Consider the following 144179-nt stretch of genomic DNA (forward strand, 5'->3'; position numbering starts at 1 on the left):
AGCTGTCAAAGGCAGTTAGTGGTTGCAGTGTGTAAAAATGAATGTGAAGATGATATATGTAACTGTAAAAAAGAATTGTACTGTATAATTCGACGTTTAACATCTACTCGAATAATGTTTCAATTAAATACAGGTATATATAAAGTTAAGGGGCATCAAATTAGAGAGGTTGAAATCACTAATGAATTGATAGCATGTAATTTATCTGATACAGCAAATAAGTATATTTACATGAAAATACAAAGAAAGACGTTTGTTTCACTTCTTCCAAATGCCATTGAGCTTGACTGAAAATTAATGTATAGCGTATATCAGCATTTATTTTGGAAGTATATTTATTAAATTATGTCTTAAACTGTAATTTACATTTGGTTCAATTGAGTTGTTGATCAGAAGTGTTATTATGTGAGATAAAGTAAATGAAATAAAGAACATTTTTATTGGAGATAAGTACTAAAGTTGTTCTTTGGATGCAAGGCCTTTTGTCTCAGACTGGAATTTCTGTAGGGTCTTTAAAATCCACCAAATTGTGTTTTTATGGAAATAACCATTATGAAATTTATAAAATTCTGTTGGCCCTAATAAAGTAGAGCTTCTATAGAACTCTGTATCAATTCTATAGAAATCATTTTCTATAGACTACTATTTATATAGAATTCTGTTGAGATTCTATAGAAGCTGTTTTCTATAGAGTACAACTTCTATAGAATTTATACTATTTCTATACAACTTCTATAGAAACTATTTTCTATAGAGTATTAGTTCTATAGCATTCTATAGAGATTGTATAGAAAGAGGGGTTTCTATAGGATTTTCTATAGAGTTTCCCTAGAATTCTAAAAAACATTTTGACAAGGGGAGGCCAAAAAAACCCCCCCCGAATTTCCACCTGGACAAGTCGCCAGGTCATCACAGGGCTGACACATAGAGACAAACAACCATTCACACCTACGGTCAATTTAGAGCCACCAATTAGCCTAACCTGCATGTCTTTGGACTGTGGGGAAACCGGAGCAAACCCACACAGAACATGCAAACTCCACACAGAAAGGCCCTTGCCGGCCGCTGGGCTCGAACTCAGGACCTTCTTGCTGTGAGGCGACAGTGCTGACCACTACACCACCGTGCCACCCCTGTTTGTTTTCTATATGTACAAAAATTATTGTAGGGAGGTGTGAATTGTTTAACCAGCAGGGCGTTACACCCTACCCTTTCCCATCACCCTTCTCACCAGCAGCTAAACACAAGCCCCTTTTACACAGCCTGCTCAAGGCGGGAATGTTGCATCTTTTTTTCTCCTCATCGTTCTGTGTAAATTGTCTGAATACTTCGTGTGCAAGTGATGTCACACTTATTTTCCAAACTGGAAGTCTGCCATGTTGGATGATAACAACAACAACCAGGAACCAGTGCTTCACACATGAGCTCCTGCAACGCTTTTGATTTCATTGCTTTTGAAGAAAGACAATGCCTCCTTTGTGTGTGGGATATAATTGCAGTAATAATGCTACTTGTAACAAAGAGAAACGGTTCTTCAGAATTCCCAAAATAATTTAAAATGGCAACAAAACAGATGAAGGGCTGTCCAGAGAACGCTGTGCATACGCTGTGGTTCAAAAACATACATCGTAAGGACTTAACTGAGAAAACAGCTAATTGCACTCATGTGTGTGGTGACCACTTTATATCTGGTAAGAGTTCATTGCTAATTAAAGCTGTGTTTTCTGCTGATTAAATTGAGCTTTTGTGTGAACACTCTGCTTCTCACCTTGCAGGAGCACCAGCAAACCTACACGATAAAACAAATCCAGATTGGGCACCAACACTCAAATTAGGACACGATAAGATCAAGACAAAAACTCATCTCGCAGTATCAAGAAACAACAGGATAAATGAAAGCTCTGTCAAGAAAGCCAGATTAGAAACAGTGCAAACCTTAGTGAGTTTGGATAAACAAGGAGAACAATGTGGGTCAAATTTACCAGCTGAGATATTAGCGATGCCTTTCCAGTAACCCAGTAACTTCGTTTTACTTATGCACTTTGTTTATAGACGTACCAGAGTTAAATGAAATTGTACCTGAACCCCTCCCAGCATAGACGCACACTGAAAGTGGTTGCCAGATGGAACTCACTGGGTTACAAATATCTCAAATGGAGCAGTGCAATAGAGATATGACTTGTGAATTGGTGGAACTTAAGAAAAAAAATATTGGAAGCTGATTTAATTTGATAAGATTGCCAAAGTATGCTGTGCCTTGTGTAATTTATCTCCATCGATTGTTCCCTTTGATTAGTGATTTTACTTTGTCTATGAATAGAAAATAGAATTAGCATAGAATAGTACCATTTGCTTAGTGATGTTTTTATTGCATGCTTTTAGACTGCATTTGTACTCTGTCAAAAGATCTTTATTGTTTGAAATCTCATCTCATTATCTCCAGCCGCTTTATCCTTCTACAGGGTTGCAGGCAAGCTGGAGCCCATCCCAGCTGACTATGGGCGAAAGGCGGGGCACACCCTGGACAAGTCGCCAGGTCATCACAGGGCTGACACACAGACAACCATTCACACCTACGGTCAATTTAGAGTCACCAGTTAACCTAACCTGCATGTCTTCGGACTGTGGGGGAAACCGGAGCACCCGGAGGAAACCCACGCGGACACGGGGAGAACATGCAAACTCCACACAGAAAGGCCCTCGCTGGACCCGGGGTTCGAACCCAGGACCTTCTTGCTGTGAGGCGACAGCGCTAACCACTACACCACCGTGCCGCCCCTATTGTTTGAAATGTTATATAAAAACAAAAATAACAAGAAGGCAGAGTCATCTATATCCCCTGCTCCATATACCAACTTTCAAGATATTATTTGTCACATTTTTCAAGTTCTGCTGCAGGAAACCAACCCTACCTCTTTACACTGACCTCAGCAGCCCATGGCATAAACCCACCGAACCTTTGATCCAGGTGAGCTAAAAATTAAAATTTCTCGCATTTCTTAGTATCAAAAGGCACATATACATTACTTAATCAACACATATACCAACTTTCAAGACCATACCACTCAGTTTTCAAGTTCTGCTCCGGAAACAAAACCTAACCCGAAGACTAACCTGAGAGACTAAGTCTGAAATTGTTTCCATGGAAACATGAAAAATTAAAATTTCTCAAATTTCTTAGTATGAAAAGGCACATCTACATCACCTTGTTAACATGTATACCAGGTTTCCAATTTGTATCATGAAAAGTTTTGGATATATGCTCCAGAAATGAAAATTGCTCTTAGAAACTAAGTCAAAATCTAATTTTATGTAAAAATTTGAAAAACACTTTTTAAAAAATATCCAAAATAGCAAAAGGCACTAGTTCACATGTTGCTTGATATTGTCATGGTCGCCTGGCTGAAGGCAGCCACAACATAAAGGGGAGACCACACAGTTGCTCCAATTAACGAAAGATATTTATTAAAATAACAAGCAATGTACAAAAATCAGGGAATGAGAGATAAAGCAAGACTGTAGTGTATATCAGCATAGTGAAGTGCAGTGCAATGCAGTGCAAAAACAAAAAGAAAACATAAAACGCAGCCCGCTCCGGCTGCCAGCGACGACGCCAGGTGAGTGTGGGAAAGAGAGAAAGCTCTCCAGCAGACTGCCAGGACCCGGCTTATATCCACCTCCCAATCACCTGAGCAATTAGCCTACGTCACACTAATGGCAAGCTCCCCCTGCAGGCCAAAGAGAGAAACAACAAAACCAACAAACAGACAGGATGGGACACGTGACAGACCCAGCACAAACCAGCTGGGGCGTCACACCTCCCCCCAAAAGAACAGAGGCCCACAGTTATGGGACTCTGATTAACCACAGCGCCCAACACCAAAGAATAATAAACTCATTAAACACAAAATTCAAAATAATAACAAATTACTCATTCACTCTGGAAGATCACATATACACACTCATCCGTGATCAGTCACTCATGGTGGCACAATCATTACCCTCCAGACTGGACTCTCACCCCCAGCCTCCTCCGTGTTCTACTCTCCAGCAGATCCTGGCACCTGGACAGCAAATTAAGGACAGACAGAAACAGAGAAGACAACAGGTAGAGACATGTTAACAATCACACTGACCCATCTGGAGCCCATGACATCGCATCTGCCATCACGTTCTCAACACCCCGGATGTGACGGATAGACAGTCTGTAGGGTTGCAAAAAGAGTGCCCATCGCATGAGGCGTTGGTTAGAATTCTGCAATGACTGAAGAAACGTTAGGGGGTTGTGGTCAGAAAAGACCACCACAGGGTGCACACCACCCCCCACGTAAACATCAAAATGCTGGAGAGCCCAGATCAACACCAGGGCCTCCTTCTCAATTGATGAGTAGTTCAACTGATGTTTATTGAACTTGCGTGAGAAATACCCAACAGACCGATCCACACCACTCTCATCACTCTGAAGGAGAACTGCACCAGCCCCCACATGGCTTGCATCCACCTGCAACTTAAAAGGCTGATCCAACCGGGGTGCAGCTAGAACTGGTGCAGATGTCAACAACAGTTTTGCATTTTCAAATGCCTGTTGGCACTGAGCAGACCACACAAACTTTACAGAACCCTTAAGTAAACTGGTCAAAGGAGCAACTACTGTAGAGAAGTTACAACAAAAATTCCTATAAAAACCAATCATTCCCAAAAACCTCATCAGCTCCTTCTTAGTAGACGGAGGAGGAAATGCGTCTATGGCCAAAACCTTGGCTCTTACTGGCTTAACCGGACCCTGACCGACCACCTTGCCAAGATGGACTACAGTGGCCTTGGCAAATTCGCACTTCGCCAAATTCATCATTAAATTCGCCGCCAACAAATTTTCAAACAGTGCGTGAATGCGTGCAAGATGTTGTTCCCAGGTGTCCATGAAAGAAATCATGTCATCGATATACACTGAGTACCCCTCCAACCCTGCAACGACTCTGTTCATAAGCCGTTGGAAGGTGGAGGGGACGTTCCGCAACCCAAAACTCATTCTGCTGTACGAGTAGAGACCTGAGGGAGTTATAAATGCAGAGATCTCCTGAGCTCTTGGCGTTAGCGGCACTTGGTAGTAGCCCTTTAACAGATCAAAAGTACTCACAAAGCTGGCAGAACCAACTTGATCCACACAATCTTCAATTCTAGGTAATGGGAAACAATCCGGCTTTGTAACCATGTTCACTTTCCTATAGTCTGTACAAAACCTATAGGTATCATCTGGTTTCTTAACAAGCAAGCATGGTGAAGCCCAACTTGAGTAAGATGGTGTAGCTAACCCATTATCAACAAGATACTGAACACTCGCCTCCAAACTCTTGCGTTTGTCTGGAGCGACATGATAAAACCGCTGTCGAATAGGCCGAGCGTCCCCCACATCTATGTCATGTTCGATCAGTGTGGTGCAGGTTGGTTTGTCTGAAAACAAGGATGAAAACTCCAAAATTAAAGACTTTAACTGTTTCCATTGCTCCCCTCCCAAATGACTCAAAAGACTGTCCAAGTCAGCTAATTTCTCTGTATTATTCAATCGCCCTTGCAGGACTGCATCATCTGGACCACGCACCCCATCTTCAGCTGCCACCTGAGATGTGGCTACAGTGCCTTCAATGACAGACAGCCCCACTGGTTTAACCTCACCCTTACCACCCTCCCCCTGAAAGACTGAAGAGTAGTAAGACTTGAGCAGATTGACATGGCAAAGTTGCACAGACCTCCTATGCTCAGGCGTGGACACCAAATAGTTAGTGTCAGAGACCTGTTGCACAACAGAATAAGGACCCGAGTACTTAGCCCCAAATGGGGAACCAGGGATGGGCAGCAAAGCTGCCACTTGATCCCCCGGCCTAAAAACTCTCACTTCCATCTTACAACCAAAGAGTCGTTTCATCTTCTTCTGAGCTGCTGTTAAATTCTCACTGGCCATCTTCCAGGCCAGGAATAACTTCCGACGAAACCCATGCACATACTCAGACAGATTCCCAGGTGGCTCAGAACCATCCAAGTCACCCTTCAAAATTGACAGAGGAGTGCGCACTTCATGCGCAAACACCAGTTCATTAGGGGAAAAACCCATACTTTCCTGGACAACCGCCTGAGCTGGCCAACAACTCCTCTGATGGAGCTTGCAAAAACTCCTCCACTGCACTCATAACAACACTTTAAGTGTACCAACTACCCACTCAACAAATTAACAACCAACACTCATACAAAATAAACAAATTGATCTTCCAGACTATCCAACCCAAATAACTACCATGCGAAGTACAGACAGCTCACGAAACCGGACAAACAAACCATGGAGCTTCCCCATATCTAAAACATTTACCCACCATACGCTAACCTAGCTTCACACTGTGCCCAAGAGCCAAGTTCTTTACTCACCAATACCGCTGGAGTCGAGCTGCCCCGACCAAAGCCAATTCAGCCTGGATCTCCATGGCGATGTCCTCGGCCCAGGCACAGTGACACTCCAGCCTAAAGCCCCAACGCAATGGCATTCTAAGCTGAGGATGAATGATAGCTCCAAAATATTTTCATCCGGTTACATAAACTGCCAAAATACACCGTGAAAAAAATAAGGCTGGACATAAAACTAAACCCAATTTATCTCCCACAAATCCAAACAAAAATGCAACCTGTAGCTCCCCCCAAACAGTAGGCCAAACTTACGCCTGTACGTTTCATTCAACGCCCCAACGTTACCCCAACATCAATTACGTAACTAATGGGAATCGCAGTGTAGCCTACCTACCAAAGTCCAAAGCGCACCGAAAAATTCGAGGTCAATTTAACCGGATCGAGCCCCCACATGTCATGGTCGCCTGGCTCAAGGCAGCCACAACATAAAGGGGAGACCACACAGTTGCTCCAATTAATGAAAGATATTTATTAAAATAACAAGATATGTACAAAAATCAGTGAATGAGAGATAAAGCAAGACTGTAGTGTATATCAGCATAGTGAAGTGCAGTGCAGTGCAAAAACAAAAAGAAAACATAAAATGCAGCCCACTCCGGCTGCCAGCAACAATGCCAGGCGAGTGTGGGAAAGAGAGAAAGCTCTCCAGCAGAATGCCAGGACCCGGTTTATATCCACCTCCCAATCACCTGAGCAATTAGCCTACGTCACACTAATGGCAAGCTCCCCCTGCAGGCCAAAGACAGAAACAACAAAACCAACAGACAGACAGGACGGGACACGTGACAGACCCAGCACAAACCAGCTGGGGCATCACAATATGTATACATAGTTTCATGAAGATATCTTCAGTAGTTTTAAAGATATGGCCCGGAAATGAAAACGTGACCGGACGGACAGCCGGAACCCGTTTCTATATCCCCTGCCAAACTTTGTTTGGGCGGGGGATAATTAGAATATCAAAATATGTTAATAAAATATACTACTTATGTACATGTCCTTGTATTCTGGATTTGTACATCATCCAACATAGCAGCAGGTGCATACATCACACTGTTTTTGTCACATGGTTGCACACGAAGACTACCAAATGGGGGGGTCATTTTGTTCCACCTTTGAGCTGGAATGATTAGTAGTAATAGAGCCAGAATTGGCATCTGTGTAAAACGGACAACCTCCATGTCAGGACAGGGGTGTGACGTTTTTTAACATTGACATTCTCCTTTCCGAGACCAGCGTGAATTCAAAGGTCTCCATCTACGGCGTCTAAGATCCACATGCCTTTCTTTCTCAAATCGCTTCCAACTTCTCTTCAATTTTTCCGACAACATATTTCTGACAGCAGAAATATGGTGCTCAGCAACTTTGTTTGCCTTTGAAGAGTGGTATAAACGTGAACGGCTAGCAAAAGCACCTCAACACTTGGTTCATCTGTCCTTATCTATCCTGACAATACCACCAATCTGGAGAATCTTCATTCATTCATCTTCAGGAACCACTTTATGTTGGTCAGGGTTGCTGTGGGCTATTCCAGGAACACTGGACATGAAGCATACACCCTTGATGGCACAGCAGGGCACACACACACACAACAGAGGAAACCCATATGGACATGGGGAGAATATACAAAGCTCCACGTTGACAGTAACCCAAGATCAGAATCAAATTGGGGACCCTGGAGCTGTAAGTCAGAAACCGTCTCTGTTACCTCTTAGATAATCTTGGAATCATGAAAAGGAAATCTAGCCATTTGATTTTCAGTGGTTCTCAATTTTAGTCCTGGCTATCCAACACAGTGTACATTTGTCTTTCTGTAATGACCCTACAGTGCTGTATTGGATCCTGGCAGCTACAATGAAGAACCATTGATCAACATGACCAAGCAGATGCTGAAGCTACCAGGTACATTCACAGACTAGAAGGAACTTCTCAAATCACACTGGGAATCCAGATTCCCTTCAAGACAAGACAAGAAAAGACAAGACATCCCTGCTGTCATGACTCAACCCCAGGCTTATGGGAAGATTTGCAAACACAAGCAAAGTTCTGTGAATTCGAGAGGGTCCCCAGCATCCTAGAAAACCTGGTTAATCTAAGGCACGTTCCCATTTTATCATTACACACTCATGGGTTGAACTCATCAAATCAGGTGCCTTAATCGAAGTAGGTTCAAAGACGATGCTTGTTAAAAAACTGCGACAGGCTCTATGGGAATAAGTGTCTCACCAGGGTGTTAGGGAGCTCTCTGCACTAATGAACGCAGAGGATGAGGCTCATTATCCTGCCCTGCCTGCCTGATTTCCAGCCTCTGTGCCTCTTCTTGCTCAGTGATAGAGGATAAAGGAAAAATTTCCCCCCAATCTATTTACCAATCCTCAACAGTATGACGACAATAAAAGCATGTCATAACTGAAAAGCAAAGAGAGGCACTCCATCCATCGCTGATCATGGCTGTTGATGTCATGTCCTTGCATTATTCTGTGGTTAATAAGAAGCAGTAATAGATATTGAGGAAGATCGGAGAATGGAGTAGTAAAGAAGGCATTCCCCTTGGGAATTGTGTTGTTGATTTCAAATGTTCATTACAGGGTGTGAGCGAGAAAAACATGTTCACCCGGGCCAATGCTGCATGTTGGTGTTTGCTTTTTTTCTTCTTCCCTTCCGCTTCCTGCTTGCGTTGAATCCCTCAGCCACAGCTGAGGTGCGAGTGAGGTGTGCTTTTGCTGTTGGTGAGTTCAAACATGAGGGATGTTTTCCTTTTCAAAGTCCACAAACCCAACTTTTTCAAACCTGTGCTGCTGCTTTGCCCAGGCTCTTGGGAGAGGCAACAGTAGAGAGTAGAGGGGCCTATGGAAAAGAGAGAGAGAGAGAGAGAGAGAGAGAGAGAGAGATGCTGGGAAAATAGAGCTCTATCCCTCATCTTCTCTCTCCTTTCTCCCACATGTACACACACACAAAGACTGACAGGCTAGCTCTTCAAAGTCTTAGAACCTCTCTTTCTTTCCTCCAGTGTGGAATTTCAATGCCCTATTTCATTTTTCATAAGCTGGGGTGTGGTTAGGAAAGCTTGAGACAGGTAGGGTGCTTTTTCTCATTGCAGTTCCTTGGCTATCCTGCAGTATCCCCTTCTCACAAAGGACATCTTCAACTCAACTAAAAATGATCGATTGATTGACCCCCAGAAACATGAGTTAGAAACTGTTAACTCTACTTGGAGGGTTGAATTTGATTATATAGACATATAGATTTGGGTCATACTTCTTAACACAGAGCTAAAGTATGCCTGAGGTCCTCCTCCAAGTCTGTACTTTGGTAACATCGTCAAGGTGCAGATCAATGGGCCTATGGTATGAGAGTCTGCAAGGGTGTGAGTATGTGAGGATCTAAACCAATCATTTGGGACCATCCTCAACCCTTCACTGCATTCTAGGATGCTGTCTACTGTTGGGTTCCTTGTGGTGCCTTCTCAGTAGCTCAACTTTCAACAATATTGGTAGAGAGCCACAAGCTAACACTGTCATTATTCATTTGTTTTCTTTTGCACATACAGTATGTTATGATGATCTGTGAAACTTTTTCTTCTTGACATTTGGAGACAAATTAAATTTGAGGCATTTTTGTTAGATACTTCACCAAAACAGACCACTGAGCAAGATCACACTGGCAAATAGGATAAATAATATATCATATTGAAATGAGCTCCTTTATCAAATGATCCACATTTTAGATGAAAGTGGATTATCAATTGTACTTGATATAATCAGCAATTTTACATGAATTTCAAATAAGCTGTAACATTAATGCTTCTCAATATCAAGCTACATTAATGACAAATGATACTTTAAGACTCCTTTGCTTTAATGCATTTATATTCATCTTGCTTTCTGCTCAAAAGAAACCCATGTCCTATGATTTGTCTTACATAATAAATGCATGAGGTTTTGGGTCAGACACAGCTGGTACGTAATCATTGAGTTCACCAAAGAGCATACAGACGGCAGTGGTGTTGTCTAGTCACTAAACCTTGAGTCCGAGTTCAGCCTCGAGTCCCCAGTGTTCAGGTCCGAGTCAAGTCCAAGTCATTCAAGAAAATTTCAAGTCGAGTCCGAGTCAAGTCCACTATTGATCCGAGTCAAGTCCGAGTCGAGTCCAACACTCCAACTGCACCATTTGATGGTGGCTGTTTTAGCGCCATTAAAATTTTGTTCCTGAACATGACGTATGAACAGATGAATGTGCATTCTCTTTATCAGGGAGTGTGAAGTATTCTGTAAGAGATGGTTGGGAGATGGATGTAAGTGCAGAAGCTTTGTTTATTAATACAAGTGAAGACAGGTAAACAATCCAGAATGGCAGGCAAAATCGTAAAACAGTGAAACAGGCAATAGGTCAAGCGAGGCACAAACAGGCTATCGTAGACTCTGCATATTCAAAGATGAGAAACAGGAGATCAAGGATCAGGAAACCAAACAAGGAAATAAGGCTTGGTAATATGTCAGCAACGCAACTCAATACTTTGCAAAGTACAGTAAGTGTGTTTTCACAGTTTTTATATAGGTGCGCTGATTGCGCCTTAACCCTGTGCAGGCGTGAGTCATTTACGGTGCGTGCACGAGAGTCCACTTGGCACGCACATTGTACAGAGCACAGCCGAGAGTATCTGATGCACGTGCCAAGGCACACAGGTGTGACATTCTTGTGTAAAATTAGTACAAAAATTAATGTAGATATAAATATCTGATGCCAAATTATTATGGCATGTTACAAAAAAATAAAGAACAAATCTGATTCCTCGTCTCCAAATTTACGAGTCCAAATGCAGTTAATGCACGAGTCCAAGTCCGAGTCATCAGTGCTCAAGTCCAAGTTGAGTCACGAGTCCTTAAAATTAGGGCATGAGTCTGGCTCGAGTCCAAGTCCTGGACTCAAGTACTACAAGCTTGATAGACAGCATACTTGTGCACACTGTACAACAGATTTTGTTAGGTTGTGCAAACAAGGATCACAGGACCACCGTTTGTGATGGAAGATTTAATAATTGGCTTAAGAGGTTTTAAACTATCACATTCAGTACACACATTATTAGATGATGGCTTGGTATCCTAAAATATTTAATTGCAGAACCCAACTGCTACGCTAGCCAAGCAACTATCTTAATGTTAGTGAAGATTTAGCAGATTTGGCTGTTTTACTGTTAAATAACTTTCTTTTTTTATGGCTGGGTACCTGCTCAAACTGATAATCGCATCATCAATTTTTCTTTGACTAATCAGACACAAAGTATGCCACCACACTTGCTGGAGCAGTTGGGGGTTAGGCACCTTGCTCAAGGGCACTTCGGCCAGTCCTGCTGGTCCAGGGAATCGAACCAGCAACCTTTTGGCACAAAGCTGTTTCTCTAACCATTAGGCTTCCCCCTAAAATAACTAATTTATATAAATTAATCCCCCTTAAATAACTAATTCAACATAATATACAGTGGTGCTTGGAAGTTTGTGAACCCTTTAGAATTTTCTATATTTCTGCATAAATATGACCTAAAACATCATCAGATTTTCACACAAGTAGATAAAGAGAACCCAGTTAAACAAATGAGACAAAAATATTATACTTGGTCATTTATTTATTGAGGAAAATGATCCAATATTACATATCTGTGAGTGGCAAAAGTATGTGAACCTTTGCTTTCAGTATCTGGTGTGACCCCCTTGTGCAACAATAACTGCAACTAAACGTTTCCGGTAACTGTTGATCAGTCCTGCACACCGGCTTGGAGGAATTTTAGCCCATTCCTCCATACAGAACAACTTCAACTCTGGGATGTTGGTGGGTTTCCTCACATGAACTGCTCGCTTCAGGTCCTTCCACAACATTTCGATTGGATTAAGGTCAGGACTTTGACTTGGCCATTCCAAAACATTAACTTTATTCCTCTTCAACCATTCTTTGGTAGAATGACTTGTATGCTTAAGGTCATTGTCTTACTGCATGACCCACCTTCTCTTGAAATTCAGTTCATGGACAGATGTCCTGACATTTTCCTTTAGAATTCGCTGGTATAATTCAGAATTCATTGTTCCATCAATGATGGCAAGCCATCCTGGCCCAGATGCAGAAAAACAGGCCCAAACCATGATACTACCACCACCATGTTTCACAGATGGGATAAGGTTCTTATGCTGGAATGCAGTGTTTTCCTTTCACCAAACATAATGCTTCTCATTTAAACCAAAAAGTTCTATTTTGGTCTCATCCATCCACAAAACATTTTTCCAATAGCCTTCTGGCTTGTCCACGTGATCTTTAGCAAACTGCAGATGAGCAGCAATGTTCTTTTTGGAGAGCAGTGGCTTTCTCCTTGCAACCCTACCATGCACACCATTGTTGTTCAATGTTCTCCTGATGCTGGACTCATGAACATTAACATTAGCCAATGTGAGAGAGGCCTTCAGTTGCTTAGAAGTTACCCTGGAGTCCTTTGTGACCTCGTCGACTATTACACGCCTTGCTCTTGGAGTGATCTTTGTTGGTTGACCACTCCTGGGGAGGGGAACAATGGTCTTGAATTTCCTCCATTTGTACACAATCTGCCTGACTGTGCATTGGTGGAGTCCAAACTCTTTAGAGATGGTTTTGTAACCTTTTCCAGCCTGATGAGCATCAACAACACTTTTTCTGAGGTCCTCAGAAATCTCCTTTGTTCATGCCATGATACACTTCCACAAACATGTGTTGTGAAGATCAGACTTTGACAGATCCCTGTTCTTTAAATAAAACAGGGTGCCCACTCACACCTGATTATCATCCCACTGATTGAAAACACCTGACTCTAATTTCACCTTCAAATTAACTGCTAATCCTAGAGGTTCACATACTTTTGCCACTCACAGATATGTAATATTGGATAATTTTCCTCAATAAATAAATGGCCAAGTATAATGTTTTTGTCTCATTTGTTTAACTGGGTTCTCTTTATCTACTTTTAGGACTTGTGTGAAAATCTGATGTTTTAGGTCATATTTATGCAGAAATATAGAAAATTCTAAAGGGTTTACAAACTTTCAAGGGCCACTGCAACTAACTGAATATAACATAAGAATAAACATGAGTAGACAACTAGGTGTACCACACTTATACACCCTATATTCACATGAGCAAACGATAACGCGACAAACAACCATTCAATTTCTATATACATGCATGACAGTGATTTCAGCAATAGCATCAGTAACATTTGAATTGAGATTGTATGTAGTTCTATGCAATTAGTAATGATGTGGTGAAGCAAGACATTGAAATGATTGGCTTAAATCATTCCTTGGACGAAACTGATGCTGCTTGCTGTCCTACTTTTCTTCGGTTCTCCATTTAAGTTGTTGCTACACTTCCAAAGGAAACAAATTACAAGCAACATATGCAGTTTGTGGCTTGCTAATGTGAATATAGGATAATAGTGCAGTGCATTACTGGTAATAGCATTGTGTAAGAACACTATTAGAAAACTGATTACAACTCACAACCTTAAGAGTTTTGTAGAACCATACAACAAATTCCAGAAAAGACTTGCAAGTAGAACACCTTTTTAATGGTAGATCCAAAGATCGTGTGTTGGAAGGAAGCGGTGGGGTTAGTATGGCAGGAAAATTGTATATACTTTGCATATTGATCCCTATTCATAGATCCTAGCATTTTAATAAGGTTAAAGGTGTAGAGATGTTCCTGCCCTTTTTCTAGATTCTTCAGCATTTATAAAAACATGCTGAACAACTATTATCCAAAGTATATTATTTTTAATGGTTTAAAAGTACACACTTAAGGGTACATTAATGTAGGGTCTCATTCATCCAGGTTACTGCCACCAGATTCAGATCATTTTTCCATTAATTTTGCGACATTTACAAAAATTCCCTTAAACATCTTCCCAGGCGGCACGGTGGTGTAGTGGTTAGCGCTGTCGCCTCACAGCAAGAAGGTCCGGGTTCGAGCCCCGTGGCCGGCGAGGGCCTTTCTGTGCGGAGTTTGCATGTTCTCCCCGTGTCCACGTGGGTTTCCTCCGGGTGCTCCGGTTTCCCCCACAGTCCAAAGACATGCAGGTTAGGTTAACTGGTGACTCTAAATTGACCGTAGGTGTGAATGTGAGTGTGAATGGTTGTCTGTGTCTATGTGTCAGCCCTGTGATGACCTGGCGACTTGTCCAGGGTGTACCCCGCCTTTCGCCCATAGTCAGCTGGGATAGGCTCCAGCTTGCCTGCGACCCTGTCGAAGGATAAAGCGGCTAGAGATAATGAGATGAGATGAGACATCTTCCCAAGACAAGAAAGTCAGCAGATCATCAGAGTTCATCTTTCTCCATCAGACATGGGGCAAACCTCAGAAGCTCCAGAGTTTTTGTTATTTTGCCCATGAGACCCAGAGGTCTGTAGATCTATGAAGCTCAGGAGGTCAGTGATTGCTCCTGTGGCACATCAGTGATGTGAGCTGAGGAGGAAAGGTCAGTGCTCCTGATGTGACATCTGTGGGGACATGTCAAACAGTTCTCCACCCACTAAGCCCACAATAAGTAAAGATGAAATGTCCAGTATAGGAGAGAATGGACCAAGGTTCACCAAACAGGCCAGACGAAGGGTGATCAAGCCTACCCACTTTCAGTCTTTCTTTCCTGAACCGATTGGATTAACCATGCTGCAGATTGCAAATATAATAGTTTTCTTCACATCCTAGTCTTTCGATGCACATGTGTGTACTACACACTTTCACTCCCTATTCCCCCCCACATCTCACTCTGTTATTTGTGATTAGCCGTAAACGAGCAAATATTTTCCCAGTGTTCGCTAGGTTAGATCCCCATTTAATTAAACTGGCTCATTATGTCGCTCTCTGATTAGTGGAGGGGAATCAATTATTCAATTCACAAACATGGGCCACAGGAGCTGGAGGTGCACAACGAGCTGCTCATTTAATTCCAAGGACACTAATTAGCTACAAAGCAAAGCAGGAACTTTCTCTCTCCCACCCCACAAAGCACCCCCCATCTGGTTTTCTGAGCATGCAGGACACTGGGTGCATGAAGAAGGAAGGAGGTCTGAGTCAGAGGAGTAGAAGAAGAGAGGAGAAGATGAGGGGAACAAGAGGAGGAGTGAGGATCGATGTGTTAGGTCAATCTATGCCTTACTTAGCAAGATTCTTGTCTCTTTAGTGGGCTTATGATGGTACTGAGAGGTGGGAAACAGGCTTATTTGCACACATGTAGATCAGGGATAAATAAGAAAAATAAATTAGGCAGGAAACAACCTCAGGGATGTCCTGCAGCTTGGAGCTGTGGGGCTGCTACTTTTTGTTCTTTGCAATCAAACAGCGGGCAATTATCCGAATTATTGACAGCAGATTTCTCATTTCAACTGCAAATTAAGGCTATCAATAGAGCTTTCTGATGCAAAAGTGACTAATTAACGAAAGAAGTGGAGCTCTAAAGCTGCTGTACAGAAAAAAAACTCCAGTCGGCAGCACGTTGTGGAAACACAGGGGAACTAATTAGTTTAATTATCAAAACAGCTAATTAAAATTACACAGTTGCCTAATTAGTTTGGTGCTTCTTGCTGTCTCTCTCTCCCCATCTCTTTTTTTCCCTCCTCACCTTCCTTGCCCTTTCACTCTTTAATTGACAGGTTGAAGTTAAATATAAAAAAGGAAGATAGAAAGAGCGAGAGAGAGGAAGGAAGGAAGGAGGGGAAATGTGTAAGGGAGGAGGAGGGGCACTAAATTTCTCTGTTGATGTTATCAGACCATATGGCACCGAGAACTCTGGAACTGGAACAGGAAAACAAATGACTTCCATCTAAGCAATATCGAAATTTCCTCCATTAACGTGTCCTTGGTGTGGCTGAACGAGGAGGTTTGTCCTCTCTTGTTCTTTTGGAGAGAAAAAAAAGTGATCATGACGAAAGACCAAATCACAGGGGTTGAAGAAACAGTAGGCAGGGTCATGTCATGCTTTGAAATTACCTTGTCATGCTTTGTTCAAAAATCTGCTTTTGAGCAATCCACAACAAATGAGGTAGAAGGAAACATAGTTGAAATGTCGCCTAAATAAAAGAGGAGACAAAATGAAAGAAAAGAACCAGAATGTTATTAACCTGTCCTTTGAAAACATCCCTGTGGATACACCTAAGGACAATATGATGACCTGAATAAGTGTAACTGCACAGTACGGATTCACTAAGCTGACATACAGGTTGCGATATAGAACCTCTGTCGAGTATAAAACAGGGATACTAATTTAATTCCTGGAAAGCCAGAGCCAAGCACGGTTCCCAGACACCTATTAACCTGGTTTAATCGGTGGTGGCATGGTGACACAGTGGGTAGCAATCCTCTGGTTACTGTTTATGTGAGGTTTCATATGTTCTCTCCGGTTTTGCCTGGCATTCCTTTGGGTTCTCTCAAAAATATGCCAATAGGTGAATAGGCTATGCAAAATTTCCCTAGGTGTGAATGATTGTGCATGATGCCCTGAAATGGACTGGCATTCTACACTGCAAAAAACTGAAAACTGAATTTGAGGACAAAATTCCTTAATAATAGTGAAATTATCTTGCTGCATGGACAGATCATTTTACTTGACATCTTGGAATAAGTTGGTTACAATCTAGAACTAGTTTTAATAATCTCAGAGTTGGTGTCTTGTATTCTTCTACACTGCAAAAATGATATCTTATGGTAGCTAGTTAGAATATACATACTTGAATATAGTTGAAACGATCTAGCATTTCCTATTAGAAGAATGCAAGACACCAACTCTGAGATTATTAAAACTAGTTCTAGATTGTAACCAACTTATTCCAAGATGTCTTGTCAAGTAAAATTATCTGTCCATGCAGCAAGATAATTTCACTAGTGTTAAGGGATTTTCTCCTCAAATTCAGTTTTTTGCAGTGTAAACCTTCTATGGCAGTGATACCCAAGTACCATCAGAACGGGCTGAAGCCTAGCACAGTTTGTCAGTTTCACTGCTTGATGACAGGCAATTAAACAACATTCATTCATCTTCAGTAACCACTTTATTCTGGTCAGGGTCATGATGGATCTGGAGCCTGTCCCGAGAGCACTGTTGGGAATGCACCCTGGATACACTGCAAAACCTGAAGACTGAATTTGAGGAGAAAATTTCACTAGTAGTAAGGAATTATCTTGCTGCATGGACAGATAATTTTACTTGACAAGACATCTTGGAATAAGTTGGTTACAATCTAGAACTAGTTTTAATAATCTCAGAGTTGGTGTCTTGCATTCTTCTAATAGGAAATGCTAGATCGTTTCAACTATATTCAAGTATGTATATTCTAACTAGCTAAGATATCATTTTTGCAGTGTAGAAGAATGCAAGACACCAACTCTGAGATTATTAAAACTAGTTCTAGATTGTAACCAACTGAGACCCCGTCCACACGTAGCCGTGTATCTGCTAAATCGAAGATATTTTTCTACGTTTTGGCCTGTCATCCACATGAAAACACATCAAAAACGAATATTTAAAAAAACTCCGGGCAAAGTGAAGATTTTTGAAAACTCCGTGTATGCCTTTTCGTGTAGACAGAGATAACCGGAGTTTTGCGTTTTAGAACGTCACAATCTGCGCCAAAAAAATGACAACAAATCTGCCCTGACGTCAAACATGCGACCTTTGTTTACTGCAGAAGCCAGATTAAGCATGGACAAAGAGTAATGGATCGGAGTAGTGCCTTGAAAGCGTTAATTATTGTGCAGGTGCTATTTACATGTTTAATTTTAGAAGCCCAACTACTGTTCCAAGAGCACAGGCGATGGACAACATTGCAGTCGGTGATTTACCCCAACAGAGGGCTATTCTGATGTGATTAGGGGGTAGGATTTGGGGAAATAATGCCATCTACAGGTTTGGAATGCTTATGAATGTGATTGAAAACGCAGATGTTCGGTTATGTGTGGAAGGGATTTTTTCGAAGACAAGGTGGTGTGGATAAAACATTTTTATAAACGGGGGGGGGGGGAATGTTCGGTTTTAAAAATACCCGGCTACGTGTGTACATGGCCTTATTCCAAGATGTCTTGTCAAGTAAAATTATCTGTCCATGCAGCAAGATAATTCCTTACTACTAGTGAAATTTTCTCCTCAAATTCAGTTTTCAGGTTTTGCAGTGTATCCAGGGTGCATTCTCAACAGTGCTCTTGGGACAGGCTCCAGATCCATCATGACCCTGACCAGAATAAAGTGGTTACTGAAGATGAATGAATGTTGTTTAATTGCCTGTCATCAAGCAGTGAAACTGACAAACTGTGCTAGGCTTCAGCCCGTTCTGATGGTACTTGGGTATCACTGCCATAGAAGGTTTACACTGCAAAAAACTGAATTTGAGGAGAAAATACCTTAACACTAGTGAAATTATCTTGCTGCATGGACAGATAATTTTACTTGACAAGACATCTTGGAATAAATTGGTTACAATCTAGAACTAGTTTTAATAATCTCAGAGTTGGTGTCTTGCATTCTTCTAATAGGAAATGCTAGATCGTTTCAACTATATTCAAGTATGTATATTCTAACTAGCTAAGATATCATTTTTGCAGTGTAGAAGAATGCAAGACACCAACTCTGAGATTATTAAAACTAGTTCTAGATTGTAACCAACTTATTCCAAGATGTCTTGTCAAGTAAAATTATCTGTCCATGCAGCAAGATAATTCCTTACTACTAGTGAAATTTTCTCCTCAAATTCAGTCTTCAGGTTTTGCAGTGTATCCAGGGTGCATTCCCAACAGTGCTCTCGGGACAGGCTCCAGATCCATCATGACCCTGACCAGAATAAAGTGGTTACTGAAGATGAATGAATGTTGTTTAATTGCCTGTCATCAAGCAGTGAAACTGACAAACTGTGCTAGGCTTCAGCCCGTTCTGATGGTACTTGGGTATCACTGCCATAGAAGGTTTACACTGCAAAAAACTGAATTTGAGGAGAAAATCCCTTAACACTAGTGAAATTATCTTGCTGCATGGACAGATAATTTTACTTGAAAAGACATCTTGGAATAAGTTGGTTACAATCTAGAACTAGTTTTAATAATCTCAGAGTTGGTGTTTGTATTCTTCTAATAGGAAATGCTAGATCGTTTCAACTATATTCAAGTATGTATATTCTAACTAGCTACCATAAGATATCATTTTTGCAGTGTAGAAGAATACAAGACACCAACTCTGAGATTATTGAAACTAGTTCTAGATTGTAACCAACTTATTCCAAGATGTCTTATCAAGTAAAATTATCTGTCCATAAAGCAATATAATTTCACTAGTGTTAAGGAATGTTCTCCTCAAATTCATTTTTCAGATTTTTTGCAGTGTAGAAATAGCATCTGAAAGATTTACATGGCATTACTTACTCATTTGTCAAATTCAAAGAAGTACAATCTAAGCATAGAGCTATTAAAATGGCTAACTTTGATGCGAAGTGCTTTATAATGTGCTTTTCTATGGTTCAGGAATAGCACAGAATTGTTACAGAAGGTAAGGATTGGTGTGATTGTAATGCCTACAGGATGAAGTAAGTACAGATAATACTGTATTATCAAAGCATGCATTAAAGGAGTGCAGCCAAATGATGCATAAAAGACAATTCCAGTAAACATTCAGTAAGCAAAAGATTCTGCAAGATGACAAAAGGTAAGGAGTTCATTCCACCACTGAGATCCCAAAGATGTTGAGAAGATTCTAAAATTACAATTCACTTCAGTAATGGAGAGAGTCGGCACGCTTACGCCCATCTTCACCTTTTTCTACAGGAGTGTCATAGAGAACACCCTCACTTGTGGCGTAATCATCTGGTATGGAAAGTGCTCCATTTCAGACAGGAAAGCCTGGGTGGCAAGGACAAGCAGGTCTCATGCCTTAGTATGTTTATTAGCTCATCCGGCCGACAGGCGATGAGATTATGCTATCATGTGTTGTCTGTCGTCCATCCAGCGTTGTCCACATTTCACAAAAATCGCTTCTTCTCTCTCAATTCTTCACCAGTTTTTATTCTTTTTGGGAGGAAGGTGGGGCTGCCTGGGGTGCATATAGCTTCTACCCAAATTTGCATAATTGCAATTAATAATAAAGATATGTAGTAATTAAGCCCTAACGAGCAGTTTCCACACAAATCGCTTCTTCTCCCTCAATTCTTCACAGATTTTGATCCTTTCTGGCATGAAGGTAGGGGTACATAGGGTGCATATAACTTTTACCCAGATTTGATTTCTCACGGGGCCGGAGTGAGCTATGCTGTCATCGACGGTCTCGTTCATAGTTGCCTGGTAGAGTATTTGGTTCAACAAGAATAAGGGAAAAAAATACTCCTTTATTGACAAAAACAAAGTATTTCATTAGGTATGTTACATGTATGCTGCTGTATGTTTAAATGTAACCGTAACCATAGTACAAGCTACTCATTTTGCAATCTACAGCCTGCTGCACTACACACATCAGACAGTGGTGAGATCTCTTTGATGATGGAAGGGTTTGTTTGTTTGTTTGTTTGTTTGTTTGTTTGTTTGTTTGTTTGTTTGTTTGTTTGTTTGTTTCGAAATGTCAGGGTTGGAAGGGTTACTTTAAAAATTTATTCTGATACACTAATTACCTGTTAAAAATGTAGTTAGTAACCTAATCCAAGAATCACAATATTAAAGTAATGTAACTTGATTACTTTCTGCTACTTTTGGATTAAATTAGATGTCGAGTCATTGGATGATGACAGCATTTACATAGCTGGAAGGCATAACTTACACTGTACTGTGATGGTCCCTCTTTCGGCTTTAAAGACAAAATAAAGGTGAAATTTCCATCCAGTAAAAGCTTTTTTTTTTCTCATTAGAGGTCATTATCATGAATTGGCAACTGTAAGATTAGCTATGGTTTCACTCAAGACAAAAATGGTGTTGTGAGACTTGTGAATGGTTGTAATGTGTGCACATGTGCATGGTATTATATCATTCTTTATTCTATCCAGGTTCACTGGATATGAGCAATTGCGCGCTCTGATTGGCTACTCTACTACTAGGCTATCAACTCATATACCACGAGTAGAGAACAACAAAATGGCAGAGCATGCTGCTGAACCAACTGAGAATGAAATAAAAACTCTACTCAAAAACAAACCCCCCCTAAAATAAAAAAGCAACAAAATAAGGAATAAAAATATTTGATGGTAAGAGCGTATCTTTAAAAAAAATTCAAGACTTATTATTAAGGTGGCACGGTGGTGTAGTGGTTAGCACTGTCGTCTCATAGTAAGAAGGTCCTGGGTTCGAGCCCAGTGGTTGACGGTGGCCTTTCTGTGTGGAGTTTGCATGTTCTTCCCATGTCTGCGTGGGTTTCCTCCGGGTGCTCCGGTTTCCCCCACAGTCCAAAGACATGCAGGTTAGGTTAACTGGTGGCTCTAAGGCCAAGTTTACATTAGACCGTATCTGCCTCGTTTTCTTCGCGGATGCACTATCCGTTTACATTAAAACGCCTGGAAACGCCGGGAAACGGGAATCCGCCAGGGTCCACGTATTCAATCCAGATCGTGTCTGATCCGGTGCTGTGTAAACATTGAGAATACGCGGATACGCTGTGCTGAGCTCTAGCTGGCGTCGTCATTGGACAATGTCACTGTGACATCCACCTTCCTGATTCGCTGGCGTTGGTCATGTGACGCGACTGCTGAAAAACGGCACGGACTTCCGCCTTGTATCACCTTTCATTAAAGAGTATAAAAGTATGAAAATACTGCAAATACTGATGCAAATACTGCCCATTGTGTAGTTATGATTGTCTTTAGGCTTGCCATCCTTCCACTTGCAAGTGGTAAGTGACGCGCATACCCGATATGCACTGAGAGCACACACACAGCGGCTCAGTCCCGAATCACTGTTCGTGCACTTCACTCGCGCGCTCTGTGAGCTGCGCAGGGCCGGAGTGCGCACCCTCCAGAGGGCACTCGCTGTTCAGGGCGGAGTGATTTGGAGCGCAGGATGCCTGCGGAGCCGAGCGTATCCGTGTATTGGCGTTGCTGTGTGCGCGCTAATCGTGTATTGGCGTTGCTGTGCGCACGCTAATTGTTTTAAAAACGTTAATCTGATGATCCGCTGATACGGTTTAATGTAAACCCCACCTAAATTGACTGTAGGTGTGAATGTGAGTATGAATGGTTGTTTGTCTCTATGTATCAGCCCTGTGATGACCCGGCGACTTGTCCAGGGTGTACCCCGCCTTTCGCCCGTAGTCAGCTGGGATAGGCTCCAGCTTGCCTGCGACCCTGCACAGGATAAGCGGCTAGAGATAATGGATGGATGAAGAATTAGTGTTACAGCATTTTTCACAAACTGTTACTGTCATTTCTCCAGTTTGTTTACATTCTAAGCAGAAATCATTTTGTCAGGCGTTTTGTATAAAGTTTTTATTTATCGGATTTGCAAAAAATAAAAATGCTCTGTTTCTCAAAATCCAGTGAATGTGGATAGAATAAAATAATTATTCCACTCAGTCTCATCATACATGGCTTATAGCCAAGTCGGTGTTACACACTTTGTCGGCTATCAGCTCATGTATGACTTGATTTCGTGGAATAACTGTTAATTATTTTAAAATGTATTTTAAAATTGTAGTCCTACTAATAATCCCAATTTTTACTAAATGTATTGGTAATCTATTCACCTCTTTTTTTCCCCTGTAACTTTAATAGAATACAGTTACCTTTTTTGTATCCTCATTACGTAAAACTATTCCATACATTCCATTACTCCCCAAGCCTGGACAATCTTTTCAGAATCACGAACATGCAGACATGTGGAAACACTCATGAAAAACTTGTCTACAACTCTTACCCTTACTATACTGTTACTGCCTTTCCACCAACATGAACTAGGTGCAAGTTCTAGGCTGGTGGTAGTGCCGGTTCAGAGTTGGTTCAACTTGTGAACCTTCTAAGAACCTGTTTGCTTTTCCACAGGCTAGAAATCCATCATAGAGCCATGTCATTATGTCACTGTATACGATGTATACATAGAGGATATTACATTTGTCTGAAAAATGAGGTTTTCAACACGAGAAGGTAAACTTCATATCTTCAAGCCAACATGTGATTTTCTGTTTATTATATAGACACAGTCACAAACAAAAAGTACCCAAATTTATCAAAACAAATCATCAATATCCTCATGAGTGAAAATATTGAAAAATATGTCACGGTTGTCATTCTCAATGTCCCGGATGTAGTTCGTATGAACAATATGAGTGGCATATTTCCCAGTAAAACACTCATGTCTATGTAATTTTTCTGTATCCATCTCTGCTTTCTGGTTTTAGTTGGTCATTATAATCCCGCTCCTGTCATAAGCAGCTCTTTGTTCTAGACCAGCAAAGTGTTGGTGCCACTCTTGAACCAGTTTTCCTGGCAGAGAGCCAGTTCTTTGGCTGTGGAAACATGAAGAACTGGTTAACAGTTCAAAGAAAAGGGGTAACAGTCACCTTGTGCTTAGACATACTGAAAGAAAATAAAGATGGTAGCCAGACTCAGGCGGCACGGTGGTGTAGTGGTTAGCGCTGTCGCCTCACAGCAAGAAGGTCCGGGTTCGAGCCCCGTGGTCGGCGAGGGCCTTTCTGTGCGGAGTTTGCATATTCTCCTCGTGTCCGCGTGGGTTTCCTCCGGGTGCTCCGGTTTCCCCCACAGTCCAAAGACATGCAGGTTAGGTTAACTGGTGACTCTAAATTGACCGTAGGTGTGAGTGTGAATGGTTGTCTGTGTCTATGTGTCAGCCCTGTGATGACCTGGCGACTTGTCCAGGGTGTACCCCGCCTTTCGCCCGTAGTCAGCTGAGATAGGCTCCAGCTTGCCTGTGACCCTGTAGAACAGGATAAAGCGGCTAGAGATAATGAGATGAGCCAGACTCAAATAATATATTTTACGTACAAGGCAATGACAGAACACCACATCTCAGCTGTAAAGATGACCAATTACTTTCTGATATATTGTCGGGTACAAACATGATCTGCTTCATCAAGTCAAGTCAACTTTATTTCTATAGCGCTTTTAACAATAGACATTGTTGCAAAGCAGCTTTACAGAATTTGAATGACTTTAAATATGAGCTAATTTTATCCCTAATCTATCCCCAGTGAGCAAGCCTGTGGCGACGGTGTCAAGGAAAAACTCCCTCAGACGACATGAGGAAGAAACCTCAAGAGGAACCAGACTCAAAAGGGAACCCATCCTCATTTGGGCTTCATTATCATTCATTTTGCTGTGTCTTTATTAGTAACTAACTAGATGACTAGAAGTTATTATATTATTTTAGCAACCACTTTTTAGCCTAGTCAGTTAGGTTTAGAGGCAGCCAAAACATTGGCCTGGGCAGCAGGCTGGAGTTTTTACTTGCCTAATGGGCTAGCTAATGAATTTGTGATTTGTCAAACCATGATAAGCAAGGCCTGCAGAATCAGAAAGGATCTCTATCACCCATCCTACAATCTGTTCACACTCCTCCAATTTGGAGACGGCTACGGAGCCAAGTCTACCAAATTCATGAACAGTTACTTCCCACAGGCCATTAGACTCTTAAACAGATCTGCTTGATTGCTATTTCCTTTCATTTATTTCACACACTACTACCTACCTACCACCTCTACCAACTGCACTCAGACATTTTTTACTAGAAAAAATAATTTGTGCTACACACAAGTGACTTTATACAGTACCGGTCAAAAGTTTGGACACACCTACTCTACTCATTCATAGAGTTTTCTGTATTTTGACTATTTTCTACATTTTAGAACAATACTGAAGACATCAAAACTATGAAATAGCACATGGAACATGTATGGAATTATGTGGTAAACAAAAGTGCTAAAATGTGAAACATATTTTGTTTTTTAGGATCTTCAAAGTCGCCAGCATTTACCTTGATGACGCTTTGCACACTATTGGCATTATCTTAACCAGCTTCATGAGGTAGTCACCTGGAATGCATTTCAATTAACAGCTCTGCCTCGTCAAAAGTTAATTAGCGCAATTTCTTACCTTCGTAATGTGTTTGACATCAAACAGTAAATGATAAATAATAAAAACAGCCCTATTCCACAACTATAGTAATCCATATTATGTCAATAATCGCTCAACTAAGTAAAGAGAAACGACATCCATCATTATTTTAAGACATGAAGTGTCTTAGTTAATAAAAATAAAGGGAAAAAAAACTATGATTGAATTAGGTGTGTCCAAATTTTGACTCGTACTGTATGTTCATACTGCTGCTTAGGAGTAGTCACATAATAGTTTTCTGTATATTATCTGGTATAATACTGTGTTAATTATCCTCTTGTCTGTCACTTGTTCATTTTAATTGGAGTGTCTGTGATTCAGGAGAAACTGTATTTTGCTTTTAACATTGAATCTATCTGTGAGAAAAGGACTGACCATAAAGCTTACTTGACTAAGATATTCTCACTATAATTATACTGAATTTATCTTAGTTTGAAAAATCAGTAACATTCAGGGTTCTTCAAACATCCTTTAAAACAGTGCTTCTCGACCACTGGGCCGCAGCCTATTCGTGATCCGTGAAGCGCCATCTAGGGGGCCATGAATATTTTTTCCCCAAGTTGAAGCTAATTTTTACTCGTAATAGGGTACAGTTGCTGGGTTCCATCTGACATCACATCTGCCTCATTAAGCTAAGGTCACACTACAGCTTGCGATGCTTTGCGATGGGTTATTGATGAAAATGAGGCATTTTGGTGGTGATAGACGTGAGCTAAAAGTTGTGGTCACACAGCAGGTGAACACTTAACTGTCACGCCTTTGCGCACTTGAGTCTGGCGCAGCTCAAGCGGCCATTGTGCACGCTCTTGGGACCCAGTCATTATGGGAAACACCTGATACTGATTTGAGCGCAATCAGCACACGCAGATACGGACACTGTTTTCACAGAGGCTTTGCTAAGTATTATCATTATCACTGTCGCGTTTGTTTCTAGCCATGTTTATAATGCTGTTTAAATACTCTGCTTTATGATTCTGCTTCCTGTTTTGCTTTCATTTTTGTAAATATGATGCCTGATAATAAACACTCTTCCTGCACTTGGATCTGTCTACCACCGTCTATCTTGTAGTGTCTTGATCTCCAGATCTTTAACCCAGCCACATATAAAAAGTTGTACACCTCCATGCTCTTCCAGGTTTTCATCTGTGTGTCTGTTACCCCTTTTCCACCAAATCAGTTCCAGGGCTGGTTCGGGGCCAGTGCTGGTGCTGGTTCACAACTCGTTCAACTTGCGAGCCAGCTGAGAACCAGTTTGCTTTTCCATAGCTCGCGGTGCTAAGGGAAGCCACGTCATTACGTCGCTGTATACGTCAGTTACGTCGCTGTATATGTCAGTTATGTCGCTGCGTTTGAATAAACCTTGGCGCGAATATCGAAGCAAAAACAACACAGAAGAAGCAGCAGTAGCAACAACAACAATAATAATAATGGATGACTTCGCGTTTGTACAGCTGCTGCTTCTCGCCGCTTAAAAATGGCGACCTTTCGCAGTCTTGTTATTGTTGTTGGTCTTAACAACTCCGCCCCCCTGCTGACATAAGCAGTTCTTTCCTCTGGCCCAGCAAAGAGTTGGTGCTAGCCTGGAACTGTTTTTTCTGGCCCCAGAGCCAGTTCTTTGTCAGTGGAAACAGAAAACCCAGTTCCAAACTAAGCACTGGCCCCGAACCAGCCCTGGAACTGCTTTGGTGGTAAAGGGGCATGTGTAGAACGATGTCTGCAGCACCAGCTAGTTTGAGATGTCATTGAACTCAATGGATGGATAATTTTCCAACTCATAGGAAAAATCCTTCTTTGTTAATGTGTAAGGATCTAATCCCATTGAGTGGTTTCTATGGAGCACTTGCATGTGACATCACAGCCGATCCAGATTGTGACAGACGCCATCTTGTCGGTCAAACGCCATATTTCCGCCTTCTACTTCTGGTTCTACTTCTACCTTTTCTTCTGGAAAAACCTACTATATACAATTCTACTACAATGGCTGCGGCTACAAGCTCTCCCTACCTGTGCACGTTTTTTATGTTTTTTGTGTGTATTTTTGCGTGTTGCTCATCTGTACCGGACTTCAATATCCACTACAACCGTATGGACTTACTGGACATTGGTTTCCAGCAGAAAATGACGGTTTGTAGTGATTTCCATCGCATGCACAACATTCCGGACGAGAAAAAAAAAAACATTTCGGACGAGATAGCGAGACCAGCGGGGTCTCCGTGGATTGTTATCGGAAGCAAAGCGAAGGAGGCGGCTTCGGGAGCGGAAGCAAAAGCGAGGCTGCAGAGCCAGCCTGTTGACTAAGCTCAGAAAACAGCTACTCAAACCTCCACTGCTAAGCCTCTACCTCTCCAACGCCAGGTAAACAAGACGGACGATTTGGAATTACAGCTGGAATTACCTTATTCTATTCTATAATCGGCTGGTCAGTGCTATACTCAATACTTAAGTGACTTACCCATCCAGTGAGGATCATTTTCTTGTTTACAAGATGCCACATCTGAGTCGCTGACAAATCCTGAATTTCTGTAAAGATAACTGTCCAGAGATTTATAAGCATGCAGTGCTTCACCACTGAACAGCGAGGGAAAGTTGATGAGGTAATTATACACGTCCGGGTATTCCACCTCTGGCAGTTCCATATCCACTGACACGGCCATGAAAACTCCGTCCGGAAAGCCATAAGGGTCACTAATCTGTAGATCGTTTATTTTAGACATATATCTAGTTATCTGTTCATTAGAAAAATGAGCCGTGTAGTCCGTCGGTTGAAATTGATTCATTCTGTACACGAGTGCAGCAGTATTCAGCTGTGCTGTTGACCGACAAGATGGCGGCTGTGTACTTTCCGGTCACGTGACTGCAAGATCTCTATTGCCACTTTTTTTGAGTGTACTTCTTGGTTTTAATAAGTTGCTTGTTTTCTGTACACAAACATAGCAATAAGTTCTTGTGTTAATGGACCAGACTCCACTTTTGGATCATTAATCCCTTTTGACTGAGAATGTCCTGCATGCATGGGTTTATGTTGGCTTCTGGCACATCCATACAGTTTTAAATACAATACCTACAATTAAAAACAGTTTGTTTTTATTGTATTTATTTAATTCCTGGGCTCCCATCTGTAACAGGAAGTGACATTGCATTCCATAAATAGACTTTACAATAGATTATTAGATTCTAATAGAATAGATGAGCCAAAATAATTGAGGATCTTTTTTAATGGGCCCTGACTCGATATGAGTATGAATAGGTTGGCCTCAAAGCAGAAAAGGTTGCGAACCGCTGCTTTAAAAGATAGCTGGCATTTAACATTCTGTGCAGGGTGATCTCTATCCCATATAACTAACCTAGGCTTATCTACAGTATATTCTTTGAATCTACAAATGTCTAAATGTAACAACTCCAAAAAAAAAAAATCCAATCACAAAGCATTTAAAGTAAGATCTACTGTTTTGTTCCAACATAACAAGATCAGTTTGTATCTCTAGTGTAGTCCTTCACTCAGTGTGCAAAACTGTAATGTTTTGCAATGCTGATCTGTGGTCTGAACTGAAATAAGCAGTCCAGAGTCACATACCTAAGAATATAAAGGAGCTTGAAATATTCTGCATGGATGGGAGTCAAAGATCTCATCTACAGTACAAGTGTCTCCAATTCTGTTAGACATTACAGGAAGAGGCTCAGTGCTGTTATTCTCTCCAGTGCAGGATTTACCAAATACTAATTGGAAGGGTGCCTGTAATAGAGAAAAACACACTATTCGATAAAACTGATTGAACAATATTACGGTAAAATTCAATTATAAAGTCCTTATTTCTGTATATCACTTATTGCATGTACAATTTATTTCAGATATTTGTTAAGGGCAGTATTCAGAGTTGAGTTAAGCACACGTAATGAGGTTTTAATTCTGTGTATGTAATTGTTCCTGGATTGAAATACAGTGGTGCTTGAAAGTTTGTAAACCCGTTAGAATTTTCTATATTTCTGCATAAATAAGACCTAAAACATCATCAGATTTTCATACAAGTCCTAAAAGTAGATAAAGAGAACCCAGTTAAACAAATGAGACAAAAATATTATACTTGGTCATTTATTTATTGAGGAAAATGATCCAGTATTACATATCTGTGAGTGGCAAAAGTATATGAGCCTTTGCTTTCAGTATCTGGTGTGACCCCCTTGTGCAGCAATAACTTCAACTAAATGTTTCCGGTAACTGTTGATCAGTCCTGCACACCGGCTTGGAGGAATTTTAGCCCATTCCTCCGTACAGAACAGCTTCAACTTTGGGATGTTGGTGGGTTTCCTTACATGAACTGCTCGCTTCAGGTCCTTCCACAACATTTCGATTGGATTAAGGTCAGGACTTTGACTTGGCCATTCCAAAACATTAACTTTTATTCTTCTTTAACCATTCTATGGTAGAACGACTTGTGTGCTTAGGGTCGTTGTCTTGCTGCATGACCCACCTTCTCTTGAGATTCAGTTCATGGACAGATGTCCTGACATTTTCCTTTAGAATTCACTGGGATAATTCAGAATTCATTGTTCCATCAATGATGGCAAGCCGTCCTGGCCCAGATGCAGCAAAACAGGCCCAAACCATGATACTACCACCACCATGTTTCACAGATGGGATAAGGTTCTTATGCTGGAATGCAGTGGTTTCCTTTCTCCAAACATAACGCTCCTCATTTAAACCAAAATTTCCATTTTGGTCTCATCTGTCCACAAAACATTTTTCCAATAGCCTTCTGGCTTGTTCACATGATCTTTAGCAAACTGCAGACAAGCAGCAATGTTTTTTGGAGAGCAGTGGCTTTCTCCTTGCAATGCTGCCATGCACACCATTGTTGTTCAGTGTTCTCCTGATGGTGGACTCATGAACGTTAACATTCACTAATGTGAGAGAGGCCTTCAGTTGCTTAGAAGTTACCCTGGGGTCCTTTGTGACCTCGCCGACTATTACACGCCTTGCTCTTGGCGTGATCTTTGTTGGTTGACCACTCCTGGGGAGGGTAACAATGGTCTTGAATTTCCTCCATTTGTACACAATCTGTCTGACTGTGGATTGGTGGAGTCCAAACTCTTTAGAGATGGTTTGGTAACCTTTTCCAGCCTGATGAGCATCAACAGCGCTTTTTCTGAGGTCCTCAGAAATCTCCTTTGTTTGTGCCATGATACACTTCCACAAACGTGTTGTGAAGATCAGACTTTGATAGATCCCTGTTCTTTAAATAAAACAGGGTGCCCACTCACACCTGATTGTCATCCCATTGATTGCAAACACCTGACTCTAATTTCACCTTCAAATTAACTGCTAATCCTAGAAGTTCACATACTTTTGCCACTCACAGATATGTAATATTGGATCATTTTCCACAATAAATAAATGACCAAGTATAATATTTTTGTCTCATTTGTTTAACTGGGTTCTCTTTATCTACTTTTAGGACTTGTGTGAAAATCTGATGATGTTTTAGGTCATATTTATGCAGAAATATAGAAAATTCTAAAGGGTTCACAAACTTTCAAGCACTACTGTATTTTTTTTCTTGTGCAATGTTGACACGAGTGAGGAACGGTAATAAGTCCAGCACCACTGTCTGACAGTTTGATGTAAATACACTCTGAAATGATGGAATGTGTTTTGCAGCCAAGATTAAAAACATACACTCACTGGCCACTTTATTAGGTACACCCATCCACCTGCTGTTTTATGCAGTTTTCTAATCAGCTGATCCCTTGACAGCAGCACGATGCATAAAATCATACAGATACAAATCAAAAGCTTCAGTTAATGTTCACTTCAAACATCAGAATGGGAAAATTGTGATGTTAAAGTGTGACTTTCACTGTGGCGTGGTGCTAGATGGACTGGTTTGAGTATTTCAGAAACTGCTGATTTCCCGGGGTTTTCGCACACAGCAGTCTCTTGAGCTCACACAGAATGGTGCGGAAAACAAAAAACATTGTGTGAGGGACAGTTCTGTGGGTGGAAACAAACGCCTTGTTGATAAGAGAAGTCAGAGGAAAATGGCCAGATGAAATGGTTTGAGCTGCCAGGTAGGATATAGCAACTCTTTACAACCATGGTGAGCAGAAAAGTATCTCAGCATACAACAGCAGAAGACCACATTGGGTTCCAGTCCTGCCAGCCAAGGACAGGCGTCTTAGAATAAAGAACGAGCTCCTGTTAAAGTGGCTGTGAGCGTATCGTAAATGTGACACTATATGATTTTTTTTAATAGTATCATCCCTTTAAGGTCCAAGAAGAAGGAGGAAGAGGCAACATCTTATGCTAAAACACTGATTATGTCAAGGATCAAATTTTTATGGATAAAATTATGGTTTAGTGAGCTGCATGGGTTGCAGATGAGTGCTTGGTCAGCTTACGCTTTAAACCATTGGCATGTTTCACAAGGGCACATCAAAATATCCAAAACAGTGGCAGTATTTTATTAATTAGACAACTCAGAGTAGTGAATTAAAAGCTGAATTAATAGCCCACATTAGAACTGTATTACCTTGATTTAGTATCTAGTGATTTCATTAAGTTGTACACACTACTGAAGGGGGTAAATTAGACATTTTTCAGAAGTGGCAGTAAGGACAACATCTTCAGCATAAATGGAATAAGATGAGGAGATCTTAAGACTGGTTGAAGATCGATGAAGTGTCTTTGGGGTTACAGTTATGACATGACATGACAAGGGCTTGGACTATAAGATGAGCTGTATATGCCAATCTGTGTATTATCCTTTATTCAAACTACGAAGAAGTATGTCCATCTGGTGATGAAGCCACTGAGTTGTTAAGGAGACAGCATGTTCCTCTGTGTTCCCTATATCAAGATAAACCCCCTCAACATGTGCCTGCTTCAGACAGCAGTTCCACCACCTGGCTCATTTGGGCCAGACTGGTTTTCTTAGCAGCACTAATCAGGGACCTTATTATTTCTCAGGTTTGTAGGAACTTTGAACTCCAGACTCCTTTTGCCTTAAAGATTCATGAAGGCCAGGGCATTGTGAGAGCTGCTTAAGATTGCAGTGGGGTCAAGGGTCGCCGTTATCCCTTCGGCAAGAGCAAAAAAACAAATTGCATGTCTTAAGGGTATGCCTCTTGCATCTATGTGTGGTACCTACTGTATCTCTTAATTTTGTTTTCCCTTATCTCTACCAGAAAATCTCGTTTTTTAGACTATGGACCAGGGTATAAGGACTTCCAAAAGTACTTCAAACTTTTCAAACAAATGGATTTGAAGATTTAAAAAAAAATGGCAAAAAGAATATCCTAAAATAACAGAATGTCATTTTCTTATTTGAAGATGGATAACTGATCTGTCCATAATAAGTAAATAGTGACATACAGTGGTGCTTGAAAGTTTGTGAACCCTTTAGAATTTTCTATATTTCTGCATAAATATGACCTAAAACATCATCAGATTTTCACACAAGTCCTAAAAGTAGATAAAGAGAACCCAGTTAAACAAATGAGACAAAAATATTATACTTGGTCATTTATTTATTGAGGAAAATGATCCAATATTACATATCTGTGAGTGGCAAAAGTATGTGAACCTCGAGGATTAGCAGTTAATTTGAAGGTGAAATTAGAGTCAGGTGTTTTCAATCAATGGGATGACAATCAGGTGTGAGTGGGCACCCTGTTTTATTTAAAGAACAGGGATCTATCAAAGTCTGATCTTCACAACACATGTTTGTGGAAGTGTATCATGGCATGAACAAAGGAGATTTCTGAGGACCTCAGAAAAATTATTGTTGATGCTCATCAGGCTGGAAAAGGTTACCAAACTATCTCTAAAGAGTTTGGACTTCACCAATCCACAGTCAGACAGATTGTGTACAAATGGAGGAAATTCAAGACCATTGTTACCCTCCCCAGGAGTGGTCGACCAACACAGATCACTCCAAGAGCAAGGCGTGTAATAGTCAGTGAGGTCACAAAGGACCCCAGGGTAACTTCTAAGCAACTGAAGGCCTTTCTCACATTGGCTAATGTTAATGTTCATGAGTCCACCATCAGGAGAACACTGAACAACAATGGTGTGCATGGCAGGGTTGCAAGGAGAAAGCCACTGCTCTCCAAAAAGAACATTGCTGCTCGTCTGCAGTTTGCTAAAGGTCATGTGGACAAGTCAGAAAAGGCTATTGAAAAATGTTTTGTGGACAGATGAGACCCAAATGGAAATTTTGGTTTAAATGAGAAGCGTTATGTTTGGAGAAAGAAAAACACTGCATTCCAGCATAAGAACCTTATCCCATCTGTGAAACATGGTGGTGGTAGTGTCATGGTTTGGGCCTGTTTTGCTGCATCTGGGCCAGGACGGCTTGCCATCATTGATGGAACAATGAATTCTGAATTATACCAGCAAATTCTAAAGGAAAATGTCAGGACATCTGTCCATGAACTGAATCTCAAGAGAAGGTGGGTCATGCAGCAAGACAATGACCCTAAGCACACAAGTCGTTCTACCAAAGAATGGTTAAAGAAGAATAAAGTTAATGTTTTTGAATGTCCAAGTCAAAGTCCTGACCTTAATCCAATCGAAATGTTGTGGAAGGACCTGAAGCGAGCAGTTCATGTGAGGAAACCCACCAACATCCCAGAGTTGAAGCTGTTCTGTACGGAGGAATGGGCTAAAATTCCTCCAAGCCGGTGTGCAGGACTGATCAACAGTTACTGGAAACGTTTAGTTGCAGTTATTGCTGCACAGGGGGATCACATCAGATACTGAAAGCAAAGGTTCACATACTTTTGCCACTCACAGATATGTAATATTGGATCATTTTCCTCAATAAATAAATGACCAAGTATAATATTTTTGTCTCATTTGTTTAACTGGGTTCTCTTTATCTACTTTTAGGACTTGTGTGAAAATCTGATGATGTTTTAGGTCATATTTATGCAGAAATATAGAAAATTCTAAAGGGTTCACAAACTTTCAAGCACCACTGTAGGTAGATAGTTCAAAGACTGAAGTTTTATATATTTACTTATATGCCAGGATGAATATCTCTACTTAAATACCTGATGTACAGGAAGTCCAAAGCAATTTAAATCAAAACATTATGTTGTACCAACAGTGGTAGTGCTTAAGCTTAAACCCCCAGCAGTGGAAAGCTTAAATATAATCTATAATAAACAAATGCCCATGAACACATATAACCAATAAATCCCGTACTATTATAGAATACTGGCCAGGATTTCAGCTGATATTATTTTCAGTATATCTGTTTATACAAAAGGTCAAGGACTGGAATTTGGTCACTGTAGTATATGTAACACAACCACACTAAGTAATACAGAACTGATTTTAATATATATGTATACAATATACTAGTGCATCTCAAACAATTAGAATATCATGAAAAAATTCTATATTTTCCATCAGTTATTTAAGAAAGTGAAAATTTAATATATTCTAGATTCATTATCCATAAATTAAAATGTTTTTCAAGCATTTTTCTATTTTAATTTTGATAATTATGGCCTACAGTGCAAAGAAATTAAACAATCTCAAAATATTAGAATATTTCATTTTGAGTTTGAGTCCAATTCAGTACACGCAACCACAATCATGGCGAAGACTGCTGACTTGACAGTTGTCCAGAAGACAATCATCGACACCCTGCACAAGGACAGTAAGCTGCAGAAGGTCATTGCTGAAAAGGCTGACTGGAAAAGGTGCACGAGCAACAGGGATGACCATAGTCTTAAGAGGATTGTCAAGAAAAGTCCATTCAAGAACTTGTGAGAGCTTCACGAGGAGTGGACTGAGGCTGGTGTCAGTGCATCAAGAGCCACCACACACAGACGTTTTCAGGAAAGGGGCAACAACTGTCGCATTCCTAACATCAAGCCTCTCCTGTACCAGAGACAACATCAGAAATGCCTTACCTGGACTAAGGAGAGAAAGAACTGGACTGTTGCTCAGTGGTCCAAAGTCCTCTTTTCAGATAAAAGTAAATTTTGCATTTCATTTGGAAATCAAGGTCCTAAAGTCTGGAGGAAGAGTGGAGAGGTACAGAATCCAAGGGGTTTGAAGTCCAGTATGAAGTTTCTGCAGTCTGTGATGATTTGGGGTGCCATGTCATCTGCTGGTGTTGGTCCACTGTGTTTTATCAAGTCCAAGGCAACACAGCCATCTACCAGGAGATTTTAGAGCACTTCATGCTTCCATCTGCTGACAAGCTTTATGGAGATGCCGATTTCCTTTTCCAGCAGGACTTGGCGCCTGCCCACAGTGACAAAGCTACTACCAAATGGTTTGCTGATCATATTACTGTGCTTGATTGGCCAGCCAACACGTCCGACCTGAAGCCCATAGAAAATCTCTGGGGTATTGTCAAGAGGAAGATGAGAAACACCCGACCCAAAAATACAGACAAGCTGAAGGCCCAGCCAAGTACTGCGTGTATAAATGAATATACTTTTCAGAAGTTGGACATTTCTGTATTGTAAATCCTTTTTTGGTTGATCTTAGGAAATATTCTAATAATTTAAGATAATGGAGTTCTGATTTTCATCAGCTATAAGCCATAATCATCAAAATTTAAAAAAAAAAGGTTTGAAATATTTCACTTTACATGTAATGCATATAGAACATATGGGAGTTTACCTTTTGAATTAAATTATGAAAAAAATTTACTTTTTCCATGATATTCTAATTATTTGAAATGCACTAGTATATCAACATCACTGGTGTTACTAAGGGAGAGTGAAATAAAGACAGACAACTTCAAATAAAAAGTGCATTTTTTTAGAATACAAGAGCTAATTTAAATGAAAAACAGGCAACTTCAAATAAATCGGGACTTTTAAAATATTAAATTCAAACATTATTTGAAGATTGTAAACATTTCAATTAGGCTTCATCATGGCACAGAGGGAATATGAATGATGCTCAATAAAGAAGTCACGAATAAAGAAGACGAGCAGTTTTATTAGCAGTATCAACATGGTGGTACACACACACACACACACACACACACACACACACACACACACACACACACACACACCTCTAAATCTAGCCCTAATTTTAACCACAGTAACCAAATGGAAACCTTTTGGCTTTTAGATTTTAAAATAAAAACTGCACTTAAAAAAAATTAAAAAATAAAAAAAGCCATTGGAGACCAGTCAAATGTCACCTCAAGTTCAAAATTTTATTCCAAGGAAGATATAAAAGCACCCACAGACACACACGCATAGTACTCGCAACATGTACTTACCTGTGCTTACATTCTCTTCAATTATGTGGAGGCTCTAACAATCTCTCTCTCTCTCATTATCTCTAGCCACTTTATCCTTCTACAGGGTTGCAGGCAAGCTGGAGCCTATCCCAGCTGACTACGGGCGAAAGGCGGGGTACACCCTGGACAAGTCGCCAGGTCATCACAGGGCTGACACATAGACACAGACAACCATTCACACTCACATTCACACCTACGGTCAATTTAGAGTCACCAGTTAACCTAACCTGCATGTCTTTGGACTGTGGGGGAAACCGGAGCACCCGGAGGAAACCCATGCAGACACGGGGAGAACATGCACAGAAAGGCCCTCGCCGGCCACGGGGCTCGAACCCGGACCTTCTTGCTGTGAGGCGACAGTGCTAACCACTACACCACCGTGCCGCCTGGTTCTAACAATATTTAGGTAAAACGAAGCAAAACATCTGTGAGTAACTGATACTGTGAACCTCTCCATGTCGACAGGCTTATTATTTTGAGGTAAATTTTACTAAAAGTGAATGAGCTATCTATAATGATGGGCAAGAAAATGATACTAATCTGACAGAAATCCTGTTAAAATTCAATAAATGTTGTACAGTAACCCACAACAAAGAAAACAAATCAAAGATACAGACATCATTTCCAAATTATGACAGTTTTCTCAACTAGATAGAAACAATTAACACTGATTATTTCAGACAAGTGGAAAGAGGTTGACAGAGTAACCTAAGTAGGCACCTGTCTGTAGTGTTGTGCATGAACACGTTCAAAAGAACGCGTTCACTGAACACGCTCGTTTTTCCATGAACTTTGAACTGAATGCAACAACTTTGTAATGAAAGAACTTGAACGTGAATTTTTTTCAAATTATGCGACATGAACGACAAACATGAAGATGAACGAAACATGAAACCTGATGAATCGAGTGGCACGTCTACTTGCAAGATATTTTACGTTCTACTACTTCACTGTCAGTCTGATGTTGTTGTCACTCACTGCCCTGAGGTGCCGCGTGTGTGCAATGCATCATGGATAACGTAGTGTGAAGCCGGAGATAGTGGATGGCTCTATGATTTGGCTCCATACTACGTTACCCATGATGCAGCAGAGCAGAGTAGGCGTAACCCAGCGTTCCCTAGCTACAGACAGCAGACAGCGCGCACACCACAGCCGGCACACACTCACAGCAACATGGCCAGTGAAAGTTCAAGTAGCGGCACGGAGAACACAGATGAGACGGATTCTCCTCATGGTTATTTACAGCAATTTTACACAATTTCACACAAAGACTCAGACGGTAAAAACCTTACCTTTCTGTGTAAGCTCTGTCCACCTTTCCTGAAAAAAACAAGTAAGAACATCGACAACATCGTTCTCCAATTTGAAACGACACATTGAGTTGAAGCATCTGTCCAGTTTCAAAGCATATATGCAAGTCCTCGAGGATCAGAAGGGAAAGGGCAAGAAGATCCCCTGCCAAAATCCCAAAATCCAAGTCACACTGCCTGCAGCCTTCAAGAGTACCATTGTCTCCCAGCAGCAGGTAGATAAACTGATTATTGACTACATTGTGGAAGATTTACAACCACTAAGCAAAGTTGAGAAATCCTCGGTCATCAGACTAGTTTATTAGAAGTTCCTGTTAGTTGAAACTGAAAGCATTTGTTTGAAGTCACGTGTAACGTTTTGGTGCAGTGGTTGAGTCAGTGAAGAAATCAAAATATTTTGTCCTTTTTCCATATATAGTATATACAATAACTTCCATTTTGTGTGATAGAATATAATATCTATAATATGTGAGTAGTTTTGAGCTAGAATGTAGCATATGATTTTAGTCTTTATTTTCATATTCCGCCTAAAAGTAAAATGAACTGAACTTTGAACTAGTTCAGAATTAAAACTGTGAACTATGAACGTGAACAGTTCACTTTTAACATGTTTGAACTGAACTTGAACTAGTTCAAAAAAAGTGTGAACTTGCACAACACTGCCTGTCTGATTATCACCAGCTCTGCCAATACTAAAATACATTGTTCTTAACAAAGCAGTGTTTTTTAAGTAGAGATTTGGATTAATCATACTAATAATCAACTCAGTACATGTCCTGTCAGGTAATCAACTGTGCAGTGGCTTGATAGCATTATATATATATATATATATATATATATATATATATATATATATATATATATATATATATATATACACACACACACACACACACACACAGTGGTGCTTGACGGTTTGTGCACCCTTTAGAATTTTCTATATTTCTGCATAAATATGACCTAAAACATCATCAGATTTTCACACAAGTCCTAAAAGTAGATAAAGAGAACCCAGTTAAACAAATGAGACAAAAATATTATAATTGGTTATTTATTTATTGAGGAAAATGATCCAACATTACATATCTGTGAGTGGCAAAAGTATGTGAACCTTTGCTTTCAGTATCTGGTTAAGAATTCATTGTTCCATCAATGATGGCAAGCCGTCCTGGTCCAGATGCAGCAAAACCGGCCCAAACTATGATACTACCACCACCATGTTTCACAGATGGGATAAGGTTCTTATGCTGGAATGCAGTGTTTTTCCTTTCTCCAAACATAATGCTTCTCATTTAAACCAAAAAGTTATATTTTGGTCTCATCCGTCCACAAAACATTTTTCCAACAGCCTTCTGACTTGTCCACGTCAAGTCAACTTTATTGTCAAATATGCTATACATGCTCGACATACAGCACCGATGAAATTTCAGTCCTCTCTGACCCACAGTGCAAACAAGCAATGCAATAAATAAAAATAGAATAACTGAAATAAACAATATAAACAGTATAAACACTCTATTTTCTTATCTAGACATAGACTAAACACTCAAAGGTGTATATATATTATATATATATACACACACGTGATCGTTAGCAAACTGCAGACGAGCAGCAATGTTCTTTTTGGAGAGCAGTGGCTTTCTCCTTGCAACCCTGCCATGCACACCATTGTTGTTCAGTGTTCTCCTGATGGTGGACTCATGAACATTAACATTAGCCAATGTGAGAGAGCCCTTCAGTTGCTTAAAAGTTACCCTGGGGTCCTTTGTAACCTCACCGACTATTACACGCCTTGCTCTTGGAGTGATCTTTGTTGGTCGACCACTCCTGGGGAGGGGAACAATGGTCTTGAATTTCCTCCATTTGTACACAATCTGTCTGACTGTGGATTGGTGGTGTCCAAACTCTTTAGAGATGGTTTTGTAGCCTTTGCCAGCCTGATGAGCATCAAGAACACTTTTTCTGAGGTCCTCAGAAATCTCCTTTGTTCGTGCCATGATACACTTCCACAAACATGTGTTGTGAAGATCAGACTTTGATAGATCCCTGTTCTTTAAATAAAACAGGGTGCCCACTCACACCTGATTGTCATCCCATTGATTGAAAACACCTGACTCTAATTTCACCTTCAAATTAACTGCTAATCCTAGAGGTTCACATACTTTTGCCACTCACAGATATGTAATATTGGATAATTTCCACAATAAATAAATGACCAAGTATTATATTTTTGTCTCATTTGTTTAACTGGGTTCTCTTTATCTACTTTTAGGACTTGTGGGAAAATCTGATGATATTTTAGGTCATATTTATGCAGAAATATAGAAAATTCTAATGGGTTCACAAACTTTCAAGCACCACTGTGTGTATGTGTGTGTGTATATATATATATATATATATATATATATATATATATATATATATATATATATATATATATATATATATATATATATATATATAATTTTTTTTGTGGAATTACATTAAGTTTTAGAATACAAATGGAAATAAGTCCAATAAGGGAATGTTGGGGTTCCTGGTGTCGATGACCGAGGAAGGTATTATAATGTAGCTTGTGTCCAACTCATGAATTTTAATAATAAAATTTAACAACAATAAAATAGAAGTAGTAATAAAATATCATGTTATGGCCAAAATGTGGTTTTCCTAACATACTTTGACAGCTCATTTTTAATACACCTTTAGTATACAGTATTTCACCAGAATGAAATAGGAAAGTTTTATATTTATTATTTAACCTTCTCGTTGCTATCTGCCTATAAAGATCACACTGAGTAAGGAACCAGTTTAACCAAACTGGTGGTAAAAACAGTCAGTGGGCCTACAGATGCATAAAACCTTGCTACCTGACTGTGGTTCCTCACACAGTAAATGTCATGCTTGTTATTGGATAGCGAAATAGACATAAACTTAATCAATTAGAAGAAGAAGAAGAAGAAGAAACCTTTATTCTGTCACATGTACACTCAAGCACAGTTAAATTTCTCCTCTGCATTTAACCCATCTGAAGCACACACATGCGCACACATAAGTGAGCAATGAGCAGCTTATGCTACAGCACCCGGGGAGCAGTTGAGAGTTAGGTGCCTTGCTCAAGGGCATTTCAGACATGATACAGAGGGAGGAGAAAGTGAGAAAGGAAACGCAATTCAGTTTGTAATCAGATGGTGACTAATCTAGGGGTGACTGAAATGCTAAAAATTTAATTGTGATTGGCGGAAACATATTAGCCATGGCCTAATGGTTAAAGAAGCAGCTTTGGGCCAAAAAGGTTGCTGGTTTGATTCCCTGGACTAGCAGGAATGGCTGAGGTGCCCTTGAGTAAGGCACCTATCCTCCACCTGCTCCCCAGGCTGCTCTGAGTATGTTGTACGTCGCTCTGGATAAGAGCGTCTGCTAAATGCCATTAATGTGATGTAATATTTCAGTTCAGGAAAATCTGTGTCAAGATTTTATCATGTGAATGGTTTTCCCAAACTGCCACACATATTCCTGGCACACCATAAACTACATTGGGCTGACGACAGCAACTAATCCCACAATCCAGTCTTGGCAAGCCTTTCTCCAGATATTTCCAGTTTTATTTTTATTAATATCTAGGTTATTAACTGGGAAATACAGCCAATCCAAAACTTTCCTGGTTTTACTTTCATTTACAGTATTGCATTGTAACATTTTGAAGCACAGTATCTGGTTATTTAGCACAAAAGTCTTTTAGCACAAATCCAAAGTCTCTTAGTACAACTCTATGTTCTTTAGCACAACTCTGGTTTATGGTCACTATTGCTGGGTTTCAGTCACATGACTTTTCTTAGCGATTTTATCGGAAGTGAAATGGCTGGTGGTCTAAATGGCTGCTGTAGTGTAAACAACTAGCGATAACTTATCAGAGTACGCTCATAATCTAGAAGCCATTGCTCGCTTTAGATATATTCAGAAGATTGCTATGTGCAATGGAATTGACCCCTACAGTCTGGGAAAGAAGGATTTGTCATACGATCTGGAAAACTAACCTTCAGTCGAGTTCCCCAACATCTCAAACTATCTGGTGTTGCAGACGTCCTTCTACACCACAAAACAGATGAAAGCATGGAAGAGTATGGAGGTTTACAACTTTTTTTGTATGTGGCTGGGTAAAGGACCTCGCTATCAAGTCGCTGCCGAATGAATCCTGTATTGTTTTTGCCTGTGTAAGTATGGGGTTTTTTTTAAAGCTTTTTTTCGCATCTTTACAACGAAGCGCTGCAAGTTGAAGTGTAAACAAACAATAGTTTGCTTGATTCTCACTTGTGTTGGCTCTTATCTCTCAGGTAAATCATTCACAAAGATCATCAGAAACCCCTTTAAAGACCTGGATCTTAGGCCAAGTTTACATTAGACTGTATCTGTCTTGTTTTCTTCGTGGATGCACTGTCCATTTACATTAAAACGCCTGGAAACGCCGGGAAACGGGAATCCGCCAGGGTCCACGTATTCAATCCAGATCGTGTCTGGTCCGGTGCTGTGTAAACATTGAGAATACGCGGATACGCTGTGCTGAGCTCTAGCTGGCGTCGTCATTGGACAACGTCACTGTGACATCCACCTTCCTGATTCGCTGGCGTTGGTCATGTGACGTGACTGCTGAAAAACGGCGCGGACTTCCACCTTGTATCACCTTTCATTAAAGAGTATAAAAGTATGAAAATACTGCAAATACTGATGCAAATACTGCCCATTGTGTAGTTATGATTGTCTTTAGGCTTGCCATCCTTCCACTTGCAAGTGGTAAGTGACGCGCATGCCCGACATGCACTGAGATCACACACACAGCGGCTCAGTCCCAAATCACTGCTCGTGCACTTCACTCGCGCACTCTGTGAGCTGCGCAGGGCCGGAGTGCGCACCCTCCAGAGGGCACTCGCTGTTCAGGGCGGAGTGATTTGGAGTGCAGGATGCCTGCGGAGCCGAGCGTATCCGTGTATTGGCGTTGCTGTGTGCACGCGAATCGTGTGTTGGTGTTGCTGTGTGCACACTAATCGTTTTAAAAACGTTAATCTGATAATCCGCTGATACGGTCTAATGTAAACCCCACCTTAGTTAAACAAGACGGAGAAGTGATCACGGCGCATTGTAACTGTACGGCTGGGGAAGAAGTTTGTCGCGACCTTCATGCATATGGACTTTGTGGGGAGCAAACAAAGAAACAGCTGGGGACGTTAGCGCTTTGTGACTAAAAAAGTACTGTAAAATAACGACACATAGCAAGAAAAGTACTTAGAAAACACTAAGGCCATAGCTGAGAGGGAAATACAAACCTTTCACCAAGTGATCACTGCAAACTCGAGCATGCTTCGACTTGGCTCCCTTCGATTTCAGTGAGAGGTTTAGAAGCCACCTTTCTCAATATCTTTTTGTGAAATCCTGCGTTCATTCAGCCTTTTTTATTAGTTCATGGGGAACTAATCGATCAAACCCAGTTTCATGGTTTGATTGATTCAAACAACCTAAAACAACGCAAGCGTAAGGCATTTTTCATGCGAACAATGCACCTTCTTCGAACAAACGCTTTGTCAACTGAGCTTTGGTAGCGCACCAGCTAACGTTTTGAATAACTAATGAGGTGGATGTGACATCATGTGAAACCCAGCAATAATTGAAAAAATACTCATCTTGATATAGAAAGGGGTTTATTATGAAACCTTGAATTGTCGGCACCTTCATAGATAACTTCAGTCACTTCTGATCATATCACAAATTCAATTGACTGTCAGTAATTACACGTTTGCCGAATTAATTAACCGAGGGATTACGTCTCTTGCCCTGCTTGACATCATGTGTTTTGCTGACTAAGAAGTAACCAACAGTTGCAATATGTAAACAAATGAAAGAAACTTCCACTAAAGTATCCTAGAATGAATGGCAATTAAATAAAAGTGCAATATAAACGTTCAGGAATGACAAAACAACCAAAATTACTATATCAATTGTTTATAATATGGCAATCGTGAAGCAAGAAGAAAATGAAGAAGAGATTACGCTAAGATGTAAGGGTTGTTTGATCATCAAGACAAGTCTCAAAGCTTTGGCTAGTTTACAGGGAAATTCACTTTGTTGCAGCATGTTTATATCCATCTCATCTCATTATCTCTAGCTGCTTTATCCTGTTCTACAGGGTCGGAAGCAAGCTGGAGCCTATCCCAGCTGACTACGGGTGAAAGGCGGGGTACACCCTGGACAAGTCGCCAGGTCATCACAGGGCATGTTTATATTTGATTTCAGTATTTTTTTCAGTGCTATCAACCACTAAAAATGTTATTTAACACTAAATTATCAAATCAATAAACCACAAACACTCATTTGTAGATTGTGCGAAAAAAAAACGCAGTGCACAGATTACAGACAATTTGCACAAGTTGATCAGATCAAGAACAGCCTGCACTTTATTTGAATAATAATAAAGTCTATTGTGTTTTTGCGTCGTTCTTTAAAGCCATCGTTGAAATAACAATGGGATAGATGGCAAAACTTTTCACTTCTCTAATCCTATTGTGGGCGGCACGGTGGTGTAGTGGTTAGCGCTGTCGTCTCACAGCAAGAAGGTTCCGGGTTCGAGCCCCACGGCCGGCGAGGGCCTTTCTGTGCGGAGTTTGCATGTTCTCCCTGTGTCCGTGTGGGTTTCGTCCGGGTGCTCCGGTTTCCCCCACAGTCCAAAGACATGCAGGTTAGGTTAACTGGTGACTCTAAATTGACCGTAGGTGTGAATGTGAGTGTGAATGGTTGTCTGGGTCTATGTGTCAGCCCTGTGATGACCTGGCGACTTGTCCAGGGTGTACCCCGCCTTTCGCCCGTAGTCAGCTGGGATAGGCTCCAGCTTGCCTGCGACCCTGTAGAAGGATAAAGCGGCTAGAGATAATGAGATGAGATGAGATATAATGTAAGCTTAGCACTTTAATAAAGACAAAACTAACTTGGGAGTTGGCTGTAGCGGTGGACTGTGTCAGGGTACATGCTGTATTAAATAATTTGGAGGGATGATTGGTGACTAACATACGGGCTACATCAAACATGGCGGTTTCAAGATGGCGGAGTGGGGAAATACAATTGTTCGTTTTTGATTGGAATCTTGGCAACTTTCATAAAAAATCTATCAGACGTCCTTAAACATGATCAGTAAGTATTCATAATAAAGATTAAAGGAGAACTGAAGTCATTTTTAAACTTGCTTTATTTCTTAATTTACATGTTATTCAATTACGTTTTCAGTTTTAGTAACCTTGTATCGTGACTCATATTGGCAACTAATTGCAATTAAATATTATACTTATCGGCCTATTCGGTTTTTAGCCATGTTGAATTTAGTTCGTTTGGTCCATGGCAGGCGTCACTTATCCGCACGATCTTCACAAGACTTGTGCGAGACTTCGAAATGTGAAGTGTCAGCCAGGTGTCAGTGCTGCCATTTTGAAAATTGTTTACATACATTTATTCCACCAAATGAACTGTTTTCCAAATGAAATATTGCACAAAAACAAGTTTAAATGATGATTACTGCCTACTTTTTTCAAACTTTCCTGATTATCAAAACAAACAAAACTTCCGGCTTGATTACGTCAGCATTCAAAACAGGGCGCGCGCGTCTTTTGACAACGTTGGCAAATGTTGGTCGCTTTGATTTCCGCTGTACGTTTTACTTCCGTCCTATGATGTCTCGCACAGGTCTCAACGAATCTCGTTTACGGCCATTGCTTTGACATATGGGCTGATATATTACATAGCATATTTCAAACACTCATAACGTGCTATAGCAGTGACAAAATCTCATCTCATCTCATTATCTCTAGCTGCTTTATCCTGTCCTACAGGGTCGCAGGCAAGTTGGAGCCTATCCCAGCTGACTACGGGTGAAAGGCGGGGTACACCCTGGACAAGTTGCCAGGTCATCACAGGGCCGGCACATAGACACAGACAACCATTCACACCTACAGTCAATTTAGAGTCACCAGTTAACCTAACCTGCATGTCTTTGGACTGTGGGGGAAACCGGAGCACCCGGAGGAAACCCACGCGGACACGGGGAGAACATGCAAACTCCGCACAGAAAGGCCCTCGCCAGCCATGGGGCTCGAACCCGGAACCTTCTTGCTGTGAGGCGACAGCGCTAACCACTACACCACCGTGCCGCCCCCAGTGACAAAATAACTATCAAAAACGCATTCCTATATTTAATAAAATGAGATAAATAGGATTTTAATAATAAAAAATTTGCCTTCAGTTCCCCTTTAAGTGTTCTTGGATCTTGTGCTAAAGAACTTGTGTTAAGAGAGTTTAGAACTTGTGCTAAAAGACTTTAGATTTGTGCTAAAAGACTTTTGTGCTAAATAACCGTAAACCTTGAAGCACAGCGTAGTGATCCTGAAGGCATGCTCTCACAGAAACTTCTCATAAGACATCCTCTGAACATCTTTAGTTTGACTAATAAGACTGAGTCATGTCTGATTTTTTCTTTTTACCCCACTTCAGTGGTGGCGATTTTTTTATTGTCTATCCTTCTCTTTTCCTGCTATTTCTTTGTTCAGAAAAGTTTTGTCACATTTAGCCTAATAGATCATTTTCTGTCCTAAAACTGTGTAGCTTTTGTAAAGTCTCCAGCTGTTCCTGAAACCTTGAAGCTGCTGATTCTTAACTATACAAATGTCTTATATCAAAATACCTAAAATTGTTGGTTTTGTTATGTCAACCTGGTGCTGATTTGACATCCTCCCTTTCAGCTTCAAAATCACATGCTTTTCTTTCCTAGATAGCTCTCAAATCTATAGCACTCTGGCAATCAGACTGAAGTCAAATTAAACTTTAGAAAAGTGCAATAACACAAGAGCTGTCTGAATGATTTGGCGTACTGTATAGGGTTTGAGATATCAGGATGGTTAGGAGCTTGACATGCAGTATCTCTGTAAAAATGATGTGTTCTAAGGGCTGTGGATTATGAGCTGTAATAGAAAACAGAGAATAAGAAGGAAAGACAGGACGCGGTATGCTTTTATTGCTCGGCCTTATGTGTTCGAATTTAACAAAGAGAACGATGGAAGAAATCTCAGCAGAAGTAACTTTTCCAGCAAAGAAGTTTGAAAATGAATTGAATTATATACAGTAGTCAGCACTGAGTCATACTGATGGCTGAACACACCTGCATCAAAACAATTCATATAGAAAATAATAACACATTCTGGAAATGTACATACTCAAAACTGTCATGCATAGTCTTAGTGAAAATCCAGCAAACAGTTCGGTTGTGTATGTGTTTTTTCTTCTTTTATAAGGAACTACAATGAAGTTTTTGTCAGGTTTATAGACCTTCAGTCAACAATACTTCAAATCAATTATGTTTTAGAAACACAAAATAGCAATCCAAAAGATGATTTTGAGGACACTGTGGAATAATTAATGTCTTAAAAAATACAGCTATGAATGTCTCATCTCATCTCATTATCTCTAGCCGCTTTATCCTTCTACAGGGTCGCAGGCAAGCTGGAGCCTATCCCAGCTGACTACGGGCGAAAGGCGGGGTACACCCTGGACAAGTCGCCAGGTCATCACAGGGCTGACACATAGACACAGACAACCATTCACACTCACTTTAGAGTCACCAGTTAACCTAACCTGCATGTCTTTGGACTGTGGGGGAAACCGGAGCAAACCCATGCAGACACGGGAAGAACATGCAAACTCCGCACAGAAAGGCCCTCGCCGGCCCTGGGGCTCGAACCCAGGACCTTCTTGCTGTGAGGCAACAGCGCTAACCACTACACCACCGTGCCGCCCCAGCTATGAATGTGATAAATACAAATAACTTAAGAACCAGGGTGGTACGGTGGTGTAGCGGTTAGCACTGTCGCCTCACAGCAAGGTCCTGGGTTCGAGCCCAGCGGCCGGCAAGAACCTTTCTGTGTGGAGTTTGCATGTTCTCCCCGTGTCTGCATGGGTTTCCTCTGGGTGCTCCGGTTTCCCCCACAGTCCAAAGACATGCAGGTTAGACTAATTGGTGGTTCTAAATTGACCATTGTGAATGGTTGTTTGTCTCTCTGTGTCAGCCCTGCGATGACCTGGTGACTTGTCCAGGGTGTACCCCGCCTCTCACCCATAGTCAGCTGGGATAGGCTCCAGCTTGCCTGCGACCCTGTAGAACAGGATAAGCGGCTACAGATAATGGATGGATGGATTAAGAACCAGCTACACTACCGTTCAAAAGTTTGGGGTCACCCAGACAATTTTGTGTTTTCCATGAAAAGTCACACTTTTATTTACCACCATAAGTTGTAAAATGAATAGAAAATATAGTCAAGACATTTTTCTGACCATTTTGAGCATTTAATCGACCCCACAAATGTGATGCTCCAGAAACTCAATCTGCTCAAAGGAAGGTCAGTTTTATAGCTTCTCTAAAGAGGTAAACTGTTTTCAGCTGTGCTAACATGATTGTACAAGGGTTTTCTAATCATCCATTAGCCTTCTGAGGCAATGAGCAAACACATTGTACCATTAGAACACTGGAGTGATAGTTGCTGGAAATGGGCCTCTATAGATAGTTTTCACATGACGTCACAGAGTCGGGGATTCCCTAGTGGCGGCCATCTTGGGGGTCCATACGGGTCACTGAGCACACATTGTAACGCGCGAGTACAAAGTCTTCAAAAGAACCTAAGCAGGCTATTTAAAGTTAGCAATGGTGCGCACCTGTTGTATTCACGGCTGTCGTAATAGGTCAGATGATGACGTCAAGCAGAGCTTTTATGGAATTCCCACTGTACGGGAGCACGAAGGTGAGCAAACAAAGAAACTCAGCATACAAAGGAGAAATCTATGGCTTGCGAGAATCAACCACAAGGATTATCAGCCTTCCAAACACAGCAAAGTCTGCTCCGATCATTTTATAAGTGGTAAGTTGTTTAAATAAACAATCAATTGTGTTTAAGTTTGTTTTTGGAAACCAAAACATCGTGTAAACAATCTCTGGAGAATGCCTAACTGGAACCGCTGAGTGTACGTTTACATTGTAATGTACACTTAATATCGCTCGTTTGTCACGTTTCTATTTGACACTTGTCACTTCACTCACGCAAGGGTCATTTTTGAAAAACATTTTAGGTCTATTCTGTATGATTTGATTTGTGTTTGGGATGCAAACAGCGCGCCTTTTGGCGGATGCCGCCTGAATCGCGCAGATCCGGGGGTTTTTTTTAGGGGGGGCGTTGGAGTGTCTGATTATAATTTCAAAGTAAATTCTGTATTAAAATTACTAAATAAGCAAATCCGTTACAGTCCATAAAACAGGAAGTATAAGGATGAGAAAAAAAAACAGTTTAAATCAGAAAGCTGAGCACATTTGCGCAGCCCGAGCGGTGTGCAGGACTGCGCAAATGTGCACAGCTTTCCGATTTAAACTGTTTTTTTTCTCATCCTTATACTTCCTGTTTCATGGACTGTAACAGATTTGCTTATTTAGTAATTTTAATACAGAATTTACTTTGAAATTATAATCAGACACTCCAATGCCCCCCTTAAAAAAAAAAATCGGATCTGCCCGATTCAGGCGGCATCCGCCAAAAGGGCGTGCTGTGAATATATAAAGTTGTATATATCAGACAGCCTTTAAAGTTTGATGAAGTCAGTTTCAGGCTTTGGAGCAGGCTTTGGCAGTTTCAGGCTTTGGCAGCCCTGCATAGTCACTTGAAAATGCATCTTTGTCCACTTCGTAGGGGTCAGTTCCCCCAATCAAGGCCAGTTTGGCTGCATACCGTTGTCGTGAGATGTTGTCTAATGTATCTATATACTTCCGTTTGCTTGATTTTGCCGACATTGATCTTTATTTTAGAAAACTGACTATATAACTTCATAAATTTGTCCGAGATAACGTAGCCGGTAGTGGCGATGGTCCGTTTTGTTTGCCCCCCAAGATGGCAGCTGGGGGGCGTTCCCTGGAATGCTGTGACGTCAGTGAAAACTATCTATACACTTATGTAGATATTGCACCAAAAACCAGACATTTGCAGCTAGAATAGTCATTTACCACATTAGCAATGTATAGAGTGTATTTCTGATTAGTTTAAAGTGATCTTCATTGAAAAGAACAGTGCTTTTCTCTCAAAAATAAGGAAATTTCAAAGTGACCCCAAACTTTTGAACGGTAGTGTATGTCTTTTAATATTTGCATTATTTGTAAAACAGAATAAAAACTTCATTATTTTGGTTGAAGAGAAAATCTGAGTTTGCATCTTAAAGGCAATGACTACTAAAATTAATGATAACTGTTAAAAAATTGAAGTAAACAATCATGTTACAAATTTCAGATTGGAGTTTCTCCTGCCTGGTGTTTCCAGGATAGGTATTAGATCAATGGTGAAGCATTACTATTAGAGCAGGGACTTCAGCTCAGCCGAAACTTAGTCAGACACACCAAAAAAGCAACAGGGCAAAGGATTTTACAAGGGATTAGCAACAGGCTGCCAGGTCGCTCCGCACGGGCGCAGATAGAGGGGGGGACGGGGGGGATTCGTCCCACCCAGATTTAAATTCACTTCGCTCGGTCCCCCCCACTTATAGGGAGGAAAAAACGTCTATGCTGTCTTTCTTTGCATAAGGCAAACCTCACGGAAAAATCAAAAGACTAATTACCATTCGGTTTATTGAGGTGCACAGCAGTGTATACATAGTTGCAACAACTCAGATAAAACAAAACAAAGACTGATATTCAGTTGGTTGAGCTGCGCAGACTGCACAGGTTGCGAGCTCGAGCTTGGTTGCTATGGTAACCCACAACAAGTTTGACAGGCATATCGGGGTTGGGGTTGGTTTGCTGGCAGCTTTGTCCCCCCCAGTTTTTTGTCCCCCCCAGTTCAAAAAACGTATCTGCGCTCCTGTCGCTCCGTTATGTGTAGCTGTCAATGTTGATTTTAAAAGTAACAAAGTAAATTACACAGGGAAATGAATACTTCAGTCTGAGTGAAAAATACTGTAGTGAGCATGCGTGGAAGAAGAGTCTGGAGACAGAAATCTTAGTTTCTCGGTCATTACTCTGTGCTATTTGCTCTCGATTAGCATTCGCTAACACTAGTGATGAATGCTACACTGGCTGGAAGGTTACTAAACTGCTGCACTGATGGCCCCGACTCACGGTTAAGCTAGAGTTGGCCTTTGAGAAGGCTGAGGGTGATTAAATTTTTGGTCCATCTCACTATAAATCAAAATCTGATTCGTTAATACATCTGTCATTTCCTACATAAACATACACTGCCATGGCCTTCTGTCTTGGCAATGAAGTCCTAACCAATGAGTGAGCCAGCTCTAAACTCTTCTCAGCCTAGAGACAACAAACAAAAAAATCTCATTGGATAACTTTATTTTAATGTTTTCAGGACAGTAACCCTTTCATTTCTGAAGCAAATTTGATAGAAAATGAGGCCAAATTAGAAGAGAATAATTATAATGAAATTATGAAAGAATGAAAGCAATTAAAGAATGAAAGAAATTAAATACAACATTTGAAATGCCGATATGTTTGGGCTTTCTCTGAAGGCCTAGAAGGCCCTGATGGTTCCCCTCTGCACTAGATCCACCAAGACCCTGAACAAGAGAACATGGTTACTAAAGATGAATGAATGGATGAATCAATGAAGGAGCCCTTTACAGTATTTCTAGAGAAACAAGGCAAATAATCTTGTCATCTGGTGTAATGATCCTCTGAACCAATCCCATTACCCAGAAGAGGATTGGTTTCCTTCTCAAGTCTGGCTCCTTTTAAGGTTTCTCCTCAGGGAACTTTCCTTGCCACTATCACCTATAGACCTCTAGAACCAGATTGCTGTAAAGTTGCTTTGTTGTTAAAAATGCTTTAAAAATACAATTAAACCAAATCTTACAACATAGTGTTTCCATATCAAAAAGGATTACAAGTAAAACCATTTTTGCAAGTAAAGAACCCCTAATTGTCCAATAAACTCTAGTTCTTGAAAGTATTTCTAAAGATACCATTCCTTTCCGCTCTGGAAATCCAGCAGTAGCCCCTCCCATATGTCACCATTTTGCTTTGCAGCTATCAGTTTGATTTGTAAGGTGCTTTTTCCTGTCTTGCTGACATGTTGTGGTTGTTGCTACACTTGTAAACCATGAGATTGTGCAGGATTGCGATGGCCTTCCAAAATGTTGCATTGTTTACCAAATGCAATCTCACCTGTCCTGCTGGTGAGGGGACGCACAAGGGGCAAATTGCCTGCAAAGCTGCCGTCCGATTTGAATTGTCAATGCAGCCCTTTTCTATCAGACTCATACAGAGAGCACTTTGGCTCTGATAGTGTGAAGACAGATTTCATCAGGTCCTTATCTGTTACAACCTGCATTGCAGGCAGTTGGATTCAATACTGCCCAATAATGGTGTTATTTTTTAAACATTAGGTTCTCTGGGTTTTCTGCACGGGTCAGCAGTGGGGTATATGAGGATGAAAAAAAGCATATAAAAAGAGACCATCTTCTGTCTTCGTTTGCCCCTCCTGCTGTCCAGTGCCATGAATAGTGTATTATTCTGATCATTTCCCTGACTTCCACAGGAAAAAGTAATTTTATCTTGTAAAAGATTTTTTCTCCGCACTGCCCTGTACTTAGAGGGGTGTCCTTCCTGCCGGGAGGAAACTACATTTCTACAATGTACTGATACATCACGAAAGCCATCTGCAAGTGTTGTCTAAAGCAGGGGTATTCACCTAACTTTGCTAAACTTTCACCTAAAAACATGACTGAATGTTGATATCAGGGATTAATTTATGGCTACAAATCAGATATTTTGAAGTGGTTATGTTTTGGTTTGTAGAGTCATGTTACTAGTTTTGACTAGTAAAAGGGATCCGGCCTTTTCTTACCACCTACTCTACTCAGTTCCTGGTCCAAACGCTGATCCTCTCCTACTTGGACTACTACAACTCTCTCCTTGCTGGCCTTCCAGCTTCTGCCATCAGACCTCTACAGCTCATCCAGAACACTGCAGCTCACCTGGTCTACAACCTCCTTTGTTCTTCCCATGTTACCCATCTGCTTGCTGACCTGCACTGGCTGCCTGTCACAGCCCACATCAAATTTAAGACATTGGTGCTAGCTTACCAGGCTCTCAAGGGGTTGGGGTCAGCATACCTCCAGAGTCTGATCCGCCCCTACATGCCAGCCAGATCCCTACGCTCCACTACGACTGGTCACCTGGCCTCTCCTCCTCTCCGTTCCTGCCCAGCCCACTCAAGACTTCTGTCTGTCCTGGCTCCCCGTTGGTGGAATGACTTTCCCATTGAGGTCAGAACTCGTATATGTAAGGACAGGTTGATGGTCAATTTCGCTGGTACTTGTGACTAGTGATAATAAAGGGTTCATTCATTCATTCAACTGCCAACTCCTTGACCACCTTCAAGCACAAACTGAAGACTCACCTCTTCAGGCTGCACCGCTCCCCTGCTTCCCTGCCCACTTTGTAACTGTGTTTCAGTCTAGACTAACCCAGACTGTGTACTGTCTAGCCTGGGGTTAGCTGTTTGAGTTCTCTATTTAGTTGTACTTTATATTGTTGGTTTGTTTCCTTGGCTGTTTGAGTATTGGTATTTCAACAGAATATTACACTAGGTATTGTTGTCATTTGTTCAGTTGGCATTAGAACTTTCAGTCTAGAAGTTCAGCACTTGGTGTACCAAACTTTTGCACTTGTTGTATGTCACTCTGGATAAGAGCATCTGCTAAATGCCATGTAACGTCATGTAATGTAGTGTCATAGACTCTAAACAGATGAGACACATCTCATTGAAATTTGACATGGGGAGAACAATCACATGCTTCTTTGTCCATTCAATTTCAACATTGTTTTAATTGTGTATATTTTTTAAACAAGCCATGTTGTCCATTTGATATTCTGCAAAGACATGTAAAACATGCAAGACCAGATATAATGTACCAGATATTCACAAGGGGGCGGCACGGTGGTGTAGTGGTTAGCACTGTCGCCTCACAGCAAGAAGGTTCTGGGTTTGAGCCCAGTGGCTGACGGGGGCCTTTCTGTGTGGGGTTTGCATGTTCTCCTCGTGTCTGCGTGGGTTTCCTCCAGGTGCTCCGGTTTCCCCCACAGTCCAAAGACACGTGGTTAGGTTAATTGGTAGCTCTAAATTGACCGTAGGTGTGAATGGTTGTTTGTCTCTATTTGTCAGCCCTGTGATGATCTACTGACTTGTCCAGGGTGTGGATATGTTCCAGCTTGCCTGCAACCCTGCACAGGATAAGCAGTTATGGATAATGGATGGATATTCACGAGGCTGCAAGTCCATATTGTTGTCAAAAGCCCAAGCTGAGCCATTCGCTTGTTAGTTAGCAACATGACACTGATCTTACTGCATCAGTTTCCGAACCTTTGTTTTGTTCAAAAACATATTTCTTTACATTGTAGTTCTGTTGCAATATCACCACATCATCATTTGCATCACTACTAGCATGACCAGTCATAACACGTTAACCCACAGGTTCTGATTCCTACTGAAGCCATGGCAAAAGATTATTGTTCATGTTACTAGGTCACCAGGTGATAGATTAACATTTTGGCTTTACTGTTTTGCTCCCATTCCCTCATGAATAACGATAAATAAGCGGTTTTCAGTGTGTTTGCATGAGGTATTAATCAAAAGAGTGTCCTCTGAAGAAGAAGACTAGCAACATTAATATCAGAGCTGACTATTACAGTTGGCTATAATATTCCTAAAGCCAATTATTATATCTTTTACATGCCAGCTTTCACTAAAATACTCGTAACAGTGCAGTATCAGTGTTAGTCCAACAGTTCTGTCATTTCCCCACTGCATGGTAATTAGATTAGGCCTCATCTTGAGGGTAGTGGGAAAGCATTAACTTTAATTAAGATACCCTCATTTGCAATCTTATTAACAAGGATGAAATGAAGTGGTAGGATTTTTTTTCCTTCAAAATAAAAAGTAAAAGCAAGGCAAATGTTGTTTGTGATTAACCACTGAAACAAACTTATCTGAAGAACTATTAATTAAGATTAGGTGCATAATTTGCACAAATTACAGACTCCACTGTGTTCCAGGAACCACCACAATTCTACATCCTACTCCAGTCTGGACATTACAACACTCACACTCACCTGATTACTGAGCGTATCTGTTTCCTGTTTCACTGACATTGTTTCAGTGTTTTTACACGATTAATTTTTTTTTTCAGTTTACTTCCTTGCAAGAAGAAGAGGAAGAACAACAACAACTTTATTCATCATGTGTATACTTGTGAAATTGCTCTCTGCATTTAAAGGTCCCATGGCATGAAATTTTCACTTTCTGAGGTTTTTTAACGTTAAAACGAGTTCCTCTGACCTTCTTAAGTCACCCCAGTGGCTAGAAATTTCATAATGTGTAAACCAAACTATGCCCAACATTTGAGAATGGCGCGTCAAAACGGCGCGTTGATAAACTCTTCGCTTGCCTACGTCAGCAAGGGAGATGATCCCCACGCCCCCCCTCTGGATTCCCACCCACTGTATGGATTGCCCGCCCAGCTCAAAAGTTGCCACCAAACATGGAAGTTGCGCTGTACATGGATGTGACAACACAGAAAGGAGTCTGTTTTTACTGCCGACGGGAGAGCCCCTGAAGACGCAGTGGCTTAATTTTATTTACTCCAATAATACGTTGTCGAGTCTACCTAAGACGGTGTATGTTTGTCGGAAGCATTTTCCTGAGGAATGTTTCCACAACTTGGGACAGTACAGGGCAGGTTTTGCACATCAACTGTCACTGAAGCCTGGGTCCGTACCAAGCATCCCTGCCGCATCAGCCACAAACACCGAACAAGTAAGTGTATAACTGTTAAGTCGTTTTGCCGTGTTTTAAAATCGGTGCCACGTTAGCCTTGCAATGGCTACATTAGCTGTGCAGCTAACCGCTTCCTGCAGTTAGCCAGGTACTCTGCGCTACAAAACCAAAAAGCATGCAGCATGCTCTGTTATAATAGCCAATCAAAACAGTTTTTACAAAGACACCCACATTCTTTTTTTTAAGTCACTCGTTCATTTTATTTGTTTGTTTGTTCAGTAAAAACCCAAACATTTGTTGAATTTATTTTATTTCCTCGCGTCGCACCTTAATGACGTCAGCGCGCGGTTTTCTTCGCGGTTTGTTCCTTCTCTCTCGCCATAGTAAGACACCCACATCCGCTTGTTCTAACCCACTGGAGGTAGCGTCACAGTGCTGTTAGCCAATCAGAGGTAACACGTTTACATGTCATGAATATTAATAAGACCCGCCCCCACCCTCTACCCTTCCCCGCCTCCTGCTTCTCATTAGCAAAACGACGCACTGGGAAAAGTGCTGAAATGGGGCTTTCTCCCAGGAGGCTATATCTACGTGCCGAGGGTTCATTTCGAGAAAGGCTGCAGATATAACATCCGGAAACCTCCACGAGCCCGTTTAAAGCATCAACAAACCACCATGCCATGGAACCTTTAACCCATCTGAAGCAGTGAACACACACACGTGAGCAATGAGCGCACACACATAACCAGAGCAGCCATGCTAACAGCACCCAGGGAGCAGTTGAAGGTTAGGTGCCTCACTCAAGGGCACCTCAGCCTAAAGGCCACCCCATGTTAACCTAACTGCATGTCTTTTAATTGTGGAGGAAACCAGAGCACGGGGAGAACATGCAAACTCTACAAAGAAAAGCCCCCGTTGGCTGCTGGGCTTGAACCCAGAACCTTCTTGCTATGAGGCAACGATGCTAACCACAATGCCACTGTGGTTTTCCTGCATTTCTTTGCAACTCTGAACATTTCTTACCATTCACGTGTAGACTCATCTGTATTGGTAAACAACATTATAGAGACTAAACTTTTGTTCCAACACATAAGGACTCGGACTTACCCGGATTTTCGACTGGCTTACTCCAGTCCTTGTCAAGGAATGACCCTCTGCTTCCGGCACATGACTTTATGCGATTGGAACAGAGGATCAAAGGTCGCCGATAACCAGGAAAAAAAAAAAGCACAACTTTATTCATCACACACTTGTGAAATTCCTCGCTGCATTTAACCCATCTGAAGCAGTGAACACACACACACACACACACCCTGAGCAGCCATGCTAACAGCACCCGAGGAGCAGTTGGGAGTTAGGTGCCTCGCTCAAGGGCACCTCAGCCCAAGGCCGTCCCATATTAACCTAACCGCACATCTTTGGACTGTGGGGGAAACCGGAGCACCCGGAGGAAACCCACGCAGACATGGGAAGAACATGCAAACTCCGTACAGAAAGGCCCCCCCCCGGCCACTGGTCTCAAACCCAGAACCTTCTTGCTGTGAGGCGACCATGCTAACCACTTACACCACCGAACCTCCCCCTGTCTTTGTTTAGAGTCGGTTGATGGGCCCTGATGTAGGGCCAAGTGGTTCCAAAGGCCAGTGTAGAGAAAGTTACATAGGAGAAACAGAACACTCATTGAAAACCCGGTTCTCAGAACACAAACGACCCAACTCTACAATGTCAGAGGTATCACAGCACATCCATTTAGAATCACCGGGACATACACTCACGCTCGGCACAGTGGAAATACTAGACAGTGAACCAGATTTCTTCGCTAGAGGAGTAAAAGAAGCCATCTACATCAGGGCCCTTCAACCAACTCCAACCATAGACGGGGGGAGGTTCCGGTTATCGACGACCTTTGATCCTCTGCTCCAATCGCATAAAGTCATGTGCCAGAAGCAGAGGGTCATTCCTTGACAAGGACTGGAGTCAAAGTGTCCCATATACATTTTTGTTCGTACATTGGGGAGTGCCTGTTAGAGAGCACACTCCATCTAGGCCATCGGCATGGTGGCCAGTTCCTTTCCTCGCCACCTTTAACTTCCCCAGTGTTTCCACCAGGTCCCCATTCACTGCTGGGTGGACAGGAGGAGAGCCCCAGATCACCGTCCAAGGCGAGGCTCGAACCAGGGACCATTCGCTTGGCGGTCGAGCACTCTAACCACTTGGCCACCTCACCTCTAGGACTGGAGTAAGCCAGTCGAAAATTCGGGTAAGTCCGAGTCCTTATGTGTTGGAACAAAAGTTTAGTCTCTATAATTTCTTACTATTAGTTCTGTTTTTTCCCTTTTCTTTTGTTTCTAAACAGTTGACCAAAATCCTGTTTACTGTTTGTGATTATGGCCTGCTGATTTGATTTTTTTTTTTAATTAAAGGACTCCAACTTCATGACATTCCCAGATTTATAAAGCTACCAAAAATAGCGTTCCCATTCCATGCATCAACTTGGTGTTTGAAAACTCTCCCGCATGCAGTTCTTTGTTGGTGGTGAGAGATACAAGCCGGTTCTGATTTGCCATCATATTAAGCATAGCATTTAAGTCAGTTTTCATCTTTTGCCTCAACCATATGTGTGCGTATGTGTATTTTTTTTTCAAAGTCTGGTTCATGCTGGTATCAATTTGAACAATACGTGCATCCGCTTTGAGCTCGGGTTTGAATAAAATGGGTAAAACTCTAACTTTAAGAAAAGGCTTTTGACTATACTTCACATGTTCATGACTTGGAATGGATCAGAGCCGTTGCAAAACTCTATCTTATTTACATTTTCCTTTTTCTCCCCCTCCACACACACACACACACACGCATATGCTGTGCTGTTCCAGGAAAGTGAAGGGGAATAAAAACAGAGTGAAAATGAAAGAGTGTGTTTCAATGCCAAGGTGCCGGGGCCCTCTTTAAAGCAGTAAATGTTCTGACAGGGGAGAAGAGAAGGCGATAATGAGAGCTGAGCTTCTTTCCAAGATGGCTGTATTGTTTTAATTGTTAGAGCTGTGAAATGGAGGGGAGGGAAGGGAAGAGAGAGAGAGAGAGAGAGAATATGAAAAAGGGTGAGAGAAAGTCTCAGAGCCAGTATTTAAAAAAAGAACAAACTTGGCTTTTTCCAGGCAATGTGTTGGAGCAATTATGTACAAACCCTGTAATTATGCATATCTTTTGGAAACATGTAAAGCTGTATGGAAATGAGACTGGGCCACTTTAACTCCACACTGAGCACCCCCCACTGGCTGCACATTGTCTGAGATTTTAGGCACTTTTAGAAAAGTAATGGGGAGTTTAAGTTGGCATACAAGTGTGTGAGTATGTGTTTTAGGTGTGTGCGTGTGTGTGTTTGAGCATTGGTAGGGGGCATGAGGTTGTTTACCATAGGCAATACTAAGAAACATCCAGCAAAACACTCTTGGCATGTACACTCCTGTCTTTACACCTCCCCCAACTCCCCCCCTTCTCTGTGCATGTACTAAGGCCCACCCTTAATTAAGTCTGTTGGGGTTTCAAAATGTTGAATCTTGTTTAAAGACCATCTCAGCACATTTGGAGGCCCACATCCATGCATGGTAATCAGGCCGTTTGGGCGCCGGGTGCAAATCTTATTTTGAGGCTGATTTTATTTTTATATAACCTCTTATGCTTATTGCTTTTTTTTTTTCCCCTCATGTATTTATGCGTGTATATGGGGTGGGGGTGTGATATGGGAGTGCGTGTGTGTGTGTGTGATTGTTCCCAACCATTACCAAGTACATCCTCTCTCCTCTTTAGTGCTTCTCTTCCTCACAATTACCTCTGCTTAATCTTATTAGAGTGAAATTCAATTACTTTTATCAAGGTTATTTCATACATGATAGATGCAGCCAGTGCACGACTTAATTAGGGCCCAGTAAAAGCAGGCGTTTTGCATCACCCCGCTGTTCCTACACTTATAATTTAGCCCGGCTCTTTCTTCCAGGGGAATGGCTCGGCCAAAATGGTGACAATGCACGACGTAACAGCTCTATGAGAACAGAATAATGGGGAAATTATTACGGTTCAGCAGGAGCTAGGCACCTGTTACTGCACTTCATTTTGAAGTCCACACTGACATTTAAATTTTTTCATTTTCAACATTGATAGCAGGTTACCAGAGGGGACCACAAGGCAGGAACCAAATAAAGGCTATTTAAATGCTTGCAAAGTGGCGAGATTAAAATCGAATAAGTGCAAACTGCTCTCTCTCTCTCTCTCTCTCTCCTTCTTTCCTTTTTCCCTTTCTTGCTTTTCTTCTTTCCTTCCTCTTTTCTGCTTCACTTATCAGGATTCATTTCTCCAGACCCATTTGTAGGCAGGCTCTGGAATACGGCTGAGCGTCCCTCCCCTCCTCACCAATTATCCCTGGATGGAATTTTTTGATTGAAGCAGGATAATTGTGTAATTATCTGGGTGAAATGGAAAGTCTAATGTGTTAAAGTGATTTTTTTTTTTTTTTAAAGTGTGGTGTGACTGGAGTGGAAGAGTGAAGCCACTGTGGCTTGCTCCAGCTGCCTGTGAGGATACAGCCTGACCAAATAAATAAATAAATAAATAAAAATATAAGAGTTATAAGAGTGAGTGTTTGAAAGTGGCAAGAATAGAGAAGGAATTCAAAACTCAATCTAAATCGATCTACTGTAAGTTTTTACAGTTCCGAATGTGAGTTAGTGAAGGGTTTTGTACTTGTCCTGTGAGGTCAAGTGTAGTAACTCTATTCTATTCTATAATAAGAGAAAATCAGTAGTATCAGTAGTTTTATCCCCTTCATTGTCTGTCCGATTTGCTCACGGGCTAATTCCCACCCACTAGCCAGCTCTCCGCTATCACACAATTAACCCATTCACTCTCACACTGAAAACTGGTTATTTATAGCTATTATGCTGTAATGGTGCTGTGTGGGAATGTGAGCAAAATGGTAAAGCCAAAACATTAATCTATCCCTTGGAGACATAGTAACACTAATGGTAATCTTTTGCCATGGCTCCAGTGGGACTTGGAACAATTGGATTTAATGCGTTGTGACCGATCAGGACATTCACGTCACATTCAGTGGCGTAAATGATGATACAGTGATATTGCAACAGACCTACTGACACCTACATAGCCTGAATAATCATAATACCTCAAGGTAAAGCCATGGCCTAATGGTTAGAGAGGACCAAAAGGTCACCAGTTCAATTCCCTGGACCAGTAGGAATGGCTGAAGTGCCCTTGAGCAAGGCACCAAACCCTCAACTGCTCCTCAGGCTGCTCTGGATATGCTGTACGTCACTTTGGATAACAGCGTCTGCTAAATGCCATTAATGCAATGTAATGTAAAGCGACTGGCAGGAAATTCAACGCAACAAGGTACAGATATGGCTGGAAATTGAAATGAATTATACATTACATCTGGTCTCACAAGTTTTACATGTCACACAGAGGTTTTTTCTCCGTAGCATCCCGTTAAATACGGTCAGGTGGGAATACACAACAACTGTTGCGTTCCCATTATAGAAGACTGAAGAAGAATGAAAATTTGTGATCTATCCCACGTCATTTTTACCCGATACATTAGTGGTATCGTACATGAAAAGAGCTAACAGCTACCAACTGGAGAGGGTGTGGACCAACATGTGCCTCCTCCAAGACATGTGAACCTAGCCACTACATCTTTCAAACTCTTGCACATGCTGCATACACAGAGCAGCATAACACACTCCAAACAAGGTGTTAACTGCCCTCTTCTGTATATGTCAGCTCACAGATGCCAGCGATTGTTTAGTGTTGCTCTGATTGACAGGGGAGAGACCAAAATGCCATTCCGCCCACCTAGAGACCACAGATGGCTGTAGCATTGTATAAACCTGAATGTGCAATTATCTAAAGATAGGGTGAATACTTTATGTTGCACCATTTGGAGCCGGGTTATTAGTTTTAATTTGTAGCTGCCTGACTAGTGTGTCTCACACTATATACATAAAAGTTTGACTTTTGAATTTTCTTACCCATTTATTTTATGCCAATATATAAAAGAACTCTTCATGCAAAGTTTCATTGAAATCAACATATACTTCGAGGTGCCTCAAACAGCTTAATATGTATTGCAGTGACTTATTTTTATTTATGTATGTAAATTAGCTAAAATAATAACAGTATAGTCTTCAAACCGACAGCATAGAAAAACAAAATATACTCTCGTTAAAATTGGAGATATGAAATACACCCTTGTTAAATGCCTATAGAGAGCCATCCAGAGGAATGAAATTATACCCTGTGGCCAGGAGAGTGATATTGAAATGTCTAAAACTAAAGCAAATTCATGCTAATAATTACATCGAACATAAAAATGTAATCACAGATAAGCATTATCACAGGTAACTACAGATAATTTGATATCACAGTTATCATAGATAAACTCTATCACAGATCAGTAATGGTAAAAATAAAAAAAAATATGATTCTAAATCGTCTAATAAAACAGTACAGCTCTGTAAGGTGGCGTAGTGGTTAGCACTGTTGCCTCACAGCAAGAAGGTTCTGGGTTTGAGCCCAGTAGCTGACGGGGGACTTTCTGTGTGGAGTTTGCATGTTCTCCTCGTGTCTGTGTGGGTTTCCTCCGGGTGCTCTGGTTTCCCCCAAAGACATGCAGTTAGGTTAAAGGAGATACACAGAACCTTTATTTTTAAATAAATTTCTGAGTGGATAGTATCTCCATCCTTGCCTCTCATATGCTGCATAAATGGGAATAAAAAAAATATATATTTTTGAGAGTTAAAATCGACCCCAAAGTTGGCATTTGAGCTGCCCCACTGAGCCAGCCAGCCCTGAGTGCGTCACATCACAGTAGGAACCGGTTTTAAGGCCGAGGCCTTTGACAGCTATTGACCAAAGTCATATAAATAAAAATTTATGGTGAAAATAAGAAATACCGTTTCTGACTTCCTCAACTACGACTGATTTGACTTCATTGATTTTGGGTTGACTCTCATTAAAACAGGATAGGCAACTTATGCAACATACATGTACATGCATGCATTTTCACTGATAAAACGTAAAAGGCTAATTAAATAATCAGATGAACTGAGACAATCACATTCTGAAGCAAATTAAATAATCTTATACCAGTAACTTAAATACACAATCCAAGTTACATGTATTAATCTAAATGCAGGTAAACAATGAGTGTTGTTTTTGTTGTTTTGTATCCAAATGAGAGTCGGAGCTTACCCGGCTGTGTTCTCACTTCTTGAAGGCCGATCTTGTGGCTGATTGTTTCGAAACAATCTGACTTTCAGTTGTTCGTTCAGTTCTCCGTTCATTCGCTTCTTCCACATCAGGGTGAGATATTGCTGCTGAGACAAGCATATCCAGCGGAGTAATCAGACGACTGGTCCACTCATTCTCCATTTTCTCCATATTGAGAACTCCGCCATTACTGCTCAGCTCAGGCAATTACTAAAACCCGGGACAGGACATCACCAGTTTTAGCAACATCTCCGGGGAGGTCACTGCCTGAGCGATATGTCACGTCCTGTTCCGTCCTGGGTTTTAGCAACAACCCTCGGCTCACACTCCCGGAGAGCTGGTGCAACTGAACTTACTTTCCTTTTCTTGTAGTTTTTTTTCCTTTAATTGTTGGTACTGCACCCTCTTTCAATACGGGCTTATAGCCAACGCTCCTCAACAGATCAGAGGTTTCGTACGAGTCATCAGTAAAACGTGCAGAGCAGAGGAGAGACCACTTCGTAGGCACCCAATGTGCCCGTGAATTTCTCGCAAAACACGTCCAAATCTTTGCAGTTTGAACATTCTTGGGCCATGAATGCAACGTAAATCCACCTTGGTCATGTTGCTACACCCGCTAGCAACACAACTACATGGCATGGTGGTAAATTAGCTCAAAATAGAGGACTGAAGTTGCAGTCAGCTCTGTTTTTTTAGTATAGCGGAAATGGCGATGAGACTGATAGCCTTCCAGCTGTGACGTCACAGATCTCAAGGTCATTCACTCAGACTGCTACCTATATTAATCACTTTAATCATAAAAATTACAATATTAGATTTATTGTTAATGCTTAAAACTATTCCTGTGCCATTCTTGAGGTCTCAAGGCATTTATAAACAAAAAGTGAGGCCATGGTTCTGCATATCTCCTTTAACTGGCTACTCTAAATTGCCCATAGGTGTGAATGTGTATGTGTGAGTACACAGAAAGGAATGACTACTGTTGCAATTCTGGCCAAATCAACCAAACATAGTTCGCTTCAAGGTTTTGGGGGTGACTTGACGATGACAGCTCTGTAAAAAATACAGAAAACAAGCAACCACATGGGAACCATGGCCTAATGGTAACAGAAGCAGCTTTTGGACCAAAAGGTTGCTGGTTTGATTCCCTGGACAAGCAGGAATGGCTGAAGTGCTCTTGAGCAAGGCACCTAACTCCCTGGGCTGCCCTGGGTATGTTGTATATCACTCTGGATAAGAGTGTATGTGAAGTGCTTATGTAATATTAATGCTAAACGTAAAGTTAAAAAGTCAACTTTGTTATAAATATTCTTAATATGTATCATTGTTATTTAAAATTCAGAGTGAACTGTAATACATCTGAATGCTGTTATATCTGCCAAACTTTGACCTTCTTGAGCCACCTTTTCTTTTTGTTGTATTATAATAAAATTTTATTTTTTATTTTGATATTAAATGGAATCATTTAAGAGGGTGAGAGATCAGATTTTCAAATTTTCTCTCTTTTTTTTTTTTTTGAAACACCCTACTGCCTGGTGGACAGAGAGGTTTTCATCTCATTATCTCTAGCCGCTTTATCCTTCTACAGGGTCACAGGCAAGCTGGAGCCTATCCCAGCTGACTACGGGCGAAAGGCGGGGTACACCCTGGACACGTCGCCAGGTCATCACAGGGCTGACACATAGACACAGACAACCATTCACACTCACATTCACACCTACGGTCAATTTAGAGTCATCAGTTAACCTAACCTGCATGTCTTTGGACTGTGGGGGAAACCGGAGCACCCGGAGGAAACCCACGCGGACACGGGGAGAACATGCAAACTCCACACAGAAAGGCCCTCGCCAGCCCCGGGGCTCGAACCCAGGACCTTCTTGCTGTGAGGCGACAGCGCTAACCACTACACCACCGTGCCGCCCCAGAGAGGTTTTACAACCAGGAAAAAAAAAGTACTCCTTAATGACTTCAGTGAAACAAATGTTTCATTTGGTATTTGTTATGTTTGAGTGTCACAGTAATGTAATTCACATCAATGCTGTAATAATAGCACACTACTCATTCTGTATCCCACCACCTGCTGCACTACACACATCGGTTGAGTGATGATCTGTCTGTTTGTAGAGATATTTGTACTCAGTGGATTAATTAGCATTCATGGATGACAGACAATCTCCCCAAAGTCACATCATGTACACTAACCCTCCTGATATACATAACAGTCACCTTGTAGTTAACAATACTGGGAGAAAATAAAGATGCAACTAAGGATTGAAGCAGCTAATAGCTGAAAGCTTAACCAATGGCTTACTGAATATTTATCAAGGGTACAAATGCGATGAACCTGAAACATTGGTAGAAAAGTTTATAATTATAGTATTCTCATTATCTCAAGCCGCTTTATCCTTCTACAGGGTCGCAGGCAAGCTGGAGCCTATCCCAGCTGACTACGGGCGAAAGGCGGGGTACACCCTGGACAAGTTGCCAAGTCATCACAGGGCTGACACATAGAACCATTCACACTCACATTCACATCTACGGTCAATTTAGAGTCACTGGTTAACCTAACCTGCATGTCTTTGGACTGTGGGGGAAACCGGAGCACCCGGAGGAAACCCACGCGGACACGGGGAGAACATGCAAACTCCACACAGAAAGGCCCTCGCCGGCCCCGGGGCTCGAACCCAGGACCTTCTTGCTGTGAGGCGACAGCGCTAACCACTACACCACCGTGCCGCCCATTACAGTATTCTGTTTTGGTTTATTTTCCTTAGCCTGTATTAAAGGAGAACTGAAGTCATTTTTAAACTTGCTTTATTTCTTAATTAACGTGTTATTCAATTACGTTTTCAGTTTTAGTAACCTTATATCGTGACTCGTATTGGCAACTAATCGCAATTAAATATTATACTTATCGGCCTATTTCGTTTTTAGCCGTGTTGAATTTAGTTTGTTTGCTCCACGGCAGGTGTCACTTGTCCATGTGATCTTCACGAGACTTGTGCAAGACTTTGAAACGTGAAGTGTCAGCCAGGTGTCAGTGCCGCCATTTTGAAAACCGTTTTCCAAACAAAATATTGTACAAAAATGAGTTTAAATGACAATTACTGCCTACTTTTTTCAAACTTTCCTGATTGTTATCAAAGCAAATAAAACTTCCGTCTTGATTACATCAGCATTCGAAAGAGGGCGCGCGCGTCTTTTGACAACGTTGGCAGATGTTGGTCACTTTGATTTCCGCTGTATGTTTTACTTCCGCCCTACGATGTCTCGCACAGGTCTCAATGAATCTCGTTTATGGCCATTGCTTTGACATATGGACTGATATATTACATAGCATATTTCAAACACTCATAGCTTGCTATAGCAATGACAAAATAGCTATCAAAAATGCATTCCTATGTTTAATAAAATGAGATAAATAGAATTTTGATAATAAAAAATTTGCCTTCAGTTGTCATTAATGCTAGCTAGCTAGCTCACCGTATGTTATTACATTACAATAGTGACAACTAAATTCTTTGTTTGGAATAGACGTCACTTCTGGTAGTGATCTGCCTCATTATGTATTCAGATTTCCAGCTGACGGCCAGGCATTGTATTTGTTTACAGTCGCTTTGCAGTAGTTTCTTGTGTTTTGCCTCCCAATATGCCAGATTGTTTCCCTGTATTTAAATGTTCAAACCGATCAAATTGAGAAAAAGACAAAAGGTATTATAGGATACCAAAAGAAGTCATGCACAAGGGTGAAAGAACAAAAAAATATCTCAAAAAGACACCATGAAAAATGGCTTGCAAACCTTTTACTGTGTTTGAAACGAATCGAGAGTCCACATGCTCGTGTTTGCAGCGATCATTTTGTTAAAGGGACGTACATCAACTTTATGGATTGACAATCAAAACTTATGTATCTACAGTAAAATCAAAAGTTATCATTGCAAAAATGCCTACAGCAGCTCCGACTTGAATCACATATACTACTACACTTCAGCTTACATTACTCACCCTCGCAAAAAATAAGATGATTATTGTCCTTTAGAAGCCTTATTCCAGTGTCATGAACCCTGCCACAAATGAAAAAGTTACAGGCTTCAAGACTTTTGAAAGCTTTCATTTGATTCTTCATGTAAAACGGTGTTTGGACTACCAGATAATTGGAAATGTCCAGAAACTGTATGTTTGGAAAGTTGTTGAAATCGCTTGAAAAGTATGTCTTTTTTAAGCTGTTGGGGTCCAATCTGTCACATAAATATATTTTTTTCTTGATATCTTGATTTTGCTTTTGGATCTAGTCCATTAACATTGTCAGATGTAGAATATTTTCTACGAGATGACGACAGACATGTACTTGGCTTGGACGCCATCTTTGATTGTTGCCTGGCACTTGGAAACTGGAAGTGAACCAGGAGGCAAAAAGTCATGTGTTTGCAAACAACGAATAGTTTAGTTAGTTTGAGGGCAAGCAAAACATGGAGCTATAAGCACTGGAGCTTTTGCTTGCCTGATGGGCTAGCTAATATGACTACGATTTGATTATGATTTGGTCCTGTATTCGATTTTTCCAATGTGGATGTGTACTTCATGCATCACTGCTGCTCTCAGAAGGCCCAAAATACAAGATTTATGATCTTGCCTTTGAGAATAACACCCTGGCCTTACTAAAGGCATGCCATTCAGAGGTTTTCTGATGGAAATCTCTTTCTGTCAGCTGACAACAATGCTTTTTCTTTAATTGAAGCAGAAAAAACAATCCTGCTCAGGTCTGTTCCTGTTGAAATCATACATTATTACACTGACCTTAATCCAAATCCCCCTACAAACCAAGCAATTTCTCTCTGCCAGTCTTAAGATCCTGGCAGACAGAAAGAAAAAGGGAGGAGGCAATAAACAGCAACTCGTGGAATAGGAAAGGGAGAGACTAGCAAAATGAAAATTCAGGGGGAAAGGAACATAAGATATGTTGTCTGCTTTCAGTGGTTGTTAGGAAATAAATTGCTTTTGAAAGAAGAAATGTTTACCTCAATTGAGAGCCATTTTATGCCCTTGACAGGAAATTATTTCACAGCCTCTCTTGCGGTTGCTCTTTCCATTGGTCATGTTTTCTTAACCTTACAAAAATAACTTGGCCTCCACATTCACTTCGACTATAAACACTTATTCTGTGTTTTGAGGCCTCTCTCAGTGGGTAGCTCAACTAATTTCTTTCTTCACTGGCGAGACCGTCGAGGTAGAATGGCGAGAGAAAGATGCATGGTGCTGTTCTGCCCTCTTCACATATTTGCCCTTTGTGTTGAGCGTGTAACAAGTACAAGAAAGTAAATCGAATGTAGAACTGCACTGATAGTGGGGGAAAAAAGACATTATTGACTTATTATTGCTCCTGCAGAACTGGTTTGGCAAACAAAACAGATGAAAAGCCTTATTTAAAAATCAATTTTTAAATACGCCTGCAAACTTTTCGAAGAATATGAACAAGCTTTGTCTGCTGTTAAACATTTCCAAGTTTTTATATATATATATATATATATATATATATATATATATGGCTGGATTTATAGATTGGTAGATCAGTTGTGAACTTTGCTAAGACGCTCAGGATCATGATTGATCTTACCTGTAATGATCCTGGTTGGCTATGAAAGAACACAAGAAATACTGCAAGAGTAAGGACCTCAAGGCCATCCATCAAAAAAAAAAAGGCAAGAAGTTGTTAATATCTGTGTGTGGTTTATTTTACTATGAACATTTGTTTTAAGTTGTATTCATTAATCTGAGTATGCCTGAACGTGTGTGTGTGTGTGTGTGTATGTAGTGCTGAGTCTCAGGGCACCTGCTGACATTGACACTAGGTTTCAGTCCCCCATCTTCAACCTGGTCTTATCAGAAGCTTGCTGATGGCCTAGGGGTCACTCCTACCCCCCCAACATGCCTGCCCTCTAATTCAAATCCCCCTTAACTGATAGCCACTGTCCACTGCGTCCTCTGGAGTTCCTCAGGGTGGAGACAGAGAGCCCATAAAAAGAGGGACTACACCAAGAAATCTACTGGACAGACATATAGCGTCTTCCATCAGCATCCATTCCTCTTGAACCTTTCCACATTTTGTCGTCTTACAACCTGGAACCGAAATAGACTTGGAATTAAGAAGTTACAGAACATGTTGTACATTTGAAGGTGCAGAATATTCTTTATCGTGGCACAAATGTTAATTAAAGGTGCAATTATCAATTTTTTTCTGACTAATAATATAAAAAAAGCTCAAAAAAACATGTAGAAGCCATAACCTCATGAGAAAAGTATTACTTGGCTGAGAAAACCTATATAGAAAGCTGTGTTACAGTCCAGAATGCATGTTTATATTTACATAGCCATCCTGTCAGTCGTTTTATAGATACTCCCTCACACCCCTTCACTCCACATCATGCTAACAGGCTAATACTGCAGCTTAGCGCTCAAAAGAGTTTATTATGAAGAAAAAACAAAAGTGACATCATTCTTATCAACCAATTGCGACCATTCTCATAAATAATTATGAGCTGGATTGTGTTTGTAAATAGTGTTATATAGTGCACTTGAAAGCAACGTCGTGACAATACTTGCTAATGCTAGCTCTAGTTAGCATGCTAACTCTAGTTGAACCACTGCTTTGTGTTCATAGTTGGGAAAGCAGAGACTTAACGAGTAAAAAAAACAAACAAAAACATTTGAATCTTATTCAGCTTCATCTGCTTAACTGATAACTTAGAAATAATATTGACAAATTCTGAGAAATCTTACCTTATGAGCCTTTAAAAAAAAAGTCTTTGGTTGGTTGCGTAAGTATTTATCTCAAGTGGTGAATGATTGAAAATGTCATGGGGTCATATTGACACTTGCATAGCAATTCTCATTCTGTATGTAAATAATATGGGGCACTGTATTTTTGCATAACCATAATAGACATATAGCATATAATTACTGTTTTATTCTGATCTTGAGTATGCTAATCAGTCACAGGACTCTGATTCAGACGTGTCATGAATTTTGTGATTTAAAAAAGTTTTTAAAAAAAAAGTGCAAATTGACTTTAGCACTGATAACTCAGTCTTGGGGCGGCATGGTGGTGTAGTGGTTAGTGCCGTCACCTCACAGCAAGAAGGTCTGGGTTCGAGCCCTGTGGCCGGCGAGGGCCTTTCTGTGCGGAGTTTGCATGTTGTCCACGTGGGTTTCCTCCAGGTGCTCCGGTTTCCCCCACAGTCCAAAGACATGCAGGTTAGGTTAACTGGTGGCTCTAAATTGATCGTAGGTGTGAGGGTGAATGGTTGTCTGTGTCTATGTGTCAGCCCTGTGATGACCTGGCGACTTGTCCAGGGTGTACCCCGCCTTTCACCCGTAGTCAGCTGGGATAGGCTCCAGCTTGCCTGCGATCCTGTAGAACAGGATAAAGCAGCTAGAGATAATGAGATGAGATGAGAACTCGGTCTTGGATTTTAGTCTTGAAATTGGGAAGTTGAGAGTATACGAGTATTTACAGTGGTGCTTGAAAGTTTGTGAACCCTTTAGAATTTTCTATATTTCTGCATAAATATGACATAAAACATCATCAGATTTTCACACAAGTCCTAAAAGTAGATAAAGAGAACCCAGTTAAACAAATGAGACAAAAATATTATACTTGGTCATTTATTTATTGAGGAAAATGATCCAATATTACAGATCTGTGAGTGGCAAAAGTATGTGAACTTCTAGGATTAGCAGTTAATTTGAAGGTGAAATTAGAGTCAGGTGTTTTCAATCAATGGGATGACAATCAGGTGTGAGTGGGCACCCTGTTTTATTTAAAGAACAGGGATCTATCAAAGTCTGATCTTCACAACACACGTTTGTGGAAGTGAATCATTGCATGAACAAAGGAGATTTCTGAGGACCTCAGAAAAAGCATTGTTGATGCTCATCAGGCTGGAAAAGGTTACAAAACCATCTCTAAAGAGTTTGGACTCTACCAATCCATAGTCAGACAGATTGTGTACAAATGGAGGAAAGTCAAGACCATTGTTACCCTCCCCAGGAGTGGTCGACCAACACAGATCACTCCAAGAGCAAGGCATGTAATAGTCAGTGAGGTCACAAAGGACCCCAGGGTAACTTCTAAGCAACTGAAGGCCTCTCTCACATTGGCTAATGTTAATGTTCATGAGTCCACCATCAGGAGAACACTGAACAACAATGGTGTGCATGGCAGGGTTGCAAGGAGAAAGCCACTGCTCTCCAAAAAGAACATCGCTGCTCGTCTACAGTTTGCTAAAGATCACGTGGACAACCCAGAAGGCTATTGGAAAAATGTTTTGTGGACGGATGAGACCAAAATAGAACTTTTTGGTTTAAATGAGAAGCGTTATGTTTGGAGAAAGGAAAACACTGCATTCCAGCATAAGAACCTTATCCCATTTGTGAAACATGGTGGTGGTAGTATCATGGTTTGGGCCTGTTTTGCTGCATCTGCACCAGGACGGCTTGCAATCATTGATGGAACAATGAATTCTGAATTATACCAGCGAATTCTAAAGGAAAATGTCAGGACATCTGTCCATGAACTGAATCACAAGAGAAGGTGGGTCATGCAGCAAGACAATGACCCTAAGCACACAAGTTGTTCTACCAAAGAATGGTTAAAGAAGAATAAAGTTAATGTTTTGGAATGGCCAAGTCAAAGTCCTGACCTTAATCCAATCGAAATGTTGTGGAAGGACCTGAAGCAAGCAGTTCATGTGAGGAAACCCACCAACATCCCAGAGTTGACGCTGTTCTGTATGGAAAAACGGGCTAAAATTCTTCCAAGCCGGTGTGAAAGACTGATCAACAGTTACCGCAAACGTTTATTTGCAGTTATTGCTGCACAAGGGGGTCACACCAGATACTGAAAGCAAAGGTTCACATACTTTTGCCACTCACAGATATGTAATATTGGATCATTTCCCTCAATAAATAAATGACCAAGTAAAATACTTTTGTCTCATTTGTTTAACTGGGTTCTCTTTATCTACTTTTAGGACTTGTGTGAAAATCTGATGATGTTTTAGGTCATATTTATGCAGAAATATAGAAAATTCTAAAGGGTTCACAAACTTTCAAGCACCACTGTAAGTCAAGCTAGACAAACTGGGCTGGATATTAGAATTTGAAACATTATGCAATATGTGAAAAAGGTCTGTAAGAACCATTAATATAGATTAGGCCTATTTGATCAATATATGTCCCAAATCTTGGCATTAGATTCAGTAGGCTTAATCTTGATGGTCAAACCTGAATGATTATTGTATAGTAAATTTAACATTAGTCTAACAGTTTAATTGACAAAAGAGCTAAGTAGTGTTAATAAATGCTTGTCTTTTGTTCAGTACTATTACTAATGCGAGTGTGAAATTTTGAAATGGCATTAACAGGGAACTGAAGTCATTTTTAAACTTGCTTTATTTCTTAATTAATGTGTTATTCAATTATGTTTTCAGTTTTATTAACCTTATATCCTATTGGCGTATTATATTACACTTATCTGCCTTTTCGGTTTTTAGCCATGTTGAATGTAATTTGTTTGGTCCACGGCAGGCATCGCTTATCCGCGCGATCTTCACGAGACTTGTGCAAGACTTCAAACTTGAAGTATCAGCGCTGCCATTTTGAACTGTTTACACAGTGGCCAGATCGCCATATCATTCCAATTTAGATTAATTTTGAGATTTGCCAGCTTCATCAATGGTGGAGATTATTCCATACGACTATGAATTAACATGGAGTAGAGAAGAGTTGGAAAGACGACAGGATAAGGACGAGTCCGTCACGCTGGTATTCACGTCATTACTGTCGCACAATTAAAACATGCCAGATCAGGCGGCTGGTGGGTTTTCAAAATAATAAATACATGCATGTATTTTTGTGATAAATACATATTATACTGAGTGCATTTCCCACATAATCCTCACTCAGGTTTCGGACAGTGCTACAAAATGGCATCCCCCTATATAGTGAGTAGGGAGCGATTTCGGACACAGGGAAAACTTCCAACTTGATTACGTCAGCATTCGAAGGAGGGCGCGCTCGTCTTTTGACAACATTGGCAGATGTTGATCATTTTGATTTCTGCTGTACGTTTTACTTCCGTCCTACGATGTCTCACACAGGTCTCAACGAATCTCGTTTACGGCCATTGCTTTGACATATGGACTGATATATTACATAGCATATTTCAAACACTCATAACTTGCTATAGCAGTGACAAGATAGCTGTCAGAAATGCATTCCTATATTTTATAAAATGAGATAAATAGAATTTTGATAATGAAAACATTTGCCTTCAGTTCCCCTTTAAATTAGGTGAGGATGTTCTACTTTTTTTTATAACTTGGTTTCAGACTTGGGTCTGGAGTCCGATTTGATTTGGGTTACTGTCTGTGCAGAGTTTTACATGTTTTCCCCTTGATGGTTTTAAATAGGACTCTGTGCTTGTCTGCATTTAGCTGAGAATCTGACTTGTCTGTACTTGTCATTACATGGGACTCAGGACTTTTGTCTTTAGTTGGGACTCAAGACTTGTCTGTCTTGACATAAGAATTAGGACGTGTCTGTCATTAGTGGGGACTCGGGAATTAGGACTTGGGACTTGTCTGTTTTGACTTGGGGCTCAGCAGTCTGTGTTTAGCTGGGACCCAGGACTAGTCTCCACTTGGGACTCAGGGACGTGCCTGTCTTTATTTGGAACTCTTTGTTCAGTCTAATTACTGAAGATTTTCTTGTTACTTGCAAACACCTGTAATAAAAAAGCAAATCCCATACTCTTCCTCTGGCAGTACTGACTACAATAAGAGCACAGTGTGTGCAGTCTGTGTTCAAGCACAAAATTGCAATGTTCATCCAATTACACAGGGCAGCTGTAAACAGATAAATACATGATGGCATACAATACAAAACGTAAAAAAATAAAAAATAAAAAAAAGCATTCCGACCAAATTAACATGGTTCAAAATTCGTCACTGAGTCACACCTGGGAATGAGATCTCATAATATTTCACTTACAGGGGAGGCACTTGTTTGCAACTCGCACTCTCGCACTATAATATGCAGCGCACTCTATTAACAAGTTCACGTTCAGGCACTCGGGTTTTCAGCAGAAGCTCTTGCAAGCACTGCAGAGGAGCGGGGTGTTGTGAGTGGCACTCAATCAAAAACACAGGAAAAACAAAAACACAATGGCACTCCAAGTATAGAGTATGAGGAAAGATGACCTTCATCTAATTGGTTTAAACAAAACTATGCACAGCAAATTAAGCCAATCTGGCACCAAATATGGATGTTCCTCATTTCCAGAATGGCCTACTAACCATGATCCAAACTTCAGCATGTTTACTTCAACTTCAAAACTCTAAAGTCTAAATTGGTGATATAGCACAACATAGATATTGTAGGTGATCTAAACACAGTTTCAAGCCTGTGAACTATTTGAAGCAAGAAACCAGGCTTCAAAACTTCAAAATTTAGATTAATGCCTCCATGAGGCAAAAGTAACTTCTGCATGACAGCATCACCAATAATCCCGATTGAATAGTGATGATGAGTGTTGCGAAAGCTACGGTTGTCTGATCAAGTTACTGTGCTCAAACTAACGAAGGCAACAGAGGAAAAAAAGGAACTGACGATAGCTAATTAGTAAATCCATAATGTTTTCCTCCTCTTAAGCATCTCCCTCGAGGGTGTTTTGAATCATTATGCAAATGATGTTGTCAAATGTCAATTAGCACAGGAAGACACTCTCATGATTTATTATTTTCAAGAGTGCTTCTGTAGTTGGAAACCTTCTCCCGCTAGTCATCAAAGGAAATAGAAAATGAGGTTGTGTGTGTGTGTGTGTGTGTGTGTGTGTGTGTGTGTGTGTGTGAATCCTTCTCAGTGCTAAGAAAAATTAAATCCTTTATTCTAAGCCAAAGGACAAGGGAAATGGTTAAGGGCCTGACTTGAGAAAATGCATTAGAAACAGTTTACTGGATGCCTGAGTTTGGTTTAACTGCTAACGGGCTAAAACACATGCACTCTGGATCTTTTACAACGTGTTTTCCTGCCCCCAAGGGTTCATGTCATAATTGCTGGTGACAGGCAATAGTTACTTTCTTGATGCACATGTAACTATAGACCCTTTTCAGTCACGTGACCTTCGTAAACGCGACCACCATTTTGGACATGTAGTGGACTTCGGCTCGAATCAGTTTGAATGCGAGGAAGGCGACAAACGAAAAACATAAAAGAAAAAGGAGCGAGATGCAGAAAACACCTTCACTATCCAGTGACGTAGGGCATTTACAGGGCGAGCAGAGGGAGAGGTATTTGCAAAAATTGAGGTTAGCAGGCTTAGAGAACGATGTTTACCTGCTTCCAACAGGATTGTTCATTGATGTACGCTCCGGCTTGCTCCCCCTCAGATTAAGCAGCGCGCTCCGGCTTCCGGAGCGCGCTGCTTAATTTGAGGGGGAGCAAGCCGGAGCGCGCTCCGGAACCTCGGCTGGAGCACTCCGGGAGCAAGCCGGAGCGTGCTGCTTAATTTGAGGGGGAGCAAGCCAGAGCGCGCTCCGGAACCTCGGCCGGAGCACTCCGGGAGCAAGCCGGAGCGCGCTGCTTAATTTGAGGGGGAGCAAGCCGGAGCGCGCTCCGGAACCTCGGCCGGAGCACTCCGGGAGCAAGCCGGAGCGCGCTGCTTAATTTGAGGGGGAGCAAGCCGGAGCGCGCTCCGGAACCTCGGCCGGAGCACTCCGGGAGCAAGCCGGAGCGCGCTGCTTAATTTGAGGGGGAGCAAGCCGGAGCGCGCTCCGGAACCTTGGCCGGAGCACTCTGGGAGCAAGCTGGAGCGCGCTGCTTAATTTGAGGGGGAGCAAGCCGGAGCGCGCTCCGGAACCTCGGCCGGAGCACTCCGGGAGCAAGCTGGAGCGCGCTGCTTAATTTGAGGGGGAGCAAGCCAGGGCGCGCTCCGGAACCTCGGCCGGAGCAAGCCGGAGCACGCTGCTTAATTTGAGGGGGAGCAAGCCGCAGCGCGCTCCAGAACCTCGGCCGGAGCACTCCGGGAGCAAGCTGGAGCGCGCTGCTTAATTTGAGGGGGAGCAAGCCGTAGCGCGCTCCGGAACCTCGGCCGGATTACTCCGGGAGCAAGCCGGAGCGCGCTGCTTAATTTGAGGGGGAGCAAGCCGGAGCGCGCTCCGGAACCTCGGACGTTGGCTCCGGCAGCTATTTACACTGGATCCGGTGTAAATAGCTGTCGGATCATAATTACAGTAAACTAGTAAATCCAGTAAAGGAAAAACTTGAGACTGAAAGGTTTTAACAGTCATCCAAATGACTGAACGTAAACATTGCTACAGTAACATATGTTGTTGACATTAGCTAGTCAACAATAGCTACTACAGAAGAACAAAGAGGTTACAATGGGTTATTTTAACCTATTTGGTTACACACTCGCCACCACAGAATGTTAACAGCAATGTAATGCCTTTTCTGGCTAATTTTATTCGTCTTACCTCCAACAAAGTGGTCACTACACAAGCGCTGGTATGCCGAGGGCTGCCAATCTTTCCTGTTAATGGCCGCTATCCATCTTCTCCGTCGGGATCCGATAAAATGATAAACCTTGCCTTGTTTGTTGATGGTTACTACATCCAGGTGCACAACAATATAGTGGCATGATGGAAGTCTTGCTGAAAGTAAAAACTTTCTTTGCTGCCGTTCCTCAATGTTGGCTGTGGTAAACTACTGGTAGTACATGTCCAAAATGGCGGCCGCGTTTGTCGTGACGTCACGTGAAAAGGGTCCATAATTCATATCCAAAAAGCACAACAAAACTGCTGTCCATTAGATCAGGGACACGTTTTGGGTTCATGGTGGTCTATGGGTATGACAAGGGCCTTGTTACCCCAAAACTACTAACTATTTTACAAGCACCGGTGAAGATCCTTTATTAGTGGCAGTGCAATTACTGGGGGAAAGAAAATCAGACAATAAAAGACAACAATAGATGTCAGTTAGGTTTTGTAACTGAATAATTACTGGACAGAGTGCCATGGCAGAGTGATTACAGGAGCAGTTCTCTAAATGTCAGAAAGCAATTGAAATAAATTACACAACTCCAAACTGACTGCTCTGATTAGACAGCAAAAGCCTTGCTTCATTTACCCTGTTTAGCAAAGCTTATTCCTTTCATTTCTGCTCCCAGTCAAGGCTCTGTGACTTTGTTTCTGCATCTTTTAATTAACCTGGATGAAAGATTAAATCGTCCTTGTGACTTTATCTATCACTCTTATGTCATTGTGTTGGAGACTCATTGACTTACCTGCATGATGCTGTTTTGCATTTGTGGGGGTAAAAAGGATAATTTTATAATTTTGAATAAATATTCAGTAAATCTAAGAAAAAGGAAATTGCACCGTCTCAGATCCTAAGACCCTACAGCGTATAGTGAGGACAGCTGAGATCATCATCGGAGTCTCTCTTCCCTCTATCACAGACATTTACACCGCATGCTGCATCTGGAAAGCCACCAGCATCGTGGCTGACCCCACACACCCCTCACATGCTGTCGTGCTGTCACACAATCTCATCACCCTCCTGCCATCTGGAAAAAGGTACCGAAGCATTCGGGCCTTCACAGCCAGACTCCGCAACAGTTTCTTCCCACATGCTATCAGACTCCTTAACTCTGAGGACTGATGCTCATGGACTGTTGATCACACCACTCACACTGCGGCTACGTTTACACTAGACCGTATCTGTCTCGTTTTCTTCGCGGATGCACTGTCCGTTTACATTAACCCCCCTGAAAAAGCGGGGAAACGGGAATCCGCCAGCGTCCACGTATTCAATCTAGATCGTATCAGCTCCGGTGCTGTGTAAACATTGAGAATACGCGAATACGCTGTGCTGAGCTCTAGCTGGCGTCTCATTGGACAACGTCACTGTGACATCCACCTTCCTGATTCGCTGGCGTTGGTCATGTGACGCGACTGCTGAAAAACGGCGCAGACTTCCGCCTTGTATCACCTTTCATTAAAGAGTATAAAAGTATGAAAATACTGCAAATACTGATGCAAATACTGCCCATTGTGTAGTTATGATTGTCTTTAGGCTTGCCATCCTTCCACTTGCAAGTAATAAGTGATATGCGCTGGGATCTCACACACAGCGGCTCAGTCCCGAATCGTGGCTTGTTCACTTCACTCGCGCGCTCTGTGAGCTGCGCATGGCCGGAGTGCGCACCCTCCAGAGGGCACTCGCTGTTCAGGGCGGAGTGATTTGGAGCGCAGGATGCCTGCGGAGCCGAGCGTATCCGCGTATTGGTGTTGCTGTGTGCACGGCTAACGGTTTTAGTGTAAACGCGAATCGTTTTAAGAACGTTAATCTGATGATCCGCTGATTCGACGTAATGTAAACGTAGCCTATAGTACTCACCTTTCACACCCAGCCCCCAGTGAACCACACCAACAGGATGACTTAACGACACCTTAGGATTACTTTTCATCCATGAAAGGATAAATAGGCGGCACGGTGGTGTAGTGGTTAGCGCTGTCGTCTCACAGCAAGAAGGTCCGGGTTCGAGCCCCGGGGCCGGCGAGGGCCTTTCTGTGCGGAGTTTGCATGTTCTTCCCGTGTCCGCGTGGGTTTCCTCTGGGTGCTCCGGTTTCCCCCACAGTCCAAAGACATGCAGGTTAGGTTAACTGGTGGCTCTAAATTGACCGTAGATGTGAATGAGAGTGTGAATGGTTGTCTGTGTCTATGTGTCAGCCCTGTGATGACCTGGTGACTTGTCCAGGGTGTACCCCGCCCTTCGCCTGTAGTCAGCTGGGATAGGCTCCAGCTTGCCTGCGACCCTGTAGAACAGGATAAAGCGGCTAGAGATAATGAGATGAGATGAGAGGATAAATACCTGGTACTCCCCATTAGTCAGACAGAACTGAAGAAGCCTTTCGGATGAGAGGTGAAACGTCTTCAAGAATCTTCAAGCAAGTCCAGTTGCTCTCTTTTACCACCCACAGTTTACTATGACCTGGATGACTGTGAATCTTCACAGACTGCAGCATTTGTACAGTGGACAATATTGCTTACAGTGGTTACAGTCCCTGTGTCTGAAATCGCTCACTCGTTCACTACTCCCTACTCCCTATATAGGGAATTACTATATAAAGGACTATATAGTGAGCTCATTGGTAAAATGAAAAAACGCTTTTGGACACTAGTCCGTCGTGCTGTGATTTACATCATTACTGTCGCACAATTAAAACGTGCCAGATCAGTCAGCTGGTGGGTTTTCAAAATAATAAATGCACACATGTATTTTTGCGATAAATACATATTATCCTGAGCATATTTCCCACATTAATCAATACAAAGTACCTGCATCTTTCAGTTCTTTTAAATCAAGGCTGAATACTTTTCTTCTTTGCCGCTGCCTTTTATTAAATCAAATTTGAGACTTTTAATTTGATTTCTTTCAGCACGACCGCAATGCATGATGGGATATATTGCTTTGGTTAGTGACCATCGGTTGTACACTACTTTCATGATGCATTGTGGGATACTTTGAGTGCACTATATAGGGTGTAAATAATCCTCACTAAGGTTTCGGACAGCACTACAAAATGGCGTCCTCACTATATAGTGCCCTATATAGTGAGCAGGGAGCAATTTCGGACACAGGGTCTGTCTCTCTCTCTCTTTCTCTCTCTCTCTCACACACACACACACACACACAAGGTTTACATTTATTTATTCCATTTTCATACACTACTTCAATTCCTCATGCCATCAGACTCCTCAACTCGGACTGATTCTCACGGACTGTTGAACACACCACACTGCAATCTTTGCACATGGGACAATAATGCACTGTTGCCTTACAATGTTTACAATGTTTCTCGCACACACGAAATTTACATTTATTTATTTCCTTTCATATACTACCTCAATATGCACGCTCAACTCTGCACCTTATGTCGCTTGTGTCTGCACTTTATATTGTTTGTGTCATTTATTGTCCATTTATTGTTTGTCTATTGTGTCATTTACTGTCTGCAGTGTTGCACTCATTGCACTCTTGCACTTTATGTTGTTATACGTAGACTTGTACTCCTGTGATGTTGAACGTAGCACCATGGTCCTGGAGAAACGTAGTTTCATTTTAACTGTGTACTGTGCCAACTGTATATGGTTGAAATGACAAATAAAATGACCTTGACCTTGACTTTGAAAATGCGTTAAAGGAACAGTCCACCGTACTTCCATAATGAAATATGCTCTTATCTGAATTGAGACGAGCTGCTCCGTACCTCTCCGAGCTTTGCGCGACCTCCCAGTCAGTCAGACGCAGTCAGACGCGCTGTCACTCCTGTTAGCAATGTAGCTAGGCTCAGCATGGCCAATGGTATTTTTTGGGGCTGTAGTTAGATGCGACCAAACTCTTCCGCGTTTTTCCTGTTTACATAGGTTTATATGACCAGTGACATGAAACAAGTTCAGTTACACAAATTGAAACGTAGCGATTTTCTATGCTGTGGAAAGTCCGCACTATAATGACAGGCGTACTAACACCTTCTGCGCGCTTCGACAGCGCATTGATACGGAGCTCAGATATCAATGCGCTGTCGAAGCGTGCAGAAGGTGTTAGTACGCCTGTCATTATAGTGCGGACTTTCCATAGCATAGAAAATCGCTACGTTTCAATTTGTGTAACTGAACTTGTTTCATGTCACTGGTCATATAAACCTATGTAAACAGGAAAAACGCGGAAGAGTTTGGTCGCATCTAACTACAGCCCCAAAAAATACCATTGGCCATGCTGAGCCTAGCTACATTGCTAACAGGAGTGACAGCGCGTCTGACTGCGTCTGACTGACTGGGAGGTCGCGCAAAGCTCGGAGAGGTACGGAGCAGCTCGTCTCAATTCAGATAAGAGCATATTTCATTATGGAAGTACGGTGGACTGTTCCTTTAACCCATCTCAGGCAATAATATTCCATTTTTACAAGGTTTCTTTGCTGCATTTTGCTCTTATATGAATAACAGTAATGATTGATTTGAACTGTAGTTTGTAAATTAATAATTTACTTATTGTGAATGAGTAAGTGTGTCAAACCTTTGACAGGTACTATATATAAAATCAAAGTCAAAGTAACCTGTTACCTCATCAATCAATATTATATTATATTATATTATATTATATTATATTATATTATATTATATTATATTATATTATATTATATTATATTATTAGAAATAACAAAAGAAAAAAGAGAACTTACAAAACCAGACCAATACCAGAACTCAAAACATGCCATTTCCAATCCCTGTACTCTGCTTTAACAAAAAAAAAACCCACATAACTTCAAAATACGCTCACCTTCTACTTTACTAGGAGCAGCTGTACACCTGCTCATTTATGCAGTTATCTAATCAGCCAATGTGGCATTAGCACAATGCAAATAATAATAATAATAATAATAATAATAATAATGATAATAATAATGCAAATACAGATCAAGAGTTTCAGTTAATGTTCACATCAAATATCAGAATGGGGGAAAAGTGTGATCTCTGTGACTTTAACCATGGTATGGTGGTTTGTAGCAGATGAGCTGAGTATTTCAGAAACTGCCTATCTCCTGGTATTTTCACACACAACAGTCTCTGAGTCTCTAGAGTTTACACAGAATGCTGTGAAAAACAAAAAAAAAATGTCATATGTGGAGGGTCTGCATGCTGACACCTTGTTGATGAGAGAGATCAGAGGAGAATGTCTACCGGCTTGCCTTCTTCCCATAGTGAATCCTGGTGCCATCTCTTTTCCAGGTAAGCGATGCACATGCATGTGGCCATCCACATGATGTTAAAGAAAACATGATTTCCTGTGCATGCAGTAGGAGCAAGCAGTAACTCTCATAAGTCTGGAGACCATGTGACGTCTCATCTCACCATCAACATCGGGACCTGTGTTGCAAGTGTTTTATATATTCATCCATCCATCCATTATCTGTAGCCGTTTATCCTGTACAGGGTCACAAGGCAAGCTGGAGCCCATCCCAAATGACTATGGGCGAGAGGTAGGGTACACCCTGGACAAGTCGCCAGATCATCGCAGGGCTGACACTAATACCCTGTCCACACTAGGGATTTTGTACCGCAACACCTGTCCACACTAGCAACTATACCAGTACTGTAGCGGTATAACTGTATCAGTACGAAACACACAAATGTATGTGGTTTTGTACCGGTACAGTATCGGTACTGTAGCGCTTCGCTGTAGTGTGGACAGATTAAGCGGTTCTGTATCGATACAAATATAATGCGCATGCGCAAAGTCACACACCTCAATCGATGTCTTTGCTGAATAAAATAGTGAAGAACGGAGATTCGTTTTCTTTGTTTCTTTCTCAACTGCCTCACGCATTTTACATGATTCGACTGAATAAATGACCACCAGAAATACAGACTGTACATTGACAACAAAAAGCGCACACACGTTGTTTCATCCGCTGGAAGGAAGTTACTCGGTAACCACGGAAACATTTCGCGCACGCGCATTTCAACTACCATGAAAGAAAACCGCAAACATTTCTCGCTAGTGTGGACAGATGCACTAAACTGTACCGGTATACTTTTGTGACAGTTCGTGTAAGTGGGTGGAGCACAGAAGGACGGCAGGACAGAACTGAGTTCACAAAACTCGCTTTATTCAGCTTTTCAGCGTATTTCTATTCTCACACACACACTCAGACACACGCACACACATCAGCCGTCTAGGTGTGGAGAGAGCTCCCTCTGCTCTCGCTCTCTCTCCTTAAATAGGGCGCGGTCACTGGGAAGACACACAAACATTAATTAACGACAGGTGTAGTGATTCTGCCACTTACCTTCCCTGACTCCGCCCTCCTGTCACAGGCCGGCGCTTGACCACGCCCCCGCTGCCACAACTTTGTATCGATACAGTTATACCACTATCGTACCGGTATATATGTGAACACAGCAATAGACACAGACAACCATTCACACTCACATTCACACCTACGGTCAATTTAGAGCCACCAGTTAACCTAACCTGCATGTCTTTGGACTGTGGGGGAAACCGGAGCACCCGGAGGAAACCCACGCAGACACGGGGAGAACATGCAAACTCCGCACAGAAAGGCCCCCATCGGCCACTGGGCTCAAACCCAGAACCTTCTTGCTGTGAGGTGACAGTGCTAACCACTACACCACTGTGCCCCCCATATATAGTTCTCTCTCTCTCTCTCTCTCTCTCTATATATATATATATATATATATATATATATATATATATAATAAAATTCTTGAGAAATTTTTCAAGTAGCAGCAAAACTGTACGTAGTACATAGCAGGACCAACCAGTTTACTTAAAGCAAAGCAATATTTAAATTATAATCTTTAAAACATAGCCCCAGCATAGATCTGAACTCAAGCTCCTGCCTATTTGTTTGACATTATTTAACTTACTGAACCCCCAAATTGCAAATTTATTTTAAAAGTGCTGGGCCAGTATTGGAATTTTCCTTTTCATAACCCAATTAAGGACCACATCAGAGTTGTTAGTTGAATGGTTTATTCATTATCCAGAGGTACATTTAATAGGGCAAACTCATTTAGAGGCTCATTATCAAACTTGGCAACAGATCATATTATCTGGCTGTTTTGATCTTTTCCGAAGCAAGCTTATGTACTGAAAGAAAGTGGAACTCTGCAAAAAACCTTCACGACATGCCAGATTGGGCCTTTTGATTAAACATTGAGACATTTTCCCCTTACAAAGACCAGGCGTATATGGCTGCCATGGACTCCCTGGGGTTCCTCCCCCATTAAGTGTCCACCGTTTCACCTCAGCCCACTGGTCCATTGGCTGCTTCATCCCTTTGATGGTTTAAGGTCAGGTTCAGATTCAAGATGGCTGCTATACAAAATTCACTGAAGCTTCAAAACTTTGTCACAGGAAGAAAAGTGTGACAACATGGAGGGTTTGGTAAGGCTGTGGGATGGGTGGGGGTGCTCTTGACTGGCAGCATCAACTGTAATTTGAATATCAAGGTTTTTATTAATAATTTCATGTTGATTCATGTTTGTCATGGATCCACTGGGTCTGCAGGGACGGTGTCCCTAGGTAGAGTGTGCCCCATTTTGAAGAAAAATATAAGAACAGCATGAATAAAACAATGAGGGTTTTTTTCTGAAACAAGGCACATGTTCATGTGTAATTTCATTTTTTTTCCCTTTTTATAGGCTTGATATGCATAACAAGGCATAACAATGTCACTTTGATGAGATTACCCATATGGAGACAAAACTGCCAAAAGTTTGACATAAAAGACAAGATGCTTAAAAGTAGAACCCTGTTTTATTATTTTATTTCTATTGAGGCTTCATAGAGAGTAGCAGAATATAAACTAGTGTGAGTGGACTTTTATATTCTCAACACAGTCAAAGCAAAAAAAAATATTTTATATTTAACTAATTATGGATGAGGAAATAGCAACATATGAGTCATATGAAAAAGTGGAGTTAGTTTTAGACTTACATCCTGTATGAATCCCAACTCTACCTCTTCCATTTAAAAAGAAAAGTTCTTATTTTTCTCAGAATATTCATCATTTCTCCAAATAAGGCAAAAATTCAAAAATTCCTACTTCAAGACATCCAATTAGTCAAAACCCTGAACTTTATGATAGTATATGTGCCTCTATTTATTCAAATATTTTAAAAGACAGGATTAAAGACAGACCCTCTCTGCTTTTTTCTATCTGGTGTATGCCATTAGCGAGCTCTATCAAGTGGTATAAATCTTTAATTTTAGAGATCAGCATTAATGGTCGAAACAGCCTAAGATCTCTGCTCCTTTCCCGCCTTTCATCCTCTCCTCTAGCAGAATTCCGGAGGGGGCCGCACTCAATCGTTTGCTCCCTTAAGTACACAAAATTAGCTGCTTATCTGTTGATCTCCGTACATGATCCCTGTGAAATCCTTTCTGTGTGTCCAAGGCTCCCGCCTTTATGTGAGCCTAGCTGCAGGAACTGTTCCCCTGTCTCCATCTCTCTCTGAACCCCCACCCCCTGGCCCTCAGAGAGAATACCAGACCTAATTAAATTGCATTTAAAGACAATAAGGACTAGACTTCCACGTCTGCTTGCTTCCTGTCTAACTTCTGGCTGCATCCTAACTGACACTTGCGCCCCAGGCTTTTATCTAACAGCTGGACAGGAGTTCCCAGAAATGCATTAAATGTTGTTCATATCCTTGCATAATATAGTCTAGAAGGCAAAATGAAGAGAATTCAAAAAGAAGTGAAGACAGTTAACGATGCACAGAGACCACGAGTTGGCCTAGTGGTTAGCGTGTCTGCCTCTTGACCGGGAGATCGCGAGTTCTACTTGTGGTTGGGTCATACCAAAGACCATCATAAAAGTGGTACCTATTACTGTCTGGCAAGGCACACTGCAATACAGATATGAGTGGGGAAGCCAAACTCTAATGGTTACCAGAGGGTTAGCCCCCCACTGTAACCCTAGCTGTATAGGTGAGAGGCCAAGGGCTATTGAAATGGAGATCGGTGCTACACCCATATGCCTTAAAGAGTTGGTTTATTACTGGGACAGGAGACTGCCTGAGAAGACCAGATTCTGGCGTGAGAGGGACTTTGACTTTTGAAAGATGCACAGAATCAAAACTCAAGCTTCAGTGTATATGAGTGATAGTATGAGAGTAAGGATGGGGAGGGTGCATTTGTAAAAGCTGAGGCATGAAAGGCTGATTTTGTTTTAATGTACGCCTCAGATTGTGGACTTGGATTTTATTTCCAGCATCACCTCTAAAACATCATTTTTGGTTTTGCTTCTTAACATATTTAGTCAAAGCATCTGACCACTGCTTAATAATGCAGTGCTACCATATTTGGCTGTGTTAATGAGCACAAGCTATGGAATTAGGCCTGGCTGTTTCTGTTAATGCAGTCTGCTGAAGCCCGAGAGTGACTGCAGCCCTCGTTAGCCGTGCCTACTCACTATTGATTGTGGTGGGCCACTGGAGGCTCCCTACCTGCAGTTGACTTTGTACTTCTGCTGGAGTTGTAAGGGTCTACGGAACAACAGGGACCATGCACATCTCAAACAAGGTCTATGAAAAGCCTATCAATTAGGCTTTGAAGGTCAAGCAAACTCTCTCTTTTCCCCCCTCTCTCTCTCTCTCTCCCCTGGATTCGCTCATCTTGAGCTGGCGGTATCTCCCATGCTCTCTCTTGCATCGGTCTTTCCAAAATACATCTGAAGACTCCATTCAATTAAATATCTCTCAGCTCCAGCTGCTCCCTAAGTGAAAGGTCAAGCAAGTCCAGGAGGCTAAAAGAGAAAGGCTTGGCTTCTTCAGAAAACCCTGCCCTCCCCTCTCTACCCTCCACCATGCAACAAAGCCTCCCCCAAGCCTTGGCTCTCTCCTAATGATCCCCACTGGTCAATCCCTAACTAGCAATGACAGTTCCCCCTAGAAGCACCACTGCGGACGAGAGCCAATCGATCAGGTGGAAGGGGAAAAAAACACACATATAATGATAACCCGCAGACATAATGTCAAGCCCTTGTGCTGTCCCAATTGGTTGACATTCAGGTAGATAGAGGGGAGAGCCAACTGCCTGCACTTCAAAAGGGAGGCGCAAGCACTGAGCTCTTCTGCACCAAATGAAATCTGTTAACCCCTCTATAGCATGAATGGTAATTAGCCACACTGTGGCCTTGAGAACACTGCAAATGCAGTAGCCATCTCACCCAGATCCATGACCCACACTCAGTAATCATCAATGCAAATAGCACATCACTGAGTCTTATTACTGCAACCATAACCTGGTCATTGCTCTTCATGGTTCAACTTCAGAGGCCAAGTTTACATTAGACCGTATCTGTCTCATTTTCTTCGCGGATGCACTGTCCGTTTACATTAAAACGCCGGGAAACGGGAATCCGCCAGGGTCCATGTATTCAATCCAGATCGTGTCTGATCCAGTGCTGTGTAAACATTGAGAATACGCGGATACGCGGATACGCTGTGCTGAGCTCTAGCTGGCATCGTCATTGGACAACATCACTGTGACATCCACCTTCCTGATTCGCTGGCGTTGGTCATGTGACGCGACTGCTGAAAAACGGCGCGGACTTCCGCCTTGTATCACCTTTCATTAAAGAGTATAAAAGTATGAAAATACTGCAAATACTGATGCAAATACTGCCCATTGTGTAGTTATGATTGTCTTTAGGCTTGCCATCCTTCCACTTGCAAGTGGTAAGTGACGTGCATGCCCAATATGCACTGAGAGCACACACACAGCGGCTCAGTCCCAAATCACTGCTCGTGTGCTTCACTCGCGCGCTCTGTGAGCTGCGCAGGGCTGGAGTGCGCACCCTCCAGAGGGCACTCGCTGTTCAGGGCGGAGTGATTTGGAGCGCAGGATGCCTGCGGAGCCGAGCGTATCCGTGTATTGGCGTTGCTGTGTGCACGCGAATCGTGTATTGGCGTTGCTGTGTGCACGCTAATCGTTTTAAAAACGTTAATCTGATGATCCGCTGATACGGTCTAATGTAAACCCCACCAGAGGGTTCACGTGCATGGATGTTGAACTGCAACCCATCTGGATAATCACTTACCCAAGCTGAGATTGAATGGTTCTTTGATTGCCCCCCAAAATACGGTTCAAAATAATAATCATTGTACCAAGATAGGTTCAAGTGTGGTTTCTCCCTAGAAGCAAAAACTATCTTTTCACACTTCACTGTAGAAGACAAATGGCTCTGGTGGGACCTCGGATCCACATGAGTTCGTCTTACTTTGCAGTGCTTTGGCAATCTATTTTTCCTCTTTAATTGCAAGTAGACAAGTGGAACCATACATCTGCTCCATGCTGCTTGACCCAATACATAAGCACCATTGATCAGATGAGCTTAATATGTGGTGCCACTTTCCAATCCCTCATAGCTAAGGCATTATCAGATGAGCTGATATGATACACCAGCTTCTGCCTGCCACCCTGACTCCAGCTCAGATTAAATTCAGGGTGTCTCTTTTTGGATGGGAGGCGGACAGACGGCCTGACTCCACTGCTAGATGAGAAAATGCTGTGCTGGGCCATCCCCCTGTCCCAAAGTCCCATCAATAGCCTGAGGAATGGCAGCCAAGCGGCTGCAACAACAGGACACCTGATTAGAATGGACCAGAGGGATAGAAAGAAGCAAAGGGACAGACATGATCTCCTAAACCATATGCTGTCTTACTTTCTTTCTGTTCCTCTCTCCCGCCACGAAACATTATGGCAGACTGGATGATCATGTTTCCCATATTATCAATACAATCTCTTCCTTGGACTCTGCATCTTCCAGTCACCAGTTTTTTTATAACCTTGTGCTACTCTGCATCTATTTTTTTAAGTGCATCTCCACTGTCAGACCCATGAAGAAATAAATAAAATCATTTTTACACTGGCATTTGTAAAAATGCTTAATTTTTTTTAAACTTACCTAATCTTATCTAAACGTATCTACCTAAGGACTTTGATAAAAATGCAGTTCACTGCAAAAATCTGTACATGCCAATACAAGGGAGAAGAAATTTATCACAAAATTGTCAAATCGTGTATGCCAAGATATTACAATTTTTTAAAATTGATGTTGATTCAAAATGTAACTCATATCAACTTATGGTGTATTGGATAACACTGCCACTTCACAGCTCCAGGGTCATTGGTAACTGTCTAGTGACTGAGTTCAGATTACTGTCTGCACAGACTTTCACATGTTTCACATGTTCTCCCCATGTCCAAGTTCATTTTCTCTGGGTTCTCCAGGTTCCTCCCACCCAGCCTCTCTGAAGCCCATTTGAAGGTCTGGAACTCAAGATGTTAATGACAAAAACAAAAACGTCTTCTGAGACATTTTTGGCCCTTTTCCACTACCCTTTTTCAGCTCACTTCAGCTCGCTTCAGCTCACTTCAGCCCGACACGGCTCGCGTTTCGACTACCAAAAACCAGCACGACTCAGCTCGTTTCAGCCCTGCTTAGCCCCTAAAACTCGCACCGTTTTGGAGTGGGGCTGAAGCGAGCCAAACCGTGCCGACTGAGGTTGGGGGCGTGAGCAGACACTCCCCTGTGCACTGATTGGTGAGGAGGCGTGTCCTCACATGCCCACACACGCCCCGCGAGCGCGTTGGGATCTGTAAACACCGCAAACCCGGAAGGAGAATAATTACGAATTACGAGAATTTCTGAAGCCTTATGCGCCTCGCCTCATCTATACGCTCTTGCCAGTATCTGTCCGCGTTGTCGGTGACAACAAGCCACAGCACCAAGACCAGCAACACTAACGACTCCATGTCCTCCATGTCCTCCATGTTTATTGTTTACTCTCCGGGTCGTGAGACTACCGCTTAAAAGCTCACTGAATCAGTGACATACAGAGCATCGTGGACGAGTTCGCGGAGCGCAAGGCTCGCCGTATGCCCTTCAAATAATGTGCGCAGTATAGGCTATTGATGTTTTATTATGAGCCACGTACAGTATCCTAATGTTTTTTGTTTCTGAGTTACATGTTCGTTTGAAGGACTTGATGTACTAAATAACATAGTTGCACCCGGTAGTGTTGAAATTGGTAAACACCGCAGCTGCGGACATTTTGTAGCCTAAAATGATGTTATGATAAGCTTTAATAAAGGGCCCGGTCATTTGCCCCGCCCCCGGCCCGGCTCTGACTTGTTCCGCCACTGTCACTGATGTCACTGTTTGCGCTGCTTAACGACATCACGTGACGTCCACCCACTTTCACTAACTCCACCCAATGTGTCCACCCACTTCCAGCCAGCACGGTTCAGCGCGGTTGTAGTCGAAATGCAACTCCAACAGCCCCGCTCAGCTCGACTCAGCTCGACTCGGCACGGCACGGCTCAGCCGCGTTTGTAGTGGAAAAGCGGCAATAGTGTTTCATCTTTTAGTGCAATGGTGGCATGGTGGCTAGCATTGTCGTCTCACAGCAAGAAGGTTCTGGGTTCGAGCTCAGTGGTTGATGGGGGCCTTTCTGTGTGGAGTTTGCATGCTCTCCCTATAGCCAGTATCGCACTGGGCTGTGACAGCCTGCGACTAGTTGGAGACACAACAACTGTGATAAAATATGCAAATTAGCGACAATTTTCACTTGGAATCACACTGAATTGATATTCGCATATTTTACCGCAATTGTTGTGTTTCCAACTAGTCGCAGGCTGTCGCAGCCCAGTGAGATACTGGCTCGCACTTCCTGTCTCAACTCGCACTTCATGTCTCACGGAAACTGACTTGAGAAGGGTTTGTGATGGCTTTGCGACACCAGTGATGCATTTGCGGCTATTTTGAGAGAAATTTTGTCGCGCTAATTTTTTGAACATGTTCAAAATTTCAGCGACGAAGGAGCGACACTTTGCGACTCATGCGAGGAAATTGAGAAGCCCCGCGAATGTTTCAAGACACTTTTGAAACTCTCTCACAAATGACGTTCGCAATTTGTTGCAAGCTGTCACAGCCCAGTGAGATACTACTTTATGTCTGCGTGGGTTTCCTCCAGGTGCTCTGGTTTCCCCCAAAGACATGCAGGTTAGGCTAATTGGTGGCTCTAAATTGAGTGTGAATGGTTGTTTGTCTCCCTGTGTTAGCCCTGCGATGATCTGGCAACTTGTCCAGGGTGCACCCTGCCTCTCGCCCATAGTCAGCTGGGATAGGCTCCAGCTTGCCTGTGACCCCACACAACAGGATAAGTGGTTACAGATAATGGATGGATTGTTTAGTGCAAGTTAATTCAGTGGTTTAGGTGAACTCAATGCATACCTGTTGAGCTGGTTGAAATGGCTCAGTGTTTAAGGAGCTCCTTAGCTTTTTGAGCTACAGATCCGAAGGTTGTGTGTTCAAATCTCAGCACCACCAAACTGCCATGGTTGGGTCCTTGAACAAGACACATTACTTCTTGCTTTGTTGCAATCCTGCTTCAATTTTTAAAGCATTAGGCAAATAATAAATGTCCTGGATTATGTGTTATTTCATACAACGCAATATATTACAGTATTTTACTGTAAATAAGTTTGACAGCTATTTACTATAAATTTAAAATATGTTAATGACATCTTTACTACATTTTACTTTTTTCACCCAGAAACCATGGTGGATGCAAATTTTCTACCCAAATGGACTTGAACCAAAACTTTATGTGTAAAGAGGGAAAACAGTTTCGAAAGTCTAGAAAACTTTCCTAAAACTCATAATGCTTCCCAAACATGTGATGTAAAATCAATTCGATGCCCATTGTAAGTTTCAACCAACATATTAAGGTTAAAACTATTGGACTTGAGGGGAACATTTATTTCCTTATACACATTTGATTTTACAAATTACATAAAGATTATCCTATTTAGCTCACATCAGTTACCTTAAACTGAAAGAAGTGCTGTGTAAGTTATGACAAAAGTTAGATGTTTCGATCAATCTTTTTGCCCATTATTGATCCAGGGGTCATACTTTCCCTTGTGTCAAAAAGAAAACAAATGTTTCACTGGTCTATGATTTCTCATTATATCCATGTCTCCAATGGTCTCCATTGGTCTGTGGACACACCCACCAATCGATAGTTCTCAGTCTCTATGAATTGCCATTGTGATGATTAGAAATCGACCTGCCTCCTTATGGGAATGCTTTATATGACACAAAGACTGGCCACATATTCAAATACCATAGGAGCTTATAATTTCAGTAAATACCAAATCTATGAGCAGATTTGAATTTCTTACATCCTTCGGGGAAAGCACAGATATTTATATCAGTGGGCTGTGGGAGTGTATCAATTAACAGAGCAGATCGTTTCTTTCCAACTGCATGATTGTATGTCAGTGTTGTACAGTGTGTCACCGGAGTAGGCTAGAGCCTGTTCAACCATCACCCTTCAATATAAAGAAAAACTTTACTTTTATAGTTTTAACATCTCAAAATGTTTTTGCAACAATTTCTGCAACCAAATATTATTAGATTAGATTAGATTAGATTAGATTAGATTAGATTTGTTATTTGTGTTGTTGTTGTTGTTTTACACCATATTCAGAGATGGTGATTTAAGTCCAAAAGATATGGCAATACACTACCATTCAAAAGTTTGGGGTCACCCAGGCAATTTTGTGTTTTCCATGAAAAGTCACACTTTTATTTACCACCATAAGTTGTAAAATGAATAGAAAATATAGTCAAGACGTTTTTCTGGCCATTTTGAGCATTTAATCGACCCCACAAATGTGATGCTCCAGAAACTCAGGCTACATCCACACGACAACGGCAACGAGATGTTATTTAAAAATATATCGCGTCCAAACGGGCAACGGTCAGTAAAATATCAGGTCCATATGGCAACGCAACGCTTGCTGAAAACGATGCAATACACATGCCACACCTCTAGGGGCGCTGTAAGACGGTCCCTTTGGAGACACCAGAACAATAGAAGAAGTAAGGATGCATGCGCATAAACTATTATGCGCGAGACTTCATATTAGCCACAAAGTCAGGAAAACCTGTTTGTAAAATTACATTCTAATGACCAAATACAATGAAAAGTATTTTTCCAGTCTCACCTGTGAAAGGTAATCCCATGTGATCTCGTTTGGACGGCAAACCTGTTGGTACAGTTAAACGCAGCTAATCTTTATTCTCCGCTTTGACCTCTCCAAAATGGCGGCGAGGATTAGGGTATTAGGCAGAAAAAGAAATTTACCAGTCAAAAATAATATTTTATATAATCCTGATAAGCGCCGCAGGTGCGAAGACGAGCGCCGCAGGCGCGAAGTCCCTCTAGGGGGGTCTGGGGGCATGCCCCCCCAGAAAATTTTTGAAATTTAGACTTCATTTCCTGCATTCTAGGACATTTTCAGGGTGAAATGGCGTGTAATTTTTGATCAGAAATATTGCATATTTTTACTTTGTATTTTTTTCAGTTTCACTCCTGAATGTATCAGATGTATGTATGGTGTTTGATTTGGTAACAAAAGTGAAAAGAAAATAAACAACAATGAATTGTATATAATCTTTTGATCTAGTTACAGTATTTAATAAAAAAAAAAACCAACAGTATTCTATTTTACCATACCCCAATGAACCCCCCTTGTTAATCAATGTATCACACATACCTTTTCTGTCTTTTTGTGGAAAAACGAATCAGTTTTTGTCACATTCAATTTGGGGCGTTTGTTGGGATTCATCTTGATCCAGAAGAGTGAGTCAGCAAAAAAAAATGTGGTTCTCCCGCCAAGAAAGAGGAAACTACAACGCAGGGTGTTTGGCAATTTTCGACCAATCAGAATTCGCGATTTATTCAGTCCGCATGTTACAAGATTCAGTGCGGGCCAAAATGGCGGAAACGATGAAATATTCTGATTTTTCATTTCAAGTTTTCAGTATTTTTCGTATTAAACTGTGTTTCTTACGATTTGTAAATGATGGCGGAACCACACACGGACTGGCCATCGGGAGTAGCGGGAGTTTTCCCAGTGGGCCGGTGGTTCAGTGTGGGCCAGCGGAGAAAAAAAAAAAAAAACAGTTGCGCGCTGGCCTTTAATATGATAAGCAATGTTAACAGTTTCTTTAACAAACTGTTAACATTGCTTATCATATTAAAGGCCAGCGCGCAACTGTAATAAGCAATGTTAACAGTTTGTTAAAGAAACTGTTAACATTGCTTATCATATTAAAGGCCAGCGCGCAACTGTTTTTTTTTTTTTTTTCTCCGCCGGCCCACGCTGAACCACCAGCCCACCGGGAAAACTCCCGCTACTCCCGATGGCCAGTCCGTGTGTGGGCGGAACATAACTGGATTTATCGGATGACATGTGGGAGTATTCATGTGCGAAAATTTTCGGCATTATCGTCCGTTTCAGTATCCGTCTGTGTGTATACTTGCCCGTTGAAATCGGCAATTGCCCGTCAAATTTACGGGTGGACGGGTCTCTGCCTAATACCTTAGCGAGGATGACGTATGATTCTACGCGGAAGGCGGCGTCTTTAATGGTCCGGAATAAATTGAATGCTACACGTTGATGGATTAATTTGTTGTTTCTCACCTGTGAAAGGTAATCCCATGTGATCTCGTTTGGACGGTAAACCTGTTGGTACAGTTAAACGCAGCACATGAATCTTTATTCTCCGCTTTGACCTATCCAATATGGCGGCGAGGATGACATATGATTCTACGCGGAAGGCGGCGTCTTTAATGGTCCGGAATAAATTGAATGCTACACGTTGATGGATTAATTTGCTCTTCTACGCCCTTTTTGAGGAATGTATTGTAGGACTTAAACCCACATCTGAAGAGGTGAGATCGCTCCTTTTTTTCCCTATTTTTGCTGGCGGGATTGACTCTGCCCTAAGGGCAGAGTCTCTCTCTCTCTCTCTCTCTCTCTCTCTCACTTTGCACCATTACACAATAAATATTCACAGTGAAAATATTTTGTAAGCGCGTTTCATGAACCAAGTTATAGGATTTGTTGACAACTCGCATCGAGTTCGTTACACTTCTACCCGGCGTGAAGCACTGACAGTCATGTGGTTGTGACGTCATCGTAAACAAATCCGTTCTACTCATCCAGACGACTTCACAACGGCAACGTTGCCAGATCTTTCCACTCTGGAACCCATTCTCAAAAAGATTGCGTTTTGGGCACCCAAAACGCCGGTGCCGTGTGGACGCCAGGCCTAAACGATAAGCAATTGTATCGGAGTCACCTGAATCCGTTGCCGTGTGGACAGGGCCTCAATCTGCTCAAAGGAAGGTCAGTTTTATAGCTTCTCTAAAGAGCTCAACTGTTTTCAGCTGTGCTAACATGATTGTACAAGGGTTTTCTAATCATCCATTAGCCTTCTGAGGCAATGAGCAAACACATTGTACCATTAGAACACTGGAGTGAGAGTTGCTGGAAATGGGCCTCTATACACCTATGTAGATATTGCACCAAAAACCAGACATTTGCAGCTAGAATAGTCATTTAGCACATTAGCAATGTATAGAGTGGATTTCTGATTAGTTTAAAGTGATCTTCATTGAAAAGAACAGTGCTTTTCTTTCAAAAATAAGGAAATTTCAAAGTGACCCCAAACTTTTGAACGGTAGTGTATTTGCGTGTCGTCCTCATAAGGTCAGGTCGCAGTATACAGAGTTGGTTTACATAGCACACAAGTTGTTTGTCTGTGCACCCATTCATACTAAAATAACCTGTATGCAGAGTTCATACCTCTGAGGTTGCCATATTTTTTTTGAGCAGAAGTGTCTGAGACAGGGTTTTTCAGTAGCTCCTAGACCTGTGGTTCACAAAGTGGGTCCATGAATCATAACTTAACTGTTCACTTAAAATGGGTTTAATCCAAACTTTTTCAAATTGGAATTTACACCAAAAACCTATAAATAATATAATTTACAGTAACAGTCAAATATTTGGACACACCTTCTAATTCAATGGTTTCTCTTTAGTTTTATTCATTAAAAGACACTTCATGTCTTAGTGCCCTGTCACACTACGACGTTCTCACCAGCGTTCGAGTAACGTGTTGCGAAACGCAGAGGAACGTCGAGAACGTTAGAAAAAAGTTACAAGAAAGTTAGACGAGCGTCGGCAAACGTTGGGGAATGTCGAGGGACGTCGGCGAACGCTGAGGGTGAAAAATAGTTTTGGGTGTGCACAAAAATTCAGGACGTTCTATCAAAACGCTACTTACACGTTAGAGGAACGTTACACGAAAGTTTGCGGGCGTTACTCGAACGTTACTCGAAAGTCAGGACGTTCCCTGGACGCTAGGCGGACGCCGGCCCATCAGGGTCGAGTGTCCAGCACGTGCCTAGCGCTTGGGTAACGCTTGCCTAACGCCTGTGTAACGTCCATCGAACGTCTGTCCAGCGTGTCGCCAACGTTTTTCAGCGTTCGTCAGCGTTCGCCGAGCGTTCTTAACGCTCATGTAACGCTCTTTCAACATCTTTCTAACGTCTGTCAGCGTTCTGAATTTTTCCAGCGTCTGTGTAACGTCCATGTAGCATCCTTGTAACGCGCCTGTAACCTACTGGTAGCGTTCAGGAGCATTTGGCAGGCACTTGCCAGAAATATATTTAAAAGGGGCTTGCAGAGGCCACCGACAGTCCTGTTGGAACTTTCACAGAGTGAAGACTTCCAAACAATGACAGACCAAGAGAAACACCAGTATGCTGTTGCTGCTCTCATGCATCACAACAACCTCCTGCAGTTGGCATTGCACCAGGTTAAGATGTCCAAGGCAGAGGCAAAGAAGAAAAGGAAGAGGAGAGGGAGAAAGAGCTGGGTGAGACCCTGGATAGGAAGGCGACCACAGTTTGGTGTTTATGACAAGCTGATGGCTGAACTCCGAGCTGAAGACCAAGCCTCCTTCCACAACTTCCTGCGCATGCCAGCAGTGATGTTTGATGAGCTGAGACAGAGAGTTGGTCCCAGGATCACCAAGAAGGACACTCGCTTTAGACCGGCCCTCGACCCTGGTATGAAGCTGGCCCTGACTTTGCGACACCTTGCCTCTGGTGACAGCTATGCTTCACAGAAGTTTGCCTGGAGAGTACCTCACAACACACAGTCACTGGTGGTCAGAGAGGTTTGCCATGCCATACTGGACGAGTACCTGGATGAGATGCTGACCTGCCCCAGTACGCCAGAAGAGTGGAAGGAAGTTGCTGACAGATTCTATCAGAGGTGGAACTTCCCCCATGTCCTGGGAGCACTAGATGGCAAGCATGTGGCCATTAGGTGTCCTGCAGAGAGTGGCTCCTTGTATTACAACTACAAGGGGTTCTATTCCATCGTGTTGCTGGCCCTTGTGGATTCTGACTACAAGTTCCTGTGGGCAGATCTTGGAGGCCTGGGATCAGCATCTGATGCCCAGATCTACAACTCCAGTGAGCTGAAACATGGAGCTGAAGAAGACCTGCTTGGGTTTCCACAGCCTATACCTCTCCCACAAGACACTACAGATGTTCCATACTTCTTCATTGGAGATGACGCCTTTGCCCTGAGAGCCTACATGATGAAGCCCTACAGTCTCCGTGGTCTATCACAGGAGGAGCGCATTTTCAACTACAGACTGTCGAGAGCCAGGAGGGTCGTGGAGAACGCCTTTGGGATCCTTGCCAACAGGTTCCAGGTGATTCTTGGCACTATGCAGCACAAGCCAGAGACTGTGAAGCTGATAGTGAAGACCTGCTTGGTCCTTCACAACTTGATGAGGGTCAGATATCCAACACTGCAGAACCAACAGCTGGACCAGCCAGAAGGTCCAGAAGAAGACTTTGTGCCTGGTGCCTGGAGAGATGGCTTCAATATGGAAGACACACAGGTTGTTGCAGGCCCCAACACTGCGACCAAAGAAGCCAAGAAGCAGAGGAACCTCATCAAGCACTGGGTCAACTCCTCAGCTGGGGCACTGGACTGGCAGGACAGGATGGTGTAGACCTGGACCCTAGTGTTGCAATGCAGAATGGACTTAATATAGACTATACTTTTTGGTAGAAACTGAAATATTGTATGTGTAACTTAATTACAATGACTTATTTGTCGATAACAGTAATAATAAAAGTAATTGTGTGTGTCATTTCGAAGTAATTATTTTTACTGATCGCCCTACTTTTTTAGCCAATCTGTTCTAGGCATGATCTCTTTTTCAATTATTTATTTTACTGAGTTCCCGGTCGACCCCTTTTCACGTAACCAAACGTATAAAACAGTATTAATAAATGTCATAGTTTTATTTTGTATTGTTTTATTCTTTTTCATTTTTTTAACTTTATTTTTTTTGGGGGTATTTTGTATTTTTTTATTATATTTTTTATTTTATTTTAGATTTTACTTTTTTTTTTATTTTAAAATAAAAAGTAAACTCAAAAATAAAATAAAAAATAACATAAAATAAAATAAAACAGATAAAATAAACGAAAAATATAAAATAAAACAGATAAAATAAACGAAAAATATAAAATAAAACAGATAAAATAAACGAAAAATATAAAATAAAACAGATAAAATAAACGAAAAATATAAAATAAAAAATATATTTTACTTTTTATTTTATTTTTTATTTTATCTTTTATTTTATTTTATACTTTTTTTTTACTTATTTTATTTTTTATTTTTTTTTCCATTATTTTTTTGGGGGGGAAAATATTAAAAACAAGAAATTGAAAGTTTCACGCAAGAACCAGGCAAAGTTCAAACTATGTACAACATTTATTTACAGATTCCTAAACAAAAAGTTCTACGAGTCAGTCTCTGGGTCCACTGGTGGCTGTGGAGTGTTGAGCGTGTCAGTCAGAGAGGTAGCCGTGGACGGGGTGGCAACTGGACCTGGACTGTCCAGGGTGCTGAATAAGTCGCTGACACTGGCTGCTGTAGACACTCCGGTGGGGAACACGGTAACGTCCGTGGCGGCACAAGTGACAACCAGGGCTGGAGAGCTGCTGCCTTGGTTGCTCTGGTCCATGGTGTGTCTGGCAGAGCTGATGGCCGTAGAGACGGAGGCATGGGTGGTGGCTGGTGCTGTCAGCGTGTGGAAGACGGGAGAGTTCCTACTCTGTGGCTGGAAGAACCTCTGTGGCTGGTAGTAGGAGTGAGGCTGCTGGAAGGACGAGTGAGGCTGCTGGAAGGACGAGTGAGGCTGCTGGAAGGACGAGTGAGGCTGCTGGAAGGACGAGTGAGGCTGCTGGAAGGACGAGTGAGGCTGCTGGAAGGACGAGTGAGGCTGCTGCTGGTGGTATCTGGCCATCCACTCCCTGGTCTGTGACTGCCAAGGAGTGCCAGTGGGCGGGTTGTCATGCCACTGGCTAGGGTCCGGCTGAAACATGTCGCTCTGGGCTTGCCTGGTGGTTGTGATGCCAGGAGGGGGGGCCGACCGACATGTAGCTGAGAAGGTCGGCAGGTCCTCCTCTTCCTCTTCACTGTCTTCATCCATCAGCCGCGTGAGGATCATGTTGATACTGGCCCTGGCCTTCTTGAACTTCCGGCTCGACATTGTGAGAAGGCTGTCCCTCACGTAGTTCGCAAAGGTTGACTCAGGGGTCACTGCTGGAGGCTGGAACAAACCCCTGAGTATAGCCTCTGACTCCTTGACCTTCTCCTGCAGGGTAGCCAACACGTCATCCTCAGTGGTGGTATCCTCATCCTGTCCAGATCGTCCGGGCCTCTTGGAACTGCTGCTGCTGGAGGCTGCTGTGGCAGGTGTGGAAGATCTGGAAGGTATGGCAGCACACTCCGTGATAGAAGGTCCAGATACCGGTAAATCCTCCTGGACAGTTGCTGCAGCTGAGGCTCTGCTGGGTAGGATGGGCTTGGCTGGCTCCGGTCTGTGTCGCACTACCTCCTGCAGGAACCTGAAGTTGTTGAGCACCCACTCGTCCCTCTCTGTTCTTCTTGGGGCACCGTCACCGCTCTTGTGTTTCAGGAGTCTGGTGTTCTTATCCCGCAGTGACCGGAACCAGCCCTTCAAGTGCTTCACCGTCTTCTGCATCTTCTCTGCCTGGGCCTCCCACAACTTCTCCTTGTTGGTGATCTTGTGGTAAGCCTGGAGCTTAGAGTCCCACAATGTCCGGTTCTCTTGTAACCACTCGACCATGATGGCCTCATCAGATTCAGAGAGGCTGTAATTTATCCTGTCACTCTTCTTCCTCTTGCCTCTGTCCTGTGAGGAGGCTGCTGACAAGCTTCTGGAGGAGGAGGAGGAGCAGCTAGACCCTGGAGACCCTGGAGAGGCTGGAGATGGCGACTGGGACCTGGAGGGGGTGACTGTTGCCCTCTTGTTCTTCGGCTGCTTCTGCTGCTGGCTGCCTGCTGGCTGGCTGTCAGCCTCGCTTTCAACAGGAGGGGGATGGACCTCTGCAGTGATGGAAACAACCTCCTGGCTGGGAGAGGATGCTGCTCGTCGGCCCCTGCTGCTGCCCCGACCTCTGCTGCTGGCCCTCTTGCTCTTGGGAGGCATACTTCTTTTCTTTTTCTTTCGTTCGTTCTTCTTCGTTTTGCGATGTTGACTGCGCGGTGGTTGAAATGGAAGTGATGCACTCTGGCCAAAAGCCCCCCCTTTTATACTGCGCGTCCAGCCGCAGGTTGGCGAAACGTCACAGGAACGTCACACAAACGCTCCACGCGTTACTCGAACGCTACAGGAACGCTAGGCAGACGCTGTGGAAACGTCGAGAACGTCAGCTAGATGCTGGACAAACGTCGAGAACGTTACCTGGACGCAAGGCAGACGCTACCCAAACGCTATGATAACGCTATCAAAGCGCTGTGGACGCTATGAGAACGCTAGGTTTTGCTGCTATTTTGGACCACAAACGTCGCCTGACACTGAGGGAACGTTGGCTGAGCGTTACCCAAGCGTTACAAGAACGTTACAACATCGTTGACCTAGAAACTTAATTTGAAGAACGTCGACGTTCCCCGGCGTTTCGCAAATTTTTAAAAACGCAACCAAACGTCGAACAAAACGCTATAGTGTGACAGGGCCCTTAAAGTAATGATGGATGTCGTTTCCCTTTACTAAGTTGAGCAGTTCTTGACATGATATGGATTACTACAGTTGTTGAATAGGGCTGTTTACTGTATTTTTATTATTTTCTATTTACTGTTTGATCTCAAACGCATTAAAAAGGAAAGAAATTGCACTAATTAACTTTTGACGAGGCACATTTGTTAACTGAAAAGCATTCCAGGTGACTACCTCATGAAGCTGGTTCAGATAATGCCAATAGTGTGCAAAGCGTCATCAAGGTAAACGCTGGATACTTTGAAGAATCTAAAATATGAAACATGTTTTGCTTTTTTAACACTTTTTTTTGTTTACCATATAATTCCATATATGTACTTTATGATATTTTATAGTTTTGATGATACAGAAAAACCTATGAATGAGTAGGCGTGTCCAAACTTTTGACTGGTACTGTATAAAAATGTCAGTTTGGACCTGTTCTGTAGGTAGAAGATTCTGGAATAAAAAGTTCAATAAATAGCCAGAAGATTATTATAGACATATGAATAATATTCCTAATATTTGAACAGTCCATAAAATAAATGTGACCTAAGAGGGTCCATGGAATTTTATTGGGGAGGAGGGAATTATTTGAAGCTAAACACAAGCACTAACCTTTAAACCTGTCAAATGTAATATGAGGTAACACAAAAGCAAGAGGCAATTTAAAGATGAAAAAATTTAAAAAGACTAATACAATGATATATGAATGTGAAAATGTCAAGCCTTGAAATAAACATATAATAGGAGTCGAGTATATTGTTACAAGAATTGTCCTAGTTGCAAATATCACATTAATCACTGTAAATATGGATTAATTTAACAATATGGTTTCTACATGTATTATTTATAAGCTTATAAAGTAGTAATTGAATTTATTTTTTTCGCGGTGCGGTTTCCATCAAATCCTGCGCTCTGATTGGCTGGCGAGCGGGTCCGTATCCTATGATACGGACCCCGGTTATGGACCCCGGTTACGGACTCCGGTTACGGACCTCTGGCGACTCGCTCGTTCACAACAACAACAAACATAGTAGCATTTTTTGTCAACATTTATCTTTTTTTTAAATAAGATTTATTTATAAGATTATCAAAAATCTTATAAATTTTTGCCAGCATTTCTCAGGAGAATAGCATTAATTTTACAGCATGCATAGCGATAACGACAGTGTTCACAGCGAAAGCGAGTTTTACTAGCCTGAGGAAGAAAAAATAAAAGAAAACATTTCAGGAGAAAGCTAAAAACCTCTGACTTGCTAACGCCGAGCAAAAACATGGCTGAATCCTGAATGACTCGATTTTGTATAAATAGGGGACTACATAGGCGGCAAAATGTAGTTTTTTCCTACCATGGAAGTGCACTTGTATACCGAGGAGAAAGCAATTTGCATTACAGCCGTGAATGAGGATTCAAAATGGCGGCTTGCCTCGCCTCGGCTCGGTTTTCCCTTTCGGGTGCTCTCGTTTTCTGTTAGAATTTGTTAAAGAAAAGAGGCCTTGGTCAGTACTTTCAAGACTTCGGTCATGGTATTTCACGATACGGACCGACCTTAAGCTGGTAAATAACATATATGTATTTATAGCCCAAAATATACATATTTGTGTGGCGTATTGTGGTTTCTTCAAACTGTCAGTCATCACTGGACTTAATACTCCTCCTTGCTTGAACCAATATCACGCAACGGAAGAAAAATTTACTTAAGCCCAAGATCAGAATTGTTACACGCATAAAGGATACATGCCTCTGTTTGGAGCAAATTCCACCATTTGTACGACTGTGTGAGTAAGTCAGAATACTGATGTGTGCAATTTCTGTATTAAATCCTCAATATGCATGTGTAACAGACCTCTGAATATGGCCATAAGTACATAGGAAATCTTATTTGATCTACCTGGTTAGACATAGTCATACTTAAGCAATCCATAACCATGACAATAACAATAAAGCACAAAACGAGACAAGCCAGTGAAAGGATAAAAACGATGCTTTTTATATCACGCTTACAGAATTCATGAGTCATAACACATTGCAGGAATGATGGTATAAGATGCCAGTAGTGGGCATTTGTTCAAATAAGTGCATATTTCAAATGAGAGCAACTACTGTGTATTTCTGCAACTTTGTTTAATACATTGGAAATATGAGCTCTTGTTAAGAATATTGTTGCTAGTTAAGTTAATGTCTTTTTACAGCCTCTTTGCCCAGTCATGCAGTTCCTCAGTCCACACGGCAACGGATTCAGGTGAATCCGATACAATTGTTTATCGTTTAGGCCTGGCGTCCACACGGCACCGGCGTTTTGGGTGTCCCAAAATGCAATCTTTTGAGAACGGGTTCCAGAGTGGAAAGATCTGGCAACGTTGCCGTTGCGAAGTCGTCTGGATGAGTAGAACGGATTTGTTTACGATGACATCACAACCACATGACTGTCAGTGCTTCACGCCGGGTAGAAGTGTAACGAACTCGATGTGAGTTGTCAACAAATCCTATAACTTGGTTCATGAAACGCGCTTACAAAATATTTTCACTGTGAATATTTATTGTGTAATGGTGCAAAGTGAGAGAGAGAATAGCCCTAAGGGCAGTCAATCCCGCCAGCAAAAATAGGGAAAAAAAGGAGCGATCTCACCTCTTCAGATGTTGGTTTAAGTCCTACAATACATTCCTCAAAAAGGGCGTAGAAGAACAAATTAATCCATCAACGTGTAGCATTCAATTTATTCCGGACCATTAAAGACGCCGCCTTCCGCGTAGAATCATACGTCATCCTCGCCGCCATATTGGATGGGTCAAAGCGGAGAATAAAGGTGCCTCATTCATGTGCTGCGTTTAACTATACCAACAGGTTTACCGTCCAAACGAGATCACATGGGATTACCTTTCACAGGTGAGACTGGAAAAATACTTTTCATTGTATTTGGTCATTATAATGTAATTTTACGAACAGATTTTTCTGACTTTGTGGCTAATATGAAGTCTCGCGCATAATAGTTTATGCGCATGCATCCTTACTTCTTCTATTGTTCTGGTGTCTCCAAAGGGACCGTCTTACAGCGCCCCAGAGGTGTGGCATGTGTATTGCATCGTTTTCAGCAAGCCATATGGACCTGATATTTTACTGATCGTTGCCCATGTGGATGCGATATTTTTTTAAATAACATCTCGTTGCCATTGTCGTGTGGATGTAGCCCAAGACAAGTGGCTCCAGCATGACAGGTGCTGCACTCAAAGTCCCTCAACTCTTTTGCCCGTCACTCTTCGCTTGATTTCTAAATGGTCCCCACTTGCTTCCCTTTGACTGAACTCAATGGGATTACAGTTGAGTTAATCGCTCCTGAGTTTGTCCACTTATTAGCATGTGAACTTCCCCTCGGCTGTCTATTGTTTTCCAACCTACCATAAAGATTACCTTCGAATTGCTCTATTGTCTCCACCAATGCGTAGGAGCCTAATGAAAGCCTGCACAATGGAGATGGCAGCCGCAGTGGCGAGAGGTGCACGTGTGTTCATTAACGAAGGCGCAGGGACTGCTTTTAAAAATAGAAATGCTGGCAGGTCTCAGATTGAGCTATTAGGGACGTGTGATTGTGTGCACCGCCCTCCCCTTACCCAAACTCCCCTTCCACACTTTGCACCAGCAGGAGGCACAGAAAACTGTACCACAGGCCCAAAGCAATGGCACCCAGACTGGAGAAACCAGGACTTTTTTTTTTTTCTTTTAAATTCAAGTCTGTTTCAGTGCATATTTGATAAGTACCTATTGGTGTCTGCTGTTTGCTCAGTAGAAGTTGTAGCTAATAAAGGACCAAAAAAATCCTGCTGTGCTGCAAGCTGTCTGTTTTTTTTTTTTGGGGGGGGGGGGGGAATGGTGTTTTACGGATGTAATGTAGGGTATGCTATGAGCATATGAAGACTCGGGAAACTTAAGAACTGAAACATGATCTCATTAAAAAACCTGTTTGAATTTGAATAAGGGACAGAAATGTGGTTGGGCTTCTTCTTCTGATTCGATAGAAATTAAGTTATAACAAAAAGTATGAACAGCTAATCCACCCCTAATCCTAATCCCTTAAACTCTGAGGACCTACCGGCATGTTGTTATTATTAGTTAGATACTCTGCGTCTGTGACAAGGCATGGATAATTTAGCATCAGTATATGCTACTCACATGCAATGTCACAGATCCCTTTTTGCGTAACACTGCTGTTGTCAACTAGAAAGCACTTGTGTTTTTATGTTGTATGTGTATTCTCTGCTCTCAATTTTAGCTAGCTTGGCTAATCAGCTAATGACTCTAATGGCCCTTTTCCACTACCCTTTTTCAGCTCACTTCAGCTCACTTCAGCCCGACACAGCTCGCGTTTCGACTACCTCAGAACAGCACGACTCAGCTCGCTTCAGCCCTGCTTAGCACCCAAAACTCGCATGGTTTTGGAGTGGGGCTGAAGCGAGCCAAACCGAGCTGAGTGAGGCTGGGGGCGTGAGCAGACACTCCCCTGTGCACTGATTGGTGAGGAGGAGTGTCCTCACATGCCCACACACGCCCCGCGAGCACGCTGGGATCTGTAAACACCGTAAACCCGGAAGAAGAAGAATTACGAGAATTTCTGAAGCCTTATGCGCCTCGCCTCATCTATACGCTCTTGCCAGTATCTGTTGGCGTTGTCGGTGACAACAAGCCACAGCACCAAGACCAGCAACACTAACGACTCCATGTTTATTGTTTACTCTCCGGGTCGTGAGACTACCGCTTAAAAGATCACTGATGTCACTGTTTGCGCCGCTTAACAACATCACGTGATGTCCACCCACTTTCGCTAACTCCACCCAATGTGTCCACCCACTTCCAGCCAGCACGTTCAGCGCGGTTGTAGTCGAAATGCAACTCCAACAGCCCCACTCAGCTCGACTCAGCCCAACTCAGCACGGCTCAGCCGCGTTTGTAGTGGAAAAGCGGCATAAATAGCAAAATCAAATAACATAGCCTAGCTAACTTACTAACTAACCAACTAACTACTTATTTCTCAGTTCTATTCATTATATATATTTCTTTTATAATGAAAAAGAAACATGTATACAGTACATTGAAATCCTTTACCTGTTCCAGAGTTAGGAAGCTAGAGTCAGAACACAGGTTCAGCCATGATACACAGCCCCTGGAGCAGACAGGGCCTTGATCAAGGGCCAAATAGAACGGTGGCTGCTTGGCAGTGCTGGGGCTTGAGTGCTGATCAGTAAACCAGCTACATTAACCATTAAGCCACCACTGCACCTGTTATATATTTCTAAATTCTATTTTCTACAGTTTGTCTGATTAGAAATTATTTTTCCCCATTATCTAGTGTGTGAAGGATAACACATGCTTTCTTTGAGACACATGAAGCCAGCCAGCCACATCTTTTTGAACTGCTGCTCATGCTGTCACAGGGCAGCATGACACACACAGAGGAAAGCACTATCCGCTCTCTTCCACATACATGAGCTCACAGACACCCATGATAGGCTAGTGATGCTGTGATTGACAGGACAGAGAGAGAGTATGCCATCCATCTCACCAATGGAGCAGAGATAATTGTGCTCTTTGGAGCTCCTGGACCATGGATTGCCAGGAAATGAACTCATGGTCTCTGGAAGATAGGGCAAATATTGTTTTTGTTGTTTTTGCACCACTCAGGAGCAGATAGCAAAGATTTTGTTGCATGAATTAGATTCAATTATGAATAATACGCATATTGTAACACCATTAGTGGTTACTGGGTAATTTATAGCAGAGGGACTGAGATGAGCGGGTGGTTTTACAAGAACTACTTTATCCTGGTCAGCGTTCTGTGGTATCAGTTCTTCTTATTTTATTTTTATATTTTGGGATATTGAATCAGCTAAGTTCATTCGAAAATACTTGGGACAGGTACAAACAAAAGTAACTGCTAGAACTTGCAGGATTGGTCAGAAGTATATGTGGGAGCAGGAGGAAGCAGGATTCAAAAGCCTCTACTTCTAGATATTATTGAATATTATTATACATACAGGACACTTTTTCGATGGAATAAAAACATGTAGTATATTCCGTTCTAGCGGGTTTCATTCATTTGGTTTGATAGCATGCAATATTGTTAGCATATTGCTTATCCTACGTGTATTACATCACTCTGCCCAATGGAGAATGAGCGTTGAATATGGTTTACGATATTGCATGGTTGTCAAGACAACATGACGTCACACGTCGGAGCTGATGTGAAGTAACCTCCCCCCCTTAACTTTTTGTAAAATCTGTAATTGTTCTATCTAATGTATAATAATAATAATAATAATCTCATCTCATTATCTCTAGCCGCTTTATCCTTCTACAGGGTCACAGGCAAGCTGGAGCCTATCCCAGCTGACTACGGGCGAAAGGCGGGATACACCCTGGACAAGTCGCCAGGTCATCACAGGGCTGACACATAGACACAGACAACCATTCACACCTACGGTCAATAGAGTCACCAGTTAACCTAACCTGCATGTCTTTGGACTGTGGGGGAAACCGGAGCACCCGGAGGAAACCCACGCGGACACGGGGAGAACATGCAAACTCCACACAGAAAGGCCCTCGCCGGCCCCGGGGCTCGAACCCAGGACCTTCTTGCTGTGAGGCGACAGCGCTAACCACTACACCACCGTGCCGCCTAATAATAATAATAATAATAATAATATTGGCTGGCTTTTTTTCATGGTATATCAGATATATTCCATTCAGCTAGCGTGATATTGAACGAGTCTTCGACTCGTTCAATATCACGCTAGCTGAATGGAATATATCTGATATACCGCTCATTGCCAGCCAATATTATTTAAGTATGAAATATGTATAAATCATATATGAGTCATAGTACAAAGCTTATGAAATGAGTCATGCAGATTGTAATAAATTTGTAAGAATTAAAGATTTGATACAGTAGCCATGGAATACAGGACATCTTTTATTTATCTCAAAATATCTCATGGACAAAGCAGTACTGGGCAGTAATGTTTTGTAGTCTATGAAACATTTTTAATGTTCATTGCTTATCATATCACAATGGTCAGTAATGCAACTCTTGTTTTCTCCAGCATCACAGCCTTGAAGTAGAAATAAAGATAGCAACTGGTCCACCATTTTGGTGTTTTTAATTAACAGAGATTCATATGATAATCACCTTGCCAAACTCAAGGAAGGCAGGCATGCAGATGAGGAGCACTCATAGGAATGGTATGCTTGTGTGGCCTCAAAAACCAAAAGCCAAAGGCTCTCCACAAGTTCTCAGTTCAAAGCTCTAGTAATGAGACATTCCAACACGAAAGAACAGATATTCATTAACAGGAGAGCTTTTGTTGCATACCTCAGTCTATAATGTATTAGGAAATAGCCTTTTATCCCAGTAAAGTCTTTGTTTATGGAGGGTGTGTTTTTTCATTATTATCATGAAAGGATGCTTTTGAACAGTTAATCAAGAGCAAAGATTTTGCTCAGGAGTATTTTATAGCAAGAGCACAACTAATTCAAAAGATGACATTTTTTTCATAATGGTGAGAATTTTGTTATTTCGCAGCCAGCTTACTAACATCGAATGAGTCTCTCTTCGTCTTCCTCCAGTTTGTTGATTCAAATCCAAATGATCCTTTTTGTGCAGCTAATTAGTGCACCAGAAAATGAAATCTAATCAAAACAAGCTGCATAAATCTACAAAATTTACACCTAAGAACATCATATAAGCTTGCAGTATTGCTCATAGTGCCAAAGCTTTTTGTGTCTTAAGAGTGAGTTGGATCTGACGAGAAGGTCATGCCATTGTTTTGCGTAATTAATCATCTAACAGCCTTTCAACAGCAACTGTCGTCTCAGATTTCACCTTCAACTCAGCTACAGTGGGGAAACCAACAACCCAGTGATTTAGACTTGCAGGTCTATACCAAACATCACCTTACACATACGTGAGCTGTGAAGAAAAGGTCAGATCCTCTGCAGGCTAAAAGCTTCAACTGCCTTCAGTTTTGCCACCACGAAGGGCGCTTGCTTAGGGACTGTCAAACCTGCACAGTTCTGCAAAGAGTCCCTGTCAAGAGACGGTGCACAACCTTTAGTGCCCAAGCATTAAGTTGCAGTGCTTGCTTTACCTTAACATCACCTTAAAGGTCATATGTGTTGCTTGTTTTCTTTACCCTTTAGTCTCCTCTCCTTGGGTTTGCTGTTATCTGACTTGAATATCTATTATGTTTGGAACTTAGAAGTCATCCCTAGGATAACAAATTTTCCAGACTGATCACCTGGGTTATAATGAAATGGTGATTTCTGTCCATCCATCCACCCATCCATCCATTATCTGTAACTGCTTATCCTGTGCAGGGTTGCGGGCAAGCTGGAGCCTATCCCAGCTGACTATGGGCGAGAGGCGGGGTACACCCTGGACAAGTTGCCAGATCATCGCAGGGCTGACACATAGAGACAAACAACCATTCACACTCACATTCACACCGACGGTCAATTTTAGAGCCACCAATTAGCCTAACCTGCATGTCTTTGGGGGAAACCGGAGCACCCGGAGGAAACCCACACAGACATGGTGAGAACATGCAAACTGCACACAGAAAGGCCCCCGTCAGCCACTGGGCTCAAACCTAGAACCTTCTTGCCGTGAGGCGACAGTGCTAACCATTACACCACTGTGCCGCCTAAATGGTGATTTCATATACACCAATCAGACATAACATTATGACCACTGACAGGTGAAGTGAATTACATTGATTATCTCATTACAGTGGCACCTGTCAAGGGGTGGAATACATTAGGCAGCAAGAGAACAGTCAGTTCTTGAAGTTGATGTGTTGGAAACAGGAAAAATGGGCAAGCGTAAGGATCTGAGCGACCTTGACAAGGGCCAAATTGTGAGTGGGTCTGAGCATCTCCAAAATGGCACATCTTGTGGGATGGTCCCAGTCTGCAGTGGTTAGTACCTACCAAAAGTGGTCCAAGGAAGGACAACCGGTGAATTGGCGACAGGGTCATGGGTGTCGAGGGCTCATTGATTCACATGGGGCACGAAGGTAAGCCCATTTCTGATCCTACAGAAGAACTACTGTAGCACAAACTGCTGAAAAAGTTAATGCTGGTGAAAACATAAGTGTCAACATGAACATTTTCAGCAGTTTGTGCTACAGTAGCTCTTCTACAGTAGCTTGCCAGTAAGATTGAAGACCCCTGCTTACAACCCCCTGGAAATTGGTGGAATGATTAGTAACTCAGGTGAGGGATTTCAGTGGGGGAATTTTAACTAATAGGGTTACTCAAGTAGTGTTACATTAATGCTAGCTGACTCTGTCTTCAGCTTGAAGAACTTTAGCTTGTTATTTGTTTTTAACAACTATACTCGATGTGCTCTTGAAACGGGTAAAGGCCAGTTTATGTTGTAGGTACAGTAGTAGTTAATTGGTTTTGGTTGGCAAATGTGTGTTTCATGCATGGTGTTACTGGGTAATGCTAACTTCCAGTGACTTTGGCCGGAGTGCATGATAAACATCATGGGAGTTGAAGCCGCCATTTTTGCAGGGAGAGGATTCACGCCGGTGACAGCCAGCAACAATTTTGAGGTAAGCTGTACTTGAAATCGTTTTTTAACATATATTTACATGCAAAAACGACATCTTCTGCTGCTGTTATTTTTAATACTGGTTTGGTTTCTAACAGAACTGTTAGCCTATGTATTTTACTCAAGATTAACTTTAGACATTTAGACAAATTTGCTAACTTTAATGTCAAAATGGCACAGGCAGCTAATTTACATGGCACAAATATGGTAGGGAGATTTATCTCATCTCATCATCTCTAGCCGCTTTATCCTTCTACAGGGTCGCAGGCAAGCTGGAGCCTATCCCAGCTGACTACGGGCGAAAGGCGGGGTACACCCTGGACAAGTCGCCAGGTCATCACAGGGCTGACACATAGACACAGACAACCATTCACACTCACATTCACACCTACGCTCAATTTAGAGTCACCAGTTAACCTAACCTGCATGTCTTTGGACTGTGGGGGAAACTGGAGCACCAGGAGGAAACCCACGCAGACACGGGGAGAACATGCAAACTCCGCACAGAAAGGCCCTCGCTGGCCACGGGGCTCGAACCCGGACCTTCTTGCTGTGAGGCAACAGCGCTAACCACTACACCACCGTGCCGCCCCTGGAGATTTATTTATTTATTTATTTATTTGTAAGTTTTGTTGCTCAGCTTGCAAGATGGAAATTTAACTTGAGATATTTACAGTGGCATGCAAAAGTTTGGGCACCCTTGCTGAAAATGTCTGTTACTGTGAATAGTTAAGTGAGCAGACGATGAACTGATCACCAAAAGGCATAAAGGTAAAGACGAGACATTTCTTTTCAGCGTTTTATGCAGGATTTGTGTATTATTTTTGTTTTGTACAATTGGAGAGTGAAAAAAGAAAAGGAACACCATGCGAAAGTTTGGGCACCCCAATACATTTGAGTTCTCAGGTAACTTCTACCAAGGTTCCAGACCTTAATTAGCTTATTGAGCTGTGGCTTGTTCAAATTCTTCATTAGGAAAGGTCAGATGATGCAGATTTCAAAGCTGTATAAATTCTCTGACTTCTCAAACTTGTCCCTAAAATCAACAGCCATGGGCTCCTCTAAGCAACTCCCTCACCTTCTGAATAATAAAATAATTGATGCTCACAAAGCAGGAGAAGGCTACAACAACATAGCAAAGTGTTTTCAGGTAGCTGTTTCCTCAGATTGTAATGTTATTAAGAAATGGCTGTTAAGAGAAACAGTGGAGCTCAAGGTGAGGTCTGGAAGATGAAGAAAACTTTCTGAAAGAACTGCTCATTGGATTGCTAGAAAGGCAAATAAAAACCACTGTTTGACTGCAAAAGACCTTCAGAAAGATTTAGCAGACCCTGGAGTGGTGGTGCACTGTTCTACTATGCAGCGACACCTGAACAAATATGACCTTCATGGAAGAGTCATCAGAAGAAAATCTTTCCTGCGTCCTAGCCACAAAATTCAGCGTCTGAAGTTTGCAAATGAGCATCTAAATAAGCCTGATGCATTTTGGAAACAAGTCCTGTGGACTGATGAAATCAAAATAGAACTTTTTGGCCACAATGTGCAAAGGTATGTTTGGAGAAAAAAGGGTGCCAAATTCCAGGAAAAGAACACCTCTCCATCTCTGAAGCATGCGTGTGGATCGATCATGCTTTGGGGTTGTGTTGCAGTCAGTGGCACAGGGCACATTTCATTGGTCGAGGGAAGCATGGGTTCGAATAAATACCAGCAAACTCTGGAAGCAAACATCACACCATCTGTAAAAAAGTTGAAGTTAAAAAGAGGATGGGTCCTACAGTAAGGCGATGATCCAAAACACACCTCAAAATCTACAATGGAATACCTCAAGAGGCACAAGCTGAAGGTTTTGCCCTGGCCCTCACAGTCCCCTGACCTAAACATCATTGAAAATCTGTGGATAGATATCAAAAGAGCAGTGCATGCAAGACAGCCCAAGAAACTTGTAGAACTGGAAGCCTTTTGCAAGGACGAATGCGCAAAAATCCCCCAGGTAAGAACTGAAAGATTATTAGCTGGCTACAAAAAGTGTTTACAAGCTGTGATACTTGCCAAAGGGGGTGTTACTAGGTACTGATCATGTCAGGTGCCCAAACTTTTGCTTCAGGTCCTTTTCATTTTTTGGTATTTTACACCTGTAAATGATGGAAATAAAAATGTAATCTTGTGGAAAATATTAAAGAAATGTGTCATCTTTACCCTTATGCCTTTTGCTGATCAGTTCATCTTCTGCTTACTTAACTATGCACAGTAACAGACATTTTCAGCAAGGGTGCCCAAACTTTTGCATGCCACTGTATGTAGTTGTGTGCCATTTTTATTAGCATTTATTTTGTACTTGGTATTATTAAAGAGCCTGGCAGGAATTATAAGTTCTACTAATTATTCAGCATCATGAGGTGGGAATATATATTTTTTTCTTCTTGCTAATTATTTTACTTTGCTGTATGATGAAGTAAGATATCCTCATATAGCCATGGCTAGATTAATCCAATTATTTCCCATGATAGCAGTCCTTTTAGTACAAAGAAAATATAGTTCAGATCTGTAAGAATGTTGGTGTATGAATCTCATCTCATTATCTCTAGCCGCTTTATCCTTCTACAGGGTCGCAGGCAAGCTGGAGCCTATCCCAGCTGACTACAGGCGAAAGGCGGGGTACACCCTGGACAAGTCGCCAGGTCATCACAGGGCTGACACATAGACACAGACAACCATTCACACTCACATTCACACCTACGCTCAATTTAGAGTCACCAGTTAACCTAACCTGCATGTCTTTGGACTGTGGGGGAAACCGGAGCACCCGGAGGAAACCCACGCGGACACGGGGAGAACATGCAAACTCCGCACAGAAAGGCCCTCGCCGGCCCCGGGGCTCGAACCCAGGACCTTCTTGCTGTGAGGCGACAGCGCTAACCACTACACCACCGTGCCGCCCCGGTGTATGAATGTGTACCTTATATTATTTAACATTAAGCGTATAGATTTTATGTTGAGGGGGGTGAGTTGTATATCAGCTAATGCCTTGTGTAAAAATATTGTCAAAAAGTGGCTGTTGCATTATCTGTCTAAAAATATTAACATTTCTTTAATTTATTATGCAGCAAATGGACCAGTCTGAAGATGATCCTCGACCAGTGATTCCTGGGTCCTTGGATGATCAGATCTACATCAATCCAACATACAAAGTTTTGAAATAAATGAAATGTGGTTATGTGTCCTGTTGCCTAATGAAATTGGAAAAAGAACCATTTTGTCCAGTGGTGGAGATTTTTGTTATTACTGCTGAAGTTCTACGAAATTTTGTTCTATGAATTTGTGTTGTTATATTCTGCAGTTTGATTTCTATGAATTGTATTGTTAATACTTCATGATAATAAATGCGTTGAAATCATAAATAGTGTATCATTGTCATTAACTCATTTTGTGTCAATTTTTTGCATAGGATTTTAGGCTTGTTTTTTAACATGATGTGTGTCGCCAAGGACAGTACATAATGTGTTAATATTGCACGTTTACTCATCTTCACATTAACCTTCCTGACACGTACAGTGTGTTAAAATCATTTACACAGTGAATGTGTGAAAATTAACACAAGTGTTGTCCCAAAACTCACCCACTGACGTGTAAGAATTTAATACAGTTTGTCAGTTTTAACACATCATTTGTGAGAGTGCACATACCTAAACATTGTCGCAGACCAAGTACACCCTTCATGGCAATGGTACTCCCTAATGGCAATGGCCTCCTTCAGCAGGATAATGCACCTTGCCACACTCAGGAATGGTTTGAGGAACATGACAAAGTGTTCAAGGTGTTGACATGGTCTCCAAATTCCCAAGAGCTAAATACGAGCATTTATGGGATGTGCTGGACAAACATGTCAGATACATGGAGGCCCCACCTCACAACTTACAGGAATTAAAGGATCTGCTGTTAGCATCTTGTTTCAGAGGTCTTGTGAAGGTCTCGACAGGTCTCAATGGGTCAGATCTGTTTTGGTGGCACATTGAAGTTTAAGTTTATTATGAAATGACACAAAAGTAGAAGAACAAATATTTTTTGGTACATTAAAGAAAGACGCCTAGTCAAAATTCACAAGACTAATAAATATAAAGACAAATAAATTCATTGGAATACAGCTTTGCAAGTTGAAGTCATAGCCTCTACGGATATTTGTTACAATAATACCTTACCTTAAGTATCTTATTTATTTTTTATCCTCTCATTAAACCTCATTAGTGAGCATTCAACAGTATTGGACTTATCTTGTTTCTGTACTTGGTTCACTTTTAAATCTTAATGGGTCCTTTGGTTTGTCCCTCTGGAGGAACTTTACAAAGTTTCTGTAAATACATCAGATGTTTCTTCTATCAGAGAGGGTTCATAGGCACTTAAGATCAGGGCTTTGAACCAGTTCAAGGAAAGAAAACGAAAACCGGGAACTTTTTCTATTTCACATGGAACAGAAACGAAACCAGAAACTTTATTATTTTTTATGTTCCGGAACAGAAACGCTTATTAAAAATAATGGTAACCGGTTAATACCGGTTTTTATTTCGTTCCTCAAAGTTTCTCATCTCATCTCATTATCTCTAGCCGCTTTATCCTTCTACAGGGTCGCAGGCAAGCTGGAGCCTATCCCAGCTGACTACGGGCGAAAGGCGGGGTACACCCTGGACAAGTCGCCAGGTCATCACAGGGCTGACACATAGACACAGACAACCATTCACACTCACATTCACACCTACGGTCAATTTAGAGTCACCAGTTAACCTAACCTGCATGTCTTTGGACTGTGGGGGAAACCGGAGCACCCGGAGGAAACCCACGCGGACACGGGGAGAACATGCAAACTCCACACAGAAAGGCCCTCGCCGGCCCCGGGGCTCGAACCCAGGACCTTCTTGCTGTGAGGCGACAGCGCTAACCACTACACCACCGTGCCGCCCCCTCAAAGTTTCTGTAGCCTACAAATAAAAAAGTCATTCTTCTCCTGCGCAAGTTTCTATGACCCGCTGGGGTTCACTTCCTGTGTGACGTTCGCTGACTGAATGGAGAGAGCGGGAGGGTGGACTACTATCACGTCTCCACATCTTAAATAAGAGGTAAATATTGCAGTCTATCGTTATTCAAAAACGTCAATTTCAAACACGATATCAATATATTTGTCCACGTTAATGAGAGGCTCGCGAACATTAAATGACGTTAACCTCTGTTAGCCTATCAATGCATAGGGCCTGACTAGCCTTTGGTAACACACTAAACGAATTATCTTTCATTTTTGGCACTTTTTCTGTTTGTGTAGATGGGAAGACATACTGAGAATCCAAATCGCCAACATTTGAAATAATAATTGTTTTGAATTATTTCTTGTCTTATTTAATGAAGGTTGTAATAGAATTAGCCTACATTTGGCTTAAGCTGGATGAGACAGAGACATAATTTTATAGCCATTTGTTAAACAGCTGACAGGGAATGTAATTAACCGTTCCGGGAACGAAATTTTTTTGTTCTAACCAGTTCGGGAACGTCTATTTAATGGTGGAACCCAAAACCGAAACGTTAAAATTCCGTTTCTGTTCGGAACGAACCAATAGGAAAAAAATTCTGGTTCAAAGCCCTGCTTAAGATCCCTTAAATATCCTAAGAATCCTGCAGGAGAACCCTTTGTAAGAGTGAGAGTGAATTCTCTGCTCACAGTAACCTTTAATGATGCTCATTTTGTGGGTCACAAAAATATTCTCAGACATAAAGCCCAAAATCCCAAAATGTTGTGCCAATTTTGTGCCAACTGTAAAGCTTGGCCTGATTGAAATTACTGCACAAAGTAACTTCACCAAACAGATTGAGTAGGTAGCCTTACAAATTAGACACGTTTTACTTTTGATAGCCTTATGCTTGTGTATTTATAGTATATGACTTCGTTTAGATGAAGCCAACAACACATAGGCAGACAAACAACTGGTAAATATGAATAATTGGATAAGTGCTGTCACTTCACACCCCTGTCATGACATTTGCAGTCAACAGTGAGAAACTCAGCATCCGGTGGGGGGTTTTATAATTAGGAGTGTTTTGCATGATTTAATTGATCGTCAGAAACATAGGATATCCACAAGGTATTAATTACTGCCGTTCTCCATCTCCCAGTGCCACATACCCACTTCTGTTGGAGAGGGACACATTTAAAGTGATAGTCTCTCCACTATAAAACATGAATGAGCATCCGGGGTGGCCCCAGCTTCTAACAATGCCCTGAGTCAGTGCCTTCGGCGAAACGTTTCTTTGGCTTATTTCTGTACAACATCCCCCCAGCCATGAGCCGTTCTCTTTTCAAGTGTGCTACATAAAGTGGAAATGTTGAATAGAGAAAGGAAGGAGCAGTGCACACACACAGATATATGAATCAAAGGCATGTTGGCATCAGGGGAAGGGAATACACACACCTTAATCAAGACAAGTAAGCATCTTTTATTTATCAGTGATTTATTATTGAGTATATATCGGCCATAAAATATTTAGGAAGTATTGCCTACTTCTTTCTTCGCCCTAAGTTTGGTCTCAGTGCACACTACCTACAGGGTATTCTCACATTCTATTTTCTCTTTTTGTTATAAGTATCACTGCTAACATTAACTCAAAACTTTCTTTAACTACCCTGGGAGTTTACGTTTCATAATTCTAACAGAAGTCCAACAAGTTTAAAAAAGAAAAGGAGAGGGGTTTTTTTTTTATCCTAAAGGTATTTATTTGTTAAATAGACTGTGCACTACTGAGGTTTAGAAAGTACAATAGCACACCGTTGTACGATAGGCATGGAGGCACGGACAATTTTAACAGTCTAAGTTCTTGTCTTGTCTTTTCGTTTCCTTTGCATGCTGTAAATTACTTCTTAATTCAATATGAATCATCAAAACTATGAATCATGAGCTTCAGTCCAGCAAAATCCCAACATGTTAATTAGTGAATACTAAAAGACTGACAGATGGTTCGAGGTTTAACTGAATATAGCCGTATGCCAAAAATATCAGATAAGGTATGAAGGTCTGACGCAAATGATCCACATTCGTATTATGATTTTAATTCCTGTAATTTCCATCAAGTAAATCTGTAGGTTTCAGCAGAGCATGGTAGTGACAGCATGAAAATCGGAGAGAGAGGCCCTTGCAAATGAGAGCAAATGAACAAACAGCCCAGTTGGCCAGCCGCTCTGCCTGAGAGACGTTTTTAATTAAAACTGTGACATTGTATCATAAAAAGCAGGAATCTAATCACGATGGAATAAGTATAATGTAATTATCGTCCAGGTTATAAATAGCTTTAATTTCATGCTTTGCAGGGGAAAAAAAATGAAATGGAAATGGCATAGGGCTGTTTACAGAGATTAGCGCCACCCTGAGCCAGTGCCAGGGGACAGCAACCACATCCAATTTTGCCTCTATCACATGTCAGTCCACTTATTTATCCATCAAACCTTTCCTCACCTATCTGTCATGGCTATTATCATAAGAACGCTGGTTTATTTCTAGAAACCAAGACCAGGTGCTTGCTTCATGAGACTGAAAAGATAAACTCGTTTACCTCTGTCGTAAAGTACGTAGTGAGGCAGATGGTTTAACACTCACACCTACACATTAGTCACATCAAGTGAGAACACTGGTGGAGCATAAACAAATACCTATGCAGACTAAACAAGTGTGCTTGCTTGGCACTGAATTATACTGAGAATATGAACCAAAGACAAAACGAATGTTTTGTGAAAGTGTGAAGAGAGAACATATAAATAACTGGTCTGTAATGTATAGACCCTTTTCAGTCACGTGACCTTCGTAAACGCGACCGCCATTTTGGACATGTAGTGGACTTCGGCTCGAATCGGTTTGAATGCGAGGAAGGCGACAAACATAAAAGAAAAAGGAGCGAGATGCAGAAAACTGTATTTACTAGTTTACTGTAATTATGATCTGGCAGCTATTTACACCGGATCCAGTGTAAATAGCTGCCGGAGCCAACGTCCGAGCTTGCCGGAGCGCGCTCCGGCCGGCCGCGAGCTAGCGCGCTCCGGAACCTCGGACGTTGGTTCCGGCAGCTATTTACACTGGATCCGGTGTAAATAGCTGCCAGATCATAATTACAGTAAACTAGAATGGAGTGTTAACAGCAATGTAACGCCTTTTCTGGCTAATTTTATTTGTCTTACCTCCAACAAAGTGGTCACTACACAAGCGTTGGTATGCCGCTATCCATCTTCTCCGTCGGTCAGCATCTACCGGGATCCGATAAAATGATAACCCTTGCCTTGTCTGTTGATGGTTACTACATCCAGGTGCACAACAATATAGTGGCATGATGGAAGTCTTGCTGAAAATAAACACTTTCTTTGCTGCCATTCCTCAATGTTGGCTGTGGTAAACTACTGGTAGTACATGTCCAAAATGGCGGCCGCGTTTGTCGTGACGTCATGTGAAAAGGGTCCATAGGTAAATGCAAAAGAACACCAGAAATCTGAATTCATAATGGTACTGCTGCTAGAGGAAAGAACTGAATCTGTGTGTTTCGGTAATGATCAGAAACAGTCCTTGAAATGGTCCTTGGGGAACACAGGGAAGGAAAATCAAACTGTGAAAGCAGGCTATGTCCATATTGAGTGGTCTAAAATATTTTGGGAACGTTTTCAGGATCTTCATTAGTGCTTAATATATGCAATTACCATGTTATTAGAAACTCTTTTCGTCAAAGTCAAACCATTTCTGCCGAGACATTTTGTCCAGTCCATTTCAACACAACTTTTGTAAATGGGATTGGAAAAGAGCTAGGATTAAGTGCAGGTCCTGAGCATCAATATCCGTGTTTAATGAAATTGATTACCATTAAATAGCGAGGACAACAGAATGACAAAAAAGCTGCAGCATTGAGTTTTCTCACCTTCTGTCCCTACAATGGACTAATTAGAAAAAAGCTTTGATTGTGTCATTACAGCAAGCGGTAAATAAATGACCTGAGACTATCCATGCACAAAAATGCATCACTTGCTGAGTTATGCACTAAGCAGTCAAGCAGAAATCCCAAATAGCCATTATAAAGCTGTTTTAATACGAATTCATCCTACAGCCATAATAATTATGCTGTCTCTAAAGAAGATACTGCTGCGTTTATGTTTATGGCAACACGAAACTCTAAGCCTCATTTACTTTCCTTTATTTTGTGTTTCCCCCAGCCCTTCATTTGTTTGCTATCGATGCCGTCGCATTAATTTCGCCTGCAGTGACATTCTGATAGGAGCAGAACAGATGGAAATACAGGATTGTCCCGGCAAAATTCGTCATGAAAAATGCATCCGACACCTGTGTAATTTGCCTAATCATCTTTTCCTAATAAGCTCCCGCCATTAATTATGCACGACTTCCACAATGCAATCAAGATAAAAGTAAATCTGATGACTTAATACCCTTCAGAATAATTGGTTCGCCCCCACCAGTCTGCACCCCATCTCTGGGACAGCTTCTCTTTTGATTCTTTCTCTCCCTTGTTCCTCCTGGACTTTAATTGGGATTAGAGAATATAAAATGCATGCTATGGAGTGCACAGTGTGTCAGCGTACGCCTGACAGGGGTTAGGCCTGCTAGGCGACTGAGGATAGGAAGTTTCCCCATTGCTTTTTCATCAGGAGGGAATCCGAAAGTACAGGGCGACTTAAGGACATCTCTCTCTGTTTCTCTCTCTTTCCTTTTAAGTTCTGCCTGCTCTGCTCTTGCTGGCTGTCTCACTGCAGTTCACAGATGCAGGTGTGGATGGGCGCACGTTCAGCGCGGCAGCTGCGAGTGTCTGTCGGAGAGGCTTTTGGAGACCTAATGAGAGTCAACCTTTGCGAGCACGCTGTCTTGCCGTGCGTCCCACCTGTCACTTCGTTACGGCTGGCGTGTGTCTTGAATTAACTGGGCTAAATGGACGGTGAAAGGGGGGTGGGGGACTGCCACCCGCTCACGCTGAGGCTTAAAGATGAATATGGGGCAAATCTGCCTTCTTCAAAGCTCAGCGCAGAGCTGCACAATGAGCCTTACTTATCAATCTTTCAGGAAAGTTGCGTCTAAATGTTTTTGTAGGCCAAACTGAACTGAACATTTTTTGCAGGAAAAAAGTTCCAGTAATGCTGATTTTCTTCATGTTTATGTGCACATGTTGATGAATACCAATCAGCTAGACACTCCCAAGCACATTCAGATTTACATTTAGTGATGCCACTAAAACTCCACAAAAGGAAAAGCTTAAAGAACTGAAATTGACAAAAAGACGACTTAACAGTAAAAGAGCACATCCTAAGCAAGCACTATGCTTGTACGAAGTTGTGCTTTTCTTTATTCTTAGCTGTCATTTTGCTTCAGTCTGCACCCTGTCCTGTGTTAATTTATTGGTTAGTTTGTCCATTTACACCACACTGTTTCTTAGTATCTCCACAAATTCTTGTTGATTGTATCATGCAGTTCCGAGTCTTATTTTCTTTTCTGCGTTTCTAACAGTTTTCTGATTCTTGCAACTATTATTGTTATCGATAGGCTATGGATTATCCTAATTTGTTGCTGCCTGCTTGCGCTATGACCCCTAAAGGCCTCTGCATGCTCTTGCGACAAGGCTTTCGCAGATAGCTTTTCGCAGACAGTTGTAATTTATCGTTGAGCGGGGAGTAATAGGCGTGCGCGATGTTATTCACTGCCACAACGCAAGGGGGCGCGAAGTCGCGAAATCGCTAGGAGTAGTTGGTGGGTGTGGTTAGTGGAGTGTTTATCCTCCAGTTACTTATAATGACTAGAACTGGAGTCGTATAGATGTACGTACTTCCTCGATCAACCGCTCTTAGTGCTGCTCCATCTTCGCTCGTGTTTTTAAAAATGGCGGTCGTGAAAACAAAACAAACCGGGAAAGTAGGGAAGCAGAAGTGCGTGTACAGCGGATGTAGAGTGGACCAATCAGAGCCCTCTTGTCTGTGATGCTGTCTGCGAGGCTTCTGTGGTGGTCACAATTTTTGGGAGGTGCGCGCAGAGCGTCTGCGAAGGTGGGGGGGCTATGCAGACACTGTCTGCGACGCTATCTGTGAGGACTGGGTTGTCAGCATAAATTGGCCTTTAGTCCACTTCTGAAATAAAGCCCACACTAGACATACACCAGTGTGTCCTGTTTTTTTGCCAGCACTTTACACAAAGCAATAAATGAAGAGTTTGGTTCCAAAACGTGATAAGCGTCAAATTTGAAAAAATTGAAACTCCCACCACCAAACCATCAGCAATTTTCATATCTTACTCATACCATATTCATCCATCCATCAATTATCTGTAGCCACTTATCCTGTACAGGGTCGCAGGCAAGCTGGAGCCTATCCCAGCTGACTATGGGCGAGAGACAAGGTACACCCTGGACAAATCGCCAGGTCATCGCAGGGCTGACATGTACAGACAAACAACCATTCACACTCACATTCACACCTACGGTCAATTTAGAGCCACCAATTAGCCTAACCTGCATGTCTTTGGACTGTGGGGGAAACCGGAGCACCCGGAGGAAACCCACACAGACACGGGGAGAACATGCAAACTCCGCACAGAAAGGCCCTCGCCGGCCGCTGGGCTCAAACCCAGGACCTTCTTGCTGTGAGGCAACAGTGCTAACCACTACACCACCATGCCGCCCCATATCATATTCAGTTTTCACCAAAACACAATATCTGCCATTGATTTACACACTGCATTACGGGCTTTCATTCCAAAAAGCAACAAGCTCCATCACCGATTTTTCTCAAAACCAGACATACCCATTTGGTCAATCAGAGGCCACCATTGGCGTAAAGTCTTCTAAGATGGCTGTGCCCATGAAGTAGGAAATCACTTCGTCACTTCTCGCATTTATTGGACAATTTCATGCTGAATTATTAATTATTTCGATAAAATAATCTATAAAATAAAATAATCTGTCATGAAAGAACATGGTTAAATGCATTTTAAATAGGAAGGGATATGTAGAATTTTGGGGGAAATGCCATGGCGTGGATATGTAGCGACTTGACAAAAAATAATTACTTGGTTCAATTAAAAGCTGTTAATTAGTCCTGGATTTCATTTTTGAAGTTTATTATCATTAAGGAGTTCTCATCTCATCTCATTATCTCTAGCCGCTTTATCCTTCTACAGGGTCGCAGGCAAGCTGGAGCCTATCCCAGCTGACTACGGGCGAAAGGCGGGGTACACCCTGGACAAGTCGCCAGGTCATCACAGGGCTGACACATAGACACAGACAACCATTCACACTCACATTCACACCTACGGTCAATTTAGAGTCACCAGTTAACCTAACCTGCATGTCTTTGGACTGTGGGGGAAACCGGAGCACCCGGAGGAAACCCACAGGGAGAACATGCAAACTCCGCACAGAACGGCCCTCGCCGGCCCCGGGGCTCGAACCCAGGACCTTCTTGCTGTGAGGCGACAGCGCTAACCACTACACCACCGTGCCGCCCTCATTAAGGAGTTAGTCAGTAAATTTTAAAACAGGATACAGTGGTTTTCCTTTTATCACTTCCCGTAATCAGAAAAAATAATTTTTCTCGAAACAATGGAATTGGATATATAGCGTTTTTGAACCAAACTCTTCAAATCTTCCAATAATGCAGCTCAGCCAATGCAGCACACTGGATACCAGAGACACATGCTAACCTTTCTTTGGTTATAGACCCCCATTTCTTTTTTCCTAAGTAAATAGCTAGTCTTAGTTGTTTTAATTTTTGGATTTGTTTTGGGCTTCTTTCTTACAAATTTCAGTTCTTGTGTGTAACTGAAATAAATGTATGACGTAAACTTGTCAATTTAAGCTGTAAAAAGTTTTCCCGTAAATCATGCCAGTTATGCGATTTGAAGCAGAGCAGCTGAGGTTCACATCAGTGAGTTTCTTTATACAAGATTTTTTAAAACCACATTTCTTGTGTAAATTCTCCTTTATTAAAGTTAAATATTAAATTGTGTAAAATTATTTACAAATAGGGGCGGCACAGTGGTGTAGTGGTTAGCGCTGTCGCCTCACAGCAAGAAGGTCTGGGTTCGAGCCCCGTGGCCGGCGAGGGCCTTTCTGTGTGGAGTTTGCATGTTCTCCCCGTGTCTGCGTGGGTTTCCTCCGGGTGCTCCGGTTTCCCCCACAGTCCAAAGACATGCAGGTTAGGTTAACTGGTGACTCTAAATTGACCGTAGGTGTGAATGTGAGTGTGAATGGTTGTCTGTGTCTATGTGTCAGCCCTGTGATGACCTGGCGACTTGTCCAGGGTGTACCCCGCCTTTCGCCCGTAGTCAGCTGGGATAGGCTCCAGCTTGCCTGCGACCCTGTAGGACAGGATAAAGCGGCTAGAGATAATGAGATGAGATGAGATTATTTACAAATAAATTTGCTTGTACCCATCTTGATAAAATGAGGTTCAGTGTACAGTTCTATGCAACAAACAGCGATTGCGTTGACTACATCAGCAAATGCGAACTGACTCCAATAAAAATTGTCTCCAATAATAATTTCTGGTCCTGTTCTCACTGATATAACAATATTCCAGCTCCTGGCTCTGAATCTTTCAAAATCTCTTTGCTTTGTAGCACGTTGCTAATCCTCAGCATAATTAAATCCCTGCTACTTTTCAGATTTCCTAACAAAGCCTACAATTTCTGATTCCCCCAGCATTACACCTTTGATCAGCTGCCTCACTCCTGGTGAGAGGCTATAGTTAATAGGAGTTAATGTTTCTCTCGGCTGTGTTGCCTGCAGAGTGCTGCGCTAAACCCACATCAATGATGATTACAAGAGCATGTGTGGAGGCGTGCTTTAAAACACTTCTGCTCTTTGCTTAGTGCTGGCCAAAGGCCTTATACTTCTGTCTGTTCTCCTTCCCTGGAGTTTAAACAGCATCGAACAATCCACAATTGCCCATATAGCCAGGTGGTAATTAGGTTCTGACCATTCAAGGTGACATGACCATTTCTTTTTCTGCAGCACAAATCTATTCTAGATCAATGGATTAAAATAAAGGCAGGGAGCTGAAAACACCTGAATGTTGTTGCGGCTTTGCTGAAGGGGTGCGGTGCCAGCGAGATTGGTGATTAACCTCACTCCAAAGGACAAAGATAAGTTAATTGTGAATCCACAATTGAAAATGAAAATGTTTTAAAGCTGGAAGAAGAACGGCCTAACGTAATTGAACTATATCACAACACCCCCCCCCCCACACACACACACACACACGCACAAAATTCTGATCTAAAGTGAATCCCTGTGCTTCCAGTATGAATGTTGCAGCTTTAAAAACCTGCACAGATGCACTGATGTGAACTGAGTAGCTGTTTATTGGAGCTTTTACTTCATTAATTTGGAGACCGCTGAAGTGTTAATCAATGCTGTTGCCAGGGCAACAGAACAAACAGCGAGGGCGCCACTAATTGGGCTTTATTGTTTCAGACAGAACAGGAAGAGCAAAGAGGGCTTCGGGTTCTTGTCTGCTCATAAAGACCAACACTCCTGTTTTCGACTGCTGTCTCTCCATCAGACTTAGCTGGGTTGTTGTTTCCATTAACAAACGTGAACACCTTGCCGCCAGTGAGTATTTTAATCAATTAAGGTCGGACTCGTTCAAAGGCTTTACACAAAGCTACTGAGAACGTTTATAATGTGTACCTTTGTACTCTGACAGCAAACCATAATGTAGGCCATGTGGCTACCTTGAACTTCCTGTTCTACTGTAGAATTGGATAATATAAGCTTTAAATTGCAGCATTTAACATCTCAAAAGCTTTGTTACTGTCGCCACTTGTCGTTCTGGGAAGCATTTTCAGCTCATGAGATAATAAAACTAGCAAACCATCTATGAAAAAGTGCAAGTCTGAGGAAGGATGGAGGAATCAATACGAAGTTTTAATAGCTTTTATGTGGGTAACGACAGAAGAGGTTTAGAGGCTAGGGCAGGGGTTAATCGTACTATCAGGACATAGACCAACTTAAGTGCAAAGGAAAGGTCTACCACCAGAGGTTAATTAACCTTTTTAAACCCCAAAGTGTCGGAACACACATACATATTGAATGGAAACTGCCACGAAAAGCCTGTAGGTCACGGTTAATACATTCTGTGACTTACAATTAAAACATCATCAGACCACTCTAGATCTCAATTTAAGAGCCATTTATGAGGTAAAAACTCAGTAGGCAATTTATTACAGTCAAAAGCTATCTGAACAGAGGGCACTAGGGTTACCAGATATATAATTTGAATCAATGGCAAAGTGGCTAAAGTGATGGTGAGGCCAGTGATGCAGGCTTAAAGGAATCCATGACCTTTCTTTATTTCTGCATATTCCAGCCACTGTACTTATACACACATGGTTCCTGAAGTCAGCACAAAGAATAAGATAAATTAATTACCATGCTGCAGCATGCATGTTCCTATACAGTAGCTACTGTATATTACATGGAACTTAGAATATTTCAATTTTACCTTTTGCTCTGAGAATGAGATCTGAATGAAAGTTCATCTCCTGAGTCAAGATGAAGGGTGCGTGTCAATGCCACGTTTCTCACTAGTGAACCTAACTGCTTCAACATCAAACTGAAGTCTTCAATTATATACTTGTGACGATAGACCTTGAGGTATTCATTAGAAAATAGCAAGTTATATTTTGTCAAAGTTTAGCATCGAGGCATATTATATAATGTGCTATAGGCTCCAGGCTCAAATGTCAGGGTTCAGGGAATGTTGTATTCCTCACTGATGGAAGATGCAGAAAAACAAGAAAAACTTAGCTTAGTAAATGGAGCAAACTAAAGATGGATAAGTTTGAAAACATATCAACACGGGTCCGTTCAAAGACTATGCACAAACTGAAAACGTGCTCAAAATCATGATGAAATAGGAAGCCAAGCACAGAATGTATACATCCAAACTCCATAATTATGAGTACCCAGAATTATTAAAGCAGAAATGAATACAACCCCGATTCCAAAAAAGTTGGGACAAAGTACAAATTGTAAATAAAAACGGAATGCAATAATTTACAAATCTCAAAAATTGATACTGTATTCAACATATACAACATAGACAACATATCAAATGTCGAAAGTGAGACATTTTGAAATTTCATGCCAAATATTGGCTCATTTGAAATTTCATGACAGCAACACATCTCAAAAAAGTTGGGACAGGGGCAATAAGAGGCTGGAAAAGTTAAAGGTACAAAAAAGGAATAGCTGGAGGACCAAATTGCAACTCATTAGGTCAATTGGCAATAGGTCATTAACATGACTGGGTATAAAAAGAGCATCTTGGAGTGGCAGCGGCTCTCAGAAGTAAAGATGGGAAGAGGATCACCAATCCCCCTAATTCTGCGCCGACAAATAGTGGAGCAATATCAGAAAGGAGTTCGACAGTGTAAAATTGCAAAGAGTTTGAACATATCATCATCTACAGTGCATAATATCATCAAAAGATTCAGAGAATCTGGAAGAATCTCTGTGCGTAAGGGTCAAGGCTGGAAAACCATACTGGGTGCCCGTGATCTTCGGGCCCTTAGACGGCACTGCATCACATACAGGCATGCTTCTGTATTGGAAATCACAAAATGGGCTCAGGAATATTTCCAGAGAACATTATCTGTGAACACAATTCACCGTGCCATCCGCCGTTGCCAGCTAAAACCCTATAGTTCAAAGAAGAAGCCGTATCTAAACATGATCCAGAAGCGCAGATGTCTTCTCTGGGCCAAGGCTCATTTAAAATGGACTGTGGCAAAGTGGAAAACTGTTCTGTGGTCAGACAAATCAAAATTTGAAGTTCTTTATGGAAATCAGGGACGCCGTGTCATTCGGACTAAAGAGGAGAAGGACGACCCAAGTTGCTACTTCACATCTCAAGAGTCCCTGTTTTGCACCTGAGCTGAGTATCTGTGGGTTTCCTCCTGCGTTCTATGGTTTCCCCCCACCTCCAGAAATATGCTGGTAGGAGTATTGGCTGCTCTAAATTGCCCACCCAAGGTGTACCCAGGGTATATTGGCCCTTTTCCACTGCCTGCACTGTAAAAAATGTCCGTAGAATTAACAGTGAATTTATGTAAAATCATGACATAAAAAACTGTAAATACAAAAACAGTGAAGCAGTGTGTAATTTACATCAATATACTGTAAAACTCCTAACCAAATACCACTGTTAATTTAACAGTAAGAATATGTTGAATTGATCATTTTTTTTTGTAGAATTTACAAATTGTTGTAGTTTAAACACAGACAAACTGTAATACTAAAACAGAATGTGATAGTTAAAATTACATCACTGCCCTGTTAAAAAAAATAAAAAAATGTCAGTAGAGGCTCTCTGTGGCTCAGTTGACTAAGGTGTCATACCATGAATCTGGGTTCAATTCCAACCCGAGGTCATTTCCCGATCCCTCTCCAGCTCATTTCCTGTCTCTACACTGTCCTATCCAATAAAGGTGAAAAAAGTCTAAAAAAAAAAAATCTGTCTAGTAGCTCACTGCTTGTAACCATCATTGTTTATTGTACAATGAATATCCGTAAAATTAACAGTTATGTATTGATTATTGTACATTGAATACCTGTAAAATTTACATTTAGTTATCATTAATTGTACATGGAATCCCAGTGAAATGTACAAGTTATTCTGTAATGTTGTTTACATTTCACTGTATTTTTAACAGGATTATTCTGGCAACCACAGCTGCCAGTGTTTTTTCGTAAAAACAACTGATTTTTTTTTTTTTTTTTGACAGTGTGGTAACAGCTCAAATCGACTTGATTCTACTCTCCTGTTTTTGGGTTTCTTTTGAGCCAAACTCATGAATAGTACCTGGTAGCTTGTACTTTTTTTTTTGGTATCACCTCTGTCAAGGTTCCAGTCGAGCTGAGGTGATAACAGAAGTTGCCGTGAAAACACTGCAGACTACTGATTGGTCAGAGAGAATCATATCACTGCATCGTCATTGTGTGAGATGGGATGTCCTGAACAAACCCTCCATTTTTAAATAGTGTTATATTTATTTATCATACGGTGGTGCTTGAAAGTTTGTGAACCCTTTAGAATTTTCTATATTTCTGCATAAATATGACCTAAAACATCATCAGATTTTCACACAAGTCCTAAAAGTAGATAAAGAGAACCCAGTTAAACAAATGAGACAAAAATATTATACTTGGTCATTTATTTATTGAGGAAAATGATCCAATATTACATATCTGTGAGTGGCAAAAGTATGTGAACCTTTGCTTTCAGTATCTGGTGTGACCCCCTTGTGCAGCAATAACTGCAACTAAATGTTTCCAGTAACTGTTGATCAGTCCTGCACACCGGCTTGGAGGAATTTTAGCCCATTCCTCCGTACAGAACAGCTTCAACTCTGGGATGTTGGTGGGTTTCCTCACATGAACTGCTCGCTTCAGGTCCTTCCACAACATTTCGATTGAATTAAGGTCAGAACTTTGACTTGGCCATTCCAAAATATTAACTTTATTCTGTATTTCACTGATCATATGTGTGCTTACACCGCTCATGCGCATGTTTGTGTGTGTACACACGATACGGTGTTATGTCGAGGCAACAATTTGTCATTTTTCTAACACGTTTTGTTTAACAAACAACAACCAAAAAAAGTGTTTAAAAAAAAAAGAAGAAGCTATGTCCAAACTTTCAGGATGTAATGGTAACGGCATAAAAAGTGCCATCAGTTTACAAGCAGCAAAAAAGCCACACTATCTCATCTCATTATCTCTAGCCGCTTTATCCTGTTCTACAGGGTCACAGGTAAGCTGGAGCCTATCCCAGCTGACTACGGGCGAAAGGCGGGGTACACCCTGGACAAGTCGCCAGGTCATCACAGGGCTGACAGGCTACATCCACACGACAACGGCAACGAGATGTTATTTAAAAAAATATCGCGTCCACATGGGCAACGATCAGTAAAATATCAGGTCCATATGGCAACGCAACGCTTGCTGAAAACGATGCAATACACATGCCACACCTCTAGGGGCGCTGTAAGACGGTCCCTTTGGAGACACCAGAACAATAGAAGAAGTAAGGACGCATGCGCATAAACTATTATGCGCGAGACTTCATATTAGCCACAAAGTCAAGAAAATCTGTTCGTAAAATTACATTCTAATGACCAAATACAATGAAAAGTATTTTTCCAGTCTCACCTGTGAAAGGTAATCCCATGTGATCTCGTTTGGACGGTAAACCTGTTGGTACAGTTAAACGCAGCACATGAATGAGGCATCTTTATTCTCCGCTTTGACCTATCCAATATGGCGGCGAGGATGACGTATGATTCTACGCGGAAGGCGGCGTCTTTAATGGTCTGGAATAAATTGAATGCTACACGTTGATGGATTAATTTGTTCCTCTACGCCCTTTTTGAGGAATGTATTGTAGGACTTAAACCAACATCTGAAGAGGTGAGATCGCTCCTTTTTTCCCTATTTTTGCTGGCGGGATTGACTCTCCCCTTAGGGCTATTTTCTCTCTCTCTCTCTCTCTCTCTCTCTCTCTCACTTTACACCATTACACAATAAATATTCACAGTGAAAATATTTTGTAAGCGCGTTTCATGAACCAAGTTATAGGATTTGTTGACAACTCGCATCGAGTTTGTTACACTTCTACCCGGCGTGAAGCACTGACAGTCATGTGGTTGTGACGTCATCGTAAACAAATCCGTTCTACTCATCCAGACGACTTCACAACGGCAACGTTGCCAGATCTTTCCACTCTGGAACCCGTTCTCAAAAAGATTGCGTTTTGGGCACCCAAAACACCGGTGCCGTGTGGACGCCAGGCCTAAACGATAAGCAATTGTATCGGAATCACCTGAATCCGTTGCCATGTGGACAGGGCCATAGACACAGACAACCATTCACACTCACATTCACACCTACGGTCAACAGGGATGAGAATTTTCCGCCGATCGGCGGATTTCCGACTTTTTCAGACCAAAATGATCGTTTTTGAGATCGATGTAAATCCATTGAGAAATTTTCGGGAGGGGGGGGGGTTTGGTTAACGATCTGTGGTCACCTTATAACGCAGACATCCCAAGTGTCCCGGAAGTTCCGGGAGTCTCCCGCATATTGATAGCGGCTCCCTGATGCCCGCACATTGGAGAATATCTCCCGCAATCTAGAGCAAGCGAGCAAGCACATGCACGCGAAACATTAATGTCTGCCTCGCGCATTATGATGGAGTGCGTGAGGGAGCGCGAGAGAGAGCGCATGCTAGATAAAGAGCATCCTGATTGGGTTACTCAGCAAAATAAGCCAATCAGCTTTCAGTGTGGGCGGGCTTCTCTTTTCTCGAGGACCGAAGCTTTGAGTCAGTGCAGCCTACAGGATCGGCATGGCAGAGAGAGAGCGCGCGCCTCAAAAAACCAAAATACAAAACCCACTTCAGCTCAGATTACACAAAAGAATCTCCCTGTCTAATAATCTCCCTGTCTAATAATCTCCCTGTCTAATAAGGGTCAACAATGATGACAGTTTCGCGCGATGTACTGTTTGCAACAGTGGTTTCAGCATTGCCCATGGTGGCTTAAATTATTGTAAAGGACATGTTGAGGTGAGGAGTGTCATTTCATGTGCATTATATTTAGGTCTACAACAGGCTGGCATGAAAAGACCAAACTTACTGAAGATTTCCGTAAAGTAACAATGTATGAATATATATCATATATATCACACATATCAAATACACGTCATATACAAGTGTGTATCTTTTATAAATGGGGTTAGCTTATCTAATGTAGCATGTTGGGGAGAATCATAGTATCATATCTATATTTCATCTCATCTCATTATCTCTAGCCGCTTTATCCTGTTCTACAGGGTCGCAGGCAAGCTGGAGCCTATCCCAGCTGACTACGGGTGAAAGGCGGGGTACACCCTGGACAAGTCGCCAGGTCATCACAGGGCTGACACATAGACACAGACAACCATTCACACTCACATTCACACCTACGCTCAATTTAGAGTCACCAGTTAACCTAACCTGCATGTCTTTGGACTGTGGGGGAAACCGGAGCACCCGGAGGAAACCCACGCGGACACGGGGAGAACATGCAAACTCCGCACAGAAAGGCCCTCGCCGGCCACGGGGCTCGAACCCGGACCTTCTTGCTGTGAGGCGACAGCGCTAACCACTACACCACCGTGCCGCCCCCATATCTATATTTCTAATAAAAATTTAGGTATGATACCGTGTATAACTCTCCTACTTATTGCTCATTTCATGGGTGGGAATTGCTGGTGTGTGCCGTGCGGGAGCGTCTGCCCAAACTTTTTAGGCCGAGATGAACTTAGTTTTTTATTTAAAAAAAAAAATTCCAATATGTAATGCCCATTGTACATGCCTGTTCTTTAATTCAAAATCACCATCTTGATCTTCAGATTGACCATATGGTATCTGTATTACATTACACAACATCCTGTCCAGATAAAACCTAGTTAGTACACACAACAGTTGAAAGGGAAGTGATAAGTGATGTTGAATGTTGCCTGCTTAATATGCAAGGCCTCCTGCTACCATGATAACATCAGAAGAAAGCTTAAGAGAATTATATGATAGAACTTTTTTCTGGTTTGCACTTCATTTTAAAGTATTAGAGTATCCAAAGACATGAATAGCAAAAATGCAGAAATATAATACTGTAGAGCTCGTTTATATTAAAAGGTGCATTGATTTTTTGAAATCATCGAATGTGAATTGATTAAAAACAAGTCTCTTGTACCATATTAATCATTTTCACCTGGGAGTCCACCAAGAAGGGGAATTTATTTCCAAATGCATTGCAACTTTTTGCTGATAAAATTAATGTTTTTTGGGGTAAAAAAAAAAAAAAGCCAAAAATCATTAGCTCCCTGCCCCCCGCTGGGTGCCTGCAGCCCCCAAACCCCTGGCTTTTTTCAGACTTTTTTAATATTTTTCATTCTCATCCCTGGGTCAATTTAGAGTCACCAGTTAACCTAACCTGCATGTCTTTGGAGGAAACCGGAGCACCCGGAGGAAACCCACACGGACACGGGGAGAACATGCAAACTCCGCACAGAAAGGCCCTCATCGGCCACGGGGCTCGAACCCGGACCTTCTTGCTGTGAGGCGACAGCGCTAACCACTACACCACCGTGCCACCCCTAAGCCACACTATATATGTTAAAATGGAACAATGGTTAAAGCATAGGGCTTTTTACATGCAGAATGTGGGTTTGTGTCCTCTGCTCTGCATATTTTATTTGGGGGAAAGTTTTGCTGCAGCTAGCTCATTTAAAATTAGCCCCCTGTACTGATATTTTGTCTAATTCTCACTTGGTTTAAAAAAAAAAAGTTATGGGTTGACTGAAGTTTTGTAATAAATCAAACATCATGGCATGGCATTACTCAGACTGAAGCAAGATTCTGTTCATCTTGCTAAAAGTTAGGGTCTTGAATGGTTTCTTATGCAGGCAGGAGCCTTTGTTCTGTGGCTTGCTTTAATATGCTATGGACCTCAGAGATCGAAAGCAGAGTGCATGTACACTCATCAGTTTTACCAGCTGAGAGTTAGGGAAAATATCAGTAAGGGCTTGCCAATTTTAAGTGAGTTACCTGCAGCAAAACTTTCCCTAAATATAACATCCTAAGCGAACCCGTGTTCGCTGAATGAAAGCCCTGTGCTTTAACCATTACACCATATATAATGCGGCTTTTTTGCTGCTTCTAAACTGATGACACTTTTCATGACATTACCATTATGTCCTGACATTTAATACCTGGCTTTTTTAACACCATTTTTTTTGCTTATTTGTTTAACAAAAGATGTTAGAAAGGTGACAAATTGTGCCAACTTTGGTTTGACAAAATACCATTTCACATGCACACACACACACACACTCGAGTATTAGTAATAATAATAATAATAATAATAATAATAATAATAAAGATGTTCCTGTGTGTGTTGTGTTGAAGATGATGTCACTGCAGTTTTATGTGGCATCACTTTAATGACCAGCTGTAGTAGAAAGTGAACTGCTGATACCAAAAGCGAGTAGAGTCAAGTTGATTTGAGCCAGTGCCTTGCAGTGGAAAAGGACTATATGTGTTCACAGAATAGGCTCTGGATCCACTGTGACCCAGACCAGCATAACAAGGTTACTGAAAATGAATAAAATGAATAAATGCATGAAAATATGGGATATTTTTCATGATTTTATTTTCAAACATAAAAAAAAATCCTTAAGAAGTATTATTTTTGCCTGCTGTGGTGACACATCAGCGGCATGCACTTCCAAACAGGCAAGCGCTCCTCACCATGCTGCTCCAATAGTGCTAAAAGAACAGCACCACCCACCCTGCCATCCTTTGCTGCAGCAGTTCAGCACCACTTATGCTTTGGATCAACAGTGTACACATGGCCAGAGGGCAGTCCCTGCTGACTCTGCACGGCTGGAGCATGCTGATTATCTACCATCCATGAGACACCAGGGGAGTAATAAGAAGCCACCACAGCAATTCACAGACAAGTAAGTTCTTTCTCATCATGTATCCTGTCCTATTGTCTCATTCTTGTGCCTGTAGACAGCCTCGATGAGGACACCATGCACAGCATCATCAGTGCCTCCCTTGGATGCTGCCCCAGTGCTCCAGCTAGCGAGGTCTGCATCATGCACCCAAGAGCACTGCTCCAGCGCCACACACACACACACACTTCCACCACACCTTAAGTACTTTTCTTCCACCAACCTGATGCTTCCTGTGTCTGTTTCCAGTACCGCCCTAGAAAGAGCTTACACTGGTGAAAAGTGCAGGGGCTGGAAACAGAGGTAACTACAGGGTCCCCAAACCTGACCCCATCATCCAGCATCTCCTTGAGGCCAACCTGCAACAGAGCCAACTGTCCCAGGAGATAGCCGGGGGCCTCCATGTTGCCACCCAGGAGCTGATGACCCTCCAGCAGCTGACACCAGCAGTCACCACTCCTCTCCCTGACACAGCCCAGGATGCCCAGTGCCTCCTGAGCAAACTCAGTGGGGATGATGGCATCGAGGCATTCCTGGGTACCTTTGAGCATGTGGCCTGCAGGGAAGGCTGGCCAATGAGAGACTGGACCTATGCCATCACTCCCCTCCTCACCATGGATGCCCAGAGAGCCTACCATGCCCTCCATAACAATGAGACAGCTGAGTACACCATTCTCCATGAGGAGATCTTGGCCTGGTGTGGCATCTCCTCCAATCGAGCTGCCTCGCAGTTCCAGTACTGGGTCTCCCATCCTGATCAAGAGCCCCAGGGTCAGATGGATGCCTTGGTCTTCATCACCCATTCATGGCTCCAACCAGACCTCCACAGAGGTTCTGGAAAGAGTCACAATTGACTGGTTTCTGAGGGCCCTCCCAGGCAGAGTAAGGCAAGCTGTCTGTCTGAAAACTGTAAAGACCCCGCAGGACCTGGTTGTCACCCTGACTACCAAGGAAATGGGGAAAGAAGAGAGAAGATGGACTCTTAGTGGGTCTCCTGGCAAAAATGACCCCTACAACCCACTGTCACTGCCCTGACTCAGCCAGCCCCAGAGACAAATGCAACACAGCCCTCGCCTATTGCTGAACCCATACCCACTGAGTCCAATTGCAAAGCTCCACCAGCAAACCCTGGCTAACTGTGTGTGCCATCCATTCACAGTCAGCTGGAAGCCCACATATGGTCACCATATGGCTCAATGGAAACTCTGTGATGGCACTGCTGGACTCAGGGAGCACCATCACCCTGGCCTGTCCCTCCATCCTTCCCAAGACCTACCAGCCCTGCAGCAATTTGGCAGTGACATGCATGCATGAGCATGTCCAACAGATTCCTGCAGCTGAGGTCCAGATTGGTGGTTGCTGAGGTGAGTGGCCGTTGCTAGTGGGACTTGTCCCTGAACTGCTAGTGCCACTGCTTCTCGAGGGAGACTGGCAAGGCTTCCCCAAATTATCCCAGTTACAGAGAGGAGGGAATGAGTGGGCACAGACCTAGTAGGGCTCAAGTCTGCCCAGGGCTACGAGTATGTGCTGGTGCTAGTGGACTATGCAATGAGGTATCCCCAGGCTGTCCCCCTTCAGAAAGCCACCTCTAGAAACATCACACAAGAATTTGTTCTCTTCTTCAACAAGTGGGAATCCCCAAAGACCTGCTTACTGACTAGGAAACACCCTTCATCTCCAAGTTGATGGCTGACCTGTGTCAGCTGTTGCAGATCAAACATCTGCAGAAGCTGACCTGTGTCAGCTGCTGCAGATCAAACATCTGCAGATGTCAGCCTACCACCCACAGACAGATGGGTCAACACTCAACCAGACCCTGAAGAGGATGCTCACTGGGTGATAGTCAAAGAAGGGAGAGACTGGGACCTACTCTTCTTTGCCATTCAGGAGTCTCCCCAAGTATCCACTGGGTTTACCCCCTTTGAGCTCCTATTCAGCAGAAGACCTAGGGGCCTGTTTGACATTGCCATATATGCCTGTGAGGAGCGGCCCTTCGGGTCACTGGTTGAGTACATCCAAGACATGCAGGCCTGGATTCATATCATGAGGGAGCACCTGCAAGCGGCCCAGGCTAAGCAGCGTAGCATATACAACCACCCTGCTCAACCCAGGGAATTCTAACCTGGAGATTGTGTGTTCTTGCTCCTCCCCAGTGCTAACTGCAAGTTCTTGGCATTTTATCAAAACCCCTACACCGTGTTTGAAAGAGTAGGTCCAGTCAATTACAACCTGCAGCAGCCAGATAAGTGTGTACCAACATAACTCTATCCTATCAACTTGTTGAAGCATTTTAGCAATGGTTTTATTAAGAATACAACTTCATATCACCACAGTAGCAGCCCAAGGGCTGAATTGATGTTGTGACATTACAAAATATGATTGTTAACATTAAAAATAGCATAAAAGATCAATATTCAGACTTATACTTCTAATTAAAACATAGAAAGAACATTTGAACAGTTAAGTGTTGATTAAACGAACCATGTGTGGGATGGCACTAGTTCTGTAACGTTCAGTTCGACACAAGAATGTCCCTTAAAAAAGCATTGGATAGAACAACATCCTGCTCTCACAACATGTTCTGTCCCTCCCTCTAGGTCAGTTCAATGGGTCCATATTGAGGAGGACCTAACTCTTGCCCAGCAGCAAGACCTCCAGGAATTGGAGGACCAGTTTAGGGACATGTTCTTGGCAATGTTCAGACAGAATAATCTGGTACAACATGAGATAAAGACTCCTCCAGGCACTGTTGTCTGCCTACATATAACAATAATAATAATAATTATGCATTTTATTTATAGGTGCCTTTCAAGGCACTCAAGGACACGTCGCAACACAAAGCAAAAATCAAACATAGAGTATTTCTCAAAAATGTAACAAGACATAATTACAACAAAACATCAGTTATCAACTAGGCAGAAAATACGTAAGAATTAAAAGAAACATAACCGCTTGCCTGATTAGCATTAGAGTCAGACAGAATAGACAAGTCTGAAGAGATGTGTTTTAAGATGGAATCTGAAGGTTGGAAGAGAGTCAAAGGCTTTAAACCCCATGGTAGTCAAATGAGCAGGAGGTGTAGTGAAATAAATAGAAGAGGATCAAATGTGGTCATCACTTTGCCACCTGGCAGTATCACCTGCATCATCTCAGAGGGGCTGCTGGGTGAACTTCACAGAGCTGGGATGACCGACAACCCCTGCAAATGTCATCTGGGGCTCACGGAGACATAGTGCCTTGGCTACCACATTGGCCAAGGTCTTCTGAAGTCGCAGGAGTCCAAGGTAGAAACTGTCAAGAGCTATTCCTGTCCCACCACCAAGCACCTTCTTGGGGTTGACAGGGTAGTACAGACACTTTGTGCCCGATTTCTCCTTTCTCGACTCCTCCCTTTCAGACCAGAAAAGGTGAGCCAGAGAAGGTTCGGTGGAACAGGGATGCCAAACGAGCCTTCCAGAGCCTCAAGGCTGGTTAGCTCCCCTGTGTTGAGGAACCCTGACTTTAGCCTCACTTTCCTGGTGCACATAGATACCTCAAAGATGCGCCTGGGTACTGTTCTCTCCCAAGAATTTGACATTAAGGAACACCCAATCGTTTTCACCAGCCACAAACTGCTGCAAGCTACATTTTCAGTTTTGCAGCGGGTTTTACTGTGTAACTACAGTCACTGTCTTAGTAACACCTGTACATATGCAAGTTTGTACAATGAACTGGTTTCAAAATTACATGAATGGACCGGTGAACTCAGATGTTCCTAATAAAGTGGATGATGAGTGTATATCTGTGGTAATACTACTACTAGAGCATCAATAGCTGGTGGCATGGTGGTGCAGTAGTTAGCACTGTCGCCTCAGTGCAAGAAGGTTCTTGGACCTTTCTGTGTGGAGTTTGCTTGTTCTCCCATGCCTGTGTGAGTTTCCTCTGGGTGCTTCAGTTTTCTCCCACAGTCCAAAAACTAGATTAGGTCAAGTGGCTACACTAAATTGCCCATAGGACTGTGTGAATGTGATTGGGGAATGGCTGTTTGTCTCTCTGTGTTACACCTACAATAGACTGGCGACCTGTCTAGGGTGCACCCCACTTCTCACCCAAGTCAGTTGGGATTGGTTCCAGCTCACCCACAACCCTCAGTACGATAAGCAGTATAGAGGATGGATGGATGGATGGATGGATAGAGAACCAATATTATTGATATTGGCCCAATACCAGCAAAAAATAATGATGGATTGGATATTTGAGAAAATATATCAGACATCAGATCCTGTAACAAATGGCAAAAATTCGAATTAGGTTTGGAAAAGGAATTTATGTTTGGAATTTTTTGCTTTTGTCAGGATAAATTTATACACTGGCTGGCCAAAACAAAGTTGCCATTTGGATTTAAATAAGCAAATACTTAAAAGCCTTTGATTGGATAATTACTGCAGTGATTAATATGGTTCAGCTGGCAACAATTAATTTATCCTAACTGATGCAGTGAGGGGGTGGCACGGTGGTGTAGTGGTTAGCGCTGTCGCCTCACAGCAAGAAGGTCCTGGGTTCGAGCCCTGGGGCCGGCGAGGGCCTTTCTGTGTGGAGTTTGCATGTTCTCCCTGTGTCCACGTGGGTTTCCTCCGGGTGCTCCGTTTTCCCCCACAGTCCAAAGACATGCAGGTTAGGTTAACTGGTGACTCTAAATTGACCGTAGGTGTGAGTGTGAATGGTTGTCTGTGTCTATGTGTCAGCCCTGTGATGACCTGGTGACTTGTCCAGGGTGTACCCTGCCTTTCGCCCGTAGTCAGCTGGGATAGGCTCCAGCTTGCCTGCGACCCTGTAGAAGGATAAAGCGGCTAGAGATAATGAGATGAGATGATGCAGTGAGTAGCTTCTCAATTCTTAAACAGCTGTGCCAGAAGATGTATCCCATGGTTGTGGCTTCTGTGTTTCAGAAAGGTCAAAATATTGGCCTGCATCAAGCAATGAAAACAACCAAGGAGACTGCTGAAATTACTGGAATTGGGTTAAGAACTGTCCAACACATTATTAAAACCTGGAAGCATAGCGGTGAATCGTCAACTTTGTGAAAGAAATGTGGTTGGAAAACAATCTTGACTGGCCAGCAATCACAACTGATGCTTGATGAAGTGAAATCATAAAAAATCTACAGCAGAACTTACAATATGTTTAATACTGATTTTAAGAGCATTTACACACACATACTGTGACAATAACTCACAGGATTGTGACTATACAGCTGTGTGGCCATAAGAAAACCACTTGTTAGTGAGGCTAATCAGAAGAAAAGGTGTCAATTTGCTAGGAGGCATAAAGATTGGACTCTGGAGCATTGGGAAAAGGTCATGCGGTCTGATGAGTTCAGATTTTCTCTATTCCAGAGCGATGGGTGTGTCAGTGTAAGAAGGGAAGCACATGAAATTATGCATCCATTATGCATAGGAGCCACTATACAAGACTCTGGAGGCAGTGTTGTGATCTGGGGTTGCCTCAATTGATAAGGTCGAGGCTTAGCAATGTTATGTGGCAATAAAATGAAGTCAGGTGGCTACCTGAATGTACTGAATGACCAGGTTATCCCATCAATGGATTTTTTTTCTTCCCTGATGGCAAGGTCATAAAGTTAAGGCACAAATAGTGAGCGAATGTTTCGGGAAGCATGAGGAATCATTTTCACACATGAATTAGCCACCACAGAGTCCTGACCTTCACCCCACTGAAAGTCTTTGGGATGTGCTGGAGAAGACTTTACAGAGTGGTTTGACTTTCCAGTCAAAACAAGATCTCAGCAAAAAATTAATGCAACTCTGGATAGAAATAAATGTTGTGACATTGCATAAGGTTGTTGAAACAATGCCTCAGCGAATGTGCACAATAATCAAAGCTAAAGGCAGTCCAATAAAATATCATATTAGTGTGTGAGACTTTATAAGTGTGTATATATGCATATTTATTACATTTATAATGTGATTTTTTTTGAGTGAAAGAGATTAACTATGAAATGCATCAATTTAAAAAGATAAAAGCCATGAATGGTTTTTGAAGAAAACAATATCGGATGGGTGTGGCACGGTGGTGTAGTGGTTAGCACTGTCACCTCACAGCAAGAAGGTCCAGGTTCGAGCCCCGTGGCTGGCGAGGGCCTTTCTGTGCGGAGTTTGCATGTTCTCCGCGTGGGTTTCCTCCGGGTGCTCCGGTTTCCCCCACAGTCCAAAGACATGCAGGTTAGGTTAACTGGTGACTCTAAATTGACTGTGAGTGTGAATGGTTGTCTGTGTCTATGTGTCAGCCCTGTGATGGCCTGGCAACTTGTCCAGGGTGTACCCCGCCTTTCGCCCGTAGTCAGCTGGGATAGGCTCCAGCTTGCCTGCGACCCTGTAGAACAGGATAAAGCAGCTAGAGATAATGAGATGAAATGAATATCGGATGGGTATCAGAATTGGTTAATAGCCAAGGTTTTAGTATCGGTATCAGTATCTAAAAAGAAAAGCTGTTCCTAGTCAGGTTTTGGTAAAAGTGTTTCAGATGACATAGTACTTTAGCTATGCTCTTCCCACTTTTCTGCTTTTCTCCCATTCCCTGGATGCTAGCCCTGCTGTAAAGTGTTTCTCCCCAAGGCCAGACTTTTCCCAGGTAAACTTGAGCATGAAACAGTTTCTCCCCCCCCTTATTGCCTAAGGATCCATTGCACTGAACAACAGAAGAAGTGGGCTGGGGTAGTGGAAGTATGAAAAATGATAAAAACTCATGAAGATAAGGTTCATACCATTTCCCCATTCGTCCCACAATCCCTTCTTTCCCAGTATGTCCCAGGAGGCTGCACATCTACACCCAAAACAAAGGCAACAAAGAAATCCCCACTGGAACCTGGCTGTCCTAAGCTGGAATGCTGCTTTCCATGCCCATGATGTAATGAACCTGCAAGGCTTCCCCCTCCCCCCACCCCCCAAAAATTCTCTTTCTTTTCCACCTTCTCTACGCTTTTGGGGATGTGCCAGTTCCTTTTAACTTCAGGAAAGAAGTTTTTTTTTTCTGCATACTGCAGCGTGTCTTCCTCTTCTCTCTCAGTAAGCTCAAAGATGGAGTCTGCTCGTGCCGGCTCGGCTCTCGCACCCACACTCCCGCAATGAGCACTATTCCCATGGTGCACTCTTTCCAAGTAATTGCCCTGTTTTTTTTCCCCCGAATGCATTGGAAACCGGCACCACACTGATGCTGTACTTTAATTTGTGGGTAAATAGGCTTTCTGCTGAGTTTAAAAGCGTAGAGCGCACTGGGGGGAATTAGCCATGGAGAGGTATGGGGAGCCTGGGAGAAATCATTAGAAAGAGGAGGCACCTTGTTTCTGGCTGTGCATCGAGGAAAACAAGCGAGAAGGGTAATGTTGCAAACACAGCTCATGGCAATAAGTAGGCTGACCTGTACACGATGCTGTCATCACATTTCACCCAGTGAACGGCGCTGCCAATCAACAGCTTGGGTTTCAGCAAAACATCTCATGTACAGACAATACTGCTTTTGCATGAAGTTACGCAGGATGGCATTAAACCTAATTCATAACTGGATTAGTGTAAACAAATTAAGTATGCTGTTTAAGACTTTAAACCTATCCAAATACTGAAATGATATTCTCCCGAACGCACATGCGTGCACACACACACACTCACAGAGGCACACAAAGACCTAAAGGTATTGCATTAAATATTTTCTCAACAAAGATTAAAAATATGTGTGTCTATAAACCCTGCAGCATATAAAATATTGTTTAACATGCACAAATAGTTTTAATATTAATGTATACAGGTCTATTGTTTCATAAAGAATTATTAAGACAAAGTGTCCCACAGCGAACCAACGGTTCAGCTACAACTCCAGGCTCTGTAAACTCTGGCACAGACAAAAGTCTTTTCAAATGTGGTAACCATCTGTGTCTCAGATCCCTGAGGACGGCCTTTTGAGAGCACTCAGTTAATTAGCCACACTGCAACCTACATGTTATCTTTCATACATACAGGAAACATTAGCGACTGTGTGTGACCTAAAGTGCACAAAAGAGCACAGAGATAAGAAGGGCTATTTGTCCTGAGGTGGAGAAAAACAACCTGCGAAAATGCATTTCGGTGAAATTTCTACGACATTTTCGAGCACGTTTCTTTCACAAAGACATTTGCTTTCCAGCAGTCAGAAAGAGTTACGATATTTTGTGGATCGCTCCTGTGTACTGCGTTTACACTGTGAAGTCATATATGAAGTAGGCGTATTGTGATAATTAAAACAGACATATCAGGAACGGCAGAGTGCTAATAATATGTTCAAATGAAACAAGCACAGCCAGGCCTTCTTTGCATAGAATCACTTTGAAATAAAAGACAGAGTATCTCAGGAGGATAAACGCATTGTAATGAGGTAAAAGAAAGCTAAAAATAAGGCTGCAGTGAAACAAATCAACTGCTTCTTGTCTGTTTACTTGTGCTAATGCTGTTGGAATGTTGCAGCTTTTATAAAATGATCAGAGAAACAATGTTAGACTGCTTTTATCGCTTCAAAATGTCTTTTAAATACCATAAAAAAAGTTATCCATAAACAATGCCATATGAAATTGCTTTTTAGAAATTACCAGTCTTTACCAAGATCTCAAATATTTGTCATTTTTTATTATAATTAATGCCATTTTTAAAACAAATATTTTAATTTGAACTAAATTAAGTGTTGTTTTTTTCTATACTCACTATTCACTGGTCATGGTTTTCTTTGTGTTATTGCTCAACAAACAAGTTATAACTTCATTAGCAAGTGCACAGGGCAAGGAAAAACTTGTGTATTTTGGTTGCTTGCAAACCTAAGTCGCTCGGCTAAAAAAAATTGTAGCTAATGCAATGTACAGACATGGTGGCACGGTGGTGTAGTAGTTAGTGCTGTCGCCTCACAGCAAGAAGGTCCGGGTTCGAGCCCCAGGGCCGGCGAGGGCCTTTCTGTGTGGAGTTTGCATGTTCTCCCCATGTCCGCGTGGGTTTCCTCTGGGTGCTCCGGTTTCCCCCACAGTCCAAAGACATGCAGGTTAGGTTAACTGGTGACTCTAAATTGACCATAGGTGTGAATGTGAGTGTGAATGGTTGTCTGTGTCTATGTGTCAGCCCTGCGATGACCTGGCGACTTGTCCAGGGTGTACCCCGCCTTTCGCCCGTAGTCAGCTGGGATAGGCTCCAGCTTGCCTGCGACCCTGTAGAACAGGATAAAGCGGCTAGAGATAATGAGATGAGATAATCATAGTCCTTATCCACTCCTGATGAAGTTTTTCAATGTAGCAGTCAACAAAGTCATTGGCGAGCGTTTCAGCTATAAGCCGTGGTGCTGTGGGATACTAGCAGGAGGTTTTACTTTCACATTCATAGCTGTGAAATCTATACATGAGCTATACTAAAAACAATGAACATGTATTGCTGTGCAAAGCATTTACATCACTTCATTCATTCATGAATTCATTTATATTATTCATCCTTAGTAACTGGGCGGCACGGTGGTGTAGTGGTTAGCGCTGTCACCTCACAGCAAGAACGTCCGGGTTCGAGCCCCGTGGCTGGCGAGGGCCTTTCTGTGTGTGCATGTTCTCCCCGTGTCCGCGTGGGTTTCCTCCGGGTGCTCCGGTTTCCCCCACAGTCCAAAGACATGCAGGTTAGGTTAACTGGTGACTCTAAATTGAGCATAGGTGTGAATGTGAGTGTGAATGGTTGTCTGTGTCTATGTGTCAGCCCTGTGATGACCTGGCGACTTGTCCAGGGTGTACCCCGCCTTTCGCCCGTAGTCAGCTGGGATAGCCTCCAGCTTGCCTGCGACCCTGTAGGACAGGATAAAGCGGCTAGAGATAATGAGATGAAATCCTTAGTAACTGCCGGGTCTGGATCACAGTGGTTTAAAATAAAATGCTATTTTTTTATATTTTGGAAAATCGAACCAACTAGAAATATTGCTGGCAGACACAAAATAATACAAAAATAATAACTGCGCAAGCAGGATTAAAAATTAAATCTTGCGCAGAGCCACAGTTAAGACCAATTTTGAATGGTCAAAGCTGGAATTAACAAACCATGTTGACAGGGCTGATATGTCTATCTCTGTTTTTCTCCCCTAGTATCTTCCAGTGTTTCCA

The sequence above is a fragment of the Neoarius graeffei genome, chromosome 21 (genome assembly GCF_027579695.1).
Source record: "Neoarius graeffei isolate fNeoGra1 chromosome 21, fNeoGra1.pri, whole genome shotgun sequence".
Classification (NCBI taxonomy): Eukaryota; Metazoa; Chordata; class Actinopteri; order Siluriformes; family Ariidae; genus Neoarius; species Neoarius graeffei.